General features: G+C 44.3%; 2 protein-coding genes across 3 annotated transcripts; both read right to left on the bottom strand.

Annotated features, from left to right (window-relative positions):
* Positions 1-56386: 56386 nt before the first annotated feature.
* Positions 56387-87259, bottom strand: efnb2a (ephrin-B2a). 2 transcript variants are annotated; one of them, XM_061054001.1, is made up of 6 exons: positions 87142-87259; positions 86421-87017; positions 76434-76717; positions 65241-65333; positions 63722-63832; positions 56387-60886 (listed from the first exon to the last, which is right to left on the bottom strand). In XM_061054001.1, exons 2-6 carry the CDS (start codon positions 86531-86533, stop codon positions 60483-60485), a joined length of 1005 nt encoding a protein of 334 aa, XP_060909984.1. In that variant the 5' UTR covers positions 86534-87017; positions 87142-87259; the 3' UTR covers positions 56387-60482. The 2 variants fall into 2 exon arrangements, with proteins under 2 accessions (XP_060909984.1, XP_060909983.1); XM_061054000.1 differs by having other exon boundaries at positions 86421-87256.
* A 4907-nt stretch (positions 87260-92166) lies between these two features.
* Positions 92167-101193, bottom strand: arglu1a (arginine and glutamate rich 1a). Its single transcript, XM_061054002.1, has 4 exons — positions 100640-101193; positions 98058-98283; positions 95384-95467; positions 92167-93772 (listed from the first exon to the last, which is right to left on the bottom strand). Exons 1-4 carry the CDS (start codon positions 100969-100971, stop codon positions 93608-93610), a joined length of 807 nt encoding a protein of 268 aa, XP_060909985.1. The 5' UTR covers positions 100972-101193; the 3' UTR covers positions 92167-93607.
* Between the last annotated feature and the right edge of the window lie 42986 nt (positions 101194-144179).

Raw genomic sequence — 144179 nt, forward strand, 5'->3', positions numbered from 1 at the left:
AAACGACTGCAACGACCAAGAAGTAAAAAAAAAAAATCCAACCAAAAGTTTATCAAGAACTCATTGTCAGTTGCATTCTGTTGATGGCAAGGTTCTTACAAGTTTAAACATGTACCAAAAAATCGTCCAGATTTAAATCGTTTTTAGTGATTCCATTGTTGGATCTCTTGGAAAATCGAACATTTTATACAGAACATTAGTTCCAGTTCCAACTTAAAGAATCCTTTTTTAGCTAACTTCATTAAAGGGAGAGAGAAAGTAGAAGAACTTCAAATAAAAATAATCATTATTCAAGTGCTGAGTCATGCAACATCATGCAGAGGTCCTGAGGACACTGATGAAGCAATCGGAGAAACGAGGCGTGTTTCCACAAACATCTGAGCCGTGTGCAGCTGATGGACCTCGCCTTTGCTGCCTTTCCTGCTCTCCCATTCATCCAAACATTGTATGAATATGGATTATTTAGATGGAAGATGGATCAGCAGCAGGACGACCCCCCCCCCCCCCCCCCCCCCCCTACGTTACAGGATAATGACTTTGCGGCAGCATTGGTATGGATGGACGGTGACAGAGCTAAGCAGAGTGAATGGACTGCTGAGTGGGCAGACTGTGGTCATGCATGTAATCTCGCTCAGTCAGAGGGAGCGTCATGAAAGATGTATGACCACATACAGCAGTCAAGGACCGGCACAGCGTACAGTATAAATACACAGGGACATGGATACATATGCAAAAGACATGTCCAGCACCGTGTAACAGGTGCAGGAGGCCACACTGTGCCCGTTGTATGAATTTATGTATTTCTGCTGTATTCTTGTCACACGTTATAAACCCTTAAAGTCCGCTAATCGAACCTGGTCTCTGTTTAATATAAGAAGTCGTGCATGTTACACCAGCGTGCTAAGTTTCCTCTTTGGTGTCTTCATATTGATACTAATGCTTTTCTGGTGACATATTATATAGAGGCAAAAGGTCTGCAGTAATGGTGGTCTCAGATTAGAAGAAGATATCCATTATTATTCCTGCGTGGGGCGATCCCCAAAATAAGAATGAGGCTAACCGACATGTGCTTCATAGTTTGATCTTATGCAGGGTGGACATCGTGTCTGCACAAAATGGAATGACCTGGTCTCAGGTATGTCCTGGTGTAGTGGAAAAATACTATCTGTCTGTTGCCTTCGTCTGACCTTAAAAGATTAGGATGTTCGTGCGTCATTTAGCAATTAGAAACTGTTTCTCTGTATGGCCTTGGTCTGTATCTCCAACAGGAACACTCCTCAGGATCTGGGTACAGCATGATCCTAAATCAGTTCCCTCTGAACAAAGGACTTTCTGTTGGTGTTAGATAAATCATCAGGCAAGCTGAAACCAATGACGATGTATCACTCATGTATATGCAAAATACCTACACCCTGTGAAAGTATAAATATGCTCTGCAACCGGGACTGCCCCGGGAATCTTTGATGCACTTGTGACTGATATTACTTTTGTAGCTGATTACCCCTTTTGCAAAATAACTTTTTATTATATGCAATAAAATACACAAGGACAAAAGACTTTGACTTGAGATCTTTTATTACCAACAGAAAAATCCACAACACTGGTCTCAGTTAATCTGGTCTTGACTACAACACTACAGAAAGGTCTCTTCAGCATAAAATAACATGACGTGACTTAACGTGACTTAATGTCTGTTCCTGTGTGTTATTTTTTTTGGAATTCAATTTTTTTTAATTGAATTTTTTAAAGGCATGGTACATGGCAATAACACATTTAGGTTCCAAGGATATAGCAACCCTTAGCTTACACAAAACATGAGGGCAGACTTCAGTACACAGATCCAGTGAACATAAACTACAGCAGCAGGCCAACTGTGTGTTATTTTTAAGTCTGACCTCAGCAAACAAAATCTTAAATCATCTTTCTCGTCAAAGACAGGAACTCTCCTGTTCTGCAAAATGATTGTTGTTGTCCGTGAAGTCTGGATGCTGCAGAGAGACTGACGTCATGGCTGTTTCTGCCTTCAAAATAGGGTTTGTTTAGAGACAACATGGACTATTTCAGACCCTGTCTGTAAACTGTCTGTAAAAAGTTTACAGACAGGTGTAATTACAATATGAGCAAAATCATGTTCTCATTGTACCTGCTAACCTGTCATTTAGACTACAGGCTGAAAACATGTGATACAGTTACCTCCTTTTAAAAACACGAGAATGACAGATTTTAAATTCTGTTGTATCAGACTGAAGTCGAATATTTTACATTTATCACAACTGAAGAAGAAGATCAAGGCCTTGTTCACTCCTTGCTTTAATCTTAATTATCCACCATCCTCTCTTTTCCCTCTTAGTTTTTCTCATCAAGATTTGTAGGATTGAAAGGAACATGTACTGTGCGTGCGTGCGTGCTTGTATGGTAGAGAGAGAGATGAAAAGACGGGGAGGCTGACGTAATCGTAAGCAGAGGCAGACAGTGAGGCCGGGATTAAGAGAAACAATCGTGAGGTCAAAGGTCACATTGAAACAAATAATGCCACAGTGATGAGATCACGTCCATGCCGAGGGACAGTCGGCGTCCTCAGCTGTCTTTGTGAATGACTCTAACAATAAGAGCCCCCCCCCCCCCCCGGTCTGATGTGTCTGTGACCTCGGGGTCAAATCCCTTCAAAGTTTAGGATCTCACACCTTGGGCTCACTGACGCACACACAAACAAGATATCCTACACATAAATACAGGCCTGAGGAGGGGGGCAGTTTGATTACATGTGAGATAGACGTGAGATGGCAGAAAATTGGGAATCAGTTCATCCAGATTGAAATCAAATTAAACAGTTAGACCTGAGGCAAGCCATGTGAACTATTTCTAGCCTCAGAAGTTGAATGAGGAGGGAGCAGCATGGGAAAGGATCGGAGGGAGACGGGACCCTGTGATTGGTCAACTCCGTCTTATCTTGTTGTTTTCTTTTCTTCTGCTCGACTTAGTTTTAAATCAACAAAGACTTTATCATGACAAAACTAATCTTATGGAGGATAAATCATTCCTACTACTTCAAGGCCACAGTGATTAATGCTTCAATAACCTGTAGGACGTCGTCTCCGGACTCTTGACTCTTTATTCTCTTTAAAACAAACATGACAGCAGAGTTAATGCTGTGAAATGTTCATGCCAAGTTCATATTTGATGAGTCCCTTTGCAACATTAAGGAAAAGCTAAAGACCCAGCTCTTTATGAACACCTACGACCTTAATGGTGATGAGGATGATGGCGATATTTAGGATGGTTTTGATGCTGATTAGAACTCTCAAGAACAGCTGTCAATATTGTTGTCGATGACTATATATCAACCTTTATTAATAAAATAAATAAGTATTTTGCCTCTGGTCATTTCCTGTCCGGGGTATACACATTTTGTGTCTCATCAAAATCCCCCTCCACATAAGACACAGGACCTACACATTAGTCAGCAGTTAGTCAGTTTGAATGCTACAAACTCTTAGTATTGTGACTGACAAGACTCCTTGTTTAAAGACAACAAGTGAGAGGATGTGGACAGAGCGACTAGCGGGCTCTGGGTTTGTAAAAAGTTTAGAAAGATGACTTTCCCAAACACGGAACGATTTAAAAGCATCTTCATGCAGTTGAATAAATGTAACTTCTAAATAAAAGTGAATACATTCAACAGGTTGGTTTGTTTTAAGTGAAGCTAAAAGATGGCGTTAGTCTCAGTCCATTTATCACTTTCAGACGGGTTTGCATGTGGCTGCACGCTGTAATGGCAAACACGTTCGCTGTGAGTGCAGAACTATAAATAAATGGGCTTCAAACCGCACTAAGCGGAGGAAATACTGTTAAAAGTTCATCTACTGGAGAAAAAACTGAAGATTTCTCGCTGCGTGCACAGACTGAAACACATCTTCACTCTGAAAATAACTTGTGTCCTGAAAGTTGCATGAAAACATGTAGTCGATGATGGATGTGACGCGGAGGTCTGTCAGCGTGAAGCCCGGTGACATGCCGCGCCGAGCCGGAGTGTAATGAAGCAGTGAACGCACTTGTGACTCTGCGTTGGAGATTTCATTAGATTCAGTGTTCAAAACAGTCCAGGCGAATCAGAGCAGGCAGGATAGAGATCAGCCGCAGGGAAACAGATTTGACAGCACCTGTGCTTTTGTGTATCGCTGTTGTGTGTCCCGTCAGTCTCTGGGGACGTGTCGGTACTGTAGCATCTCTGGTATGCAGACTGTGAGTGTAAATGAAACAGGCCTCAGGTCAGGGTGAGCGTGTGAGAGTGAGTGTGTGACAGAAGTGTGTAATGCATGTTTGTGTGTGTGTACGGACTCTTTTCTTTTCTTTGAAAGTCTCCTTTTATCAGCTGCCAGCTTCTTCAGAGTGCAACAATTGAACTACAATGAAGAGGAAATTGTGTTTTTCTTACCTTTATAGAGGGAAGTTCTACTTAGAGCCAAACACTCCTGCACAGACATCCTGTTCACACTGTTAGGTTTACACCTGGAAGCTGCCTGGTACAACAACTTTCTGATTTGTAATCCACTGCGGGAGTGAAGAATGTTCAAGTCTGTCCAAACAGATAATCTTTAGTTTCCTTCAAGGTCTTCAGCCAGTTTAAATAAGTCCACAAAACATGTGTGTGAAGTTTCTTGTTGTAAATCCACTCTGATCCTGTATTTGATCATGCATATAAACCCCTCTATTTCAGCCCTGCTCAGAACAGGCTGTTTCTGTGTCTGTAGCTTTAAATGTAAATGAGCTGTGTCTGACCACGCCCCCTCTCTGGAAGGGCTTGGGTGTCTCTGGCTTTCTCGCTCCATGTCCTATTGTTTACAGTGAGAAGGCAGACTCAGAGGGCAGAACAAACACCTAGCTGTGTGAGTGTCACCCACCTGGGGGAGGGATTACTGCCCTTTGTGATGTCATGAAGGGAAAATCTCCAAACGGCCTGTTTGAGCACACATTTTCTGAAAAGTGGAGCAGGCAAAAGATGGAGAGGATGGACTTTTCTCATCATTGGGGGGTTTGTAGACTGACTAGACACATATTAGTGTTGGAGAAACATGGTGAAGTGGATTTTGCATAAAATGTGACCTTTAATGTACAACCTATGAGAAACACTGATTAATGAAGCAATTGAAACATCTGTTAATGAAGAGTTCAGTTAAGATGAAGTCATGTACTTTATTGTCAGTGAAAGTAATGCAACACAATTCCGCTGGTAACAAGCATCCCAAGATGAGTTGTACGAGGATGAGTTGTAAATTAACAACTTATTCTTGTAAATTTATGACTTTAATCATGAAATTTGGGATATTTTTTTCTTTAATGTGGCACTAACACTCCGTCGTAGATATATGTGGTCGGATGCTAATCAGGAAGCAAACTACTGATACATAATATTTTTTGACAGATAATAAAAGCCATTTTTTAAAGTGCACAAGTGGACAAACCGATATGTTTGATGCATAATGTTTCTGTCTTTACATTGCGTTGGATTTACGGTGTCCTTACCCTCTATTCAATCCACTGCTGATACATTGATAGATGTCAGGTTGTAGTCCCACTCTGCACAGCCCCTCTAAAGTATGCACCTTACAGCAAAATAAAAGGTTTAGAGGTTTGAATCCTTTGTCCTGTAACATTGCATAACAGTCGATTTGAGGCAACAAAACAGGAAGATAACTGTTGGATTATGTGGCAAACATCTGTTCATAGAAATCTAAAAAAAGAGAGGATGCACAAACCGATAAAAGAAAATTGTATCTCTTGTAACAATTCTGTGAAAATGTGATTGATATGAACGTCCTCCCTAATCCGTCGAGACTGTCTGCCGGAACAAAAACCCCTGAATCCAGCCGGTTTAAGGCTGTGTGTCTGAGAGAGAGAGTGTGTACATGTGAGAAGGAGTGTGTTTGTGTGCGAGAGGAAAAAGGAGAGTGAGGTTTGTGTTACAGCCGAGCCTGATCCTCAGGTAACAGGAGCCGACTCTTCCTCACAGAGTGACAGATTCCCACACCCTCCCATCGGCTCTCTCTGGTTCTCACACACTCCACGCCCTGACTCCGGCACCCAGGTACAGCACAGGCAGTGTGTCGCCAAGTCCACACACACACACACACACACACACGCGCACGCACACACACACACACACACACACACACACATACTCACACCCACTCAACCACCTGTGGATGTAAACGGGAGCTTTTCCTTTTACCTGAACAGACAGTGAAGTAAATGTGATTGTACTATCGCATCATATTTGCATGAACACAAACTCAGTCCTCTCGATTCCTGTCAGTGTGTGTGTGTTTGTTGCCTTGTCCCATTTTAAGTCCGTCTTTTGTTACATGGATTGGTTTGCACTGACAAATAGTGAGCCGACTTGATTACTGGTTTCTTTGCCGGTGGCACATTGGTGCAACGCGAACACAATCCTCATTGTTACTTTATTGTCATCGTAAACTTGGGGTCTGAGCTGTGAAAAGAGTTCAGCATACCTCGAATGTCTGTTTATTCTCTGGCTTTGTTAAAGCTATAACAGGCAGGCTCACGTTGATTAACTACCTGCCAAGTCAAACCCCATTGTAGCCTGATCTCAGCCTGAGCATGTTCACATGAGAGGGGCGGAGTTTGCAGCTTATAACTAATCACAAATATGGATTAGATAGATTAAACATGATATATAGACGACAGGATTAAACCGCCTTATGCAGGCTAATGCAGGCTAACTCAACAGAGCTGAAGTTGCCACATGGGGGAGGTGCAGTAAGCAAAAATTCACTGACTGTGTAGAAGATGAGGCTTTGAATACGAGTTGATCTAACTTTTAATAGAGCTATGTTCTGTTAAATCATTGTACGTGTCTTAGATGTGCTGGGATGATGTTCTGGTTTGTGTTTGTTGACTCTGGATGTTTCTGGGCGAGGAGCTGGTGTGTTTCTCCCAGCCAATGACAATGCGCAGATGAGTTGAGGAGTGGATACAATTAAGCGATTGGACGCAATTCGAAGCTACAAATATTTAGGAAGTAGCGTCAAACATTAGATAATATAATCATAGTGAGGCTCAATACAAAACAAAGGTGAACCTTGTCTTCTGCATGCAAGTGCACCTAACATTCTGCTCTTAAACTCAAGGGGAGATTCCACAGGATCCGTGAGCACTGTGTTCCCCCCCCGTAAAGAAGTAAGTCACATTTCTAGTTCTTAAAATCCATTGTTAAACCTAAAGTAAGCCTACTTGTTAACCCTTTCATTGTTGCAATTGAAGCGGGGTCACCAGTTTCAAAAGCTTCATATTCCTAGAAATGAAACAAGCTAAAGGTTATGTAAGTTTTGGATTTTGCTCCAGATTCAAATGTTTTTTTTTATTTTGGATCGTTTTAAAAAGGATTACAGAGAGGAAAATCTCCCGACCAGATTGCAACTGTCTGTCCATTTTCCCAATTTATTACAGAGCATGTATTAAAAAAACTGACAACATCAACTAAAGTACAATGACAGGACATGAGCACTCAGCTCAAAGCTGCAAAACGCAACATTTTGGACCATTTAGTTGTCAGTTTAAACAAAATCAATATTAAAAATAGGTTTTGTTTTAAAAGTGTTTAGCTTTGGGACTCTAGCAGCAAACACAGTGAATAAAAATATTCCTCTTCATCAATCAAGTGGTGCTCCTGCACGGGGAAAACTCCTACTATGCATATGCACAATGTAAACACAATCTCAGGGCAGCGCTGAAGTGTTCACTAGCACACGCACACACACTCACACACACACACACATTTATGGAGGGTCTAATGAACAGCATTGTGCTGCCTGACAAACATTCAGCCACAATAGAGATTTGTTCTCATTGTTATGAGTCCTGCTTCACTCACTTGTGACAGATGAGGTATTAACTCCAGAGAAAGAGGTAGAGAGACACTGAGAGAGTGAGGGATGTTGGGAGAGCGAGTGTGTAGCACAAGTGCTCAGAGATGATGTCAGTGATGGAGCCCAGCTGTGCTGTGATGATGATTTGGTGTTGGAGCCTTTGATTCTGAGCGCTGAGAGAGTGTGAAAATCTGTGCAACCTCACAGGAGAGTGTATGAGTGTCAGGAGGAAGAAAAAAAGGAACAAATGTCGCTGAACAGCTCAAACACAGAAGACAATTTGGCCTTGAAGAAACAGCTCCAGGCTATAATACATTCTATGCTGTAGAGCAGGGGTTCTCAACTGGTGGGTCAGGACCCATTAGTGGGTTATGGAGCCATTCTCAGCGGGTCGCGAAGGTGTGCCTGGTAGGAAAAATGTGATAAAAAGTCTATGTAGCGTTTTAAAAACGCTTCTGAGGTCCAAACTTTTAGTAGTTTTAGTAGTTTAGCATATATAAGCAGCAGTGTGTTAAAGGTCACATATTAAGTAAAATCCACTTCACCATGTTGTTCTTACACTATATATACTGTATATGTATCCCTAGTCCTCTGAGTCTGCCTTCTCACTGTAAACAACAGGACATGGAGCGAGAAAGCCAGAGACACCCAAGCCCTTCCAGAGAGGGGGCGTGGTCAGACACAGCTCATTTACATTTAAAGCTACAGACACAGAAACAGCCTGTTCTGAGCAGGGCTGAAATAGAGGGGTTTATAGGCATGATCAAATACAGGATCAGAGTGGATTTAGAACAAGAAACTTCACAGATATGTTTTGGGGAGCTCTGAGACTTATTTACTCTGGTTGAAAAGGAGGAGAATATCTGACCTTTAAAGTTTATTAGAACAAACATGACAGATAGTGTCATCTGTGTCGTCCAATGAAAGTGGGAGTGTCTGTATCCTGTGGAAAACTTGAGACAAGCCAATCAGAGAGAATCCTCAGGACTAGCGTTCACTTCATTTGGCCAGCATCCCTCAACCAGGAAGTATACAGTATGTTTTTGAATACAAATAAACCGGTACGATTGGAAATCCATTTTTAATGACTGCTGTCAGTGAGCATGTTTAAGGAAATGTTCTTCTCTCGATGTTTGGAGGAGCGATGCCTAATGCATCTATTGCATCAAACTGTTGGTATTATTAGAAGTAGTGATGGGAATTCTGGCTCTTTGAAGTGATCCAGCTCATTTGGCTCAGCTCAGTAACAACAGGCTCCCAAACCACTCTACATTTGGGAACAGTTTGGCTTCATCCAATCAGCCAAATGTAGTTTGACCGCTGATTGACTTTTTCCCTGTTGTTATTTTTGAGTTGCTGATCATTGAAGAATTGTTAAAATGATGATGATTTAGTTTGGTGTCAGATACACTGAACTAAAGGACTAAAAGCTGGAACACGATGGTGACATTCTAACAGACGAGTTAAGCTTTCCACCCTGGTCATTTCTTCTTCAGAGGAAAATGGCCGCTGTCTGAATATGGTCAACTATTGTGGCTACTTGTAAGGCTTTCACTTTTTATTACTTCTGGCAAGTTTATGTTTTTGCAAGCATTAATCCAAACGTTTTGTAGGTTTTGACATTTCATGCGAGACCCACTCAAAAGATGGCATAAAGTTTCTGAAAGAATCTCATGTCGGCTGCCAAACACAGTGACAATGTTTTCTCAAGAAAAGTGATTATCCTCTCGGCCAAGAAATAAATGGCCCGACCATCTGGACATTCGGATGCTTCCTTCTTCACCGAACGACCATCAAAAACGTTCAGTGTTCAAGAACAAGGCCCTCTATTCAACCTGTCGGGAAATTTAAAGGCGTCTTACAGGAAGACGAGGCCTCAACGCCAGACTGAACCAACCTGTTGGACACAGATAGGCGTTCTGTCCTGAATCCTAAACGTCTCGGAAAGCCTGACATTTGTTTTTCCCAGCTCTGTTTCCTCCTCCAGGGGAATAGTCCACCAACCATTCACATTTAAATTCTCATATGCAGCGGGCTGGCATTTACCTTCTCTGCACAAACATGTGAGCGCTCGCCATTTTTTCCCTTTAACCTCTTCTGAGAAGTAAAGCACTGATCCTATTCTATTGTCGATTTACCAACGGTCTCTCTCATTAGCAGGGGCTTTATGGGAAACATCAGCTCTGTTGCTGACAGATCTTGTAACACAAGGACAAAGAGTCAGTTGACCTTTGCCTGTTTGCCTGACCTCCAGGGATTCAGACCACAGGGTCAGAAAACCAGACACGTGAAAGGGTCATCTGAGAAGGTTTAGCAGTCACTTAAATGCCACTTTCAATTAGCAGGTAGCTTAGGTTTCAGGTCTTAAGTAAATACACTGACTTGTTAACTTTAACTCTTCACACTCAGAGTAAAAATGTGACCAACGGTGTCTACATTGTTTGTTTTTTTGCTGATAGTGATGTTTTACCTTTCAGAATATTAAAATGCTTCATATCAGTGGAATCTTTACAACCTAAGGTCAAAGGTTATGTAACTCAAGGTAACATGTTGTGCTTCTGATTGTGCAGAGTGCAGAAGTGTTTGGATAGTTTTATCAGAAAAAATTACAGTGCCTCATTTAGTATTATTTTGCCAATTTTCACAAACTTGCTCAAAGTAAGTGACAAAGAAGACAAAGACACATGAAACAAAGTGTAAAGGAAGTTGAATTATGGACCGCGGTGCACAGAGCATGTGGAAATTGTGAGTTAGAGTGGACTACATGAGCTAAGGCCTGATTAACTCAGGTGTACAAACCTTTCCTGATGTCCCCCCTGACTCCTCCTATTGGCTGCTGAGCCAGGAAGTTAATCCAAACTGACCATGTAGAGTCAGAGAGGGCAGGACTTCACACAACTGTGATGTCATTTCTTAGAACTTCTTTGGATGCTTCTCATCCCTTAAATGTGCACAAATAGAGGGTGATGTAATCTCTAATGTTTTCTGTTTTATCAGGATTATAGAACGCCCAACAGATTTTCTGCCCCGTTCATGCCCACAAACTCTCTCAGTGTACTCCCTATGCTAAAGGTGGAAGCCTTAGCTTTAAAAGAATCAAGACTATTATGGCTTTTAGATCAATTTAATCAGGATTATGCAGAGAAAGATTTCCAGCTTCTGCCCCCGTCTGAAAATATGTTCTCACCTTGTTTTACATCTTGCGTTACGCAAAGTGATGATGTCATCGGCATACAATGTGATTACATAAAAGACGGTAAACTGAGCTGTGCATAGGAAAGAAGAATTGCTTTATGTGTTTACATGTTAGGTCATTTTAAACTGGAGAACACAGTGATGCGTTTTCAAAGAGGTTGAATATTGTGACATAACTTTTTCTTTTTTTAAAGCTATACCACTGTGTTTGGAAATGAAAACATGGGGGGTGGGGGGCTTCAGCCACTTCACAGAAGACAAATATCAATGACGAATATCAATCTCTTTGACTTAATCCCTTATGTAGTGGTAATCTCATGGTGCCACACACACACACACACACACACACACACACACACACACACACACACACACACACACACACACACACACACACACACCTGTTCACCTGGGATTTAGCTCGCTGGCTTAAGCAGAGACAAGCCGTTGATAAAGCAGCGAGATGATGTATAGCCATAATGATAGCGGGCTAATACTCTATGAATCCTTAATCAAGGTCTTGGCTGGACTATTCCGCAGAGACACAGAGGATTAACATGCGGGAGGCTTTGTTGGGTCGAGCCTGATCCAATATCTCCTCTTACCTCTTTATGCCACTTCACCCCTGACCACCTCGATGAGCCCGGGACATGGAAACAAGGGAGATTTACACGAGGAGATATCAAGTTAGTCAGCCAGGCGCTAGTGAGGGAAAGAACCCAGTTATTGCTTATTTCACTTGAGGGGAGGACTTCTTTTTCTTCTATGGTGGGACAAAGATTGCAACAAAAACAATCTTGCTGATCTTTTCAAAAGGTTTACAAACCAGTGACTGACAATACGATGAAACGTGTTGTAGGTCAGAACAAACTTTTTAGCTAAACTAAAACAGAGGAACTGCTTGTCCTGCGATCAATGGAACCATTTTTTAAACCCACACTCGGAACAATCGCCCCCAACCTTGTGTTTTGACGTCTAAATATAAACGTTTCTCACCAAAGATAAGAGGAACATAAATCTCGATTGAGTGGCATGTCTCCCTTTTTCTTCTCCTCTGTCGTAGCTTCGCTCTCTTCTCATCTTTTTCTCACTTTTGCTGTAGGGGCTAACGTCCTGTGTGGACTTGTGGAGTTGGAGCTGCGTCATGATACACACACACACACACACACACATCAGAAACACACACATCAAAGCAGGGAGATAAGCAGAGACACAGCTTGACTGAAAGTGTGAGACAGTAGGTAGGAGGAAGTGGCCAGGAGGCAAAGCCATTTCTCTCCACTTGTTTTTCCATGGAGGTGATGGATGGAGATAGCACGCTCTACCTTTCTCTCTCTCTCTCTCTCTCTCTCTACATCACTCTGTGTGTGTGTGTGTGTGTGTGTGTGTGTGATGGGGAGAAACTGTGCGGGTGTGTGTCAGATACGTTGTCATGTAGGTGACACATAAGATGCCCACGCCCTCTCACACACACAGCTCTCGACATTGTCGGTATAGTCTGTTCATGTTTGTGTGTCAGCATGCTTAAAGGCAGTCATTAGGGCATATTAAGGGAAGGTCGTCCAAAATTGAGCATGACGGGATTACCGCAATTAGGTGGTAAAAGGGGCGGGGCCTATGGAATAACCACAAAGGCACTAAACAAATGCAAGCACCAACATGCCTCAGCATGCAAACACTATAGAACCAGTTTACATGTAACACGACAGCAGAGTGAACTGGCACCACATGAAACAGAAATACATCAGACATGGCAGACATTGTTTGTTTTATCCTTTTATAGTTTGTCATAAACGTCTGCAATTAAAATACAATAACACCCGAAAGCAACACGATGTCACATTCAATAAGGATCGTTTTTTACTGGACTTCCTGTTTCTTCTTCATCATTGTCATCTTTACTGCTTTGTTCAGTGTTCAGTCGGTTTTTAATCAAAGGGTTTTTTTGATGATGTTTTCTTATTTACAAGACAACTGTTTGATTCGCTGTCATCGTCGCTGATTCATGGGTTTGAAATGTGGATAAAAAAAAAAGATCAAATGATCACGAAGACAAAGACTCAACGTCATGGTCGTTGGAAAAAAAAAAGAAAAGAGGAGGACCAACGTGCAGAAAACCAAAAAATATTTAATTAACAAAAAGACCAAAAGGCAAAAAAATTACTTTTTAAGAGTCCAGAAATCAAAAGAGAAACAACAAGGAAATCACTGGGAACACTGGGAACTCTGGTTTGGCTTTCAAAGGAATAATGCATGCGACAGTTAGCAGTGCAATGAGTGCTGTCAGATGGGGCCCTCTGAGGGAGGTTTGTTCTCACTGTCATTGCAAAATTTGCACATATTTTGAGCCTCTGCTGTCATTTGAAGTTTATCTGCCCTCTGGGGTCTCTTACTGGCCCGGGCCCCCGAGCAGGTGTCCGCCTTGCCTGTTGACAAGCAGCGCCTCTGTCACACTGAACTTTACATCATGTGAAAAATTGAATTATTGGATGTTTCCTGCAATGTCATAATCCTAGATAGACGCAATGCGATTGTGACTGATTAGATAAATGTGAGTCTTGCAGAGCTTATCAATTGTTTCAATCGATTTCAAAGATTCAATGGTTGTGTGTGTGTGTGTGTGTGTGTGTGTGTGAGTGTGTGTGTGTGTTTGTGTGTGTGTGTGTGTGCGTGGGGGGGGGGGTGTTTAAGAAACTTGGACGGATGGCCCCTTAACCTCAAACATCATCTAACAGCCTCAGACATGCTGAACTTTGCACACACAAACATGTACAGGTGTTTGGACACACTTAAATGCTTCTCCGACATCACATTCCTAAACACACACACACACACACACTCACACAGGATTACGTGTGGGGCCCCTCTCTTTGTTCAGGGGACTGTATTTGTCAGAATTGGAGGTGGACCACCAGCAGGGAGGACAGGCTAATCCTCCGACCCTCCACGCGGCCACACCGGCCCCGGACTCCCAGCCCTACAGGTGGCTCTATTATCCCACACCGACTGAATGTGGAGGCCACTGGTTGCCGTTTTTTCGCCATGCAAACTCCCTAAAGTAGTCCTTCCTGCCTTACTGACCCTCAGGGAACACACTTTCATGCCTCTGCAGAAACTGTGAGCGAGCATGTTGGCAGTTTGAAGGAGTTACATTGGGATGTGTTGTGTGGGTGGGCTCTGTTGTTTCAGGGCTGCCTCGGGTGCTCGTGAGCAGAAGGACGACAAAATCTTATTTTAAGTAATTTCATAAACTTGTAAGACAAAAGTAAGACAAGTCCTCTCTGTAAACTCATTTTCGATCCTTTCCCGCATGTCATTCCCCTCTTTATCTCTCCCTGATTTCAGACCGATCTGTCTGTCCGATCTCTACAATAAAGGCAAGAAAAAAACCAAAATAAACAAATCCCTCCTGTTTGAGAAGCAGGGCGAAAATTTTAATCCCCAGCTCCTGCAGCAACATGTCCGATGTGTTCTTTGGCAAGACACTTTACCCCTAGTTGCTCCCACTGCTTCATCAGAGGCGTATGAATGGGATTAGTTACTTCTGATGGACTCTTTACTCAGCAGCCTCTACCATCAGTGTGTGAGTGTGTAGGTGTGACCTGCGGTGTTAACAGAGCTTTGAGTAGTCAGAAGACTGGAAAAGCGTTAAACAAGTCAAGGTGTAATTTGCTCGGATATTCAACAGAGACCTTACAATAGTTCCTGTTCCGACTTACTCTGTACGAGTGAATCGTTTACGATGCACGACCCACGTTTGTAAATGATGTGCTCACACTGTATGATCTGATAGTTGTGGCCAATTAAACTGCCGGCTGCTTGAGCGTACACAGGCCTGTGAAACAATAGAATAAATAAAGAGAATAAATATACACACAAGTCTAGTGAGAAACCATAATAAATGACTCGTTCATGATGAAATCCTGAAATATTAACACATGTCAAAGACTCAAATCCACCATTAGGCTGAGGTAAATCATCCTGTTCTGAATCTACTTTTGTCGTAATTTTTCCTGATGTTTGGTCTCTGCATAGAGCAAAGAAAAGCAGCAAAGGTTCAAGGTTTGAAGGAAAAAATAACCAATATAACCACATGCAGGAAGAGATCTGAGAAAAAAAAGGAAGGAAAAAAAAGGAAAGAAATCTAGAAATGTGAACGATTGGCAGCTACCGCTGAGATAAGAGGATGGTGAGGTATGAAGACGGAGAGGAGAAAGGAAACGGTTGTGGCTGGAGATGGAGTGGTGGGTTTCCATGGTGACTGAGTTGCCTTCATGGGTTTCTTGGCCATACTTGTACGTGTGTGTGGATTTACATATTAGTCTACTGGAAAAAATACGTTTTTTCTCTCTTCCAGGTACAAATAAATTTCCTGCTTCCTACATGTTTTGTGTTTGTGTGCACAAACACCAATTTATGCATTCAGCATCTATACAGTAAGTCTATCCCCCGTATACTCCTATTTCCCCCTCCCCACGTGAAGATTGTCCGTGTGTTTTTGTGTGTGTGCGCGTGTGTGTGGGCGAGGTGCCAATCAGACGCCGGCGCCTTTCACGCTGGCAGGCTTTGCCCAGGTCAGACGTATTCCAAAGACCCCCACAAACTATTACCACCCCCCCCAACCACCAGCCGCGGGCAAAACCTGCAACCCTCCACTCATACACACACACACACACAAAAAAACACACAAACAGAATGCATAATTAGCTCTCCATCTCAGCACAGGGTCAGACCATGCAAAAGAAAGAAAAAAAGTAAAAGCCCAAACACTGTAGCCCCCTCCCCTCCCCCTCGGGTGGTGTGTGTGTGTGTGGATCCAGCAGACACAAAACAGAGAACACACTCTGAAACCAGCGGGGTCAGACTGAGCCGCGCTGAGATCTGGCTGCGGTTCACCGCGGACGGAGGCTGATGCATTTGTTTGATTTCAAATGATAACAAGCAAAATGCAAAACTAATCCAAACCCAAGACTGCAGGGTTAGAGCAGAGGCTCATGGGTAATTGGCATCGCTCTCTGCGGCTCCTAAACGTTCGTCTATGAATATGTTTATCAAGACTGGAGATAATGGTGTGTGTTTTTTTTCTGCACTGAAACATCTTTGCTTCCTTATCTCCTCTGTTTACTGTCTGATCTGTTATCGTCTCTGAGGCTGTCAGGTCCTTCAATCCGCCACCTTACAGGAGCTCTCACAGGTAAACGCAGAAGACAAAAGGATGATATGTGTCAACATCAGGGTTCAAGAAGAGTTGGCTCGGCCAATAGAGGGGAATTTCCACCTACAGTGCCTGTGGCAAGAGGAGTGTTTGGGGTTGATCCTGTGCCATAGTTATGGAAATAAGTCACCCGCACTGCCCTCATGTTAGCAGCCCCCGTGTGACTGCAAAGGCTGAGACTCACGGATACAAACCGGTCTTTGATAAAGAATGGCAAGTGTTTACACACAGTCACTTTGTCCCCTGAACACGGTACGATTATCATCTGAGGTTTGCGAAATACAGACTGTAGCTGTTTGGGCACTTCTTTCGTCAACCTCTGCTCACTTACATTTGTCTTTTAAGATCAAGAATAAAAATTGTGTTCTGTTTGTCTTCCATAACAGAGAGGTGTGAGAAAATATGATGAGTATCAGGAACTTTGTGCAGATTGAAACACATTTTTAAACAGGTTTAATTAAAGAGGTAAGATCAAGAATGCCGGTCTGGTCTGATGGCTTTGTGCTGTGAATGTCAATGTGTTGCTACAGTTAAAGGTCAGTGTAAGCTCTGAACCGGATAAACAATCATAAGGCATAAAAACCAGACTGTAAATATTAAAGGACTAAGCCTGATTGACGTCACCCGCCTGTTCCTGCAGGGGGCTCTGTAGGCTCATCAGCAGCATCCACCATGATGGAAATGCTGTCTCAGTCTAACTCTCAGTCAACCTAACGACAGACTGAGTGCTGGAGCTGAGGCAGGTTTTAAGCCTCCTGACAAACCGTTACACCGCGCCCAACTGTCAACTAGGTCAGCTACATGCCTTATTATGAGTAACTCTTATCCTTCATCAAATCAAAACGGATGAGTCAAAAATTCACCCCCGTACAGTGTGTGTCGATCGAGACATGAGCTGTTAATCTCTGCTGTAAAAACAAACTTTTTTGAATGGGTGTGTATGTGACTTCCTGTACTTCTGCAGCCAGCCTCTAGTGGACACTCGAGGAACTGCAGGATTTTGCACTTCAGTTGTGGCGGAGGTTGCCGCTTGATTAAAAACATGTTCAAATCAGGAAGTTAGCTCTATCCTTGGATACATTCAACATTATCAGACAACAAAACATGCAGTGAACAAACATTGCTGCACTTCCCACCTACCCACCGACTCTGTAGAGCCCGTACAAAAGTATAAAGCCTGATTGTTAGACAGCGTCCATGTACAGAGCAGGATTCAGCAGATTCCTGGTCTGTGAATGAACGATGTCAGAATTTGCATTGTGTTGAGACTCAGCAGAACGCTGCAATCACAACAAACAAATTACACCTTTCTTCACTTATGCAAAAAGAATATCAGATGAAGCAAGTAATCTCAATTCAATTTGTGTTTGCCGCCGGCACATTATTCCAGCGGGCTGATGGCATCTTTAAACAAATAGCTCGGTGCAAAATCATCACCAATACTAATCACTTATTTACCACTGCAGTCCGACCTTTGCATACCTGACTAAAGAGAAAAGATGTGGGGTCAACAGGGTGCAGCGTCGTCTCCTCTTCACTGAGGTGACCGTCTGCAGGCAGAGGACTAATATCTGTGCGTTTGTGTGTAAACACAAACAGGTGCTGAGCGTCTGCTCGCCGTGACTCAGCCACACGCTGCAGGCTGAATCTTCACAGAGTCGTGTTTGCGCTAATTTGGGGGTAAACACATTGCAGCAGAAGCCTCCGTCTAGAGACAGCTCTCTGTTTGGTCGAAGGTGGAGCAGCAGTGGGGGTGGGTGGAGGGTTCTGCACAATCAGGAGCCACACTTGAACCACGGCAGGCTGCTGAGGTGCGACACACGCCGTCTCTCCCCTCACTGTCGCCATTGATTGAATTAACAGTCAGCAAGCAGCTCATCGATTGTGCAAGTAGTGCAGAGGCCCCCATTAACATCAACCCCGGCCCTGCACGGCTGTAATCACACTGTTTACTTAACAACAACATTCATCCTAATGTACCCATAATGCAATGATGCACCGCCACGGGGAAGGTCACTCTGACTGGCAGGCAAGCCCAGCAACACGCCCTGTCTGCACATTAGTGACGTAGAGGGAAATAGAGAGGAGAGATGGGACTGATGGGATGTGAAAATAAACCAAAAAGAGGGTGGGGGGGGGTACAGTGACAGAGGGGAGGTAAGGGGGGGGAGACAAATGTGAGGGAAGGGGGAATCTGAGAAATGGAGTCAGGGTAGAGGGAGTGTGAAGCGACGACGGTGAAATGGAAATTTTCAGAGATAAAAGTCGGAATAAGTAAAGTAATGATTCAGTAATGGCTGTTAGGAAAATATTTGAGACCACGGAGGACACTGAGAGCGGGAGGGAGTCGAGTGGGGCAGCAAAATGATTTATTTAAAAAGGACACCATTTTTATTACCAGTTTTATCTTTATTTACTGAGTGGGAAAAGAAAAAAGGAAGGATGTGAGACGCAAGAGAGCAAAATGTGGTGAGATATGATCTCAGAGCAGCCGAGGCATGAAAGTGATTCCATAAAAGTTAAACATCCCGAATCTTTAAAGTTTTAATGCACTTTTATAGTCAAGAAAAGTTTTCAGATGAAGATTTGAATATTTTTTTAAACACTTTTATATGTTTGGATTTGTAAAGACTGATCGGGTCACAAATGCCACGTCTACACAAAAACGTAATCGGCTGATATCGTTGTCGTGTTAACATTCTCCATGGGAGGTTGCTTCAGCAGGCAGCGTTGAAATGGGATGTACTGGTGGTAAAGTTTTCCTTTGGGCACTCACTCTCAATATCGGTTAATTCTGTGTAAATTCATTAATGTGAAGCTACGAGCTAACCAAAGAGCGCTAACATTAGCCCGCTAACACAACAATGCAGCTAAAGCAGAGGACAAGTTTGCTGCTTGCGCTTAATTATGATCTCATAACTCCTTCATGCTAACTCAAGGAGAAGGTTTGTTTTGGTTTAATGCTGGTGCTCAAGGGCGACATCTACTGGCTCAAAAAGTCGCACATTCTTCCTGTAAGGATGGAAATGCTTTTTTTTTTAACCTCGATCAGCTGTGACATCCCTGCCTTCAAAGTAATCAGACTGCTGTGACAAAAACATCAGTTTGACTCTGCAGAACTTTGGACTTGTCGTCCTAACCTTTTTGTTTGTTCTCGTCTTTTACATAAATGTAATGTAATATCCAAACTAACCGTCAAAGCCACACAACCTTCCAAACCAGCTAACGGATCAAGTCAGCGCTTGTCAAACAAGGCCAGTGCTCTGCTAATTAAATTACTGTTTTTGTCAGAGGAGTCTGGTGGCTTTGAAGGAGGTATTTAACGTATATGTGGCTGCTTAAAGAAAGCGTCTTACTCTCATCAAGTATTGTTGTCAGAGACTGAAACAATAAAGTGGAGCAATTCTAGAACTGCACATCCTTGTAGGTCATTTAGACATCAAATATTTATATTTTAAATATAGGGTACAGTAGGACACACAGTTCAATAAGATTAAGAATAACCTTTCATGGTCAGAACAGTTTTTACCCCGGTGGAATGCGGGAAAACAAACATATTTCAGCGGTTGAAGGTTTGTGAGGTGTGAATTCACATATTGCTCTCTTGGTGATGAAGACATTGGGTTCTTTCCAGCTGGACGATCCGTCAGCACGGTGAAGGGAGGTGGGTGTTGATGAGGAAATATGATTTGTGTCGAGCGTGGGCGAGGGGTTTAAAAGGCTACAAATGGAGAGGGGTGGGGTTAAACCGGGTTTGAGGGGGCGGTACGGGGTCACGGGGAGCCACCGAGGGTGATGGTTTACTTTGCACAATTCCAGGGGATTAGGGGCTCCCTCCTCATGTGTGGGGTAATGCATGCAGAGCCTAATTATTCAACGTCTCGCTCAGGACTGATGACAAGCCGAGATCACACGCACACACATCAGGAGCACCTCTGGAGAGGAAAACCAGCGGAGTGGGGGAGTCAGGAAAGCCCAGGGAGGGATTTACGGCGAGGGTGGAAAAATGAAGATGAATAATTAAGATCGAGAGTGGATTTGAGACCCCGAACATGAGGTTGACAAAGAAAGGAAGTGTCACCCCGGGAGGAGGAAGAAGAGGAGCGCCGGCGCTGTGAAGAAGGGAGGAGGAGAAGGAGGGAGAGGTGGAGGAGATGCTGGCTGTTGATTCTGTAAAGCACAGCCAGGTGTGGAGAGTGTTGAGAGGCTGTCACCTGATCACACACACACACACACACACACACACACACACACACACACACACACACACACACACACACACACACACACACACACACATTCGACAGTTATATATTGAGGCTTAGTCTGGCAGACAAAGAAATGAAATGTGTGTGTGTGTGAGACAAAAGCTCTGAGGAAACCAAACTAACTCAAACGTGGAACCATTGTTCTGCTTTTGTGTGTGTGTGTGTGTGTGTGTGTGTGTGTGTGTGTGTGTGTGTGTGTGTGTGTGTGTGTGTGTGCGTGCGTGTGTGTTTGTGCTGCTGTATCTCTATGAATGGCTGCTTGGATGAATAACTGACAGGCTGTAAACTAGAATATGACTTGATAATGAGCTGGCTGAATATTTCTCTATATGTCTGAAGTTGGCTTGTCAATCACAATGATGGACGTTTCTCTCGACATGAAGCACGAGGAAGTAAAAACACACACATCTCACTGGTCATTGTTTCTTTTAGTAAACGTCTAGGTTCAGGCTTATTTGCTGGTTGACCCTTTTTCACCTTTCACTTACGCCCACTTCCTCACAGAACAAGAAACCAAACGAACTTGAGCATTTCACAATCATTCATTTATTTATCACTACTCACAGAAGACTTTGACCTTGTTGAAAACCTTAAACTATCCGACCTCTAAAAGTAAAATAGAGAAAAGAAATGATCGACACCGTCCTGACCTCCCTACAACTGGTGAAAAAGAAATAAAATCAGTCTGCCTTACACTGGCGCTACACGTCGGTCTCGTTGGCCCTTGACTCTCCTCTCATCATGCATCAGCACGCAGCACCAGCTCCCGTCCAATGAACGACAAGCCTCATATTCTTTACTGCTCGCCTCAGTTGTCTGTATCCCGTTTTCTACTGTTGTGTTTGGATTGGTGAAGAGGTTACTGAAGACTCCTCCCTAACCAGAACATGTCAGGACCTTTGGTTTGTTAAAGCAGGACATTTTTAAGGATTTCATGTGTGTAAGAGGCTTGATATGTAAGGCCTGCATGCTCATGCTCTTCTGTTTAGATTAGATTAGATTAGATTTACTTTACTGTTCCTGTGGGGAAATAAACCTTGGGAAAAAGTGCAGAGGGATCACAGCTCTGTGAAACTTACAATAAAACAAACACAAACACAAGACAGGACAGGATGTGTAAGAACACATTCTCTGTTCAGTGACGGAGCTGATACATTTTCAATATTTGAGTTTTCTTAAACACATTAACATGTTTTTTTTTGTACAGTATGAACATTAAGGCGCTGTTGAGCTCCTTTAACTGCACATCTAGACTGTCAGACATTCTCCCACACAACTCAACAACAGCCTGTCGTCACGTGCACATGTATGAACACCTATACACACACCGAACAAAAGAGCCACTGTGCTGCATTGTTCACCTCCACGCAGAGAAATATGACTGTCTAGTTTTATCCCGCTTGACAAAGAGCTCAGAAGCTGATCCGAAACAAGGGGACACAAAAGTGAATGTGTGCGTGTCGACGTTCACTACATTAACACTGGGTGTGGACATGTAGAGATGCATCACACACACACACACACACACACACACACACACACACACACACACTGACAGGGTTGGTGTGGGAGTGGAGACCTGTGCAGTGCAGCTGATCACTTTTCAGCCCTGAGGATCCTGTGAAAGGAGGAGATAGTGTTTTGGGAAAGCACCCAGCGAGGAGGAGAATGGGAAAGTGTGCTAATGTTATGAGTATTTATTGTGAGACTTAAGTCAATTGTAGTCAATGAGTGTCATCCGAGCCGGGGGAAAAGTGTGCAGAGTAATGACCCTGGATCGACAATTGACATGAGTGTCTGTCTAATGCACACACACACAAATGCATATTCACAGATGCTGATATTCAAACATAAAGACCCTCAGGAGGAGTTTGCAGCACACACACTCGCTCACGGGCACACACAAGTGATCAGAAAGTGCTTTGTGCGTGACGGACGGACGCACACACACGTGCTCACAGACTGCACTCAGCAAAATAAAAATCTCATTATGCTCATGAACCTGAAGGTATGAGAGCAGTCTCTCATCTCAACCCATGGCCCGGAATATTAAAAGGCTTTCTGCTCCCCGGCTCCCCGCTCGCTCTACCCTCCCTCTGCATACATATGACTGCATCTCTCCGTTTCCACACTCGCTCGCCTCTGGGATCAAACGCGCCCGTGCTACCCCAGGGGCCCTCTCTGGAAATGAATTGCAATTACAGCTCTCTCTTTTTTTCTCATTTTATTTCTCATGTTTAGCTTTCAAGTTTTACTGAAACTGTGTGAGAATACTTACCAGGTCCAACTGAGCTGTGGGGGAGGCAGTGATCCATCCATCCATCCATCCACCCAAAAGTCCATCTGTCTGTCTGTCAATCCATCTATTCATCCGTCCACAAGCCCATCTGTCAGCCTGTCATCCATCCATCCAAAAGTCCCCCTGTCTGTCTCTCAATCCATCCATCCATTCGTCCACCCAATCCAATCCTTACATCCAAACCTTCCATCCATCTGTCCCGTCTTACATCCATCCATCTATCCGTCCACAATTTGATCTGTCAGTCTGTCATCCATCCATCTGTCCCTCCTTTCATCTCTCCATCCATCCAGACAATTCATCCTTCCATTCAATCTCTCCCCCCATAAATCCATCCATTTGTCTGTCGGTCCGTACATCCATAAAAACTATCCATCCATCTATCAGTCTGTCATCCACCCATCCCTCTTTCCATCCATCAATCAGCCCCTTTAAAAATGCAAACGACCAATTAAAAGATGTTGAATTACTCTTCCAACATCATTAGTCTGCATTAAAGGCTTCATTCGTACCTGTTATGTTTCGCCTTCAATCTGAATGTTGCACATCTATAATGGGGGGACGAAGGGATCCCCCCTCTCTACCGAGTCTTCAGAGGCGTTACATAGGGGAGACGGGATCGACGGAGCCATTGGGGGAGCGCAGCGCTTAGTGTGTGTGCATGTCTGACTGTGTGTGTGTATGTGGAGCTCCAATGTGAATCCACAGACTGGGACACCAATATTACGCGCTCACAGAATCAATATAAATGTGCAAAGACGTGATGACGGCTAAGCTCAGATGCGAAAAAAGCAGCCTGAAAAAGGCTTTTGAGAGCATTTTGCTGTTTCTCTCTACAGATCTTGCACATCTATGTCTATATATATATATCTGTGCTGTAAATAAAAGTGTGCGTACTGTTGCCTGCAGTCAGCTCTTATTAGAAGGAATTACAAGGCAAGCAGCCATACAAACATAAATCAATGACGCTCCCAGGAAAGCATCTCATCACCTGCCTCACTTTAAAGCTACTTTCCTTGATGTCTGCTAAAAGGCAGATTTATGTCAGGCTTTAATGGGAAGGAACACTTTTATTTCTGCACACTAGAAGGTAAGGAAGGTTTACCATCAGCTACACGTCTGCTGTTTTCAGTCACTTTGTATTTCATCACGTGTGTCAGCATGTCTGTATTCATTTAGGACCCATAGGATACTCGTGCAAATGGAAAAAGAAAAAGCTTTCCAGTGTAGGGTGATTTAAACTGGAGAATAATTTAGATAATGATGGCAGTATGTGAAGCAGTCGCAGTCACTTCTTTAGTACCGTTTATACCGCAGGTGCCAACAAAGGAAGCAGAAGAGAGGTTATACCATAAAGAGAAAAGTACAATCATTGTTTGCATTGGCATCAAACATTTGCCTTAGTTTAAATCCAGTGAAAAGGACCCTCATCGACATGCTGCAGGTACATTACATGAGGGTCCTGGCCCAAAAAGTCCTCACTTCTCTATCACTGTAGTCAAATGTGTCCTCACAGAGATAGACGAACAAGAACACACACGCACACACACTTAGAGAGAATCCTGGTCTTTCAAGGACAGATACAGACATGATGTAGAGGGAAATCCAGAGAGAGAGAGAGAGAGAGAGAGAGAGAGAGAAAGAGCAGTAGACCAAGGTGGAGGAGGAGCAGAATGATAACTTCGGCATGTCTCTCCCACCCACACACACTCACACACACAGACACACACACACACTGGTTGCCATGGGGACTGGCTGTGGCTGCAGATTGCTCCATGGGAGGGCCCGGGGTCCGGCTGAGATCAGAGAGGCTGACTGTCGTCATTTAGGATCAATATACCCCCCCCCACACACACACACACACACACACGCAAACCCGCCCTCACCCACACATTTTCTTGGTACACACCCAAACCTTGAGTCCAACTCCACCCCGCTGTCTCAGCCTTGATATCATACTCCTGTTTACGCTGACTGAAAATCAAATTCTCTGTGATTCAGTGTACATTTGTTCCAACCTGATCAGTTTGAAATCTACGTAACCTGCAACATGAAGGTCTTAGTATTGAGAGCCACAATGTCAAGTGGGGCGCTGATTTATGAGGACAGATATATTGAAAGAACAAAGAACCTGAAATAAGGAACACAAAGTTTATTCAGATTATTAGAAAAGACACAAAATCACCGTCTATGATGGATGAAAATTAAGACTCGTAATGAAAAAGAGAGATGGACAACCAGATTGTGGGATAAAAGTTGAAATACTGACGGAGATAAATTGCAGCTTCACTCTCAGTGAGAGAGAAAAATGTAGGGAATGATGGAAGCTGATAGACGGGGACTGGACGACCTTGTCCGACGCAGAGACAGACACAGGACAGAGATAGCAGCCATGCAAATGAAGGCAGATAAGATTAAAATCTATCGATCCAAAAGTTAAAATAGCAAGTGGACGGTGCAGAGGTTGAAAACCCTGATACACAACCTTCCGCACAAACGCAGATAAAACCCAATTTAAAAAGAAGTACTCCGACAAACATCCCTCAACATCACTTATTGGCGTGCTGAACTCCAGCAGAACTGTTACACCAGCACTTTGTGGTTTTAGGGGGAGTTGCACGCCAGATGCATTTTGTCAGAAACAACAGTTCAGTGCACAATGCCCAAGTACAATCATTTGTGTTCACACTGATCAAATGAACCACACTTTGGGGTCAAGCGTTCTCTGATCTGGGTCCTGGTCCCTAGTGTGAAACCTTAGAATATAACGGATAAAGACATAAAGCTGTGCTAATTTATTTATGGGAAATAATAAAACAAATCAAATAAGCCTCTTTACCAAAATGTCAACCTGTTTCTTTAGCAAGTTTAAATGGTCACATGACAAATGAGCCTCCCTATCCCTGCAAAGGTTCTCGTCTCACAGATTCTTTTCCTCACAAATGACTCTCAAATGGAAATGGCAGCAGAACGCTGAGGCAGGGATACACTGTTTAAATGCAAAAATAAAATCTTTGATGTTTCTCGAGGCGGGTTGGTGAAGTGGTGGAGGGGCTGCCTCTCAATGATATCCCACCCTGGTTCCAATCCAGCGCCCTGGCCCTTTTCTTTTTTCGTTGTCTGTCCTCTCTGCAGATGCCAGTCTTTCATCTCGAGGGTCTGTCTTCACTTCACCACATCAGCCCTCTGCTCCTCCTTTCTTCTTCTCCTCTCCCACTGTTCTCTTCTTTCTGACCAACACCCAGATACCCCAAAAATATGCACACCACCCCCTGCCCCTCCCCCGAAGCCTGCCTACCAATTCAGGTCTACTTGTGGTCTTCTATAGCTTGTTTTTAAAGGCTATAGTCAGACGGGGAAACAATAGGACACCCATGATGTGACATTCCTCAATAAGAAGATCGACGAAAAGTAAATAGGGATACAAAACAGTCAGGTATCAAGTATAGTTGACCAAAAAGCAGAGACAGAAGACAACATTTGGTCTCATATTTATGAGAAAAGGTTTGCAATCAATTGAAAGGGTTGGCATTCAAGGAGCAGAATTACAACAATATATTTCAAGATACTTTATTACCATGAACTGTCCCAAAGGCTTTCTTTGTTTCGGGGTTTAAATTTGTGGTGCGTTCTATTTTAATTTGGAAGTAGGAAATTCCGAGTTGCCGGTCTGGTACGTCTTCAGGAACGTATGTAGAAATACATTCAGGAATAGATCCATAGCGTTCAACAGCTTATATATGCTGAGGGAGAGACGTGTTGAGTGTATCCATGTTTTCTGGTGATAGTTTCCTTTTAGAGGCATGATGAGGTTTGGAAAGAATCTGATGGCAACAGGAAACCATTCTGCTCTCGTGCTGGGTGTCCTCGTCATTTTTCACAGCTATGATGCAGACTGTGAACCAGTTTTCAGCTATGAGATCAAAAACAAACCCTGCCATCGTTTCCAGCCTTATAGCACTGAGGTTTCCAAGAGATGCGACTTGTTATGTCTGTTTTTGGATGCACACATGGAACATGTACGCGGAATGAAAATGTCTTCAGTATGAGGTGTTACAACAAGACTTTCTTCAAGGGTGGCAGGACTACAACAGGTTCAGTGATGTAAATGTTGGTGTGTCCAATTTTTTGATTTCAAATCTAGCAACTTTTTAAGATCAGGTGCAGATACTCTGCAATACTTAACAACTATTTCAAGTCTGTGAAGAACATCAGGGACTTGTTTTATTCCATCTAAAATCTTTTTTTTTTCATCTTTCCTTTTTTCTAAAATTGCACCGTTACAGTAATGTCTCCTGAAGCTGAGAAATCATAGCTAAAAGTTATCTGTATAAGTTATATTTGGTTGACTGCCCAAACATTTCCAGCATGCATGCACACGCACAAACACACACACACACACACACACACACACACACACACACACACACACACACACACACACACACACACACACATAATGCCAGAATGCAATAAAGCTCAGCACCCAGATGGTAACATAAGTCAGTGCCTTTGAAAAGTGTGCGAGATAATTTCCTTCCATCGTCCCTCACGTACCTTCCATTTCCTTCTTTACACCGTCTCACTTTCTCTTCATCTTTTCTCCAACTCTCACAACAAAGTCGCTGTCATCACGCCACCCTCTCCGCAAACACAGCACAGAGTTCAAAGAGAGATCAGGGGAGTGGGCGGGAGCAGAACACCCAAAAGCACCATGCTTTCCTCGGCCACCGGGCTCCGTTTACAACACACACACACACACACACACACACACACACACACAAAGACCAACACACACACTTGACCATTTGAATCTGACCCTTCTCATGGACACTGTATGTATTTCTTTCAGCATATCTGCAGGAGTGTTCATATGTGTGAGTGTCTGAAGGCTGGCATGTTTATTTGTACAAATGTTTTCCTTTCTCCTGAGTGTGTTTGTGTGTGTGTGTGTGTGTGTGTGTGTGTGTGTGTGTGTGTTTGTGGGCCTGAGGGTCTCTATGTCCCCACGTGTGGCTAAAACGTGTGTGTGTCCACAAGTCCTACCCATCTGTATGAGTGTGTGTGTGTGTGTGTGTGTGTGTGTGTGTGTGTGTGTGTGTGACAGTGTTTATGTGAGACTGAATGCATTGCTGAGTTTGTAGGCTTAAATACGGGCTTTTACTGTAAGAGTCTGATGACAGTTCCATTGGAAACAGGTGGTTGTCCTTGCAGCCAGCACACGTAATGTGCCGTAATGTGTTTTCAGGCTTTGTGACAAAATCTTGCCCCAAAAGAAAAGGCTGGGACCCGAAAGAGTGAAGTTCAGATTTCTATCATGGAGAGTCCAGATTGAATCTTTATAAGAAAGACCGATAATACAACTTAAACCATACCGAGGCTGAAAGACAAAAACGTCTCTAACGATTATTCTGAGCATCCCGCAGCAGAGACGCTACTCGACTGATCGTCCAAAGATGTCCACGTTTGTGCTAAAGCCTGAAGAAGCAAAAAGTTGATTTTATGTTTCTGTGCAGTGTCTCTCTTATTAAGTGTGGGTGTATCGGTTTGTTCCACAGACCAATCAGAGAAGGATTAGATTACATAACATGACCACATTCCTTTCTGACGTTTATTCTAATATATGAACTATTTATTCTCATGTCCAGGATTTTCTTGCACTTGCATGTCTCGTGTTTTATTCCTGCTCAGCTGATGTACATCTTGTCATAAATGGCTAAAATTCATTTAATTTTAATCTGATAGTTGGATATTTTACCCATGGGTTCAGAGTTCAGGTTGGATATGTTTGACTAGCTGTAGGTGAGGTCATTAACGTATCAGTGATTCTAAATTGAACACATTTTCCTGCGTAAAATTCAGGTTTGATTTAAGCTTCAAAAACACTTCTGACCAAATCTACAATCTCAGGACTCCGTTAGGCCCCGTGTCCACCTAGCATGTTTCTGGGCAAAAAGCATTTGCTGTGCTCTCAGCAGGGTTTTCATGACGCGTTTGTACGCTGAGTAGAAGTGCGTTACATGTTCGTCCTGTCTCTATGACAACAGTCTGTTTATAGTGGCCGCTGTATGACCGACACTGCTCCGTTACTTTTTACTCCAGCAGGCACGAAGTGAGGAGGATGCGGGTACAAGAAACAATAGCATACATTTGGAAAAGAGCGACAGCGACGTCGACAAACTCTTTCTGAAAAGTGCAAAGATTTTTAACTTGAGCGCTCAGAGCAGTTGCAAGGACGCTGGGCGTGGCACCTTTTCTCTGGGCGACCGCCTGCTGATGCTCTCTCCTCATTGGGACCTATTTTAAAAAGACGCTGGCGCTCAGAAGAAAAACGCAACGTGGACACGAGGCCTTATGCGTCAAAATAGAAATCAAATGTGTTCAGGCTTTCTCTTGAGGACTGTACTCATCTTGAAGAGCTGTTTTTACAATAATCAGAGCCCCTCTTTGATAATCCAATACGAGGTTTACGACGTTATGAAATTCTTGACTATAACCTGGTTCTCTTTAATCCCTCTAGAGACGGTCTACAGCCGACCTCGAACATCCTCCATGACTGTAGTCAAACAGTTCACATGGAAGAGACTTTTTAAGAATGTGAAACATGTTAGACAGGAGGAAACGGAGCTGAACATATACACACATTTCAGCTTGAATATCAAAACCAGCGGACATTTTGTCATGGCTTGGAAAAAAGCTGAGGAAGGAGCGTGAACGGTTCTTCACGCCGTCAAATGATGAATTCAGATTGACATCGTAATTAGTGCCCGGCCCCTTTATTCTAAATACAGTAACAGACACGATGTTATTAAATAGTAGAGACATGTGGGGTCCACTCACCAGCCAAGACCTCCCAAAATAAAATTAAAAAAAAGAAGAATCATCCGCAGGAAGCCTGGTGTGCAAAATTCAGCCTAAACATACTTAAAGTTCACAGGCGCACATTAATGCAGCGGGACAGAAGTTGGACATACTCCTCCTTTACAGCTCACCAAAGTCCCACCAGAACAAAAGTCCTCAGTGCCAAGAGGGGAACAAAGATAAGAGTCCTGTCTGGTTCCTGCCGTGACGCCCCGCGGTGTGTGTGTCTGTGTTCGGTGTGAATGTGTGTGTGTGGGGGAAGAACTGTAGGACCAACTGGCAAACAACCCGGTCAAATCAGCTCTTCTCAGACATAAAGAAAATTATGTCAAACTTCAACACCCTCTGTGACTGCCAACGAGTGAAAACTTTGTCTGTGCACCTCAGTGTAAAACAGAAGCTGAGACACAAGATCACCTCCGTCTGTCAGAAACGTCAGACTCTGAGAGACGTCCCCGTTCATAAAATAAAAAATGTGACCTTAGTTATTCTATTGGTGCGTTCCAGTTGATCTCGTAAGTGGGAAATTCCCAGTTCCCACTTATCAAAGTGGGAACTGGGAATTATCAACTGGAACGCCCCCTGAAGTCGTAATTATGACTCGGAAACTCGGAGTAAAAAAAGTAGCCCGAGTTCAGATCCAGTATGGCTGCTACGTGCATCGGAAGGGATGTTTGAGATGTAACTGTTGAGTTTATTAGCAGCTCAGTCGTCTTTTTGTGTAATTAAATCAATCAGACCGATGGTATCGTGTAAGTTCTCTCTGTGGAGGTGTTTTCATGTTATTTTCGATCAGAAACGATCACTTAGTGTGTTGTTATCGTCTGGTATTAGCTAACAAAACAAAGGTACTCCTGGACGCGGCCATGTTGCTTTTCCGACTTGCAACTGGAACGCAGTTTACTCGGGTGTGACGTCATTCCCAGTTCCCACTTCCGAGTTCCGAGGTAAATGGAACGCGGCATATTTCCTTGATTGTCAGAAACCTGACAAACCTGGGAGGGGTGTCTGCTTTCTGCCTCTCGTTTACAGATCAGTTTGTAGGCATGTCCGGTTGAGCTGTCTTTGTTTAATGATGAAGTTCTTTGTTTCTGTCCTGTAATAAATCCTCCTTTGTGATGAGTTTTATTTGACTTCATGTGTGGATAGTCGTTTTCACCCCAGGGCCGCCTGAGGGTGGAGCAGAGCAGCGCCTTTACTAAATTGTATTTTAAATGACTGTTGGTGTTTGCATAAGATTGTTTATTTCCTGTTAATCATCCATTAATGGTAATCATTTTATATGAACTGCTGTGGGAATAGGATCTGTCATGCCAATAAAGCTGATTTAAATTTACATAAAGACATTTGCATCTGTGCTCCCCCATCTGGGCCCCACCTTACCCCCTCCTCCTCAACCTATCCTTCATGTTCTTCACATTTCCCCCCCCCCCGTCGCACACACACATCACACATGTATGAAGAGGGCGGCTGGTTCCTCCAGCGGGATGAAAATAGCTCGCCCTGTGCGCCATTCGTTCCGCTTCAATGACCGATTGCAACCAGGGACTTTTTTTGTTGTTCTTGCTTTCAACTTCAAATCTGTAATTAAAACAGGCAATGTATCTTATTATTCGACCTGGAGGGGGCACAGTATTACAGATTAACCCCCCCCCCCCTTCCAAGTACACAGGATATTTTTTTGATTTTCAGAGATTACATCTGAACTTCAAAATGAAAACAATTGGTTTTATATACATTTATTTTGAAAAGTTATTTAATGTTTCGTAACTTGATTTACATGTTTTTCTTAACTGGGGGGGGGGGGAGCTCAGAAAAGAGCCTTTTTTTAAATCTCAAAGTTGCATTGTAAGCTTTAGGTATGGAAACTGTATATTAAGTTTAAAAGAAAAAATAATGCCCAATGAGATCAACCTATACCCGATGTTTGTGGGATGAAAAATATAGCCTAGGGGTCAGCAAAAGTTACCCCCCCCCCCCCCCCCCCACACACACACACACACACACACACACACACATTCTTCCTCATTAGCCAGCTAGTTACCTAGCTTAGCTACCAAAGTAAGGTGAGATCAAACACCAATACCTCATAGATTAATACTCAAAGTTCAGATTGAGAATCCTGGATGGTGTCTTGGCTCGTTTCTTGGTACAACAAACCGCACAGAGAGAGTCATCATTTTAAAAGCTATTTGCATAAAAAATCCTTCAAAGATCACCGACATTACAAACACAGCAGAGAGGTTGAGCTAAGCTGACAGCTAGCATCCCCGACCTATCACTCAAAGCAGCCAGACCCCTAATTATTCATAGCGTTAAGCCTTGATATAACATAAAGAGGTAAAATATTTAAAGATGGATTCCCCTCTTGGTTATCAGAGCTAGAGACCCGGACTGTTTCCTGTATCCGACTCTTTACATCTTTAGTACTGCTATTATTTAAATATTCTGACAAATCTGTCAACCAATAAGCTTCATGAATTTTTAACACTTTTTTTTAGCTAATCCAAAGTCAGAAGAATGCACAACAAAGGTCCAGACGGCACTGATTGAACACGCCAAAGCCGAACCGTCAGACGAGAAACATAGCAGACATGCTAATGTCTCTACATGCTAATACACAGACTGGATTTATTTTCTGTTTCAATAATACATCAAGTGTTTCTTTAAATGACGGTAAAAAAGAGAGAAAGAATGTTATCTTGTGCATGCTCGGCTCTTGTGGTAATGTCTGAACATAGACGTCATTAAAATACAAACGAACAAAGAAAAGAAAGAATCCGCCGCTCACTGAAAAAGACCATGAGGGCGCTTTCACACCCAACTAGTTTGGTTCGGTTAAAACGAACTCGAGTCCGTTTGCAAAGTTAGTACAGTTCGTTTGTGGTGCTGTGAAAGCTGTCAATCAAACGCTGTTGCAGAACAAACAAACGTACAGTGACCACATGAAAAGGGCGTCTTTGTCTGAAGAGACCCTTATCTGTCCACCAGCATCAACTTACTTGCTTACAAACAATATAAAAACCGATGAGCAGAGCGGACATCAATCCGTGTAGTAGTCCGTCCATTCTGAAATTGTAAAGTGTCTTTGGAGCAGCCAATCAGGAGTCTACTAGTCTTTGTTTACTTGGGTAAGTTTTTTCATGAAAGAAATTCCAACAAATCAGGAGAACATTTCCTCGCACATCACACATTTTGCTCCGCTTGTAAATGTCGCCGTTTGAACACAGACCAAAGTAACAAATTGGTCGATGATTCAGACCAGAGCAAACGACCTATAGGTGTGAAATCGCTCTGACTGTCACAAGACAAAAGAAGTTGCTGGTATGATGGAAAAGGTTAGGGAAATGGTCAAGGTAATTTGGAAGAATCCTACGAGGACATAAAGATCTGAACTAATCTGTATGTTGATCCATTCAATATTCTTTGTCTTATTTCAATCTGGACCAAAGTGGTAAACAGGTCAGCCGACCTTACCGCTAGTAGCTAAAACAACACCGACCTTTCTTTGTCTTTTGTTGTCTTACTGTAGGAGGAACCACAGTCCTCTCAACCCTCCTCCCCTCTCAGCCCCTCCCCGGCCTCCCAATGTACAGAAGTGGCTCCTGGCTCTTGTTAGCTGGTCTGGAGCCACTTTGTTTCGCTCGGTTTGGGACACGGCAGGCTTTTCATGCTCCGAGGGGCTGCAGCAGATCGTCTTGCAGTGGCTGAGAGCGGTCCTGGCTCACAAAGGGCGTCTTTGTCTGAAGAGACCCTTATCTGTCCACCAGCATCAACTTACTTCTACGGCACAGAACCTCTCATATAAACCCCTCCACTTTACACTTCAACCGCACACACACATACAAACACAGGAGATGTACACCGATGGTGAGCACACTCAAGACCGTAAGAGTCAAGTATCGGGGCAACAACACACACACCTTTGCCTTCCTGCAGGTGAATGAAACGCTCTCTTTCAGGTCGGTCTGTATTTAGGAGCTGGTGCACTCTAATAATGGTCTGGAATTGGAGGATAACGGTCACTTCAGGGAGATATTCTTCAGGTCACAACCACATTTGGCCTCATCCCTGCCCAATTTTTCTTGTTTTGAGCTCCTGCACTTTGAGGCATAGACAGTTTTCTTCCACTTTTACGTCTGTTCTTCTTATAAAAAAGCGCTCGACAGGCGGCGTTCCTCCACTGCGAGAAAGAAAACGTCCAGCTTTTTCTGCTTCAACCTGATAATTAAAGTTTTTCAGAAGGTTAGTCTAACTGGATACATCATGGATTCTCCTGACTACTGCACTTCCAAAGCACACGTCTAGAGGCATATGTACAAACTCTCATCTGCATATGTAAAGACAGGCCGAATGCTGGTTGATCGGTCTGGATAGGAATTGGTTTTGCACCACTTTAGGCCTCAACAATGCAACAATCAACCTTTTTTATTTAGAAGCTTATAACAGAAGGGTTGACTCTGGAAAGCATAGTTGCTTCATAGCCCAATGTTGGAAACCATTGAGTATTATCTGATGACAGTATATGCCAATGAGAACAATGGCAAACGTCTCGGTAATTCCATCACAACCAGCAAGTTAGTCATCAACAACTTCCTGCCAAGACTTCCTTTTGCATGTGTTGCATTGTTTATATTCCAATCAGATCAAAATAAAAGGAAAATCTGACCTTCCAGATATATCTGTGCTGAGGCGCCCTTGCTGAAAACAGATTCTCTCCGAGAGGACACAGTGTCTAACCTCTAAAATATACCCCAAAGTTCCAGCTTTAGGATGAGAAAATTGCATCTTGGCAGAGAACGCTCTTTGACCTTTTCTCAGCCGATCGTGTCGGGAGGAGAATGGAGTCTGTTTACAGGCTTCCTCTAGAGCAAGCAGGTCACAGAGTGTATTCTTAATGCTGCAGCACATGGTGTAGGTGAGTCCGGAGTAAAACTGACAGGATAAAACGGCACTGAGAATAACCCGAAACAACAACAAAAACACAACAGTATTTATCTTTCTGCATTTGTATTTTAAGTCAGCATGAAGCTTTCAGCCGAAGGAAATTATGCAAATATTTACTTTAAAAAAACAACAAACTTCTAATCAACCCTTTAGTCTTACATATTTGAACAATTCCACAATCTCTTCATATTCAGATTCACCTTAATTAATTAATCAAAAAGCCTAAACAATGAAGCCCTTAAGATCTTTAAAAGGAACACACTGATAGCATAAAAAAAGAGTGTAACTTTTTCATATTTCACATTCAACAACATCATTTGAAATGGGAGCTACATGCATCATTGACTCAAAAATATGTATATATAATACTTATTGTTCAGGATGATAATCTTTAAAGGAGATCTATTATCCTCACTTTCAGCTTTAATAACGTCAGTCTGGGACATCTATTGAGGAGCATTACGAGATGTGTAGCTCAAAAACCTCCTTCTTTATCTGATACTGGCGTCAGTAAAATCCCTCATTTCAGCCTTTGCTTGAAACGTCTCATTTCAGCTACTGTCTCTTCAAGGGCCCCCCTCCCCACGTGCCCACTCTCCTCTGATTGGCCAGCTCTGTTTGAAGTCGGCTTCAAGCTTCTCATCCATAAAAGAGCTGCCAGAGTAGGCGTGTTCTACAACTTTGCTCCATGCTTTTGCTGCATTCATTTGGTGCCGGAAACACCGGAAAAGAATAAGGTGCTCGACTTGCCGACTTGACGTCAGAATCAACATGAAATCGGGGTCAAATGGATCAGCAGAATAGATCTCCTTCGAGAGTATTAATGCTTTGTCGTCCTTGTTATGGAGAGTTTTGTTGTTTTGATTTGAGGCAACAAATTCAATCAGAGTTTAAAGTCACTCTTCATAAGGGTATATCATACATAATATATAACTAATAAAATGTATCATAAAACCTATGTGCAGGTGTGTGTGTGTTTCATGTCTCTGTGTGTGTGGGTGTGTCTCCTCACACTCACAGAAGGTGCATCTCATCAGTCCAGACGTATATAAGCAAGCCGCTGCAGCTCCACAGAAGAGCCCATTAAATGTGGGGAAGCATATGGTCATACTGTGCAAACAATAAATCGTCTCTGAGGTTCATCTGCCTGCACACATTTACATACTCCCACACAGCCTCACCTCTTCAGATGCATGCAGATCATCTCCCCGCAATTAACATCTATACTGATGGCTGTGCACAGGCATCGCTCGCCTCCTGATTGTTATTCCTCGCCTCTGTTTGTTTTGTTGAAGACGTTACTGCACCAACACAGCCCCGGAGGAAGTTGCCGGTTAATTTACAGGGAGTGAGTACCAATCTGCGCTGTCTCCATTAATGAATGTCATTTTGATTCTGTGTATTTCTTATTGATCTAGCACTAAAGAGAATTAGACTCCACCTTGTTAATAAAGGATTTTTACCTCTGCAAGGTCGAGAGTCTGCCCTAATTCTCTAACTCCTGCAGAGTAAATGTTTCTTTGTCTCTGAGAGCAGCTTTTTCAAATGTAATATGCAGCAGCTTATTTCCATTAGTTATTGAAACACTCACATTATAAAAATATGTGTAACGGCTGCTTTAACCTCGAGCGAAGTCTCAGAATAAACAAGAAGGACTGGTTTCAGGGCTGTTGTTCTGGATCTGTCTGAGAATAAAGTCCATGTTGAAAATGATACATATTGATTAACTCCACATGAAAACTCCAGTGAGAGTTGGTTAGAGAGAGAGGGAAAAATTAAGAGCTGGCTTGTTAACATAATCCCGACCCAGCTGAAAAGACAAAGAAAGATCGATACTTACAAATATCAAATGCCTTCAGGTGGGGTTTGTGATGTCTTGCAGTAAACCCCGTATATATAAATGTATGATGTGTCTGAGCCAAGTGGCAAATTCCAGTCTTGGAAAAAAAAGTGCAAAATCCTGCAGTTCATTGAGTGTCCACTAGAGGCTGGCTCCTGGAACACAGGAAGTCACATACACACCAATTCAAAAAAGCAGTTTTTACAACATAAATAAACATGTTTACAGCCTGGTTCAAAAAACCAAATTGGTCTGATTAGTTATTGTCATCACTGGCACTGTGAATTTTTTTTAAACAGCTCTGTTTTGATTTCATAAACGATACGTGCTGTCCATAGTTAGGCACGTAGCTGACATGATTGACAGGTGGGCGCGGTGTAATGGTTTGTCAGGAGGCTTAAAACCCGCCTCAGCTCCAGCTCTCAGCCTGTCTTTAGGTTGACTGAAAGTTAGGCTGAGACAGCATTTCCAGCATGGCGGCTGCTGCCGATGAGCCTCCAGAGCCCCCTGCAGGAACAGATGGGTGATGTCACTCAGGCTTCAAAAATTCACATTTACAGTCTATTATTTGACTACACATACACCACAGCCCTCTCTCAAAGCCGATCTGGGTGTGTGCATGCTTGTAAAAATGTTCACATGAGACATGGTGACCTCTTTACTGGAGTTCCTCTCAGCTCAAAGTTAATTACAGAAATTATTCTTCACCTTCCTGCCCCTCAGAGAAGTGTGTATAGCCAGGTAACGCCAGTATATCAGAACCAGCACTATACGGTGAGAAAGGATCAGACATCGGGAGTCTTGTTGGGGAAAGAAAGTGCTAATAACTGTGTCAGCTGGATTTCATGCATTCAAAAACCTGTTTGCAGCTCACTTACAGCGCTGTAATTCCTTTTGCCAGGCCTGGAAAATACAAAACTCTCACATTATTAAACCCTGTTTCACAAAACTGAATTCTATTCTCACTCCCATCTCGTCAAAGAACGACAGTGAATGCATTTACATAGACATAAGTATTCTGGTTTTTACCTTTTTTAACCTTTATTGAACCAAGTAATTAACCTATTGAGATCAAGAGATCATATTACATGGTTAAGAAACAGTTCACAAACAATAAGTTCAGAGAAAACAACAGTTACAATATGCAAATCTGTTTGCAGATAAAGTGCAGAGTCGTGATCACAGATTACAATTCAAAAACACATCAGGCATGATCCAATGGTGTCGCGTTTTATAGAATATAGAATAGAATAGAATAGAATGACTTTATTGATCCCAAACTGGGAAATTGTGGCGTTACAGCAGCAGGTTATCCAACACACAATATGAGTAAAAAAACATAAATTGTGTCTTTATTTATGTCTTTTAAGATCGAGCGTAAGGCTTCAAATGAAATGTCATTCTGGAGTAAGTTCCTGCAGAGGGTTCAACAAAACTAAATGCTCTTTTTCCCGAGCTCAGGGCAGAGAAGGAGGAAAATGGAGAACTTGACTGTGCAGCCCTGCATGTGCCGAAAAGATGATGGAGAGGTACAGTACCTTCATGGTCATATTCTGAAGCTGTGGGCCGCAGATGAATCAGCCCATCCTTTTTTAAATTGACTCCCAGTTAAATGATGAGGTATGTCTTTGTGTTTTGTATGTGAGGCTAAATATTTAATCATTCTAATTGGAGAAAACTTCCCTCTGAGTCTGGTAGCAGTGAAGTACTGAACCCGGACCCTCGAGAAGGGACGGCAGCAGATGGTGTGCTGGTGTTTGGGATTCCCCTCAAAAACAGGAATCATTAAAAGTTTCCCCAATGTGACTGTGGACAGGAAACAGCCATCGTCTGCTATGGAGAATTAAAGCAAATTGTCCCGAGTGTGTGCGTGCGGTATGTGCGGGTGTACATTGTTGGAGCAATTGACTAAATGGGCATTTAATTGGTTTTGCAGCGAGCTCGCATTCAGACGGGGATAAACAGATTTCTTTGTCTGTGGACGTAAAGATGACAGAGCAGAGATAGTTAAATGAAGCTCCGTTTGTTCGGCAGCACAGCAACTCGAGCTCAAGCGAAACAATTAAGATACCAACGGCTAATTCCTGCTTCAGAAAGGATCGGCTTTGTCTGCAGTGGGAGGGGAAACGCTCGCTGCGTTTTTCTTGGCAGCTCGAGGAGGAAGATCTCAAAGTCTGCCAGACCTGAGTCTTACACCAGCAGGGGACCATTTTTAAATCAGCCCTCCCCGTTTCATCCCATAAAGCCCTCGCCAAGACAAATTGTGATTAAATAATGAGTCTTTTTTTTTTTTTTACAAATTAGACATCAAACACAGAAAAATACCAAAAATAACATTGCAAACAAACAGAATCCATAGGTGCACAGTTCCTCTTTCCTTCTCTCTCAGGTTCCTTTGTGTCTGACGAAACAATCCTGCCAAACAATAGAGGAGTGAAGGAGAGTGCTCAGAGATCAATATGCCACTGAAATGCTTTTTCATTTTCCTTCAGCACAGAATCAATAAAGTAAATCCTCACAGTTTGCATTGTTTCACAAAAAGCAGAGTTTGTTTCCAATCATCAAACCTCCAGAATACAACCCAAACAAAATGTGTTGGTCATTATTAATGCACAACGGCAGTCAGACCGTCCTCGCCAAGGCACCTCGTGTACTTCCATCATAAACTCAATTAAAGACATTTTTTGTTTTGTTGACTTTTTGACTATTTTGTACTCATTTTGGGTTCTAAAGATTCACCTACAGTTTACTTCTGTGTCTGGTATCCATCATAATACATTTCAGGGAGGCAGACGCACTCTGTACTTTTAAGATTAGACTTAAAACTTTCCATTTTGATGAAGCTTATAGTTAGAGCTGGTGCAGGCCTGGACCAGCTCCTAGTTTATGCAGCGACAGGCTTAGACCACCGGGGGACCTGGCACCTTGACCTCCTATCTCTCCCTCCCTCTGTGCATCATGTTACTGCACGTCACTATCTCTAAATCTTACTTACTAACCACATATTTTCCTGGCAGCCCCTGAGCTCTCACGTCTTGAACGTTCCTCTGGATTGTTGGTGGGCACGGCCTGCTGCTATGGACCACGCCCCCCTTCTGTGTCAGTGTGTTAAAAGCCAAGGAGGTCTTGTCCGGGCAGCAGAAGCCAGGCTCTCAAGTAGAAGGAGCTCCCCCAACCTTCAGCGAGGGGATTCGGGCACTACTACCACCCGACGTCCCTGACACCCAGCCATAACCATCGGACTGCGTCGTCCCCACAACCACCGCCTTCCTCATTCATGCACGGCCTGCTCCGACCTCCACCTCAGCAGGGAGGAAGTGTGGACAACAGGAACGCGAGGAATACAAAGGAGAAATCCTTCCTGCATATTATCCCATATACTCCAGACCCGGGGTGGCGTTCAAAGGCGATAGATGAGTCACAAAAACAAGATTTTCCCCTGGAAGACAAGCGGTCGACTCTTGTGAAAGTCGTTGGTGACTTGTGTACTTTACATCCTGGTCATGTTGGCTTACTTTATGTAACTTAAATAAACCCAAACTTTGTCTTTTTCAAATCCATCAGTCTGAATTTCTGCTGTGCGGACACAAACCGAACTCTTCACACACCAACACCGAGTAACGTGGTGTTGTGAGGTCGTGGTCATTTCAGGTGTGTTTTACTTGCACTGTTGTTAATTTACTGCTCTGTGTGCCTTTGAATTGCCCCCCGGGGACAAATAACATTTTTGGAATTGAATTGAGTTCCGTGAGATGATGATGTTGACTGTTTGCTAAAGGTTTCACGTCTTACATTATCTCACGAGCAAAGTGCAGCTGTATTCTTCTCAGCACAGTCGATGACAGCTTGTCAACACGAGAGCCAAACAGCTGAGATCACATTGGAATAAAAAGATAATTAATGAGGTCTACATTTCATCGCCAGTATGTCAGAGGGCAGAGTCTGGATCTCATCTCTCTGTGCTCTGTTTACTCTGGTCCATCTCTCCCTCTGCTCTCTCTTTCTCTCTCTCTCTCTCTCTCTCTTTCTCTCTCTGGCCGGGCTTCTGAGAGTCGAGGGAGACAGACGGGGTCTTTGACTTTGGGTGATGATGCTATCATTGCGAGCTATACAGGCCTGGCTTTGTTTTCCTCCTCCTCCTCCTCCTCCTCCTCCTCTCTTCTGCTCTCGCTACGCTCACTCACCAGGTTTCCCGTTGCACATGGAATTTCTGAAACATGGAATAATGAGAGGTGTAAATCAAGACAGAGAAAATCAGCAGTTTGCATAAATCCTCAGGGGAAGTCGGGGAATATAAAAGTAATCACACATAGGTCTGTTTTCTTTTTCTGAATGAGCAGAGCAGAATGCATGCTTACCTCATCTACTAAACACTTTTTAGTTATGGAAACTTACAGAGAAGTCGAGGAAAATTTACATCAGGGCCCCTGCGGGAAACCTCGTGAACTTTCACCCTCTATTTATGCTTTCACTTCTAACTAACCATACCAAATCCTCCTCACACCAGAGTTTTTGAAAAGTTTGTTTTCTCTGTTTTGAGACACTTTACTTAGGGTGGGAACTGGAGGGTCGCTGGTTCAAGTCCCCCTGCTGTCCATTGGACGGAGGGAATTGAGCCCAAAATCATCTCGATTATCTTGTCGTGTGTACCCCACTTTACTTCTCCTGTTTTTGTCTGCAGAGGACATTTGCTAAAGGACATTTTGACATTGTGTTAAGCATGGAGGGGGCTGGCTCTGTGACGCCGGAGCTCACTGTCCAGCCTCACCGCGTGATCGTGGGACTAATTGAGGCCGGTGAAGGGATGTTCCCATTTGACAACCCCGGTGATGTCCTGGCTCTTGATTCCCATCGGTCTACATCGGTTGTGTTGTGGGAGCCAGAAAGGGGTGTGTACTGTTTGAGCTCGGCCCGGATACATTTCTGTTTCATCTGAGAAATCAGCAACCTGGATGTCGATTATTTTTCCACTCACACTGCCTGACATCCAGAAGTACAATCATGTCCCTTTCAGTCTGTCCGTCCATCTTTCTAAACCCTTCATGGCCTCAAGGCCTTTGCCTGCAGCTGTCGTTGAATGCTTGCTCCTGCTGGATAAAGCCTTGCCCTATGTGGTGACCACTTTTGTTGTGATCAGTGCTTTATTAATAAAAACATGGTTTGCCTGCCCGGGATCTTTCAAACTGCATGATCCAAGTTTTGAAAGCAGACACTCTGTTACAATCTGTCTGCAGTCGTCATCTTGTAGTTTGTTCTCAGACCTTTTTGAAATAAAAATAATTTCCCTATAGGTCAGAGTTATCATCCTGACGATAGGCAGACTGAGTTTGACATGTGAGATTGTTGGAGTGTTTCTTTAATTTTAGCATTATGAGAGAGCTTGACACATAAATCAGCCGATGAATTCTTCTTTATTCCTCCTCTCACAGCCTGCATGCATTACTATCAAACTGACAGTTTTGGCCCATAAGAAGCTGTAATGTGAGTTATGAGCCCCCCCCCCCCCCCCCCCACCCCACCCACCCTCTCTCTCAGCCCTCAGTGTTTCCCTCCTGCACGCCTCGTCTTTGATGCATATTATCTGTATGTATGAGTGTACACAACCAGGGCACATCCACCTCCCAGAGAGCCTCCTCACACTCACATTTAAACTGGGTTACACTCAGGGCTAATATCTGCATATCTGTCACCGTGAGAAATGATATAACTTATTAGCCCTCACATGCATCTATTAAAAAAAGCAGGAACCCTTTGTTCTGGGATTTGTGTGTCTCTGTTTCCCTGCAGCTTGTTACACTTAAGCGTATATCAAAATTAGCCCAGGAATGTTCTCACTCCACTTTCAGGCGGTAACATTATGCAGATGTTGATCCTGGACTGCGCTCAGGCTCGAGAAATGATCGATATCCTCTCGTCTGGAATACGATCTGTGGGGATGGGAATTAAATATCCGAGCGTTCAAAGCCAAGATCAGCAATAGATATAACTGTAATCTTTTAAATCACTTTCTTAAGACACATTTTCACAGACTCACTGTAATAAAATAAACAGTTAAAGTGCTCTCGTCTCGTTCCATGTGCTCGATTTATTGAATCTATACCTCTGGCTTTAATTTGAGTCTGCTGTTTGATTGTAAATGGACGTAATCCAGGTCGTCGGAGTGAAGGAGTCACATTTTGTTTCCGCTGACCTGTGTGTCCTCGTGCACTGTTTACATGTAACACATCAAGATTTTAATGCACACCACATTTTCCTTATTGCACAAACATTGAAATAATTACACGCCTGATAATAAACATCCATCACCTTCGCTCTGACAGATCACTGGCTGATCCATTTTAAACACAGAAGACAATGAAGCACCTCGCTTCACTCAGCAGGACTCCAGACACACACATTTATTTATTATCTTCTCCACATGGCTCTCACGTCAGATGGGTGTCACATTCAGGTCACACCCTTAATAAAAACACGATCCAAAGCAGATTTGTGCAGGCGAGATCCCAGTCAGTAATCGGTTAAAAATCTGTTTACCACAAGGAACCATCTTTGAATGATCTCTGAACGTCTACCTGTCTTTAGACCAGGAGACTCAACGTCTGAATTTGTGCAGCAATAGATTCCTCGTTTAGTGGTGTCTGCACAATCATCACTCTAAAGCAGTACTCCTGTTTTCATTTCCTGAACTATGGGCAGACTTTGGGCATTTCAGGCCTTATCTTGTTTGTCATGAATTATCAGGACATCGCTTGAATATCAAAACGAAGCTTCAGACAGTGTAAAAGGAGTACATTAAGCCTTCAACCCATACCGCCACACGGTCCATTTGCTCTTAACCTCTAAAAAGGTGGTCTTCAAGGAGTTATGAAGGATAAGTCAATCGTCACTTGGCCTTGGTTTTTTGCCTCAAAGTCCCTCCATCAACTGAAACTGAATTATTGCAGGAATGTGTTGTTATGTGACCATATAGCAAGTGGTGACACTTCTGGTTTGCGATCTGTTTCCTCAGGCCGTGACTGTGAACAAACTGAACAACACACAGTGATGAAGGGAAGGACAGTGGGCTTCATCTCCTGCAGGATGATCGACGAGGGGTCCGATCTGATACCACAAGACGACGGTCAGAGTGAAGCCATTAGAGGCGAGAAGGGTCCTCTAACTGTGACGGGCGGTCTGTGAGCTCAGAAAGACGGACGGATCAGACACAGAGGAACACACTCACGCACATCAGGAACACGTCTGTCCCTGTACGTGGTCTCAGTGTGTGTGTGTGTGTGTGTGTGTGTGTGTGTGTGTGTCTAGCAGAGATTATAATGTGCCAGAGCTGGTCAAGAGTACAGAGTGGATCAATGGCGGCGCTCAGTCAGCCTTGTCCACAGACTGTCAGACACTCGACAGATAGACTGCTGTTACAGAAGGCGGGGGGGTATTTCATCGTGCGGGCTCACACACAGCGTTTCCATTCAGCCATTTTCAGGTTCAGACTCTGTTTTTAGAATCCAAAGAGGCCCAAATGTTGTAGCGCTGACTTGAGAAGCCTTTTCTGTACTTAACAACACGTTGTCTTGTGTCTACATTTGTCATCCTAATTTGGACGTTTGTTCTTGTTTTGTTGTGCAGTTTGTTTTTATGTCTTCGTCGTCCCCTGGGAAAATCTCACCTGAGACGATTTGCTATGTTCTCAGCTCTCCTCCTGTCTGTGTGGCGTATTTTTATATCCTTATTTTGGTTGTCATTTCACTAAAGGAAACGAATCACTGTGCAAATACACTTAAAAAGTAGGCTAAATTCAAGTCGACACGGCACTGCTGTAAGAAACAGATCACAGCCTCGCTTGTAAGACAGAAAAATAACAGATACACAATTAACAAGCGCCTCAGGTGGATGCAGAATGGCGGCTAAGTGAACATCTTTTAAATTATTACAAGAATCAACACAGCTTGGATGATGTGTAATCTAATTTTTATGAACTAGTGCCACTGGTAAAATGAGAGGTTTGCCTCTGAGAGATCATTGATGCTCCACAATGTGAAGTCATTGAACACATCAGCAGCAGCCATATGTTGTCTTACAGAGGAAAGGAAGGAACACTTTGTTATCTCTGGAGTCCTAAACAAGAGGATAAAAGTAATCTTGATATTTTTTAACAATGGTCAGGCATGGTCATATCCTGAAGAGCTCTTGGTTGGCCATGAATGCAGAACACAACCTTCCTGAAGTAGTATGGGAGGCAGAGCCTTCAGTAGATAAAGAAAAACAAATTCCCACATGGGGGATCAATAAAGTTTATCTTTATCTTTCATTTTCCTGTAGTCAACTTCAGTTCACATAAGAGGTCAGCAACCAGGACCGAGGTCTATAGAACCCGAGGCCCGACCTCGGGCTATAGAGCCGAGTAGCACTGACCCGAATCAATGTGACACTCCTCCCTCATCACTCCTGAGCTGTCAACAAGGACGACTCTCCACCTCCCCATCACGGCCAAGTCTTCACAGTTTCATCACCTCCGTCATCCCATCAGCCTCGGATTACATCATCAGGCAGTCTTCACAGATTGGTCAGCCATTTTGAACTTACTCAACTTACATATCAATGCAAAAAAAGTTTAATTAATAACATACTAAACCAACTTTAAGTATTGTGAAATGAGACTTCCCCGAAAGAATTCAACATGGACGATTTCTCATCACAATCAAACACCTTTACCTTGATGACAGTACATCACCCATCACCCGTCCGGTCATCAAACTCCCTCGTCTGACTTCAACGGCACATCGAAATGATAAAGACAGCACCCAGGGATTACACGAGAGAGGTACGATGGTTTTTGTATTTTGCTGCTTTTTACAAGTTAGCCTTTGGAACCGGCTGGATAAACAATAAGTCCATCATTAATCAATAAACCCAAAGATTTGAACAAACATTCATTTCCTTTCAGGAGTTTCTGGACGCTGCCAACACAGAATAAATCCTGACATGGCTCCTCTTGGTTCTGTGTGTAGTGAGGTCATTACATGTTTAACTGAATTAAAAGCAATCTAATTTGTTGTCAACAAGTTTGTTTTCGTTTGTTGGAGTGTAAAAGTTCAGATTTTAAAGCCAGCCTTCATAAACACAATTAAGACGTTGAGTCAGCGTTTGTTTGTGAGAGCGAGTTCTGCTAACCTGTCACCCTGCCATCATCTGTCTCCTTTTACCCGGCGCCCTCGTTTGTCAGCACTCCTTCCCTTATTAGCTTGGATTAAACTCTCACAGTTTTCTTGGAAGATGACTGAATCCAACATTTGCAGCCATTTGGGTGCGGTTATTTGGAGCAGCTTTTTTAGAGTTTGAATAACCCCCCCCCCCCCGTACATCCTCGGCGTGCAGGCGCCATAACTCTCCAGTCTGCCTCTAAATTATCCCCAATGGAGCAGCTCGCCGTTTCATCTCGTGGGTCACATCACAAATAGTCTTTAGGTCCCGTGGACGGCAGCCTGAGCGAGGACGAGTTGTTTATGTACTTAATAAAGCAGAGCTCGACAGAGTAATGTACGCAGACCCAGTTTTACCCTGGATTATTTTCACTTTAATGTTGTACAGTCAAAGGGGGGGGGGGGGGGGAGTGATTCTCGCCGCATAGGCTCGGGGGATTCTGACATATTAAGACATATTTCTCTATAGGATTACATTCACTAAGATAGGCCGCACAACATTAAGGATGAGCAACATATAAAACCCGACTGTACCTTTTTAAAGCGAGAGGCAGCCTGCAGCATCAGGGAGCGAGCTGTATACATAATGAATGCACAAACTGAGATAAAGACATGAACCCCCGTCCCCTCCTTCATCAGCCTCCCCTTCTTCTTCTTCTCCTATGTTTATTGTTGTCTCTTGGTGCATTCTGTTGTCTCCTTTGTTTGTAACATGTGTTGGGGATTTTTTACGTATCCTTTTTCTTTGTCTAGAAAAAGCTGTAATTACAAACCATGAAAAAGGAAACAGCAGGCAGAACAAACCACCAGCTTTACTCCGAGGAAATTGTTTGTACATCATTTAATTATGTGCCAATTATTTCAGGAATTTAAAATGTTAAAGTAGATAATCAACTCAGGTTAGTGTTTTATTATTGTATTGTCACCTCAGGCTTTTTATTAATAAGTATTTAAGTCAGAACTCCTGTGAGGAGTTTTTTTCTTTCTGGTTCTGAATAAGACTGAATGAATCCTCATGAGCCTATATGACCTACAAGACCATTAGTGAGCAGACTGTAACCACAGCACCCGGGTTGGTGTCAGACCACAGACTGTAAATATGAATGGATGAAGCCAGGACTCATCTGTTCATGCAGGGGGCTCTGGAGGCTCATCAGCAGCAGCCGCCATGTTGGAAATCCTGTCTCAGCCTAACTTTCAGTCAGCCTAACGACAGGCTGAGAGCTGGAGCTGAGGCGGGTTTTAAGCCTCTTGATGAACCGCTACATCATGCCCGCCTGTCAATCACGTCAGCCACGCGCCTAACTATGGATAACACGTATCGTTCATCAAATCTAAATGGAACCGTTTGAATCAGTGTGTGCCCATGATGACAATAACTTATCAGATCTATGTATTTTTTGAACCAGGCTGTAAACATGTTAATTTCTGTTGTAAAAACAGGCTTTTTTTGAATGGGTGTGTATGTGACTTCCTGTGATTCTGCAGCCAGCCTCTAGTGGACACTCAAGGAACAGCAGGATTTTGCACTCCAGCCTCGGCTTCACTTTTCAACAGATTTATTTTGATTCCAAAGGAGAAGGACCTGATCATTGAAGGCTCTACCTCCCATACTACTTTTTTGATAATTTAGGTACTACAAGCCTGCAGGCCTGCGGTCTGGGAGGGAAGTTATCTTGAAGGGTAATACGGCACTTTGAGCTCTTGATAGATCAAGATACGCAGCTCCCCGACACTGATGGAGGATGCTACATATTGAGGATTAAATGTTGATATCTTTAATCTTTCTCATGACTCGGCTAGATTGCAAGATAACTTATACAGAACTCCTAAACTGCTCTTGAATAGGTTACAATTAAGATTTTGATTCAAATTATTTGTAGTCACATGATGTATTTCTGTTTAATCAAGCCCATCCAGTTATGCTCTAGTCATTTATTTAACCTAACGAGACGTCTGTCCATCCTTCATCTCATCTCATCTCTCCTCTCATTTCTTTTCTATCACACCTCCGCTCTGTGTTGTCCACCAGGAGCCCTCTCATTATTCATACACCATGATATTCAATCGTCTGTCACCCTGCATGTGATTAATGCTACATCCCGGCTCGTTGTGATTGTGTGTGTGTGTGTGTGAGACACCTCATCATCAGCCCATCATACGGATCAGTGCTGATGATCCGGCTCGACTGGGAGGAAAGGAAAGAAGAGATTTGTTTTTGGACCTCTCTCCTCTTCTTCTTTCTCCATCACAATGGACCAAACGTGTCGCTGACGCTCTGACTCATAGAGCCAAAGTGCTAATTCATCCATTTATATTTATGTATGCAAACCATCTTCCACTCCGCCATTAAAACAATGCAAATGAAATTGAGTTGCTTTGTTAATTTGTCTCTTTTCTTCTTCTTCCCTGATACCCTCAGATAGATGTGCATCCGAGCCTTTGTGTTGTAGTTATGCACCACCGCACATTGGGAAATCATAAAACCCCCGTGAGCTGATAAGACTGACAAAAAGGAGGTCCGTGATCTGAGCATCAGGGACAGAGGAGTCACTGCTGAGGCCAGAAAAAGACGGGCTGTTTGCCAACAGGCAGGGTAGGCAACTGCTTGGGGCCCCATGCAGACTAGTAGGGGGGGCCCTCCGAGGGATGACAAACTTTGAACCAAAGCAGTGACTCAGAATGTGCAACTTTTACAATGCCAGTAGGAAACCTCCCTAATGGGGCCCGATCTGACAATATTCAATGTTGTTCCAATGTTCCTGTGAAAACTTAAGTTGGTCACTTAAAGTTGGCGTTGGTGTCAGAAATGTTTTTGTTTTACATAATGGCGATGAATGCTGTTTGGAGGGGCCCCCAGTGAATTCTGCTTCGGGCTCCAACAGAGTCTAAATTCACCACTTCGGACATGTGTCTACAGGAGCTGGGGATCCAATCCCCGACACTTCCAGTTGAGAGACAACCGACTCTACCTCTGAGCTACAGCTGCCGGTAGATTCTGCAACTTTGTCACTGTAGTGTAGTGTACTTTTTAAACATTTGAGTGTGAAGAAATTAGTGTCAGACAGGAGACACAACCAGAATGCTTAGAAAGACTTGGTCCTGATGAAACTCAAACAGATGATTTCCACCCCTAACCCAGGGGATGAGGAAGGAATACAAAAAAATGGGTGGTAAGAAGAAGAGGACAGTTTGAAGGATTTGGTCTTTTGTCAAGATCACATTGTAGGTACTGGAGGAGGAAGATGTCGGTGAAGGATATGATGATGTGAGGAAAGGATAACATGAGGTACTTTTCGTGGAGATGAGTTTTCAGCCCCGGATGAAAGAGAGCGGGGAGTGACTGTGAGGCCGACTGCAGCAAGAAGGTCAATCCACTTTTTGAAATGAGGAGACGAAAGGGCCGAGAGGAGCGGGGAAGTGAAGGCTGAGTGGTTCAGCCGCGGCTTGAATAGCCTCCCTTACTTCTCTAAGCTGTGAGACGACCCTCTCCGAAGTGATAAGAGATTAGTTTAGGAATGGTGATGGAGTGAGGAGGTATTTCAGACACTCTACACTGCAATCCAATTTTTCTTTCCCCGCCAACACCGCATTGCACTGGTCACATTCAATTTCAAATACACGCTCGCATTCAATTTCTGTCACATTCAATTTCTCTAAGCTGCTTCTGGAGCAGCAGCTTATAGAGTCTCTAAATAATGCCGTCATCCATACGATACCCTTTTCCCTCCCCTCCCTGTAATATGAAGTTGTCATGTGGAGACTACAATGGGTCCATGAAAACCCTTTAACCCAGGTTGCTTGAAGCAGGTGTGACATATATTACTTGTTAGAAATACAAAGCCATTGCTAAGGCTGGATCACCATCCAAGGAAACACGCAACCTCCCTAAGCTGGCCCAAAACCCGGTTCCATGTTTTGGAATCTGCACCTCCCAAATTCAATATCAAGATATCCGGGTCCTTGGTAAGATTCTTATCTTGTCCCCAAAGTCTTGTTGTAATCAAATAGCTCAACAGTTGGAAAATATTCAGATTTTCTTTCTTGTAAACGGCTAGCTAAGATCTTCGCCGCTAGGAAGTCATCACACTGGGACCTGGTGCTGATCCTAGCTAACAGGTCATCAAACTGAGACCTGGTACTGATTCTAGCTAACAGGTCATCAAACTGAGACCTGGTACTGATTCTAGCTAACAGGTCATCAAACTGGGACCTGGTACTGATCCTAGCTAACAGGTCATCAGAGTGGGACCTGGTACTGATTCTAGCTAACAGGTCATCAAACTGAGACCTGGTAGTGATCCTAGCTAACAGGTCATCAAACTGAGACCTGGTACTGATTCTAGCTAACAGGTCATCACACTGGGACCTGGTACTGATCCTAGCTAACAGGTCATCAGAGTGGGACCTGGTACTGATTCTAGCTAACAGGTCATCAAACTGAGACCTGGTACTGATTCTAGCTAACAGGTCATCACACTGGGACCTGGTACTGATCCTAGCTAACAGGTCATCAGAGTGGGACCTGGTACTGATTCTAGCTAACAGGTCATCAAACTGAGACCTGGTACTGATTCTAGCTAACAGGTCATCACACTGGGACCTGGTACTGATTCTAGCTAACAGGTCATCACACTGGGACCTGGTCAGTTTGAAGGAGCAGCAAAGTTAATCCAGACACAGACCATAGGGGGTTGGTCAATGCTTGGAGATGGTTTAAGCAGATGAGTATCACTCAGATGGTATTTTGAATATAAAAATGTGTTTTTTGTACTTGTTGGTGTCTCAGTGTTTCATTGGTGTCAGGTAAAAAAGTCTGATATAGCTAATGTGTCACCTTTCAAGGACATCGGTCGTGTTTTCAACGTGGTGTCACTGAATTTTAAACTCCTCCGCAGAGACTCAAAGGGTTTCAAATCCTTAAAATGCTAAGGAGGTTTCTTAAATTTACATAAATCTCACCCCTGCAAAAAAAAAAACACACACACACACACACAAATATCCTAACAGAAACAGCACTGTGAGTGTGTTATTTTCTCTGTGAGTGTGTGTTTCACCTCTGGGACCGCAGCAGCAGAGCTCTGTGAACTTCAAACAGAGAAGAGGCTCCTCAGGGGTCCGTTATGGCGGGACTGATACACTTCTAATGATGCTGGTGTGACTCTGCCAACAAAGGTAGCTGTGCAGTTCACGCCGAGGAGAGTCCCGCGACAGCAGAATGATTGACAGCTCCCGGGTCGTCATGGACAGCGGGAGGGAGGGATTCCTGCACCGATGCACCCCTTGATTTGTTGACCATGAGCGTGATTGACATGTGATGGGTGACACGGCTCCAGAGCCACTCATTTCAACGTCCAAAACTCAGCTGGAAGAAACATGACATCAGACCAGTTGATGTCCTGTCCTCAAAGATTGAAAAAGGCTTTTAAGCCTAACTAGTTAAGATTTAGGACGAAACTGCATAAAGAATCTGATATAAAACATGTTTAATCTTGTTATTTTGACACAACAATCTCTGTCAGAGTTCAACAGCTGTTTTTCCTGTTTTCTATATTTATGCTAAGCTAATGTTGTCAGCTAAAGAGAGCACCTTTACAGCCGCCAGTCAGCTAGTTAATAAGTTTCCCCTAAAAGCTGAACAATTCCTGTAAATCCTCCTCGACCCTGCATTGCATTGTGGGTCTTCCTGTTATTTTGGCGACTATATCTGAGGCAGAAACTGTAAAAGATCTGCTCTTCTTAGTCCTGGGGGAAGCATTGGGCTGAAAACCTGCAGTTAAAAATATGAAATGGAGCACACAACCTCAGAGTTGAAAAGCACTCTGCATCTTTTTTTTCTTCTTTTTTTCATCATTATCTAATGCAGCGTTCCATTCTTTGGCACATCCGCTGCGAGTATTAAAGATATTAAAGCCACTGGCTATATATTCATCATTTCTAACCACATTGTCTTCACAGTCCTCTGTTTATGAGGCTGCAGATGAAAATGAAAATGTCTTCATGGCACTGCGGCTCAGCTCTCCAGTGTTTATCAGGAGGGGAAAAAAACAGGCTGAGAAGACGAGATGAAAACGGAAAAAAAGCAGGAAACAAAAAGAGAAAACAAATTGTGAACCTCCCATCGCTCGCTCCCTTGAGGTGGTCCGTCATCTCTTCGCATCTCACTCACACACTTTGATGGGGAAGAGGAGGAGAGAAGAAAACTTTCTGATGTTTTTCCTATTTAACGTTTCCGTGTTATCTCCCTGGTTTTCATTTTCATGGCTCGGAAAGCGCAGTGCTGTTGAGAGGCGATGAGGCGTTGCGGGTGTTTAATGGGTTTTTCGTTTTGAGAAGGCTGAAGAAGTTTATCATCTGGGAGTAGTCACATTTTTTTGAGGGGGTGGGGGGGTCGTTAACCTCCATGCACATGTCCGTAATTTAACGTCACATAGAAACCGTCAGTGTGGGTTTTCAATGGCCGTGATGTTCCTACGGCAGAGGTGAGTCTGTGTTCAGGAGGAAGACGACCGCTGGGAACGCTGGTTTGAGTAGTTTGAGTCGGATGAGAACTCTCTGGAGGCCGTTTTCAATGCAGAGACGTGTTTGTTGACATGCTGAACAGATCTTGTTCTGGGGGTGTGAATGAACGAGAAAACGCTCTGCACTCTTTTGCATACTATCGTAACAACTTCAAACAACGAAGGAGAGTTTGTGATCTGAGATGTTCCTGCAGCTCTACTGAGTGTGTTAATGACTCAATAATGCATACAGCTGAATCACATGAGTGTGGAGGTCAATCCTAGTTTCTGATATCTGTCGAAGGAGTGCACAATAAATCATAAGGCTGCACCCACATCCTACATTCAGAAGATAATCCACACAGAAACTCATGACTCATCCAGGAGAACGGATTCCTTTCTGTTTGCTCACTACGGAGATTTTCATTATATCATCGAGGATTGTCACATGTGGAGACGGTGGTCGTCAGGCTGCTCATGTGACGAGTCTATTTTCATCAGTGGCGATTTTAGAGACTGGAGGGACCGTAAACAGAATTCCCTAGGGGCCCCTCCAAACAGCATTCATAGCTAACATTAAGTGACCAACTTAAGTTTTCACAGGAACATTGGAACAACATTGAATATTGTCATGTCAGGCCCCATTAGGGAGGTATCCTACTGTCATTGTAGAATTTTCACATTCTGAACCACTGCTTTGGTTCAAATTTGTCAGCCCTCAGGAACCCCAAGCAGTTACCTACCCTGTCTGTTGGCAAGCCGCACCTCTGATTTTCATTCTTATTAAAATAAAACAGATGTGATCTCAGGAACTTTCTATACAGAGCAGCTTCATGATTTCCTATCCTCCATCTTTCTGTTATTACAGTGTTTTGTTTTTTACGTTATCGCTTTCCTTTAATCTGGAACCTGAGTATCTCATTATTTATTATTTTTTTAGATTTAATTTTTTGGCTTTTTATGCCTTTATTCGAGAGAAAGGACAGCGGATGGAGCCGGAAATCAGGGAGAGATAGTGGGGAATGACATGCCGGAAAGGAGCCACAGGTTGGACCCAAACCCGGGCCGCCCGCCTGGAGGACTACAGCCTCCACACATGGGGCACATGCACCAACCACTGCGTCTCCAGCAATTGGATAGGACAATTGAAGAGAGACAGGAAGTGTTGTGAGGAGAGAGTGGGGGACGACGACATGCAGCAAAGGGCCGAGGTCGGATTCAAGCCCACGTACATTTAACAAAAACTATGGCGTCCGTAAATGGGGTGTGCGACATAACCGCAAGGCTATCAGTGCACCTTGAGTTTACTGACCGTCCTCTTGTTATCTGTGATTTTAAGGCTTTCATTGAAAGTCATAATTAAACTCTTTCTGACCTGAGTTTAGAAAAGTCCTCTGAAAATAAAGATTATAATGATTACATAATAAGTACGTATGAGGTCATCGCAGGTCACTCTGAGTTTAGCGCAGATGTTTCTGTGAGAATGTAATCCAGGCATACCAAACGGTAAATTTCAGTACACGGTGTGGGACCATCACAAACTTTTCCCACTGAATGTTTGGGTGCCGACGTTGTTGACATGCCACACAGGTATGTAAACAGAGCCAACACCTTCAGCTAATCAAAGAGCGGCCATACCACACACACACACACACACACACACACACGTACACACACAGTGACACACACTTCTCGAAAATGTGTGTGAGCTCCCTGCAGGTGGAGCCTCCCTCACCTGCTCCCTGCTCTGGTATTGTGTGTTGAGAAAGCCGGCTCCGCCCCTCTCCTTTGTGTGGATGAATGGAAGGTGTTAGCGTCTGAGGCTCACGCTGTTACCTGCAGAGAGAGAAAAAAAAAGAGACTAAAATAGAAACATTGAAATCACTTAATCCCCTAAACATGCCTCTCCGACTGGCTTCACAACTCTTCCCAGACTGTTGGATTCTCGTCTTCGCTCTCCCACGTTTCTCTACTTCTGATCGTTAGTCATGAACTCGTCATCTGTTCTCAGATTAGTCAGACAATTAGAATGTCACATGTGTCTGACAGTGAAACTCGATATGCTTTTAGTGGGAGTGCTGGGAATACAGCTGTGCATTGTTTTGTTTTGTTCGACGCTACGTACATTTTATTTTACTGGATGATCATCTTTTCAGACAGCGTTTCTGTAACTAAGCTCAGCCATCATTACGTCTTGGTACGTTCATAGTGATTTAACGATTGGGTTGATGGAGCATGGCACAGCAGGAACTCCACATGCACACACAGTCAGACATGCGCACACACACACACACACACACACACAGTGCTGCGCTCCCCCAATGGCTCCGCTGAATCAGTCTCGCTTCTGTAACGCCTCTGTTATGGTGCGTTCCATTTGATCGCAGAAATCGGAAATTCAGAGTTGCCGGTTTTAGGTATAAGCTAACAAAACAAAGGTATGCCATGTTGCTGGTCCGACTTGGTTCCAACTCTCAACTGGAACGTGGTTAACTCGGGTGTGGCGTCACTCCCAGCTCAGATATCCGTGGTAAATGGAACGCACCATTACTACCTCTGAAGACGGTTCAGAGGGGGGATCACTTCGTCGCCCCATTACGCTCTGAGACATTCAGATTGAAGGCGAAACGTCACAGGAACGTAAAGGGCAGTCTGAATACGGGTACTGATTCAGACTTGTTAAAATAATGCAAAAAATGTCTTTATTTTACCATAATAACAGAACCTTTGAGATAAGTTACTGGTTGCTGATGGTGTTTAAAACCTATCTATTTTTAAAAGTTTGTCTGTGAACCCTGATGTGGATCCTGAAAGTATAAGATGATGTTTACTTCTTGGATTCTGTGAGCATGAAAGACAGAATTATATTATAATAAGGCCGAGGGTCGGGGTTTGGCAACCAGAAAAACTCTTTTGATTCCTTCTGATCACTTTGCATATCAGAGGTGTTTGTAGTTTTGTTGACTCCTCTTTGGATGGCATACTACTCAAAGTTCTAGTTACCAATGGGTGTGTTGGTTCACCCAAGGATGATCAGCCCCTGTGTGGAGTTTTTTTCGGTCATAAAGGTTTAGCTAAAAAAAAAAACAAAGAAAAGGCAAAAACATGTTGTCGATAAAATGTGAGGAACCTCTATTTGAAACCTGATACACTGAATCTTTCTGCAAGGTTTGCATCTCAAATTCAACCTTTCCCAAAAAGCAATTACAGACCCAGTGACCGAGTGTTTATGTGAAAATAAAGCCAAGACTCTGACCGCCCTAATGTGGACTTGGCTGGGAGCGCGGGCTATCTGGACTGCTGGCTGTCACAGCTATAATCTTGCCTGTTGCTCGATAGCCTGGCTCCGAGTCTTTGGCTGCACGGAGAGTTAACGGTGGTTAGAGGACGGGTTATACGAGCTGATTTGGTGGCTGGCTGACTGGCACTAACCAGCTCTAGTGGAAGGGAAGTCTGGCTGAGTTTCTGCCTGGTTGTTTTCTGGCTGCTTCTTGCCCATGACTAACTGGCAGCTCGGCTGGTTATACAGGCTAGCTGCCTGGAAATGTTGGCTGACAAATCACGAGCGCGCCTGACTCACCAGATTAGTGATAATTTGGCGCTGAGCTGGTTCTGTTTCGGCGAGCAGCCTTCATCCCACTGATAGCAAACAGGATCCTTTAATCACTGTCTCCATATTACATCAACAAAGAGGGAGCCCCGCCACACACACCTTCCTCACTCTGTGTGTGTTCTCTGTGGTACAATTACACAGCCTGTTATTCACAAAAAATCACAACCAATCAAGTCCACTTCTTTGAGACGATGGTTTCATCACGGCCTGTAACCTCCAGGAACTAATATTCTTAAGGTGTGTTCTAGGAATTCTCCAAACCAAGTCCATTTGTGTGGGCAATATTCTAAGAAGTAAAAGACCTGTGCAGAAATCACATTTTTCAGATGACATCATCACGATTACGTTGTTTTGAGAGGGGGTTTTAATAACCTCTGTTGGAAATAGCTGCTCGTCCTGGATCCAAAACTGAAACCAAAGAGATCGACTCCATCATCAAGGTAGGAGGAGACGCCCGTCAGACTCGTCTTTTTGAGGGTATTTCCAGGTGTAGAGCTGCTGCTGATGTCAGGACATTTTCACATTTCACTGCAGAAGCAACAAAGAACCACGAGCAGACAGCGCGTCCATAGGAAAAACATTTTATTGAAAAACATTTTCAGTTTGTAACAGACTGGTGGAATGTGTGTCATTTATCCTCACTTTGAACTTGTTTTAAATGTTTGAATGATCAAAAACCATTTTTCACAGCCTGGCCATCTCATACTGCAAGGGAGAGGGGGGATGAAAAGGGGCTACAGCCACCCAGTAACCATGACGACGGGACGAAAGAAAAAACACCAGGGGGGAGAGGTGGTGGTGGGGCGGGAGACGAACAAACAATGCAAAGATAATACTGTGTTACTTAAAACTGGACTGAAATTAAATCATAAACAAAACCAAAAAAAAAAAAAAAACTAATTCAATAAATATTTATGGTACACACTTATGGCACAAATATGCAGCAGTCGGTTTGGCAACTTTTCTCTCATTTTTTTTAAACCAAATTACCATGGAAACAGTGCAAAAGGGGAGGGAGTGGGGAGGACACGGACTTTCCATCGAGCGCTAGCTAAAATACATAGCAAAAAATTCAAATTTTATACAAAACATCTTACTTTAAGAGTTTATAAAAAATGTTTTTATTGGGTTCTGGTCAATATTTACATAAGCTATTTACCAAAAAAGTAGTATGCTCTGTTTCAACTGAAGTGTATTCCATTTTTTCTGAACTTTTTTTTTCCATTTACTTTCCTAAAAAGGTGAATAAGGCTATTGTAACAACCCAGGATCCATATACAATACAAACATTAATGTATTTACAGTTTGTTTACCTACAGAAGTACGGTGCAAAATTACTGAGTCAAGTGACCGAGGGCTGACCATACGAGCAAGGCATTTTACAGTAGCCTGAAGTGCTTCTCCGAGCCCCCTGTGCTAAGACTCTCGCAGCATCGCCGCCACATTTCAAACAAAAAGGCTTTTGAAGCGAGCCGGGTCAATGTTGGGAGAGCGTTAGTCGAGCGGCGGCTCAGAAAAGGACGCCAGATTCAAAGAAACTAATAAGATTGTCATATTCTGCCGCAGACAGACAGCAACTAAACAGCCATTTCTTTGTCGTACGTGTGTCATCTTTTCTTGAAAACCTGTCCAGGTGTGATATATATATTTATGCGTTTTGAATGGTTTCATTTTTCACAGTTTACCTTTGTACTACGGCACGTCGTTCAAACAGAAAAAGGTTCAACTAATACTCGAGATAATGCAGGAAATCAGAACCCGACAGCAGGCATGTGTGACGTACTTTGCTAGTTTTGTGTCATCTGTTTGTCGTTACATCTTTCAGTGGTTAAGAACACTTTCCATAGGTGTTTTTTTTTTTCTCAGAATCGATTAAAAAAATAAATAAGAATTGCATATTTGCAGATTTTGTAGCCTCTTGGAGGCACAAACCTCAGATCATACAAGGCTTGGCTTTTCGGTGAAATTTGATGTTCTTTAAAAACAAATGACGATGGGCTGATTCATGCTCGGGGAGCAGCTTAGGTCACCTTTATGATCCTACGCTGATGATATAAATGAATGTGAATCACTGATACTTGCTCAACACACACGCACACACACACACACACACACACACACATGCACAGAGAACATGAAGGGTGTGTATGAGGAGAATCGGGGCACTGGGTGTTCATGGGAGTTTTCCTTTGGGAGATGCTACACTGAGTGAGTGTGGTAGACACAGCTACTCTGCCCTTTTATACACCAATGTGAGCTATTCGGGGTCCCCTAACCCCACGCCCCAGGGGCCGGGGCCCAGGCTGCCCTAGCCGAGCCCAGAGTCTGAGGGCGAGAGCTCGTGAAAATACAGGACTCAGCGGGTCGAGAGATATCAAATAATGAAAAACCTAGATTGCATAATGTGCACTTATACCATAATATATTAACATTACTTCTTCTTTGTGTCCTCCATCCTGCTTGACCACACCTGTGCTCTATGTGTCTATCATAAATAAATTCTGCTTTTTATTTGTATTTTTTCATCTTTGTAATGTCCTTTTTTTTCTTTTTTAAATGTACATCTAGTAAGTAAAAAAAAAGAGTAAATCAAAAACTCACAATATGGAAATGCTAATGGAGGATAGGAAACAGTGACAATGTAAGAAGATGTCCCTGTGCTTTAAAAACAAATCAATAATAGTCAGCACGTTCGCACTCCCAACTTGCAAACACACGAGCTCAGTGACCCAACCCTTCAAAATAAGACGCTCCGGGTACTCCCCCTGCCATCGGTTCTACATGTGAAGAGCTCTCTGTGGTGAAGTGATTAAACATCCTCTAAGACTTCTAAATACAGACGTCAAGATCATCATCAGAGAGGTGCAATATTAGGTGCAACTTTCAAAATAAAAGGTTGCAGGAACTGTTGACATTTTCTGAGTTTTGGGTATGTGACGACAAATACCATAAGGGTTAATGCTGTGGAAATTAAGGTGCCGAAACTCCTGTGAATATGTAATTTATGTTTTAGATGGTTTTTTTGAAAAATGAGACAAAACTGATGGATGTGCGTTAAGTAAATAACATAATCTGACAGCTTTGTTTTGATAGTCTAACTTCCTGTTGAATGCTATCATTGCTTACTTAAACTTGGAGTACTGTATGTGCAGAACCCAAAGCTATAGAGGGGGTACCTGCTGCTTCATATTTTGAAGCTCTGGGCTTCTTGCAGAGCTGTCGTGTTTAACAAGTTGGGATGTGGAGCGTGCTGGAACAGGAGAGCACCGATTACGCAGGGCACCCTCGGGGTAAACATTACAGTACCTAGAGCTGTGTCAGCCAGCTACGCTAACCGCAACTAGATCTCGGGCCTCGTCTTCACCTCATGCGGCAGTAAGGCGAACTGGATTTCTTATTGCCCCTCAAACTTCTGCGTGCGAGAAGCTCTGGGTTAACAAAGAGGCGAGCCGTCGTCGTCGCTGCTGCTGCTCACGCTGACAGGATACAGCTGCTCTCCCATCTCTAGCTATCACTGCGTCTCTCTCTGCAAAGAGTGGAGGTACCAGAATGGGGTTCAAAGTGCTGCTCTATGTGTATGAAAGTCCTCCACTCTTTCCAGGAGTCCCTTTGGGCAGACCATGGCGTGCACCAGAGTCCCTACATGAGGGCACAAATAGAAAAGAATCCTCACTCTTCCTTTGCACACTTTCACCACTCCTAGCCACTGAGAGGGGGGGGGGGGGTCACTCGACACGATGCGGCATGTCACTAAAGGAAAGAACATCTGCGTTTGAACGACGACAGGATATGAAAAGAAACAGATACAGAACACCTTCAAGTAAAATCTGAATGGATGACTTTCTGGGATAAAGAAGAAGCGGTGCGATCCACATGGAAACCCAAACAGTTCACATTGAGACAGTGTGTCTGTGTGCGTGGGTGATTGTGTGTTTATGTGATGGTGGGCATGTGGGTGGCAGGGTGAATGGGTGATCTCCGTGAGTCAGTCAGGAAAGTCCCAGAGAGGATCGCTGCGAGGATCTCTCTCCGTTTTCCTCCTCCGCCTGCTAAATCCACAGAGTCTCTCAACAGTGGGCAGCCATTTTGAGAGTTCATGGTCAGCCGATATTCTCCTTTTTCTGTCCTCCTCACTCTTGTTTTTTTTGTCTCTTTAGCTCTCTTTTTCCAAGCAGTAGTGTCTTTTTTTTTTCTTCCCCTCCTCTCGTGCCAGGAAACCTTCACGTCCATACATCCATCTGTCCGTCCCATCTGAAAATAGCAAAAACACACTGTGCGCCCGTCTGACTTTTCCAATCCCACAATCCTCGCTGGCTGCAGTGCACAAAACAAAACGGGACAGCAACTTTTGGGGGGAAGAAGAGATCATCTTCTTTATTTCCCCCAGAGCCCCGGCAGCAGCAGTGGCAGCTTCAGCCATCTCTCCGCCCTCCACACTTTTAATCCGCACCGACTGTAACCGAACCGAAGCCACAAGGTATCAGCAAACTTTGAGAAAGAAAAACTAGTGACAAAACATCAGAGGAGAGGAGGAGGAGGAGGAGGAGGAGGAGTCGACAGAGTGAGAGAGAGAAAGAGCGAGAGTTAGCGGGCGTGCCGGCGGTGCCTGGCCAAATCAAAAACCCGCTCTGCCCGAGGATTGTTCCCGTAAAAGTTCCTCGTCAGACTTTGTAGTAGATGTTGGCCGGACTCTGAGGCGGCATCTCCTGAACTATGTAGACCGGGTGCCCGTAGTCGCCGCTGACCTTCTCGTAGTGCGGGCAGAAGACGCTGTCAGCAGTCCTGAGCGGGATGATGATGTCGCTGGGCTCCGAGCCGTTATTGTTCCCGCCGCCGCTCCGTTTGGGCGTGGCCAGGGTGCTTAGAGACAGCGTGGCGGCGTGCTGCGGGGAGTGCTTGCGATGCCGCCGCCGGTACTTGAGCAGCAGCAGGACCAGCATGATGATGATGATGATGAAGATGACGCTGCCCGAGGCGATGCCCACGAAGATGGCCACCTCGGAGCCGATGACGCTGGAGGACTTTCCCCCGTCGTCGTTGTCGTTGCTTTCTCTGTGTGCTACACCTGAGAGAGAGAGAGAGAGAGAGAGAGGGAACACAGGTGAGTCAAATGACAGAACGAGCTCTGCTTCATTTTCATCCTGGAGGCAGGCTGTAATTATACATTTAAAACCAGTTATTCCATCATCAAACACCCATTACACCCGAAAAACACGTTAATTCGTCTGACGTGCCATCAAATTAAATCGGATGGTAAACGAGTTTACACCTGCTGCGAGACGCCGCACTCACAGGTGACGGGCAAAGATGCTAATTCAGCTAACGCTAATTAATTTATTATTATTAAAATCAGCTTCACACATCTGTAGAGCGGAGAACGTTGTTTCCAGGAAAAACATGCAGGAGGTGAAATGCTAAATTCCAGAAAGTTACCAAGAGGTGTTTAAAACAGCAAAAAAAAAAACAAAGAGGACATTTGGGAAAAGATGGAGGATTTTTCTGTAGTTTCAAAGCACACGAGCAGATTTTAGCCTCCAATCACACGTTGACCTAAACACCTCTAAACCTCCGACATCACCAGTACAGGCAGCTGGTTAATTATTCAAATCAGCTGGGAGGAAATGCTTTTATCACACACGGTTAAAGCCGATTGAATGAATGAAGAGCTCGCCGTGACAGAGAGAGGTGAGATGCAAAATCTCACTCACAGGAAATCATCAGCTGGAAACTGAAAAAAAAAAAAAAAAAAAAGATTTTCTCACAGAATAAAATGGAGACTGAGAGAGAATCACACATTCCGGCCAATTATTGTGTGAAGTTGGCGTGAGTTTGGGATGTTTTCCAACGCTACAGAGATGTGATTCTTGAGGCAGCCTCCGCAAATCTGACATGAGGAAGGTGTGCGCGCTCGGATTCCAAAGACACGCTTTCTGACGCCTTTAGGGAAGGAGAGGAGAGAAGTGGAAGCAGGAGCTTGATGGGTTTTTTTCTTCTAAAGAGCGTTTGTGTCTTTTCCTGCCTTCCACCTTTTTTTTTTATTCTGCACAATCTTTTCATCATGTCAGCGTGCGGGGAAGAGGCCAGCAGCAGCTGAGGCTGAGGGTGAAGCCTGCCTATAGAATGCTTTCGTGTAAAGGTCACATTCGATCCGTTGGCTATTCAAATTCAGCCGGTGAAGACTGCAACCTTGAAAGTAGGGCGAGTGCTGCCTGATAGGAGATACAATGGCTGGGGCAGATACAGGCGAACGGCACTTAGATAAATTGCGATTCAAAAGACATAAGAAGTAACTTCATTTTCTTACTCACGGCCCCGCAGGGAGGGAAAAATATGAACGAAATATTTGATGTCCACATGAGACATGAATTATGAAAGGCAAGCTGTGCTCTGACTCGCAGCGATAGACGCTCTGGTTCTGGTCCAACACTCAGGGGCTGCTGCGTTGTGTTCTCCGTGGGACAGGAAGAGGGGGGGGGGGGGGGATTATTGTCTCCCCCTGTCTGCTGCTGCTCTCCTGAGGGCCTGACTGTGGCTGCTCTGTGGTCGGGGGAGTGGATGTGGAGTGGCAGACAGAGCACAGAGAGGACCCGTCCCATGTTTTACACGGGGATTACAGAGCCTCAGATGCTCCGCTCAGAGCACTCTGAGCACCCGGCTAGCGACCAGGATGGAGGATTGGGCCAAATAAAAAGATGGGAGGGGACAAGATGCTGGTGTCTGCAGGGAGGAGTGCCGACATTTGTTGGGGACGGGATTTATTTTTAAACAAAATCAAATTTAAATAAAAACTGTAATACAGAAACGATTTTGCTCTTTTGAGTCATCATTACGTTGGTTGTTTGGGTTCTTATGTTTCATCACACGCTGTGCAAAATGTGTTTAAGACGTGTGTGCAGCGTGGAGCAGGAGCGATCAGGTCGACCTTTGCATCATTAGGCATTTGGAGACAAAAACACGGACCTAGAGAGCGTGTGTCTGGTGCAGAGACTCAGCGCATATGTGCATTTTTTCTCATTGTCACTCACACTGAAAGACACTTTTGAGGTATAATAACTTCAGGAGTGTGAAGAAATGTTTTACAAACTGCTTTGGGTGATTCTGTTTTGTTTTTTTAATTGGCTAAATGTCATGAGCAAAGAGAAGACTTCTGTCCAAACATCGATGCTTTTATCATCCGTTTGGTTTGTGGTTTTGCAAACACGTTTATCTGAGGCATCGGTAGAGACTGTTTGTGTGGTGTGTTTTGCAGAGTTCAGAAGGTTAGCAGGCGGCGTTAGCATGCTCAGGTTGTAAACACAAAGTGTCTGCTGTGACCACACCCTTAATGAATCCCGGATCCAGCTAGGTCAGCTTGTTTTGGTTTCTTGGGACGTCTCCTGTTTCAGTTTTCTCTCTGAGGAAATTGCCGTTGTGATATTTTACCGTTTTGTTTTTTTTTAAACTGCAATATAATATGAGCCATAAGAGCGAGCTGCGTGTCCGTCTGAGTTGTGATTCTGCTCCGAAACAAGCGTGCGTCTGTGCTGAGAACAGGTGGTTAAAACAGAAGAGAAAGATGGCAGACAGTGATCGGATCATTTTCCTGAAAATGTCACTTAAGCGGTGGGTTGAGGCTGGAAAGGAGCCAGCGTGGAGATACCTTATAAGTCCTTAAGAGGCCGCAGATGCCTATCAGCTTTATGGGTAACATTCAATTACTGGCTGATGAATCGCTGACCTTTCTTTCCTTCACTTTCACACACACACATCTCAGTGACTCAGAACACACACCCTATCTGCTCTGAGCTGGCCGGACAATCATCAAGCACAGACGCCAAATTGTTTCAATAAATCTGCCCCGCAATCACCGCTTCCCCCCCCCCCCTGCGCGGATTGAAACACACTGAGAACGTGATCTCACCTGGCTTCTCCAGCACGTCGTTAGGATTGTAGGTGTCCTTGTCGTCTGAGTGCTTGGGAGGGTAGGGTACTCTGGTGGGGTTGTCTTTGGGTGAAATAGGATCAGAGGGATCTGGAAAGAAGCAGATTTGATACATAAGACTTAAATCACTGCACGTCTGTGTTGTTCTTCAAAGCCCTTCATTTACTTTATGTGGTGATAATGAATCATTCTTTTAACCGGCAGCCTCCAAAATGTGCTAATCCTGTGGAGTTAATGCAGCCAATCGAAGTACATCCACTCAAAGTTAATTTCTTTTGTGTCCCTGACGGACTCCGATTGTTATTCTCAGTGTCTGACAACATTAGAGAAAGCATCCCTGCAGAGAGAGACCTTTGTGTTCAAGAGGAAGCCACCAGACTCCACTGACAAAAACGGTTATTTTAAGCTCGCAGGATATGCAAACCTTGGAGCAGCGTTGGCTTGATCGTTCAGTTTAGTTGTGTTGCTTAAACACTGCAAAGGATTTCAAATAACCATCGGAAACACCAAGTTCAATGAATGGCACAAACATGCTCTTTTGATTGAAGCAGTAGTTCTCATTATCTGCAAAGTAAAATCAATGTTTTTCTCAATGGAGTCTGGCGGCTGTAAAGAGACAGAACAGATTCTCGTTGAACAATCCGTCTTTGAGGAGATACCCTCTGCGTGTGCTGAGCCTCGCACTGATATAAAGATCACATGATGGATATCTCTGTAATCATCATAAAGAAGTCGCTCTTCAACGGATCCGTTCTGTTTAAATATTCAGAATCTGTTGTTGCTTCTGCTGAACAGACTCAATAACAGCGTCTCTAAATGGAGGAGTGCTTCACTCAACATCTGCTGTAATAATGAACGCTATACTGCATAAAGCTCAACCAGAAACACCACAGCTCATTTGAACCCAAATCTGGCACATTGTTGGTTTCTCTGTCAGAGTGCGGCAGCTTCCATTTATTCCTCCTGACCTTCAGAGGTCCTCAAACGTGCTGCAAACTGCAGGAAATCCCCACTCTGGGTGGCATCCAGCCGGCTGATTTATGACTAATTATGGGTGTAATTAAGATCGGTGTCTGATCTGTCTGGTGTGACTCAATAAAAAATTATGTTTTGTGAGCATCAACACAAGATGTGCGTGCATCAAAAGCCTTCTAGTTGAAGTGTACAACAGCAGATGCTTGTAGTGCATGTGTGTGTGCAAGCATACTCAATATATGTTTGTGTGTGTGTGTGTGTGTGTGTGTGTGCGTGTGTGTGTGTGTGTGTGTGTGTGTGTGTGTGTGCGTGTGTGTGTGCATGCTCGAGTGGGTGTTTTGGTGCATTAGGACTTCCGCTAGATTACATCTCCTGCCCCCTCGCAGCCCCCAGGTGTCATGGAGACGATGGAGCTGTTTGCTGCGCGGCCTCCTATGACCTTATAAGGGCATGTTCAGACACTCACACAGGCGTCCGAGCTCGTGCCTGCGGGCGCTCAGTGCAATAATAATAAAATACTTACTTTGTCCCACTTTCATGACTATCTTCATGGACTTGGTCTTGCACACGCCCCCCTCCTGGTTGTCGATGCCCTCCATGGTGCCGTTAGACGTGGCTGCAGCACAAACAGGGAGAGAAACAAGGTTAGGATTTATTGTCGCTGAGAGCATCTGGTGCAGAGGGAGATAAGAAGTGTGGAGGCAGCCATATCGAGTGGTTTTTAAAATCTGTGATGAAATAACCTTGTGGAAATAAAACTCATGTAACTGTATGACCTTGACTTTTTTACATTTGTGTGCCTTTTCTCAAACACTTTTTACTCGGAGTGAAAAACACAAAAGAGTTCTGAGTATTTATTTTCTGTTCCACTGACAGTCACAACGGACTCATCCTTTAAAGAGGGTTTATTATTTTACGGTGTGCCTCTTTTTCAACTCCGCAAGATGTAATTAATACCTCGTGACATTTTTTGCTAGCTGGAGGTGTTTGTGTTTCTCTGCACGACAGCTGATCCTGACAGATCCGAGGTGGCAGGTTTGCATCCGAGCTGCAAACATCTTGGTCTCCTGCTCCGAGTCGACAAACTAAAAACAATCTCATCTACCTAAACGCCAAACAAAACACGTCATCAAACTGACTTCTCTTTCATGCAACATCCACCTCTCTTAAGCCGTTCTGAAGTAAGTGCATTAGAAGTTGAATTATCGTAAGATTGAAGAAAGAATGACCTCAGGAAAAGGTAGAAATGATCAAATTCAATCTGGTTTCTGCAGGTTTTTTAGTCTTTGACATTTTCCCATTAGTGGGAATATAAATTCCTGTCTTTTTGATGATCTATATTCACAGATATCTTCATTCAAAGGTTGAATATTGATGATTTAAATTGAATACCGATGAGGTGTGAGCGGTCCAGAAACACATCCATGAACATCCCGGTACTTAAATAGTCCCGATAGTTTAAGAGAGAAGCTTATCTCGTACAAACAGCCACTTCTCCGAGACAACAGAGGTGATGAACGCCTCCCGCTGACGAGCCGAATGACTCAGCCCCTCCCCTCGCCCCCCTTTAATAAAATCACAATTCACCTGCTCATCACCTCAGCGTCTGCACTCAGGCTGGATCTTTCACATCCCCAAAGTCAATTAGGCTGAGTAATTGTGACGGTAATATCTCTAACTGTGCTGATGGGCCTCGTCAAGGAGGCAGTTAAGGGAGGTGAGGAGAAGTGGGGGGGGGGTGATGAGGGGGGAGAATGCAAGAATGCAAAGACAGCGGCCATCTTGGCAAGACATTTTGGTGGCTTATCCGGCATTAGTGCTAACAACACACGAGAGAGAGAGAGAGAGAGAGAGGTAGCCAGTTATTTAAGAGCTCAGATTATAAAAGCCAAAGACAAATCTGCTGACATGAGACATTTTTTTCAATCAGGCGTGTTCACATGAGAGGAGCAGAAATGGTTGATGGCACTTTTCCAGGCGAGGCAGTGAAATGAAGCTAACAGAGGGAGGTGATAAATACCTGAATGGCCCTCAGATAAAAAAAGGAGCTTAACGGATCTAAAAATCCTCGTTTAAACTCGGGAGGAGGCAGAAGTGAAATGCTAAACGCTGCGTTTAAGGGACAGCAGCAGATGTTGCAGGAATCTGGAGGGGCGGAGCTCGGCGGTCCACATGTGAAGGAGGGACAGACCGGAGCTGTGAGCAGGTACACATGGAGGGCCTAAGCGGTCCAAGATACATGCAGGGCACGTCTTTGATGAGTTACGAGGAGGCTCGGTTAGATTAGTTTTTGGAAGTTTCGACATATCTGGATGAATCTGTTTTTCTAAGTTTAAGAGAAAGAAGTGAACTGAAGGAACTCTTTGAGGCATTTTTTGAATATTGGTTGAGAGCGGCTGCAAGATTGCACACGGCAAGTGCAATTTGTAGATAAGTGTTGCAACCTGAATTCAGTCCATGTGTTGTGTTACTTATAGGAGAAACACGGCCTACAGTATTAAGAGTTTGTATGCTAAAATAATAAAAGTTTGATGTTCCAGGACATTTTCTCCATCTCCATTGCAGGTCATGTTTTTAAATCTCTGAAGTAAGATGGTTAGATGCAGAGATGCTTCATTCGAACAGTAAAAAAAAAACGTCTTCACTTAACAAAACTTAAACTGATAGCTCCACCATCCTCTCTTCTGCCTCTGCTGCCCCTGGAGGCTGCTGTGCCAAACTGCAGTGATGTGGAAGGGGGGGGGGGGGGGGCAGGCGGGGGTAGTAGAGCTTGTGGTTTATCAGGTCAGTAACACAGAGGCTAACGAGCTGCCAGGGCTTAGCGGCTTGGCTTCCCGCCAGTGCGCATTGGCCCGCATTCACTGTGACTGCCTCCCACCACCACCACCACCTCACTGACCCTCCACCTCCTCGCTGCATCTTCTCTCTCCCCCTTTTCTTCAACAGCACCCAGTCCTCCCCAGTTTCCTCCTCTTTCCACCTTGCTGTCACCACCTTCTCCCACGTCCCCCCCCCCCCCCCCCCCCCCTCCCCGCTGCACCCACCCAAACGCCTCTCCATCAACGTCAGGGGCATTGAAAGGCAGGTGCTTCTCGGAGAAAGAAACAGGTTTGAGAAATGAAGCTGTGCCACTTCCTCCTCCTCCTACTTGTTGTCCCTTTTCTCTTTTTTTTTTTTCCCCTCCCTTTCCGCCCTCACAGCCACCAATCATTTTGATCCGAATCCCCTCGCTGCAACAAGACGGTGATGGGAGCGGACACAAAGAGCATGTTAACAAGGCCTCCCTCCCTCCCTCCTCCTCCTCTCCTCCTCCTCCTCTTCTTCTTCTTCTCTCTCCCTCGTCTCTCCCTCTCTCGCTGACCTATGGCTTTTCCAGCGGAGCCCGAAAAGCACATTACAGACAAAGCTCCTTAAAGGCTTGTGCTCCTGTGTGTGTGTGTGTGTGTGTGTGTGTGTGTGTGTGTGTGTGTGTGTCTGTCTGTGCTTGTTTGTGTGTTCATTTCATAAACCTGTTAGCACAACACTCGTGAATTTTACAACCCTGCATCATGTCGCTAACCATATTAGCATTGTTTACTTTGCTGGGTGATTGGCACATTATCTGCATGTCGGGCGCTTGTGTTTGGGTGCACTATGCTAAAACCGCTTGAGCCTGAGAGGTCATAGGTCGCCGGCTGCACAGAAGGTGTATTTAGGCCACTTGTGCCCCCTCTTCGTCTTTTGTTCTCTCCTCCCGCCTCCTGTTTGCTCTATTAAATCATTTAACACATCAACGCAGAAGTTAGAAAAACACAAACCTTGCCAACCCTCCACAAACGTTTTTTCTTTTCTTTTTTTTTTTTTACTTGGCTGCAACATTTAATAGAAACCTGAAGAAATATCCTTCAATCTGGAGCCATCTTAAACTGGAAATCTTCCCCTTTAAATGCAGAGTAAAAGGCAGAGCCTCTGTGCCAGAGCTGCAGCCGGGAGAAGCCTGACTTGGATTTAAACAGAATGTGATTGTTGAGTCGGCTGAATGACTTGGCCCTCGTCAGACCAGGCCCAGGCCGGACCGGCTGACAGACGAGCTGGCTAGAGTTAACCAGCTAATCCTTAATGACCAAGGGGGGGGGAGACATGTTGGAGGAGAGGGGGGGGGGGGGGGGGGGGGGGGAATAGACCTGGTTTGTACATGATCCTTTAGGAATATTGCTGGCTTTACAGCGGTCTGATGAGACTGAAGACGGGGAGGGAGCAGGAGAAAGAAGTGAGGAGAAAGAACCCTCTGCCTCAGCCTGTGTGTGACCTACTGCAGACGGACAAAGAGTGAGAAACCAGAGGGGGAAAAGGGGAACTCCATCTTTACTGTCTGCAAAAAGTCAGCTCTCAAAAACAAGTAGGAAAATGCAAGAAAAGCAAAACTATGCCCCCCCCCAAAAAAAAAAATAAAGTATTTTTGCAGGACGTTTTGATTAGATTAGTGACAAATATTTAGCGTCAAAGAAGACACAGATATCTAAAAAGGAAAACATACTGAGCCCACAGGTCTGGTGTGAATAATAGCCTCTCAGTTTGCAGCAAAGCTTCAACTAAGCATCCATTCTTTGACTTCATGAGAAAGACAAAATCCTTCAGACTGGCAGAAAGCAAAACGTATTTTTCTTCTGCTGGCTTTGTTAAAAACAAGCTGAGTAACAACCCACACATGGCTGCAGTGACGGCCTTCTTTAGGGAGTTCAGTGTTCTGAAATGATGCGATATAGTTTATAGCGCTGAGAAAAAGAAATCCTGATTAAATGGATTTGTACGAGAATGGAATTGGCAAAAATAATTGAATCTCAGGAAATACAAACGTACGTACAAGTTGAATGTCACGGTGTAGATTTAACTGAATTGTTAATTTTGATGTGTTCATGTTTTTTCTACAATGAGCTGGAGAATTGGTCGGTTAAGACGAGGTTTTTAGAGCTGAAATAGACTTCAAGGCTTGCTCGGCAACGGGAGAATAAAGGTCATCAGGAAAAATCAGTCATGGCCTGTGACTAAGTACATCTGGAGAACAAAGTGACAGCTTGAGTAGCTCTGAAAAAAATGATCCGAGGCACAAACACACACACACAAATTCAACCAGACCTGCACACCTTCAAACACGAACCAAACGTACGGCCTTTATAAGCCCTCACCTGCCCCTCGTCCTCGAGCTTATTCACCCCCTTTACGTTCATTTTATCCAACAAGTCCAGAGAGAAAATCAGCTCCTCAGACGGTCAGCTGTGAGCCTCGGTGACGCTAATGTAACATTCAAAACAAAGAAGCTGTTTTTTTTTGCAGTACTGATCATGTGAGCGTGATGGTTTTGGTTTTATAAGCAGGAGAACTGAATGTCAAGTCATTTCAGATTTAATATTTGATGATTTTTCGACAAGCTTTACATAACTCTGAGTTGAAAAAATGGGAACCATCTGTAGTCGAGAGAAGCTTCTGAAAAAGTCTGAAAATCTTCAGTGTGAAATCTGCCAAAGTCTGTGGGTATAATTAATACACAATGCACCGCCCAAAGACAATGCTGAGGCCGCTCATAAATAGTGGAGGAGAGCAGCATGGCAACAAGAAGCAGGAAGTAGGAGAGAGAGAGAGGACAGAACAAGAAGAAGAAGAGAGACAAAGGCAGCTATGATCTAAATGCCGAGCGTAATTGACGTCCATCAGGTTGCTGTGGAGCGTGAAGCCATCATCACGGCACCGAGGTTATGAGCTAGTTAAGAGCCGTCACCGCCGAGCGCACTAATCTGCGGTGACAGGGGGCGCCTTCGTGTTCGGGACCCAGGTGACCCTCGGAACGAGGCCAGGGCACAGCCGGGTCACCATGAAAAAACCCAAAGCAACTCAGCCAAGCGACCAATCGATACTGTTCTCACAGCACTCGAAAGTATTGTTTTAAAGCTTCCGGGTTTAACTGACCGCTGTGTTCAGCCTTTCCTGCGCCGACATCGTTCCCATGCCGGCACAAAATGGCGGCAGGAACCTCGAAGTGTCAACCTGGATGCACTGGGCTGAAAATCGTGCATGTGAAAATATTCTCTCTTTCCTCTCCGCATCGCCTCCAGCTTCTACAGAATTCTGCAGCTCATGTCCACAAAATGTGCTCGCCCTTTGACCTTCCTAACAACCGCCTACAGTATCTCTAATAATCAATATTTAAATACACAGACGACGCATTTAATATGTTGAGTAATGACAAAGATGTCGAGTGTGCAGGATTATAAAAAAATCTTTTAACTTCACTTTTAATGACGTTGTTTGTCTGCTTGATTTGTTATGTTTGTTTTCTCCTGCATTAACGTCCTTGCTCACAGACTCCGTCTCCTCTGCATGTTTTCTGTCACTCTCTGCATTTCTTGTTCTGCGTTTTGCAAAGTGCTGCATGATAGAGCGGGCGATTCCGATCAAAGAGAGCAGGTTTTTTTTTTAGATCCACAGCTCGGGTTAGATTCACAACAATCAGAGCGGCAGGCAGGCGGGTGACGGGGACTATTTTCTGTTGTGACGGAGGCGAAAGGTGATTAAAGTCTTGATGAAATTTCTCCCTGCACGTCGGCGCTGACTGTAAAATCAGATTTGTCCTTCTTCTGCCCTCTTTAGCTCATCTGTCTCCCTCCATGCCCGTGTTCCCTTTCGCTCCATTCCCCCCCCCCTCCTCTCTCTCTCTGTTTAGCTCTCTTTCCTTTTCCCTCCCTCGCTCGCTCTCTGACGTCACTCTCTCTGCCCCCTCCCCCCCCCCCCCCTCATTCATCTCTCTCTCTCTCCCTCTTTAGATCATGTAATCATCTAGCTCGCTAGTTTCTCGGCTGCAGGCCATGCTGCCGCAAACAATCACATCAAACTCATCTGCTCTCAACTGGAGCAGCATTGTGCGCCGCCACTTTCCAAAGGGCTCACAGAAACACACACACACACACACACGGACACACATGCACAAAAAAAAAAAAAAAAATACACAAACACGGACACATGTGAGTGCAGGGAATTCTGCACGCTAGCGAACAGATACAACACATAAGAGCATGTTAAAGTCACAGCACAGGATGAGACACCGAGGGGTGATGATGCTGTTGTTTAAAGGTGCGGGTTTCAGAGTGGGCGGGGTCAAGTCCTCCCATCTAATCAAAGCGCTACACTCGGGCACAATACACAACACAAGGCAGCACTAATCCAATCGGTGAGGACTCAGATGGGCAGCATTGATGTGCAGGCCGCAGCGATTGTGAGAAGAAATGGAGGATTAAACGGCGGTTAATTAATTACGTATCGAGTGCTCACTCCAGAAGACTAATGAAATCCTCGCGGTGAGTTTTCTGAGGCCGTGTCACACTCCGATGGAGCCCAGACAACTTGAGAGGAGGAGGGTAATGACACACACACACACACACACACACACACACACTGATACAGAACACGATGCTTCGGTGCAGAGGACAACTAAAGAACGTCCCTCGTCCAGGTTTTCAGGTAACTCTTACTGCCTTCCTTCACACATGTCTGTACTCCTCACATTTCCAGAAAAGGCTTACTGCTCTAGCTTAGCGGATGCATCTCACACACACAACAGAAAAAAAACTTGATGAAAACAACCTGACAAATGTATCAAGACGACACAAAGGGGGAACTTGCAGCCACATGGGTTGGCGTTCAAATGGGAGAGGCATCCGGTCTCCTCCCGATTTTCCCCTCACAGTAAACTTTAATATCATTTTTGATTCCCTAAAAAAACATTTTCTTTTGATCAGAACAACTTGATTTCGATATTCTCCAAAAGCGAGGCGAGGTTCAGTCGTCTCTGCACAGAAACAGTGGGATAAATGTCCCTCAGTGGGAGTCTGTTAAATGTTTGGAGCTTCTTCCAGAGCGAGACTTTGACATTTGTCAAGACGCTGAATCAGTTCTCTGACTTTCACCAGCCCTTTGTGAGACAGTATCTGTACTTTCACTGGAGCTAAGCATGTGTGTGATGTTTACGCCTCTGAATATTTGCACATCTCTTAATTCTGAAACCTTTTTAACGCCCACGAGCAAAGACAGACACTGACACCGCCAAAGCAAGTTTTAAAAAAAAGAATGGACGTGACTCCGCCCCCGCACACCTCCGTGTGTGTTTCTCTCATTCTGTCTCTGATGTTTGTGTTTTTCCTTCCTGTGTTTACCCATGCAAAGCTGGAGCTTCTCCAAGCGGGCCGCTTCAAAATAAAAAAGGGAAACAGCACTAAGTACACACGGCGGCGTCACAATGCAGCTGCAGCGGACTGTTAAAGCTGCAGGACTGGAGGCCAGAGCTCGCCAAGAAGAGGCAATTAACAGCAAAACGTGACACGCTCCAGCAGAGGAACAGCTCCCTCTCTCCCCTCTTTAGGCTACACATTAGCATTTCGGGGAGTTGTGGAGGGAGGCGGGATGGCGGCGGTGGCACAGGCAGTGGGGGGGGGGATGTTGGTGGAGAGAGAGGGGAATTTGCAAGAAGTGCAAAATTGGATTTTTCCAACCCCTCTTTTGAAAGTTCTGGATTGAACTTTCCCACCGCTCTCTCTGTTCCAACTTGTCGACTCGGCAGGCTGATGAAGAGGAGGGCTTTTACACCAGGCGCTGGGAAATTGAATATTCACGTCTGCTCAGGCTTTGATAGAGAGCCACGAGGAGAGAAACACATTTTACAGACACAGAGAGACGGACGCAGCGCCAGCCTCCTGAGGGACAATGTGTGTGTGTGTGTGTGTGTGTGTGTGTGTGTGTGTGTGTGTGTGTGTGTGTGTGTGTGTGTGTGTGTGTGTGTGTGTGTGTGTGTGTGTTTGCATGGGTTCACTGTCTCAAATCCTTTTAGCTCAGGTTGCACAGATTCTCCGGGAAGTAAAATACCAAAAAGTAATCTAAAAAATGACGTGAACATAAGTAAATGAATACCAACGTATGCACTGCTGGATTCACTTCTTTCGCAGAGTTCAGAGGTTGGATTCTGTTTCTCTCTCCGATTGTGATCAGGCGGAGCGGCAGGACTCGGAGCTCTGGGAGATCAGCGATAAGTAAACAGCAGCATCGGCTCATCAATAATTAACTGCAGCAGTTTGGGTGGAGGCAGCAGAGGAGGAGGAGGAGGAGGAGGAGGGGGGGGGGGGGGGGGAGGGAGGGAGGGGGTGATGGTGTCTGCGTCTCTTCAGTCTGAAGCCTTTGTAGTCTCTGAGCACACTCACACAGACCACATCTAAAGCGGCTGTGCACAGGGTGTGGATGATCAGACACCAGAATGCTTGCACAGGTGGATTTGTGTGTGTGTGTGTGTGTGTGTGTGTGTGTGTGTGTGTGTGTGTGTGTGTGTGTGCGCGTGCATGCAGCCCTGTCAACTATCCATGTTTACTTTGTCTGCTTCTGAAATGAACGTTTTGCGGTCTGAACATCTTTTTACAGAATATTGAGTCTACTAAACGAAGCCCTCGGTGATTCAGAAACGCTGTCATCGCCGAGAGCTTTGTGTACGTGACACTCAACATTAGATTTAGCAGACAGTGTATAATAACGCTTATTTTATTTAAATCTATTTATCGTGATCTGACGTCTCCTTTCAAAAGGATGATGTAGTTATTTATCAAACATCGGTGCACAAAAAACATCTTCATCTATGAGACTTTTGCAGCCATAAATATCAGTGTCAGTCTCAAACACGTCATATCACTGGTTCATTTTTAGAAGTTTCTCCAAAGAGTAATCGCTAGCTTTGAAGCGGCTCTAATTGCTCCACCATACGGTGTCTTCCTAAGTCCATGTGTCACCTGCAGGACCACTTTAGCACCTGTTAGACGTTCACACAGTGAGACGTGCCCCGCCATGCAAATATCCTGCAGCTACGACGCATCAGTGACAGTTCAGCCGCTGTTACTGTTTGGTTTAAACCACCTGAAGCCGAGCTCAATGAACATATTGTGTCGGTGAACCTGTTTCTTTTTTTTTTTTTGTGTGTTTTTTTTCCCAACCAGCTGCTTGACTGATCTCTCTGCAGGACTCCTGAGCTCTGTGGAGCTCCGAGTCATATTTAAATACATCTACAGGAAGCAGTTCGAAGCGTCCGCTGCAGCATGTTGCACATTTGTTTTGCATAAATCAAACTTCCTCTTTCATAGTGCAGGGTTTGGATTAGAATCAGTGTTCCTCTTTCCTCCTCTCCTCACTCTCCTTTCTTCCCCTTCCTTCTCCTCAGTCAGAAACATGGCCCTCCACTCAGTGTGACAGCTCACAGATGGCGGTGGCAGAGCCTCACAGATGGTCCTATCTGCAGAGCACCCCCCCATCAGCACCACACAGATGGTTCAGTCCACCTCCCGTGTACTCAAACCAGGGGGCCGTCGCTAAACCCCATCACTACTTCCTCCCAGGACGCCATGGGTACATCACATGAGTACATCACAGGGATTCAGAACAGCGGAGAGGGCCACACCTTCCCCCGTCAGACGGGATGCTGACTCACTTCGACGCCAGAACGATGGCGAGTGACAGTGAAGAGCGTGCGCCGCTTAGAGCCTCAGAGATGAAGACCCTTCAGCATGTTACCATCAAAGAGGTTGTTTTGTGACGGATGAGGGATCTGCAAAGTTCAGATTCTCATCTGGATCTTGCTCGAGGTTGCAGTTTATACATAAAGTAAATCTCCTAAGCAGAATATCTGAAAACACCAGAGTTTCCTGTGAACGGGCTTCCAGCGTAACTTCAAATGAACCTAAATTATTTACTCATATATCTGTAGAATCTCTGGGATCCTCTGGATGACCTCAATTAGTACTCAGAAAGTAGAAACTTCTCTACAGAGGAAGCAGCGCTACCCTCGTTTTCAACCTCAGCCTCGTCTGCTTCACTTTATTTCCGATACGTCCTGACCACCAAACACGTCGATTTACAGCACGGAGCGAGAGTTTATGAACTTGTGTTCAACTGTTTTTCCACCGACAGGCTCGTCAACACTACAGAGAGAGGATTTTATAGATTAAGACCTTCTGTAAAAGAGTCATATCCTGTTTTAATAACCTGAAACACCTCTTCTTGTTTTAAAGCCACCAGACTGTACGGACAGAAACATTTTCATTTTAGCTCACAGAGCGCAGGAGTTGATGGTCTACCTCTGCCTTGGTAAGACGCTTTACTGCATGTGAGTTAGTTTTTGAAGGCACATGTAGACCAGCATCTCCCGTTGTCTGTGAGCTAGAAATCGTGTTTTTGTCGATGGAGTTCGGTGGTTTCAAAAGGAGTGGTGCAAAACAAGTTTCCTACGTTTCGACAAAGCTCTCTCTCTCTCTCTCTCTCTCTCTCTCTGTTAGGATCTGTTCTGTAATGTTGTCAGACTCTGAGAATAACAATCTGAGCCTGTCAGAGACAAACATCTGATCACGCTCGTTTGCCCTCGGGGATTATGTTGCAGTCGGTCCAGCCTGTTTCGCTGCCGCAGGCTGAAGCTGCGTACAGAATCAATTACAAAACTTCTGTATGTTTAAGTCATTTCCACCCTGAAATATTGCCCGGGTTTAAAAAATACAGGAATTAGCCTTCAAGGAAAAATGCACAACAAACCTGACCCTGAGCCTTGACACATGTCACCAACAGCTGGTGCTTCAACCTCGCCTGACTGTTTAAAAGGCCGCTTTCCCCCTTAAATTATGCACCGCCTAATTTATGACGCCTTCAGGGAGAGACGTGTACTTACAGATGATGTAGTAGTCCTTCCCTCTGAAGAACTCCAGGCCCCACAGATTGGGGCTGAACTCCTGAAACTTCAGGGTGAACTTGACGTCCTGGTCGGGTTTGACACAGTTGAGGAGCGGCGTGTCGGCCTTGGTGATGGTGCAGCTCTCCAGCTGCTCCCTGGGCACCATGTACACCTTGTAATACTCCACACCGTCGGCCACCCCGCCGTCCACGCGGGGGCACACAATGTCCAACTTATCCCCGATCTGGGGGTACAAAACCACGCCTTGGCCTGGCACGAATCTGAAAGGAGAAGAAAGAAATGAGCCAGCTGCAGAGAAGCGATGAGGAGTCATTCATTATGCATTTCAGATTGGAGTGTTTGCCATCCAGCTCTCTATATCTCACCAAAAAAAAGAGACGTCGGCTTAATTATTGATGTGGTAATTACTGATTGTGTTCATTAATTTTAGATGATGGCGGATAATGGTGGAATGTGTGCTGTGTGTGATGGATGTGCGGTGCAAAGTGACCCCCATATCTGACGAGGAAATCTCCGAGCTGTTTTTTCTCCAGCGTTGCAGAGAGGGAGAATAATTAACGGGATAGATGAGGAGAATGCGCCGCTCCTCCCGGATGCGAGTGGAAGGCATACAAAACAGAACGTAAAAAAAAAACAATAACAAAAGAGTGAGCGACAACAGGAAGAGCAGCAGAGACACGCACAGAGCTGGAGGGGATTTGTCGGGGGGGGGGGGTTCAATTTCCCTAATTTCTTTCTGAAAGTAAAATAATGTTGCCATTTAGTCTCCAAGAAGTGTGATCCCCCTGCAGCATGGCACACACACACACACACACACACACACACACACACACACACACACACACACACACACACACAGCTGAAGCTCCAGTAGGTGTGTTCTAAGTGATTATCCACAAACGAGTTGGATGATCGGTTAACGGTACGAGACGTTTTTTTAAGCATTAATACCAAACGTTGATGGTGAGGATTTCATCCTTTTTATTGTCTTAATGTGTCAGCGATCGGATGCACTCAGAGATGAAATCAAACTTCTGATGATGTCCAACTGAAGATGTTTGAAGAAGCAACCAGACGATTGATGGATTCATAGATCTCATTATCTGAGGATTTATTTACAGCCGAGGTCAGCTGCAGGTTCCAGTCTGAGTTTAAAGCAGGAGATTTATTTTTAATTAGTAATCAGGTTGTTCTTCTTGGCATGAATCCAAAAACCTTCTGTTTACACGTTTAAACAACGAGAAACTGAATTAGACCAACTGTTGCTATTAATCCTTTATTTTCATCATATTTCAGCTTTTATATTATTTGAATATTTATTCCTCTTTTAATCTTCATTTTGTCTTTTTTTATGTGAAGCACTTGATGCATTTAACTTCCTTGCGTTCATCACTATGAGCTGATTTTTCTCCTATGAATGCTGCGATAATTCATATCCAAAGATGATTCAAAACGTGGATGAACTTTGACCCTAACCGATTAATTGTTCCACAACTTCCTTGATTCCTTCCCTGTGCATTACTCGGCCATACATTTGTATGAAACACTTACTAAAAGTCTCTGCAGGCCGAGCATCCGAACGTGACCTTTGACCCTACTTCCTGGAAGAAAGCACAGCTCACATCCTCAGCTCTGTGCTGTCACAGTGACGACTGAACGCAGCGTAAAGCTTTTGACTTTATTTTTTCCCCCTGACTACAAAGAGCGGCACCGCGGGGCAGCAGGGGAGCCTGCACACAGGGATGCGACGGTCGAGGAGGCACAGTCGATTCATAATTAACAAAGAGTGCTAAATGAAATAGCAGGGGGAGCATAATGAGCTTCATACTTATAAACATGGAGGCCCCGCTCGCTCTCACAGAAACTGTATTTCCTCTTTCTCTCTGCTGTCGCTCAAACGTACATAAACAGACACATACATTATTTCTCTTCCTCCTCTCACAGCGTGCAACATCTTCAGCGCTCAGGGCGGAGCATGTGCACAGGAGAGCACACGCACACACACACACACACACACACACACACACACACACACACACACACACACACACACACACACACACACATAAACATGCGCACAAGAACACACACGCGCACGTAGCGGCTAACTAGGCCGAGCGAATATTTCTTCCTCCCCCTGAGGACACACTCAGCTGCACAGTGTGTCCAGTGACACAGGGCGAGAGAGAGAGGGAGGGCGAGAGAGAGAGAATGTATGTCTTTGCATTCTGTATCACATCTGTGTGTTTGTGTGCATAAAGGGGGGGGGGTGATAATGTGGTGTATGGTATGTCTATGCATTAACCTCGTGTGTGTATGTGTGTGTGTGTGTGTGTGTGTATGTGTGTGTGTGTGTGGTTGGAGGGATCCACTCATGCGTGGATGTGGTGAGCATGTGTGTTTACACAGGGGTGAAAGCAGGCATGCGTGTACTGATAAGTGTGTGTGTGTGTGTGTGTGTGTGTGTGTGTGTCTGTGTGTCGGTGCATTAGTGTGTGTGTGTGTCTGTAGCAGAGCTTGTGGTGGCTCTTATTCATCTACAGAGGTGAATCTAGAAATGCTTCAGTAGATCTCACAGGATGAGCGGTGAACAGCAGATCTGAATAGAACAGATCCACATTCTCGTTTTTAACACTGATGAGAGAAGGAAGGTCTGAAGATTGAACCCAAAGCAATACAGAAGTCAAAATGTGACATCACAGCCCGCTCTCGTGCACACACATGCAGGCCAATGAGCACGCAGGACCTACAGGTGGATTCTTTTATTCTTTTCTGATCACCACCTCCATGAAAACAAGAGCGTCTGAACTCCCTCCCTGCTAGCATGAATGCTATCCGCACAGAGAGTGGGCGAAAAAGCAGGAGATTGTTAGACTGAACCTACACACATGGGGAACACACACACACATACACACACACAGAGATATGCCAGAGCTAAAGGAAATACCCTCCTCATGTGTCCGTCTCGTTCGGTCACAGCGTCTGTGTGGGCCTGCTCTCTGAGTCACTCCTGTCTGAGTACGATATCTGGGATCATGGCGTCCGGCTTCCTGCTCTTTCACTCTCTTTACTAGTCAAACATGAGATCTGCCTTAGCCAGGGGCAAACCAAAAAAAAAACACCATCCTCTCCATTCCACTGTCGTGTTCGAGCCAGCTGATTTACAGCAAAGTGCCGCATAATGAAAGCATTCAATAACTCTGACAGAGGAGGATAAAAGTGTGGTTTCAGTGTGGGTTTATCGAGGAGCTGCCAAGGGGCTGATTACGGCTAAATATGACTTATTCTGGTTTGTGTCTTTGTAAAAAAGAAAAAAAAAACAACACAAAACGAAGGAGAGAGGAGTCGGACTTGATTTTCCTCCCCGCTGTGTGATTGGTTGATGGGTACATGTGTGGAGGATGCAGCTACAACATGGACAGACAGGTCGAATAAAGACACAGAGAGAGAGGGAGTGGCGCACAACAAATAGAAGCCTGCCCTGCCGTCTCATGATTGTAAATGTGTTTGACCCCCCCCCCCCCTTTACCCTCCTCCTCCTCCTCCACCGGGCCCCCCACCCTGCTTAAAGGCACACTTGGCCCTTCACCCCTCCCCTCCTCTTCCTCAAAATAAAAGCCTCCTTCTTCTTTAGGAAGACGACTCCCCGCACCATAAATATTCCTGCAGCAGCAAAGAGCAGAGAGCCGTTTATCACCGAGGGCTGCTGCTCGTCTGGACGCTAAAAGCATCAAAGGCTGATGAATCAAAATGGAAGAGTGGAGAGAAGAATAAATGAGTTGGATTAATTCACTTTGAGTCGTTTGTAAGCTACACGTTCGATTCATTAAAGAGAATTAACCTCTTAACGGCCACGATCGACTCCTGGGGGAGAGCAGGAGAAGTTACATGCACATGAAAATATACTGAATATATATTTAATATTTGATTTCTCTAAACAGCTGACACATCCTGATGTTTCATAAAGTCTTCTTTAGGTTGTAAAAAGTGAAATATCCGCTTCATAAACCGACTAAAGCGGACTGAGGGGGAGGGAGAATATTTAGTGCACACAAACACGTTGAGAACAAACACGATGAAACAGGCTATTCCTCATCAAGAACAGGATTTACACTTTCTCATCGGACTTAACGAGCCTTTAAGAAACGTGGAGTTACATTAAGAATGTTTAAAAAGGTGTAAAAGGTAAGAGCTTGGTTGTAACACAGCACAGAGACGAAGCTGGTTGTGGATGAATCGACATGTTGATTGTCTCTGAACGGAAATCTGTTTTCCAAGATGAAATCTTTTAAATATATCAAAAAACATTCATATTTTGTGTGAGATGAAACTTTGAGACACTCTGGACTTAGTAAACATTTGTTTTACAAGCTCAACAATTATTCGATTAATTGCACCGTTGCACCGTTTTGTCCTCTCCTAAGCTGAAGGCCGAGTCAGTGACTCTGCAGATGAAAGCAGCACAGGACTGAAGGAAGCAGCTGCAGTTACAGTAGCACTCCTCTTTTCTTCCTCCTCTCATCTCTCTGTTTATCTCTCTGCTAAACAAAACACCAAAAAACTGTGACGACACCAGAGGAAGAGTTTACAGGACCGAGCTGTGATGCCCACCCCCCCCCCCCCCCCCCCCCCCCCACCGTTTCTCTCCTGTGTGTGTGTGTGAGCACGCTGTCGGGCCATTTGGTGGAGGGTGAGAACGACCACAGGTGCTGAACTCTTTCCTCAACATCTCCACATCTGGGTCAGAGCCGGAGAGAAATAAACAAATAAAAAGTGTTTATAAAGCGAAGAAGAAGAAGAAGAAGAGGGTAGAAACGGACAGCTGCAGTTTCCTGCTTTTTAAAAGCGGGGACTTCTGTCCGAGATGATGTTCAGTGCTGCTAAATCTGAGCTCTTTCAAAGTTGTACGTGCCAATCTTGAGTTTCCGACCAGGTGAAAGTGACAAACTGAGCTGATGGGACGCACAGGTGGGTGACACTCAGGGTGAATCCTGCAGACTTGAAAGTTTACCGCCTGACATCTGCTCTTCTCGTTTATCCTCTAACCAGCTTTCTTCACCTTTAAGTTTGGTGTCTCTCTTAGTGTGTGCGCGTGTGTGTGTGTGTGTGTGTGAGTTTGAGAGAGTGTGTGTGTTCGGGGGAGGAGAGAGGAAACGTTTGGGGCAAAAGGAGCCAAAGGAGGAGGAGGAGGACTGTGGATCTACTTCCTGAGAGGTTACGACCGCTGCATCTGTCGCCAGTAAAAAAAAAGAAGAAAAAAAACATCTCTCAAACTTTTCTGCGTCTTTTGGTCCCTGCACATCTCCACGTCACCCCAAAGCCTCCGTGTAGATACAAAGCAGATCCCGGGTGTAATCCCCCCCCGCCCTTGTTCTCTTCCTGTGGCCCTGAAGTTATAGGAACACAAAGTGAGCCGAGAGGAGGCTGAATATTTACTGCCCATCAAGAGCAACTGTTTGACTCTGAGTCCCAGCTGCAACGCACGGATTCATTAAGGCGGCAGACAAAGAGGCCAAGCCGAGGCATAGTGAGGGTTAATCCACTGCAATTCATCTCCGCGCCTCGGCTTTCGCCCTCTGTCGGCCGAGGGAGACGGAGGGGACGGATGTCTTTACGCTGAGTGTCACCCTATCCCCCCTCTCGTCCTCTCCGGTTCTGTCTGCCTTCGGCCCACCTTTCATCCAGTAATCCAGGCCTGTGGGATCTGAGCCGGCCTAGACATAATTACCCTCCTTCCCCCAAGGGGCCCCCACGCTTTCTTCTCTCGCTCCCTGATTCATTTCTGTCGTTTCTTCCCTCCTATTCTTTCACTCGCACACAATCTTAATCATCAACTTTTCTGATCATTAAAAAGCCACGTCAACCTCCATAACCCCGGCAGGGTGAGCTCGCAGTCCAACATGGCAGGATTTCACTTTCTGCCTGAGCTGTCGGTCGATGTAACTAAATTAAAACAACTGATCTTTCTCTCTCGCTCTCTCTCTCTCGCTCTCTCTCTTTCTGTCAGCTGAAGAAAAGAAAAGGAAGAAAAGAAAATTAGAGGCTCCGCAGGGGGTTCAGGAAAAGGAGGGATAGCTGGAGGAAGAGGGGAGGGCATCGTTACAGCACAAGGCCTCGTCAGTCATTCATGATGGAGCTGCATCTCTATGCACGCCCTCCCCACCCTCCTCCACCTCCTTCCCTCTCTCTCTCTAACCCCCCACCCCCCCCCCTATGTTCACAAAAGGACCCACAGAGGTGCCCCCGTCGCTGCCCGGTCACAAAGGGTCTTTGGGCTTCTATGTAATCTCTTAATGAACTGCAGTGGAGGAGAGGCAGCGTTCCTTTTACATAAACCATGTAAAGCAGGCCTCGCTTTTGTTTCTCCCTCCCAACTACAAAATGGATTACCAGAAGAAGGAGGTGTGTGTGTTGTGATGTGTGTGTGTGTGTGTGTGTTGGGGCGATCAGGGGGAGGAAGGAGGGCGAGGTGGTGGGGTCATTCTCTTGTTTTTTCTCCTCAGAGGTTCATGCATAAGGGCAGTAGAGTAGTAAAGCGCAAACAACAATGGGGTTTAATCGACACAGCCGTGGGCCCTGCACAGGGAGTTTTCTCTTTTTTTTTTTTCTAGATGCACACACTGCAAACACACACACACACACATTGAGTGTTTTTTTATCCTCTCCCCCGGCCTACACACACAAAGGCATTAGACTGGCCCGCAGCCTTCACATTTCTAACATTCATCCTTCCTTGAATAGTCAAAGAGGAGGACGAACACAAACTAGCAGAGAGACAGAGAGGCAGGAACGACTCGGGCTGTGGAGCATATTGCTGACCTGCTGAATAAAGATATTCACGCTTTGGGGTTCTCTTTCTGCTAGTGAGGAGGAATAACTGGCTCACACACACACACACACACACACACACACAGGCACCACGAGGACTGTCAACAAGCTGTGAAAAGGAATGATAAAAACTTTTTTGTGTGTCGTTTATTCAGCCGACACTCAGAGACAAGCTATTTATCGGAGCTGAAATGTGTGAAAAATGAGAGGAACATTTTCCATCCTGGTCTCAAAGTTTGTCATCAACATCTCCGGCCCCGTAATGGAAAAAAAACTAAAGAGAACAAAGAGCGCTGGAGTCAGAGGACTTCATGTGAAATGTCCAAACTATTTTTAAAGTTTCTAAGAAAGATTTATTTCAGCCACAACTTGAACTACAAACTGAATTTATTGTTCTTTCTCAGCTCGTTAAAAAAAAAAGGAGGGGAGAGGGAGGCACAAAAGGTTTTTTTTTTTTTTTTTTTAATACCTGCACAGAAAGAGGCGTCTGCTCACACAATGATATCACTCTGTGGCCTTTTACCTCTGAACTTCTCACCCAGACAGAACGCAAAGAATGCACACATGCACAATGCTAATTCCACCGGAATGCCCGCTGCATTTGTGGCAGCCCCGAGGCCTATATTTGCTCCGAGGGACGCACTTTCTTCCCTTTCTTTGTTTCTTCCCCCAAAATCAAAACTGACACGCCAAGTAGAATGACATACTAATTTGCTCGGGGTGCAGCTCTAAAATGGAGGAGGTTTCATGCTCTGGCTCTGTGAGAAAGGTATTTAAAAAAAAAAAAAAAAAGCAAATGAAAGAAATGACTTGTTGGGTTTCATCCTTATATAGAAGGAGAGCTCTGCCTGGAAGCAAACTCAACTATGTCTATACATAGCATGATATTATGAAAAAGAAAATATTCCCAGCAGTGTTTATGTTTGCTGTGATCTGCCACTTTGCATCGGCTCAAGGCTAAAAAAAAAAAAAAAAAATCTCCATGCACATCAGACTCAAGCAAAGGTTTTCAGCTTCAACCAAATCGGCTTTGTTTTGTCTTCACGGGGATTCTATTCAGGCCAAATGGTGATCAAATGGCACTGAATACTCAGTCACATTAACATATCAACTCACAACATATCGGCTATGTGTGACACACAGACATTTGGCCTGGAGTATAGGTGCACTTAGAGCCACCTCAGCAGAAATCCACCTTAAAATATTCGTTTTTAGTGTCTTTAAACGAGTTCAAAACGTGAATGAGAGCGTCATTAGGTGCACACAGATGGTCGTGACAGTCAAGAGGCTAGAAGGCCGAGCGTGCTGCATGCAGACACCCAGAGCTCTGCCCTGCACACAAACGCAGCAAATCCTCCTTCCACATATCCTGAATTACGTGACACAACAGACAAACAATGCGTGAGCGCGCACGGGTACGCACACCACAAGTCAACGCTCATTTCCAGCAGTTAAACGACACAACAATAGACACCTGTTAGACCATCATAACGTCTCCATTGTGAGACATTCAGGGTGGGGGGGGACGGGCGACAGAGAGGGGCTTTCTGCCTGTACAAGAGCCAAAAGCGGAATTATTGAGCGAGTTGAGAGTTTGGCCGTGACGAAACGGCCACAAAGAGGGGCGCCCCCCGCCGGGCTGAGAGCAGGGTGTCGAGGAGGAGAAAGACACCTTTTTATCAGCAGAAAAAAAAAGAGTTCAACCGCCTTTCTTGGCCTGTTGGAATATTCAGGAGGCGAGTGGAGGGAGTCGATGATCTTGAATGGGTGGAAGGGATACACAAAAAGGCAGGAAAGGGAGAAAAACATCTTCGAGGGGCCCGTGTGAGCGCCTGATTTCTTCATAATCACCCACCGGCGGTCAACCCGCAAAGGACTGAAATGTACATATCCGCTTCTACATCCAGGGGCACAACATGGTTGGAGAGAGGCGGATTTACTCCAAGTTTTCATCTCACAAACAATATTCCCAGCCTAATCTGCCCTCAAATGAGCTCATTGTTTGGTTGGTTATTTAATTATTTGCACACAAAGTGTTGGGAGCCGAGCAGAGCATCAGAGGCCCGGAGCGGGAGCGTCCCAGCAGCAGCTCCATGAAGCCTCCGCCTAGCTCGTCATGTTTCCATTTTCTCTTCAATTCCTCTCATTAATACAACCATCAGAAGGCAGGATAAAAATAACATCCAATAATATTTGATCCTCTACAAACACAACTGTGAGGGAATGAAAGGGAATGTTAATGAGCTCAAAACGGCTTCAAAGCTCTGCTATTTTTACCAGACCTGTTACAGCCCGGTGTGATTTATGAGACGCCCGCTCCAAGTTATTATTGAGGGAGGAGGCGAAGCGGAAAGTCACCTTAAAAATCCATTTTAGAGCGCTCAAACACGATGGGCCATTATTCCAAAAAAAATACAGAAATAAACAATAAATAACAAATAAACAGTAAATTGCTGAAACTGCCGTGCAGTCTCCTTGTGAGGCGGGTTTGTAATGTTGAGTGGCACCAGAACGCACGGCCGAGCGGGGCCTCGCCGTCCACTGCGCGCACAGGCTACGTATTCCCCAACGGCGACGCACACGAACGGCAAATCTATCAGTTATGCACTAAAACAACGAGCAGCGACACAGTTTTCTGATTCTTGACACATGTTTGGATGATGTCTCCATTATTTTGTATGATCCTATGTGGCTGCTTACAGGAATAAACACTGAGTGTGTGCCTAAATGGTGCGTGTGTGTGTGTGTGTGTGTGTGTGTGTGTGTGTGTGTGACGGGTGAGCGGGTATGTAGGATTTTAAATAATGTACTCTGGGAAATTCGGCAAACCAAAGATGAGCAAGGCTGTTTTTATTTAGATGAGAAGAGCAGGCGAGGATGGATTTAAATTTCAAACCACGCAACTGCACCAACTCTTTGTTCCAGAAAATGTATGCTGGACTGAAGAGCTGTCTCTAAAATACGCATTCATCTCAGCTTCGGTTATTTTACACACACAAGCCTGAGGCGGCGAGCAAAGCAACATTAAAGTGGCTGATTTTTCTACGGAGTCTGGCATGAGTCCGTCTCCACACGGGAGAGCGTACACTGCGCTACGGGGGCCAGTAATCAGCGCGGCTTGTGTGCTCCACTTACTTGGTATTTGTTGTGTTCCAGTAGATGGACTCCAGGATGAGCGCCCGGCACAGGTCCACTTTGAAGGCAATAAACAAAACTCCGAAATAATATCTCCACATCGAGTCCCCCATGGTGCAGCCTGCGCGCCTCCGGGTCGGTGCTCAATCCTCCTCCAAATAAAAAAAAATATGTCCACAAAAATAAAGGACAAGCGTTCCGCGGCAACTGCTTCACCTTATATCCCGATCCAGAGGGGATACGCACGGACCACAAACCCCGATCAGACGCGCGAGAGCATCTCCAGAAGAGAGACCTGCTCCAAAAACCAAGGGCGCACAGCAGCAGTTCATTCAGCAGACAGTGCGTGGATATTCTCCCGTGTTCAGAGCGCAGGATTCAACCCGCTGTTATACATCCCTCAGAGAGAAAAAAGTGGCGGTGTCCGAGGCGGAGCGGGCGGCAGATGGAAATCAATACAAATATAAATCCCCTGCGTGATAGTCCAGCAGTGCAGCCAAAATCCAGATCATCAGCAGCAGCAGCAGAGAAAAGCACAGAGATGGCTGGTGGTGGAATGGTGAGATATTCCCCTTTCAGCTGGTGGTGAGCAACAAACTGTGGGTGACAGCAGCAGAAAAATGAGAAGGGCGAAACAATGAGGTCGGATGGTCAAAATCAAGAAAATGATAAAATATGAGAATGAAAGAAATCAAAGGAGCTGGAATGGAAGTTCTCATACTAGTAGAGGTCCCCAAAACAATGCAGGCGCTGCGGCTGGCTCCCAGAGATCCGTCCCGCACACAGCGTATAGGGATGATGCCTCAACGCTGCTCCGAAACCTGGATGGAAAGTAACTGCAAGGGACCGCGACTATTTGGTAAGGCTTGTTTTGCCCAGGCTCCGCCCCCGGCCGCAGCTGATTGGTCCCTAGTCAGTAGGAGATCTGCTGTCAGTCAAGAAGGGGAACTGGTTCAGTGGTGACTCGTGGTGAGCGAACTGGGAGGAATTACGCACGAATCCCGTTTTTATTCAATAAGCAGGTGGAGGAAAAAAAAGACTAAATTACACTAAATAATAAAATAAATAATAGAATGAAATGCCAGTCATCATGTTACATGTTTTACTTTGTCTAATTACACAAACACTGAGGGATTCCTCTTCATGTAAAATAAGCTTTTGGAACTTAAAAAAAAAACTTCATGTAAAAAACCCCCCACAATTTTTACCCCTCACCCACAGATAATAACGATGACTTCTCGCGTGTTTGTGATTTCTGTAACCCCCCCCCCACACACACACACACACACACACACACACACACACACACACACACACATTAAAACCATCGGGGGGACATTTGCTCACACACAGGGCTGTATAGTCACAGAGCCACAGAGCTGCATGTGTCTCCATTGAGTGCAATACAGTGCAGGTCAAGTTTTTCCGAAAGACACGAGCGCCCACTAGCGGATAAATCTTCTTTGAAGGGCTGAGACACATAAAGAGAAACTATCGAATATATTAGATTTCACTCCTAATTTAAACTTTAAAACTGTACAGTTTGATTCAAATCTAATACAACAGAATATTGTGATTATTTTAAATCATATAGTCACGTGAAATGGAGGGAAATTCACATGTTCTGTTGACTTTTAATAAACTCATCATGCATTGTTCCACATTTAAGGAATAATCAAAATCAGTATTCTCGACATCGCTCGGCCTCGCGCATTGTCCTCTTTAATGACTTATTCAACATTATTTTAAGATGCACTAAAGGGCCTTCAGAGTCTTAATTGAAAGGGACCACATTGACACTTGGAGCAAACTGTGAACTTTTAGTGAATAGCCTCTAATTTGACGCACACACACCTCTCACTCTCCAGCTGCAGGTTATACAGCCCAGGGTGCGCGCGCGCAGGTAACGTGTGAACTTTTCACACTTTCCAACGACTTAATTCGATCAGGTGGTTTCTTTAGAGGCCGCCGCTGTGGATTGGGGGGCTGATTGTTTGCTTAGCTGATAATCATGATGGTAGGTTATAACACCGGGCAGATAATTGAGGGCTCCTATCTCAAACTCTTCTCTCCTTTTTTCTTTTTGGAATCAACACCGAGGCGCAGCGAGCTCTCAACACACCGGCTGGATGTTTATTGCGGCAGCGTGAACTTTTTAGATTAATTTCATTCAGAGGCGGCTGAAAGGAAAATGTATTTAACAGACTGACATGTGCAGAAGCCCCTGCGGAACTTTCTCTAAATATTGAAGTGTTTGGGTTTCTTCCCTGGCTGCAGCCCAAGGAGAAATCCTTCAAAGACATTAGACCTATAATATGTAGCCTTAGTGTTTCTATGGGGACGACTAGGATTGTCTGAAATAACTTTTCAGACAGATTTTGAAAGTAGTTTTCTTGCGGGTTTTTTTCTCTCTCTCTCTCTCTCTAGAATCTGTTCATGTGTTTGTGTGGAGTTTAAAAGTGGCTGAAAATGCCTCAGAAATATTTTAAATTCTGACCGAAGATATTATAGGATCATTTATCTGTTCGATTTTTAAAGGTTTAAATAAAGGTTTAATGTCTTTGTTCCAACTTAATATAACTCTTTAAATTAGGTTTTTTTGCTCCCTTCATTCGTCTCCGGGTGTGGATGACATCTCAGAGGAAGTTTTTTTGAAGTTTCTATATTTTTTTTTTATTTGAATCTCTTCCTTCCTGCCTCGCGCGGTTAAAAACACGTCAGTCATGCTGCCGTGGGACAGATTTTCTACGGAGCGTCTTTTCCTGCATATGTGCCCGATTCACTCACACACACACACACACACACACACACACACTTATCTGTGAATCTTAGAGCTTGACACTTGCAAACAGGAAAGACGTTGTAGCTCTTTAACTGTTGTTGACCCTGTGAGACTGATTGATAAATAAATGCAAATTCTCCTCAAATTGAATAATTGAATTAGGCTAAATGAAACGCAAAGACAGTTTGAAAATGTTTAAATTAAAGTCTATTAATGAGATGAGTTGATAATAATTATTATCAGAAGTAGCTCAAACAGCAAACTATCTGGCAGAGATTTCTCTTCAGCAAAATGTTATTTCCGAAATTCGTATAAATTTAAAATCTCTATTAAATAATTAAAAAGTTACACAGGGATTTTTTTTATGAAGAGGCCTTTGGTCTGTCAGAGGGGTTCCGGGCAGGGGGGGGGGGGGGGGGGGGGGGCACAGAGAGCGCAGGCCGCGGGGGCAGAGTGTTTGTTCAGTAGAGAGCGGAGAGCAGGACCGGGACGGGCCGTCGGGCTCCTGAGGCCGGGGTCCGGGGGCGTCCTGATCCCACTCGGGAGTTCCAACTCCTCTTTAGGGGAAATCTGAGAGGTGTTGATGGACTTTGATGGCGTCTGTTTTGAAAGTACAGAAAACTAGGAGGTAGGCTTTGACTTGTTAAGAGAGAGATGAGAATAATCAGCTCAGTAAATTATAAATGATAAATATCCTGATCTTTAACTGAAAGGCGAAAATCAAGTGTTGATTTGTATCTCGACATCATGTAAAGGAGGAAAACCTCAAAGATTTCCGAGGCTTGAAATTAAAGTGTTGTTGACCTAAAAACAATAATTTTATATTTAAGTTCCCACTGAACCAAAGCTATTCTCTATTTTTTTTTATTTCAACATATATGACTAATTTGTTTGTTCATAAGGAGTCCAGCTTTCTCTTTTAAATTACTTCATTTAAAAAAATATAAAACTGTAAAAAAGTTACACCCAATTCTGTCATTATGTTTCTTTTCTTTTGTTTAACAGTGTTAACAGGCCTGGGCGATAAAATGATAACGAACTATCGCGATATGTTTTAATCTTTCTCACTATAAACATAACTCACGTTTGATAGATTCGAAACATTAATTACACCCGACGACATGATGTGAGGCTAAAACAGTCAACACCACAAACCTTTTTCCACCGGTGGAAACAAAATGACACACAGAAGAAATGACTAAACGTCCCAAACGAGACTTAGACCTTCACCCTCAGTAAGCACCGGTCCGGTAATATGTGACTCCCCAGCAGCAAACTGTCATTAGGTTTTTCCAGCTACGTGCACTGAGCTTATGAAGGTGAAATTCTCCTCTGTTCGAGTAGAGTTTGTCATGTTCTGATAGAAAAGAATAATCAAACCACAATGAACCATCTGGTGTCTTCAACTTAACTCAGGAGCAAAAATCAGATTTGAAAAAAATTATTGAACATTCATTGTGATAATTATCGATATCAACTGATATGAAAAGTTTTAGTCATATCTTCCAGTCCTATTTTAAAATGTAACTATACCATTTTTTAATCACACATAAAATATTGTTTTATTTCTGCACGACTCAGAAGCGTTTCCTCCCCTCCCACTTTGTCATGTTTAAAATGTACAGATCCATTAAAATAGATTTGATACAGTTATACGTAAAGGACCAACACTAAACACTGTGAGCAGTAAATATAGTCTGTTTTATTAGTGTTTATTTTACTTTAGTTTTCCTTCTCCCGGTCTTTGATAATGAACTGACCTACTCCACTGCACTCTGATCCTGAAAGGTCAAAGGTCATGGTGTCATGTAAGGCCCTGGAGGCTGGATGTATAAATGTGTGTGAGAGACAATAATTAAATACAAACTATTTATTTTAAGTCATAATGTTCTAGTACTCACAATCAAGATCAAGACCACTTTTTGAAGGTGTCGTCTCAGAATCATAAAACAGTTTACTCGGTCTCGTCTCAGCCTCACACGGGGCGGACTCCAGATTTTAAATCAAGACCACCACTGAGAGGTTATTTTTCCATGTGACCACTGTGATTAGAAGGAAAACACTTACTTCTAAAAGAACAAATAACTTCAATTTACAATTTGACTTTTATCCCCCAGTTACGGCCGCAGCCTTCCCGGTGTTACGGTCTAAGTGAGTGACACACCCGCTGCACACAAGATGAGGATTTTTCAGTGACAGTTAGGGTCTTGGCCTTTATCCTTAAATGTCATGGTCTTGGAGCACTCTGGTCTCAATTCTTGTGATCTTGACTACAATGGTGGTTTTACCTGTAATGCTTAAGAACATAAAAACTAACTCGACTAACCAGCTGTCTGCTTTTTAGTCTGCAGGCGGGTTTTGCTAAATGCTTAAAAGCCATAATAAGATTTTATTCCAGGTTATAACTCTGTAAAATGTGTTTTAATTCATTGGGGTGAAAATCTTTGCAGGGCTCGAGCATGACTCTGAAAAGAAACACTGAAGTGTGCGATTGTTCCTTAAAGCCCCTGGAAGTTAACAACGAGGGTTCGATGTGTTTTGACAGTTCCAATTGGATTGTTTGGAGTCCGCCATTAAACCTGACCCTCAGTGCAGCACTTACTGGAACCACTGAGTGTTTGTTGATGTTGTTTGTCATCAACTGTAATCCAATGAACAGGAGCCGGAGGAGGGGGGGAGGAGCGGGTGCGTCTGTGCTGATCTCTGGTTAGTCTTTGTCGCATCAGTCTTCACTTCACTGGAAAACAAACTGAACGGCAGCAGCTGGAGTCTGAAAGTGGAGCTGATGAAACAAATGACGGGAGCCCTTCATGTTTTAATGTACAGTACAGGGACTTGCTACTTTCAAAATCATGCTAGTTTTTGAAAATGACCAACCCTGCTTTTAAGCAGCTGTAACTCGACTGTTGTTTAAATGTTTGTGGATGAATAAATAATGATGAATAAGAGCAGCGTGGTCGGATAGAGTGGAGGCATTCAATGGATTTATTCAACTGTTCAGTCCCTTGACAATCGGGGGGGAAATTACATGACAAATTTAAACTCCCACAATTTAGCAAAAAGTCTGTATACCCACCTGAGGTCAGCACGGCAGCATCAACTACACACATTCCCCCACACACACACACGCACACACTTTCTCATTCTCTCGTACTGCTGCTGACCTCAAACCTGATCTTACCTGAACTTGTCCATCCTCTACGAATCAAGCGAAGTCGCCAAAGTTAATTCACTACGACAAAACTCGGGGACAGAGCACGTACTGTACGCTCGAGAGTTTCTCCCCCCCAAAAAAACAGTCCCATTCAACTCGTTAGCATTACTGTGACTTTCTGATAGTGGATCGATTTCATACAACTCAAGGGAACTGAAGAGGGGGAGGGGGTCAGTGGGAGTCAGCACATCACAGCAAGGCTATTAACATTACATCATACAGGAAGTGTCCTCTCTCACTCCTCCATAACCCCCACAGGGCCCCTCGTCATAGACGGGGACACGTATCCTGTCGGAGGTTTGTGGTCAAGTCATGGGCAGCTTGGGTGTCGAGGTGGAGTCCACCTGCACGGCAAAAAAATGCTAATAAATCTAAACTCCAGATTGACTCTTTCCTCGCAGGACGTCATCCTTCTTAAGTCTTTTTTTTTTTTTTAAACGTAAAAAACAAACGGCGCCAGAGCGGAGAATATTTAACGGGGAACAGATCGCATGAGTGAAAGAAGTCAAGACGGTGGAAGACACAAACAAACCTGTCAGCTGGACGGGAAGTTCACTGTGCTTTTAAAGGCTGCGACAGCCACTTTGGAAACATTACTTTCAAAAAAGAAATCAAAACGGGAAACCACAGGACAACTCCCAAGCTGCACATGAGCGTTTACAGTAAGATGAACCAGACAGAGTCACATTTTTCTTCTAGATCGGGGGGGGGGGGGGGGGGGGGGGGGGGGGCGACGTCTATTGTAGTTTGCTGGCTGTAAGGACATGTAAGAAGAAGAGCACAGGCGCACAGAGACTCGCTGTTACACCGGAGTTAAGACTGAGGGGACATGTTATAGCATTCTACATCAAAAGTTCAAGTTCCCTAAAAAATAAAACAGAGGAAAAAAAAAAGCACAAACAACAGTCATCTGTGCGGAGGGGGAGGAGGAAGTATGGTGGGGGGGGGAGCAGTCAGGTCCTTCAAGGGGGAGAAGAGCTGCCTCCTCTTCAAGGCCGGGTGGATCAACATGGCTCCTCACAGGGACGTTTACACACAGGGTCACACCCCTTTTCCTCGGCATTCCTTCTGCACTTCCAAAACGAAGCGAGCGTTCTACAGAGGAGGTGGAGGAGGAGGAGTGGGGGGTCCGGATGATGAGGAGGGAGAGCAGGATTGGGAGACGAAGGCAGGACGCATGGGGGAGCAGTCTCATTCGGTGGCCTTGAGGGAGAAGGAGAGCTTGGGCCTGGACTTGCCCTTCCCGAGGATGATTTTCTGCTCCTCCTTCTGCTGTTTCTGACGGTCCTGCTCCAGCTTCATGCGCTCCTCGTGAATCTTTCTCTGCTCCTCCACAATACGCAACTGATCCTCGGCCTGTCGGATACACACACACAAACAACGAGGTCAGGCAGGGACAGAAAACAATAATCCTGCAAACCAAGAGCCCACACAGACTTGCTGGCATTTTCTTCACACCCCCCCCCCCTTTAAGATTCAGCATTACACTGTCTGCTTTTCTTTTGTGTGCAGCTGTTAGCTCGCCTGAATCGAATAAACACCGCGCTGCAAATTAGTCAGACTTAAACTCATATAGCCACGAGGAAAAACAAACCCAGTGGATTGTTAACCACGGCTGATAAGCATCAATTCAAAGGCACTCTATAGAAGTGGCTCTTGCCAAAAGGACTATGAAGTTATTCGGTCATGTTGTGGTGAAAGCCTCGAGGTCTCAGTCTCTTGAGGATTGATAATGAAAGACACATTAGTGACTTTAACAGCACTAAGACAGAGGCATTACACGTCCTTGTTTTCCTGCGACAAACACTGACAGACTAAAAAGTTGGATGGTGATCAGTGGAGTTACCTTTTAAATGAACACTCATTTCTTTATTCATATAATGCTAAAATGAGCTTGGGTTTGTTTACCGTTTTTTGGTAAGTTGCACAAGAAAACTCACCACATCTAACGTCCATATTAATTATTTAATTGTTCGTGGCTAGCGTCAGTGTGTTAGAAGCCTTGTCCCGGCAGCCGAAGATGCCCCCCCCCCGAACCTTCAGCGAAGTGATCTTGCACTACTACCAACCGACGTCCCAGACTGTGTCGTCCCCTAAACCACCGCCATCCTCATTCATGCACGGCCTTCTCCAACCTCCACCTCAGCGGCAAGGAAGTGCGGACAACAGGAACGAGAGGAACACAAAGGAGAAATCCTTCCTGCTTCAGATCCCCATCTCCTTTTATCCCATTTTTCTCTTGTAACATTAAAAAGGTCTTCTACCTGTTTAAAATGGCGCTATAGAAATAATGATCGATCGACATAGTGAGCTAGGTATCATACTGCTATATAACAAGCTAACTAGCTAATTAGCAGCTATGAGCCTGAATAAAGCCGACAGATTTCCATCTCAGGGATAGGGTTTTAAAGGGATTATGTTTAAACTCTTCTGAAATTAATGTTCAGGGTCCTCTCTGGTGGTTCCCTGCAAATTCAAAACCATCACCACAACTTGTGCTGACAGCAGTGTCTAAACAGGGAGTCCACTTTGTGTGCTTGCTTGTAAAGCTCAATAAGGCAAATAAAGGTATTTTATTTCTCTGGAATACATCATCACAATGCTCCCTTACTCGGGCCTCGAATACAAACTATTTTCTGAAGCCTCAAAAAACACACTGTGTGAATAAATACATGTGAAATAAAACTGTGTGACGATTAGCTGACAAATAAAATCTTTAGTGAGGATCAGCTCTAAAAATCCAAAAAGTGACTCGGGGAGGAAAAACAACCTCATATTTGTGTTTTATATTCTACAAGCACCGTTTTGTTTTTGACGACATATAGAGTGTTGCATTAAAGTGGATGAATGCTTGTAGTCATTTCATATGTGACCGAGGCAGCGTGCACAAGCGGCTAAATTGAGGGTTATGAATCCGACAGAAATGGTACAAATGCATCGAAAAAGAAGCAGAACAGCAGGGCGTACCAGTTTGGCCTGGGCATCGGCGATCTTGCGGTTATTCTCCTCCAGGATTTTTTCCAGTTCCTCCCGCTTAGATTTTTCTTCCTCCTAGACGGGTGACACAGTTCCATGTTAGCGCACGAACAGGCTAAAGCCACAAAGCATGTTATGTCCACGCATACACACACACACACCCTCTAATTGTCTCACACACACACTCTCGCCACCCCAGCACAGACACACAAAAAAACTAACTCATTGCACCACAGAGAAGTTTGTTTAGCCTCTCGCACATAACCACACTGCGGCATTCTTTGCAGTCAGCTCGAATTGGTTTAAAAATACAAAAAAAAAAATGGGGCGAAAAGAATAAAGAAACTGGGGGGAAATTAACCCGCTACTTTCCCCCCTCCCTCTACTGCTGTTTAAAACCCTCCTAGAAATAAATTAACACTTTGGGCGCTCACATTAAAACTTAAAAACACATGAATTTAAAAAGGGGGGGGGGGGGACCCACTCATCACACTCAGAGATAGAAGACAGATATAAATGACAGACAGTACAATCTAGAAGAAAATACATGTGCTGGTTTTTAAACATCATTATAAGCAAGAGAAAAAGGATACAAATAAAGGAGGGAATAGTTTTGGCTCACCAATGCACGTATACCTACGCATTTTCCTTGCCTGTGTACCTACACAACTGGTGAAAGCTTTCGGCATTAAACGGTTGAATATTTACTGTCTCGTCCGGACTGTGTGGCCCCTGCAGAGACAGAGAAGCGCTCCTGGGGTGGGTGGGTGGGTGGGTACGTAGGTATGAGGGGTATTCTGCCGTACCGCGCCCGCGGCATTCCTCTTTATAACTCTGATCTCTGTACCTCTTAGCCTGCAGCCACAGCTCAATCTTTTTTTTTTTTTAATAGTGTTTTTGTTCCTTTCTTTACAGTGGCTCAGACCCCACTGAGACGATAGCAGACTGAAGGAGAGTACAGTACAAAGTGGTGTCTGTGTGTGCTCGAGGAGGACCGGACCACGGTACACTTACAGTACAGGACATGAGTCACAGGCTGAGCTGAAAGGCTGCAGGCCAGCTCAGGTCAAGTGCTAGTTAGGAAGGTTGGTGAGTTGTGTGTCCAAAATAAAAACAACACAAATGTATTTACAGATAAAAAAAATATCAAACGTGGCAGCAACCCTATAGGAGAAGCAGGTCGTGAGTACAGAACACAGAACATTTGTTTCTCTGAGGAGAAAAAGATCTTTAAATCATAAATATGAGAAAAAATATGAACAGATCAAAAGGTTAGACCTGAGAAAGTTAACCTCGTCAGACAGTAAACAGGAAATGTAGCAGTCCATTATGTGTAGGTTAAAAAAAAAGGGGGGGGGGGGGGGGGGCTGGTAAAGAAAACCTGTGCGGGACAAACTGTCTGTGAGTCAAAAAACAACATTTTCTACACATTCAATTTGATCTTAAATATCAGAGTATAAGAGACATGGACCTCCACTGGTGTTCCTAAAACTCCTGTCAGAGTCAAGATTGATCGGCTGCCTTGTCGATGACATTGTGGGCATCTCGCTGAAAGCTTCGTCAGCAGAATACTTGTTCTAGGTCCTACACACTGTAACACTGTCCGTGGCTGAGAGTCAGAGGATCAGACAGAGCAGAATGGTAGCATGCAGACAGAGCATAAGGCAGGAGAGAGATGACCGATAAAGACCAGGAGGTGCCATTGGACTACATTTCTCACCCTATTAGTACCGAGCCACTGGCTGCTCCATGTGCAAGTCGGGGTCACTAGGCTTTAGCTGCCCCCTCTCGTTCACAATACATTATGACTGTAGTGTAAACAAATCCCATTTTCTTAATGACGCCCAGGGAGGCGGGGCGCAGACTGCTGTCTACCTTTATTCTCTCTAAGCCTGTGCTTACTTTGAAGAGACCGAAGATGGTTCCTCTAACAGGAAGGGGCTTCGTATTAGAAATAATGAAAAGCCAGGCATACATATAATATATAATATTTTGAGAAGGGGCTGTAAGATTTAGGCATTGGGGACGCTTGAAAGTTGTCAGTGATGTACAGAGACAGTAAAACAAAAGTGTCACCTTAAAGGAAAAAGATTAAAGACATCAACAAAGATGCTTACAACTCGGAAAGCAAAAGATCAAACCAATCCAGGGGATCAAAAACATGAAATCAGTCCTTTTTGTTACCCTGCCATGGCAAACACTGTCCCTAGAAATTCATGAACTACCCTCCAGACGACAAGTTTATAGTGGCAAAATGTAGGCTCCATATTTTAGTGTTGAGTTTTTTCTATGAAGAACTCATTAACCGCAAAAAAAGGGAAAGATGTTTTTTCTTTTGCATGCATCTATCTGCTTTAGCTACTGTCTGTCCATGCGGGAAAAAAAGGATGGTTATAGTGTGTTAAATCTGGATTCATCATTTCCCTGCTGAAAGGCTATTTTCCAGCCCTGCACCTCTCTCCCTGCATTTAAGTTTCCAATGGCTAGATCCCTTCCTAAAAATCAGTCAGGAGAGCTAGGAGGTCCCTCCACCATCCTAACATCTCCTGTAGTAAGACACCAGTCAGAGCAGGGTGACTGGGGGGAGAACGGGGGTGGGGGTTTTAGGCATTGGGGAGGCATTTAGGGAAGGAAGGGGGCTTCGTTCCAAACGACCGAGCGTTACCTCTCTGGCCTTTTGAGCTGCCAACTCGGCCTGCCGCTGCCTCTCCAGCTCCTCCAGCAGCTGCCGCTCCATAATGCGCTTCGCCTCCTCGACGCGCCGCAGCACCTCTCGTTCAATCTCGTCCTTCCGCTTCTCCAGTTCCTCCTCCACCCGCTTGGCCACAAGCTCCTCCACCCGCCGTGCTGTCTCCTCCTCGATCAGCTTCTCCTCGATCTCCTGCTGCCGGCTGGAGGAGGGAAGGACAGTAGACATACAGAATTCAATTTAAGTTGCTGTTTAAAGCATGCAAGTTGGTGTTGCCTTCATGCATTTGAACTACTCCCTCTCAGCAGGGACGACCACAAAGCCATAAATTTATGGGTCACTGTGGTCACTCCCTATTGAGAGTTTGAGCCTGCACAAGAGAATGGTTCAGGCTGGGTAATTCAAAATGCAATCCTGCTAAAATCTTGTTGAAATGGTAATAGCAGATGACGCATAAGTGTGGAGGGTAGATGAAGATCTGTATGGAGCCTGTGCTTAAACTCCTTCACATAATTGTAAATAATCATCGCCTTTAGTCCAAGTCACTCATATATATTATATGCTAAGCTATTGTTGCTTAAGGCAAATCCCAGGTTAGCTGCATATAACTCAGTCCAGCAATAACACATGTGACTGTATCAGCCTCAAGCCCCTGTAGGAATGCATGAGCTCAGCAGCTGACTGACGGTGATGGTCACCTGCCATCATGTCTGCTTGTTGAAACAACTTTTAAATTGTTCTTTTTGGTCTTTAAATGCACTCTGAACAGGAAGCTATCAAGAGTAGGGAGTCATGTTGTCACATTGCTTCTGGCACAACTGTAAACAGACAACGTACCCTCCCTGGATTTGATTTCACTCTGTGAGCCAATGGGAAACCAGAGATCTTACCCAGCCCAGGCCCAAGTCCTTCCTTATCTACCAAGTCTCAGTGACATGATATTTACATTTGTATGCCTGGTTAAGTGGCCCTGCAGCTATTACACAGTAACAGAGAGCCACTTAGAAGGCCAGGTGTGGTGCAGTGGCTCAGATCTCAGGTGTCTGCGTGCCCCTGGCTACCACACACACTTTCACAATGGCAGCTTCCCTGTCCCAACAGACCCGAACCTGCCAGAAGACAATAAACAGGTCGTGGTCTTAATGTGACACCACTGAAGTACTTTATGATGCACAGAATTTACAGGGCTGCACTTAACAGCAACTCCTCAAGCAGCAAATTCCCTGCTGAATCAGCTGATCCGACCATCTCTCAATGGACCCCTTATGTGCATGCAAACTAAACGCATGCTTTTCCGCAGCATGCATGCAATATGTTAAATGGTTAATAGTTTTCATTGATAATACTATGAGTGAAAGGGAACTATGACATGTGCACTGCTTTATGTAAGATTGCTACTACATTATTTTAAAAGTCTCCTTAAATACCTTAGACCAACTGTGAAGAACTTCAATGTTGTGTTGATTTTGGCAGCCGCCTCTTTAGACAGGATCTCAACGCTCTGTTGCTCCTGTCCTGTACCTCTATGCAAACTAATCTCTAAAGATAAATGTCCTCGGTCTAACTGGCTAACGTACCACTGTTTTAAAAAAATTTGCAAGGCAAATGCTAAAAAGAGTGTTCAGGTGTGCTTTCACACTTGCACCAAACTCGTTGAGCTGCATGCGTGAATGCAATCAGCCGAATTAATCACTCTGACTTCACCAGTAATTTTCCCTGCCATGTGGTGGACACTGAAGCTTCAGTGTTTATCCAGCTCTGCATCGGTCTGTAAACCTTTCTGTGTTCTAACCTCTCTCCATTTTTCAAAAGCATCTCCAATATCGATCCTAGTTTGAGCACGTTTCTGCTCGTGGAGCTTATTAGAAACATGCAGAGGCTTTTTAGGTCGAGTACAATCACTTCTATCTGAACCACTTCTCTTGACCCGCTTCCATCGCTGCAACACCGGCAAACCGAGGGGCGTCCAAAACGGCCATTTTGGGATGCCTTAAAACCGCCTACCTTCTCTGGTCCAAACAAATCCAGATCATTCAGGATCAGAATCTAAAGTTAGAAGGACATGTACAGCTCTGCAAAGTACGTTTACATGCATTCATACACTTGAGGTTAGTTGACTTTTTTTTTTGGTTTGGGCCTATTTATAGTGGATTTATTCTGTGGATATCTTTGCTTTGAAAACGTGCAGCTGTAAAACCACAATAACTCCCAGATTTAGATCAATTAAGTACATCTATCTATGAAACAAAACTGTGAAAGTGAAAAATCCAAAAGGTTTCTGATCTTCCTTGAGACACAGTAGTTCTCCTAAAAAAGATGAGCTGGTCCCTTGGGTGCAGCTTTCAGCTCTGACAGGGATATTTATCGCTCCTGTATCAAGGCCCTGTTAGCATGCTACGTTGGCTAACTTGTTAGCATTCGCTTGCTAAGCTAACGCTCTATATGCCACTGTACACAACTAGCCTAGTTAGCATTTAGCTAAGCACAAATCCCACTTGAAATCCGCCAAGGTTATATAACACAGGCGAGCATCGAGGCTCAAATAAAGTTACACTCACATTTTCCGCTGTCTCTCCATCTCGGCCCTTCTCTCTTCCTCTTCCTTTCTCTGCTTCTCGTCCAGCGCGTTTCTTTTGCTCAGCGTCCTGCCGAAGATGTCGATCCGCTCCGGCGGCGAGGCTGCTCTCTCTCTGCGGGCTGACGCTGTGGTCGACCGGGAACGAGAGCGAGATTCTCTGCGACGGTTCCTTTTAGCCTCCCGGGACTTGGACCGCTTCTTGGACCGCTCCCTGTCTTTAGACCGCGACCGAGACCGGCTTCGTTTCTTGCTGTGCTTGCTGCCTTTCGAGTGTTTGGACCGGGACGAGCTGCGGCTCCGTGAGCGGCCCATGTTGACCACCAAACTGCTGTGCCTTTATGACTAAAATGTGAGCAGTGTCTTAACAAAACCACACCGGCTCCTTTTTTTAAACGTGCCAGGTATGATTCCAGATGAAGTGTAGTTGCTCAAACACCTCTATTTAGCAGAAATAATCATGCGAATCGGTTGTTATTTTCCCCTACGGACTCACTACAAAGAAAGATGGCGGCTCGTCGAGTTTGTATTTTCCCAGCAGGCATTGCGGCTTTCGGCACTTTCCGGCGGTCTTCGGGATTGCTCAGTCAAATGCAGCCACAAGTGAAAGGTGAAGTCCATAAACTTTCATGCAGGCTACTGTGTGAAAATAAATAGTTATATATTATATGAAAAAGTAATTTTGTTCTGGGAAGCGTCTGATATACTCTCTGTGTTTGTAGAAGTCTGTGATAAAAAAGGCTGTATGTTAGTGTGACTTTAAGAGGCCTATTTGCAGAAATTCAGTACTCCTACTTAAACTGTTTGGAAACCATGGATACATTCAATAACTTTCCATATGCTAACTGCACAATAAAAAGTTGTCTACACAAGCAAACCTAAAACCTTTAACAAGCTCTGCTAACTGAGCTGTCATGCTGTCCTCACCTTTACCTTTCCAAACTTGTATTACCAATCTCGCATTGTTATACATTTCCCAAAACAGATAATGTTTGGATGTTAATCTGTGTTGGCAACCCTCCAAACAAATCTGTATCCAATAGAAGTTCCTTTTGTTGGCCCATTGGGCTCCGAAGTAATGTGGGCCTACCAAACATGGCTACTGGTAACCTAATTAAAAATTTGTTGGAATATTTTCATTAAAGGATAAGTAACATAAAACTTCTAAAAGTCCATCCCAATTTAAGGCCCATGCAGTCCCTTTTACAAATAAAGGCAGGTCTCAATGAAGGGCCCTGTGCGTTTAGTGTTGATATATTTGTTGGTTTAAAATTATGGAGAAAAAGCAGCAACCACCAAAAAAATAAAGATGAACTCCAACATGTGTCCAAAGTCGTCAGAATAATGATAGTATGCGATCAGGCCTTGAAGCAGATTTGTATACTCTCGAACTTGTTTATTGATGTCCTCATTGTGTACAAAGTATGGCTAAATATCCTTTATGGTGTAAATGTACAATTTATAGTCTTTCCTGTCTTTGCTGTGCTCGACTTTTCTTTAAAATAATTAAAAGCATCATCTCGTATTAACCCCTGTCCTTACATGTGCATACATTCAGAAAAAATGTTGCTCACAGTGTCAGTTGGTCTATGTTTACCTCTTTTTCCTGCTATAAAAAATACACAAGACGTGTCTACTTCCTCAGGTTTCTACTCCTTTCCTTGCAGCTCTGATCTGAGGGCCCAACATGGCACTGAAAGACAGAAGGTCCAAGGGGGACGGAATTAGGATTGGGCTAAAGTTTGCTAAACTGTACGTGTTTTGCCTATCTTAGAAAATTACCAGAGAGAACAGTGCAATGTTTGCCCATTCCCTGCTCCGATATCTGAGGTAAATGGGACGCACAATTATCTCTCGCTTGATCTTGATGTACATCCTAAAAATAGTTCATTACCTTGGACTGGTTAGCTGCCCTTTTTTTGTCCCTATTTGACTCCAATTTAACTTTGCTTGTGTCCATTTTTAAAGGCTGTTCTCATTCTCCCTCAAGGTTATTCCCATGCTCAGGGCCTAAAATGACACTTTTATCAGAGCTCGTAAATATAGCGACGAGAACATCAGATAACCAACCGACAGACAGAACCAGGAGAGAGAGAGAGAGAGAGAGAGAGAGAAAACACACAACTTGACAATGACATAGTCCTGCACTAAAAAGATTGCCATCCCACTCTGGTAAAACGAGGCCATTGTGATAACTCTCCCCGGAGTGCTGCGCTCAAAATAAACTGGCATTACTATATTTAAAAACACATAATTCAAAACGCTGTGAATCAGCCTTAAAAAGGTCACGCCGCTCAGGCTATAAATGAAAGCGTTCTGACTACAGAAGGATTTTTTGTCATCTGGTTTTTTCTAATTACCTGCAGCTCTCAGCGCTCGTGTCTAATTTTAGTTGAGAGGAATCATTTGTTCACATGGAGTCCTGCTGTGTGCAGCTTGAATTGTAGATCAAGAATACTTTTAGCTGTGGTGAACTGATAAAGGTTGTCAGTTGAGTCATTTGCATACTCACACAGATAAAAAGCTCCTTTGTATCGAGTTACTGTGCAATCATCTGTGAGTCTGTGTCGTCACATTTAAGTGTGAGCATCGCCGCAGAAATACGCAAATAAAGAGAAAAGTGATTTTAGAGCCAGAAATCGAGGGCAAGTCTTGGTTCATCCATCCAGGAAACGCTTCCCTACCTCCCCTTTTTTCTCATTACTCTGCTGGAAGCCAAAGAATCAATTTTCAGTAACTTGTGGTTGTGTTTTATTTTAATGATCCACCCTTCTGTTCCCTGAGATGAGACGAATCAGCGTTAAAGAGACAGAGATGTCTTGTTTTCTGCTCGTGTAACAGGAAGAGAGAGGTGCCTTAATTCCCTTTTGATGAATAATAGAAAGTGTTTCACGGAGGTGGAGAGGAAGAGAGTTCCAGTGCCGCTCCTGTGGGAAAAATAAGCTTGAATCGGGGAATAAATGAAAGAATTTTGCAGAGTTTGTCTTCGTTGCTGCTGGGTGGTTAGGGGTGAATGTAAAAGGAGAAGCAATAACACGAGCAGTGAAGACGGGGTTGTTAGAGAGGGTTTCAAAGAGCAGGTCTCACATTTCTCTAATCCGTATTTGAAAGGATGCCTTGCAGAGGTAATCTCAGGAAAAACAATTTGGATATGTCACCAATAATCACACCTCAGTCAAGGCTTAACGGTGTCTGTGTCACAGGTACTGCTCTTGTTCTTTTGGTGGTTTTAGTTGAAACTGTGAAGAATTTTTGCACACAGTGTCGTGAAATTCACTTCAATTAAAGACTTTCTCCAAATGGTGTCAATCAGAAATGGAAAAAAAGATGCAAGTTGTAAAAGTCCATATGAGTGAGGTCAGGTTAAAGAAACCAAAACAGGAGAGTAGTCGAGGGCCTGGTGTCCATTGTCAAACATGTTTTGACGGTCTGATGCGCTCTCTTCTGAAGGCACCGGCTGCAATATCTTTCAGCAAGGCTACATCTTTACACTTTCTTATTCGTAAATCATAATCAAGTATGTTCCCTGCATGCTCTTAAATAAGCTCCTATTAATCAGCTGGTTTTGGTAACAGATGTGATCTTTCGTGGCACTATTGGTGGGAGTGATCAATAATTAGATTTAAGATTTTAGATTAAAGGATGAAAAGGTATACATTTCATTATTAATTAATACTACATTTAGTCAATGCATGAGTTAATTCACGTTTTAAATGTATTTTTTAAATATACATATACTTATAAAGGCTATATTTATTTACTGAATGTATTTTTAATATGTCATGCATTTAGTTGAAAGATTATGTAAACATTTTCTGAGAAAGCTGGTCAATCATTTGTGCATATGCATTGTCTGAGGAGGTTCTATTTTTGTTCGCAGAGTAAGAACAAATTCAAGTAAGAATATATTGATGAATCCCAGATTTGTACTTCAAGCGTTTAAGCACATATTACTTTATACATATTACACTTTTTGCATTACTTCTCAATTTTAATTCAATCATCATTGGTGTTACGAGGCTCACTTCTTAGTTCTATTCAAGGGCCAGGAGAACAACATAACTTCACACACTGATGCACACATATCTTCTTATTTTCATCATAAATAAAGCTCTTTAGTATTCTCACATTGTTGGACACAGTCGTAATAGTTTCCTCAGGACTGTTTGTATAACACAGAGAGTTACACTTCAGGTAATCATCGAGTCAATAATGCAGTTTTAAGTGAGATTACAGCGTTTCCTGTTTACATGCAGCCACTGCTACAACAGAGCTAACACTGAAGGTGTAAATATGCTGCTTCATTTTTGTAGAGCTTTCACTAAATCCACTGACGTGCAGGAATTTACATAAACCCTCAATAATCTTACGAGTCAACATCCTTTCACACCCCATACAACTAAAAGGCCATCATGAGTTTGGAGAATGTCACAGTTCTCCTGTACATTACATTCCTGTAAAGCCAGTTCAGCGTACCATCGACCTAAAGTCTTGGAAGAACTCTCCACGTTAGTCTAACTCGTAGCCGAAAAGGTTCAATTTGAAGGATTTTACTGAAGCATAGATTCTCCTTAGGACTCGGTCTTCCTGGCTCAAGTTAATCAAAAAGTCCATCCCTTTCACATTGTGTGATCAAAGTTGGCCCTCTCCTTTCATGGGTACTTTTCAGGTCCCCTGACCCTGCCCCGTGGTTGCTCTTCAGGGGGAAAAACACTTAACAAACACAGGATCTCTTTTAAAAAGCCCCGCCACATTGTCACATTGTCATGTTGATGGCCCAGGGGTCCTGGCATAAAGAGCCATTGAGGAGGGGGACCTGAAAGCAAGATTTCCCCCTCCACTGGCCTGAATGAGAACGCTTCTTTCACCTCGGGGCTGGGTATGGGAAAGGTGAGGAAGAGAAGGATACAATGGGTGGAGAATGGTGGAGGTGGAGATTTGTGGAGAGGGAAGGGACGGAGGACAGAAGGGGAAGGGGGGTGTTTGAGAGTGGAGAGTTGCAGGAAGTCTTAGCTATACAGCACTGAACACTGATAGCCACAAATCATTACTCCCCCTTATTAGAGCACTTCAATGACATCAGGATATCCAGAGATCGGACTCGAGTTGTGGTCCACTCATTTCTTAGTCGCTAAGGGTATGTGGTCATTGGTTAGGGTCTTGTTGGCTTGTTGTTGCACCTTTGAAATGGATCCAACAGGTTGTATTTTTTGGGTCCATTGGCCCATCGTTTACTGTCCTCAGGCCCTTTCCAGAGGGGCTTCCTGAAAATGGATTCATGCATCTTGAGCTTGCTTACATTTTGGAACAGGTTAAAACCCGACTGCTGACAGACCTCCTGCCGCTAATACTACAACCACTCCAATACATTTGTGCTATGTTCATGCTAAGCATATGACCATGTTTTTATTCAGTACATATTTCTCCCGTTTATCAATCAATCAAACTTTATTTGTGTAGCACTTTTCATACGGTTATGTAGCACAAATGGCTTTACATAAATAGAAAACAAACAGCAACAACATGACCATGTGCCAGGAAACACCCTCACCCCAGACAACAATTTTAAAAACCTTCAAACTATTTAAAAATGTGTCTAAAGAATTCAAAATCTTAAACTACAATACCTACGGATACCATATGTGTAATACAATTACTATTATGGTCTTCTATATTTCAAAATTGTATTTTTTATGAACATTTTGACCTGTTGAAGTTGCGTCCAAGATTTTTGTCAACTTTTACACTTTACACAATATAATCAGGCATAAAAAGATTGAACTGAAAGACCCCCGTCTAAATTCCCTGGTTACAAAAAAAGGGGGGACATGCTGTTCAAGCATCGTTAAGATTTCTATTCTTTTGAGAAACTCATTAAATAATGTTTCTATCAGTTGTGTCTCAATGATTACTGTTCAAATCCTTTGCACTTTAAAAATCCAAACTCAATAAGGTACGTGGTTTATTAATCTGTTAGCTTTGAGAGAATTCTAAGCAACTTTGAAAACTGTAATGGGAACTCACCACGGCTCCGCTGTCAAATGAAAAAATACATCATTATGTCGGCAGTATAGCTCAGTTCCCTTTAATAATTGAATAACGTGTTTGAAATTAGGACTTTATATTTCTGTTTCTATGTGTGTGAAAGATTTCTTTTGCAGTTTACGTTTGTCTTACTGTGCAGCATGTTTTTGCTTTGTAGCCGAGACGCCTGAATCCTGTGCTCTTAATGATGATGTCCTCATTTTTGCAAATGTATAATACCAACAAAAGCTTTCCAGATCTATATCTATTTGTATTGATCACAGGACATCGCTGTGTCCTCCAGAGTAATTCAAAGGTTAATCCAAAAAGCAGTAAAGTAAAGAACGTGATGAACATGATTTGAAATGTAAGTTAAGTTCAATTCTGCTTCTTTTATTATTCTGCTTCAATGTCGCCCACACGTCCTCCACGCATCCACTGACCAGATGTCCATCCTCTGACTGACCATTACTCAAGAACGACCAATCCTGACCATTCACTCAATTCAAAATCACTAACCCTTAAAAGAGCAGCCCATTCACTCCGACCACCATATGCCTAACGTCTCTCTCTCGACGATTTATTTGTGTCAAAGTGTGTGAAGAGCCCGGGTCTGCTTCGCATGTGTCGGCCATGTCCCCTTCCTCTTAAGAGATGTAATTAAGTGTTGGAGGAGCTTCAGAGCTGACCTCTGCGACAAAGACACGGAGGGAACTTGGCTGTCACCACCACGTTTATGTGACAAGTGATGGTCAGCGCCCGGGATCATCTTTCTCGAGAGGGCTGAACGGGACGAGAGAGAGAAGGGCAGGTGATTGTGACAGGCCAAATGGAGAGGTCAGAGGTTGGGTTTGAAGTAAAGGCCGGTGGGGAAGCTGATCTGGCTAAGCTCTTGTCACTATCTTCATCTGAGACCAGGAGTCTGCGTCTCCTCTCGTCTTGGCTCAGCACCCCGGAGGTCTCTCCCTGCCCTGCCATTCAGAAGTCCACTGAGCAAAGGTTAGGTATCAGAGCAATTATCAGCTGAAATTAAAAACTGCCAGTGAGCGCAGAAGGCTTGGCTCATGTTTGCTCAAATGAAACGTTGTATGAAAGGGCAAAGGATCGATGGGAACATGATCTACGCTGTGTGCCGGAACGCCCGGTGCAGACTAATGTCACAACATGAGGGAATAAAGTGTTTTACTCCAAAGACCCTACAACCGTCTTGAGTGTGTCTTTGGCATATCCTTTGGTCTGAGGGGATTGAGATTTATTCCTGCGACTCTTTCATCTCCCTCCTCTTCTTCCTCTTGCACCAGCATTTCTTCCACAGTGTGCATGGAGAGAAAGCATGGTGGTGTGTGTGTGTGTGTGTGTGTGTGTGAGAGCGAGTGTGAGCGAGCGTGTGAGCGTGTGTGTGTGTGTGTGTGTGTTTATAGCATGGGAAAAAGAGCACTCCTGAGAAACTACAAACAGGAAGAGAGACATATCCATCACAAGCACACATCCCCCTCCTCCTCCTGCCGACAAACACACACACACACACACACACACACACACACACACACACACACACACACCCACACACCCACACACACACACACACACACACACACCCACACACACACACACTCACTCACAAACACACAGTCCACAATCCTTTGCCTTTGCTTGCTGCTGTTCCCAACTGTAACAATGGAGGTTTCCTGGGGTCACTGTGACGTTGTGAGAGACGAGCAGTCGGTGTGTGAAATCTCAAGACCCGGCGAGTAGGAAGCAGTGAAGGTCTTACTCAACATCCAGTCATCACTCAAAGGGTTTTTTCTTGAGAAGCCCATGTGCAACAAGCTTTCATATTCATGCGCCATTTCCTCACTCCAAATTCATCATCAGAGCATTATGCAAGCATTTCGCAAGGGAAGGTAAAGCTTGCTGGCTGGCTGCTTCTGAACACAGCAGTGTTATTTCTACATTCAGAGTTTAAACCAGCTTCACCTCTCAGATATAAACTTTTTTGGCTGCTGTTCAGGAAACCCCTTTCTCTTGACTTGTACTGGTTGTTCACTTAGTCAAGGCTCGTGAATGATGAAGACATCAAAACGCCTTCTATTAGTTTGATATCTTCAAAAGCAACAGCGAGTACATCCGAATAAACGAGGCGCCGTGCCCCTCAGGCTTTGTCAAGCAAACTCTCATCTGCAGCAGCTTGAAGTGAAAAGAGGCTGCTCCGTCATTCTCACAAAGCACAGACAGCCGTGATGAATAGATGAGTTTGCCATCCTGCATTTATCCACCTAAACCCCCCCTCCCGTTTCTTGTCTCCCAGACCAGATTGCAGGATTTTGTGGCAGATGTGTTGTGCTGTGTTCACACCACCCCTAACTTTACCCAGACCCTGGCCCCTTGGTAAAATTTCCACACGAAGTTGGGATGAGCAGAATTGTGAGAAAGTGCTGCCCTGATATCCGATTCGATGTGTCATGGTTTGCACCGATTGTCATTCTCATCAAACTTTTTGTACTCTCTGGTTGAGTTCCTGTCCTCCTTTCCAAGCTGCCAATTCCTTCTGGAAGAAATCTCGGAATCAGTTGAGGAAACGGCCGTATGTGTTGTAGTAAATGTCTGTAAATAGAGGACCCATAGCTTCAGGGGGAGTGGCCTGCAGGGCTGTGCATTCTGGGAGTTGTTGTCTGTCATCCACATGAGCCAAAAGGACACTTTCTGCCTTTTCTCAGTCAAGAAGGCACCAACTTCAAAATGTATTTCACATTTCTACTACATATATGACCCAATGTCAATACAGATTCATGTTTCAACGGGTGAAGTATCCCTTTAACTCACTCATCGGCATTATCTTCAGTTCCTGTTTGCACGCGCTGAAGGAGCAGCACAAAGTATGATTTGAGGACTACTTATGCTATAAACTTTGCTTCACATTTCGCCCTAAGAAGCAAAGTGAAGCTGTCTCGTTGTGTGACGATCAGAGGGAGGAAGCTCTGGGTGCTGTGGTGAATTTTTTGTTATTCATCTTTATTTGTGGCAACATGAATCAGGAAATTTGGGGAGGGGGGCTTTTTATGCCTTTATTAAAAGACAGAACAGTGGACAGAGTCAGAAATCCGTGAGAGAGAGAATGGGGAATGACTTGCAGGAAAGGAGCCACAGGACGGATTTGAACCAGGGCCGACCGCTTAAAGGACAGCAGCCTCCGTACATAGGGTCGAGATCATTAAAAAAAAAAAAGAAAAGTGTGGATGTGAGTCACAGCTGTGAAGCTCCCACAGCAACAGTTTAAAAAAGTGTTTGTGTGCAGACGGAGGGAAAATGGTTTTATTGGCTCTTTGGCTCATCCTGTTAGCGTCCATCGTGCCCCCCTGTAGGAAGCAGGGACGCTATAGGCTTCTTTCACAGTGTGTTTGGTTGTTGAAAAGGATGCTGGGAGCCGTTTTACCTGCAGCTGTAAAGATATACAAGCATGGCTAAAGACTTGTTGTTGTGTAGCTTTGAATGATGATTCAGTTTAATTGAACTCTCTGATGTCGAGCTTATTAAGCCACTGATTTACTATTCCCTTCATCAACTACTCACCCTCTTAAGGACGCCTAGATTTTTTGTTTTTACCCCTTACGATCTGCCAGTCATGCATGTGCTTGTTAACAATTTAAATATGCAGCATCCTCATTCCATTAACCCATAAAGATTCTCACCAGGGGTTAAATGTGGTCATAAAGAGCCTCGAGCTGTGCCCTGCCCTCTCCTCTCCTCTGCTCTTACCCCCGCCTCCCGCCGTCCCACCTCACCCATCATCCCCCATCCAGTGTGGTGACTGATGTCCTGATTAAACAGAGGGGATGATTGATCCATCATATCCATCACTCTGCTTGTCTCTGGCACAGTGTGGCGTCATCCCTCAAGTCTTTTGTGCAGAAGTCCAACCTCTGTGCTGCACACGTGTGTCCCTGTGTGTGCGTGTGCATGCATGTGTGTGCCCCGCCTCGTGTGTGTAAAGCACTCTCCAGTCCCGTGTGAGAGTGTGACAAATCTAATTTGGTCATCATCGTCAGTGGTAATCTCATTTCTTTAACATATGTGTTAAAGTGTTTGGGGACACCATATGTTCATTGTGCCAGTGTGTGGGGGTTGTGGAGTTTTGTGTGCATGTGTCAAACACAGTCCAAGATGTCTCTGGGTCTACATAGACTCTCCCTCTCTCCTTGTTTCCCCCCTCATCCATCTCACTGACAGTGGCAGAAACAGTAGCCTCCCCGAGCGCTCCTACGGGGCCCTCGGCTAACAGTAGGAGGCCCCGCCTGTTATGTATGGAGGCCTTGTCTGCTGGAGGAAACCTGTTTACAGTTGGGTTAACTTGTTGAGGACACCCCACTGTCGGTGGGTCGACCTCTATGTGGACCTGAATGGAGCTGCCGGGTCTTAAACTCATTTGTCTGCTGAATACTCTGACAGCGCGCCGTGGCCCTTCACCTCTTCTTCAGAGCTGTAAATGATACAAATACAAACGATCCAACTAATCCATCCTGTGCGCTGTAAAAGTACCCGTGCAGTATGAAGTGACCCGGTCCCTTTGTGTTAGCTATTTCTACATGACGCACTGTATTCACCGTACAAACAACACATGCTTTATTTGCAAACATCTTTGGAGGTACTGCTTTGTTTCTTTGGATTTTAGAGCACAAACACAGGAACACAACGTTGCTCGATCGCCACCTTCCATTATCGAGAAATCCCAGAGTGTTCTGATTGTATCTGACTAACATGACTCAAAATAAGCCACAGAGTCAGTCAAGTTTTAGTCATGTTCTCTGTGTTGTTCTCCAATGTGCGGACTCGGACTGGACTGCGCATTTTGCGGCCCGGTTAGTCCCGGAGCAGCGTGAGTGCAGGCCAGCGGAATGGGGGTGCGGGGGTAATCGTGCTTCAGCGACGGAGCGAGCGAGCGAGCCTGGTGTGAGGGCGCCCTGAAATCAACTTTGTTCACAACAATAGTGCAAAGAGACTAATCCTGGCGTTCTTTGTCTGCACTTAGACTACATTTTCTGAGGGAACTATTTCCAGGTCTTAGAGCTGCAGCGAATGCCTCAACAAGACTCCATTTCATTGTTTTTACTTCCCCTTTGATGTCCTTGAACAAAAGCAAACATTGAGCATGCAGAGCAATTCAAAACAGATCGATCAGTCACTACAGAGAGAAGCTGAATCATCGCAAGACAACTTTCAGAACCCAGCAACGGGAAGCGGCGGACACACACACTTATCGTTCCCTTTTTTCAATTACCAGACTAGTCTTTCTAGATTTAAACTTATTTAGGGTTTGTTTGTCAATGAAACTGGACCATGCAATACACAAATAAATGAGTTTACTGCTCATCTAAAGGAAAGGCTAGATTACAGATATTGTACATATAAAAAGATAGTAGCAGCAATCTGTGTGTTTGCATCATTCCTCGAGTCCTTTCTAACCTGACCCCAGTGCCAGATGGGCGGGGCTTGTGAACAGAAGAAGACAATACAGGTGCCAAGCAATGAGACAATCACAGGAAAGCAATTGAAAATCATTCTGGCAGGTTTTTGCAGTGACCACACACACAAAACGCTCCCCTCGCAGCATTACCCACACATCTGGAACTCCCAGCTGGTTAAAATAATAAGAAGAATAATTTAATAAAATGTATGTGACCCTGGTGTGTTTGGGAGACTTGGGTGGAGAGAAAGTCTTGGTAATGAGTTCCATAAGAGTGCAGAGAGAGAGAGAGAGAGAGGGGGGCAGGAGGACAGGGACAAATGGAAAAAAGGAGCTTGGTGAGCTGTCATCTGTCTGCAAGGCGAGTTAAAGGAGGCTGAAACTTGTGAGGAAAACTTTTGACTTAAGAAAGGGTGTTGTCTTGAAATATTTGCAGTAATAAATCAAAGTGCATAATGAAGATGCAGCTCAGCCTGTGAAGCCTTTGCTCTGTGAGATCTCTGTCCGATCCTAATTATCATATCAGCGGCATGCAGCTAAAGCTTTTCATTTTCAGAGTCCCTCCCTGTAGCAGCTCACAGATCAGCAGGGCTGATAGCAGGAGACCCAGAGGGCTGCTAACATCAGAACATGAAAGACGAGCTATTCTTTTATCCACACAATAGAGGTGGACAGGCCTCCGCCTTAATTCACATTCAATATGCAGCTAGCTGCTGCTCCTGCAGGAGGTGGCTCCTTTTATCAAAGTCTCTGGTGAAACACTCGCTCCCTCTCCAGGGCGCCACTAAACTTAGCCGACCCTTGACTCTGAGTGTAAAACCTTCTAAAGCCCCCGGCCCTATATGTGGCCCATCCTGGTCTTGTTAATGTTGGACAGGAGGAGGAAAAGTGAGGATCTGAAGATCTGTGCTTCTGCGGGGAATTGTTTGACGAGGATGTTGATGTTTAGGACAGTTAATTAATCGGCATGTTTGAAAAAACTTCAAAGATGTCCACGAGCACTCGTAAAAAAAAATCTGGAGACAGGTGTAGCGGAAATGTTGCTCATGGGTCAAATGAAATAAATCTGCAGACTGTCCGACGACCAGCAACAACATGTTCCAACAATCCCTCATTGGATCTGTAAGTGTATTTCCCTTTGCATGTTTCGATGCACATGTTGGATTTGTGCATGAATCAAAGAGAGAAGTTTCCAGTCGAGGTATGAGATATGAGACGTAGGAGAGGCTCATGAGAGCGTCGGCTAAACTGAACAGCTTTGAAGGAGTTGTGAGGCACATATGATGTCTTTTTTGGATGCAAGAATTTGAATAAAACTTGTTGCTTACTCCTTTTCATTCTACTCAGAGTATTATGACCGTCGGCTTTTCTCATCCTTGATGGTTTCTGACTTGTAATGGGTTTAATTCAGGTGTGCCTGTAGTTCAGGTGATTGCTAATAAAAAAACGATTAATTTATTTATGAACTTGCAAATCTTCTTGGGGTAGGTAAACTCGTATTAGTGGCCTATGGGCTCTTGTACTGTAGCCACTGACTAATCAATATTTTCCCCTCAGACCTCTCACCACACATCCGTCTCACACACTCACACTCACCAGTCCTTCCCCCTGTAGTCCTCAGAGGCCCCCTGCTTTCCCTGACACTTCTTCTTTAACCAGGAAGTCCCACTGAGATTAAAAATCTCTTTTTACAAGACGGACCTGGCCGAGGTCGCAGCCAAACACGATCACATTAAAAGACAACACAACATGGGAAACACACAAACGTTTAAAAAATCCAACCAAGAGACCAAAATCTGAGTATCAGGGACGTTAAGATGTTTCAAGACAAAATTGCATTCACTGCAGTTGCTGTTATTCTTCTTCTGTGGTGTTTGTTGGCGGTTCACACTGCAGTTGTTTATGGGTTGATTTTTTTTCTTTTGTTTTTTCTTTACGCCTACATTTTTTTAACTCTGTAACCGATGTGATTTAAAATGTAGCAAATTACAACACTTAAAATAAAACCTACTTAAGTCAAAGTAAAAGTACTGATTTGAAAAACGACTTAAAAAGTTAAAGTACACAAAAAAACAAATCAATTACAGTAACTTGAGTAAATTGAATTTGCCCCTTTCCACCTCAGCCAGTGGGACTGAAATCAAGACAATCTTCGAGGTCCTCTGGAGGTTTTTGAATTCCTGCTTTATAAATAAATAAAACAGCGCTGTTATCTGTGAATTCAGGATCCCCCGACTCGACGAGCTCAGAGCCCTCTGATGGAATTTGATGAGTCAGTGTTTCCCGAAGACCCTGCATCATTTCCCCCAGCACATACACATATACACACCAGAAACCCCTCCCCCTCCTTCTTGTGTTGTTGAGGTGGAGCTGCTGTGATTGACAGCTCCATTGAGAAAGATGAGCGGCGTGACAGTGACTCTTTAAATGTCGGAGCCTGATTTGGGAACGCCCAGCGGCCTTATGACACCGAGTGAAACGACTGTGACACCGAGCTGTTTAACGCTGTCACCCCTCCACAAACAACCACTCAAACCAGCCCACCAAATACAGAAGCTTGGTCAGTGGCCCCCCGGCAAATAGGACCAATAAGGTTTGTTTTTTGAAGGGTCCTAAAGTCTGTCAGAAGTCTGTTTGGGTTGGAACTCTGGGGACGGATGGGTCGGACAAACACAGGATTTATACTCAGAGGACAAAGGTTTAAATCCCATGTGAGATCAAACAGCCGATCCTGACTTCTTCTAATAGTTGACGTCTTTGAAAGTGAACCAATTAGTTTGGAATGTTACATAAGCAACACGTCCTTAAGTTATGTCACATCGCTAGTGACTGAGTTCTACATCCGCATGCAGAGTCTTTAGGAGAGTGATGAGATCTTGGGTGTACTCATATTTTGTGGGCTAAAGTTGCATAGTACGGCAGGTTGGTTAAAGTTGCAGGGAGGCCATCTTTGTTGAGGACAGATGAAGAGGAAAACAGAGTTTGTTATAAAATCGTAGAAGCAATCAGTAAAAGTCTGACAGTGGTTCAGTTTTCTAAATACTCTCTTAACAGAAATCTTTATGAAAGTGCAGCTGATGCTCTTTAATCGTCTCTCGACTCCAGTTTAAGTCAGTGCAGTACCTACGCCGATTCAACATTTCGAATCGGCCCAAAAAAGGCAAACGGAGGGCCGACGGGTTGCTGGACACACCGCAAAAACTAGGGCGACAACCACTGACCGACGGTCCAACTAGGATCGTCAGCTGACGATCTCCTTGGTGTGTCAGGGCCTTTAAGCCCAACCAAACTGCTGCTGGTTGACAATATTAATCACAAAATGTATAAAATTCAAACTGTTTCTCAGCAAGCTTAAATGCTTAATTGTTACATTGACTTTTCTGTTTTTGAAAAGAGGAACTTGATGGTCCATTAGTATGCTAACTTGACCGTGGCGCTTACACATGTAAAACTGACGCTGAGGGAGGATCCACATGTTGAGCTGACCAAGCTGCCTCACTCAGAGATCTGGGAGTAATGGTGTAGACAAAAGCTACATACACAATCGGTATGTGTAACCAATCTCCTCATTCAGACTTGTTGTTGTTGTCCATCCGCCACAAAAACGTAATTTTAAGAAATGTCGATTTTCTCCCAAACAAATACGGCCATTCATCACTGACGCCCTCATCAAATATAAGTACACTTCTTTAATCAAGAATCATACTTGGCCCTTCTCGATAACTCAAAGTTATCTAATTAGCGAGACCCGAAGTCTCCAGGCACGCTGAATGCCAGGCGGTGCTACTGTAAATACACTTTCACCATCTGGAGTGTGTATGACTGTGCGTCTCTCTCTCTTTTTTCCCGGTGACCTGAGATAGCCTCCTGCTAGGAGGTAGCAGCATGCCCGCCATCGGACAGCTGTCTCTGTCTCTCATTCCCCCTCCTGTAGCATGCCTTTTAATCAGCAGGTTGTCAAGAAGTTCTTTGACTCCACACAGTGAAGGAAAACTTCTCTTCAGCGAGCACTGCTGTTGGATTCTCACAGTTGCATTCTGAGCGAATCATTCCTCCTTTTGTCTCCAGTTATCTGCGTCTGTTTTGCTTTCCCTCCCTCCATCTCCGGTCTGCAGGTCGAGCCTTTCACTTACTGTAAGTTGACCCCCCACACATTCACAGTGCGTACTCCGGCATGTGGCCTTGTGCTGACCCTTCAGCCGCTTTCATGTCCCAGGTTAGCAGCTCAGCCTCTGGGGAATGTCCACCACCCAGCACTCCTACATCCTCGCTGCAGATAAGGTGCTATCTGCCCCAGCCAGCACATTCCTCAGGTGTTAAATTAGCAGTTAACAAGCGCTCTTCAATTAACACCCTGACAGGAGGGGTTACCTGATAATAACGGCTGTTTTGAAACTTGCTTACGACGACTTCATTTCCTGGCCTGTGCAGAGTGAACCAGACAGGTTCATAAATAGAGAGACAGTCTCTGCCCTTCAAAGAGGAGAGGCAATAACTTGATGTTTTCTTCATAAAGAAGTAAGCATGAGGTCACATTCAGTATTTGAAGCCACCTCCTGTGTCAACATTTTCCTGCAAAAAACGCCTCCTCACGCATATTTTCACAGATCACAGCAGTTTTTCCCAGTTTTCATTTTCTACCTTTACTCAGGGTGTAGAACTGCAAACACATGGCACTAGTTTCTTAGACTAAATTTGTGCTTGATGTGAGCTTACCTTTTTTTTAATGCACAAACTGTAGTTCATTGAAGCAGTGGTCACGTCTGTCATGCTGTCAAAGATAAAAATAGATTTTTTTTTTGTCAATGGCGTCTGGTTGCTTTCAAGATAGAAATGGCGCTCACGACTGTTTCTATTTTGTAAATAAAAAGATTGTTCATCGTACAGTTAGAGCTTCAATCTGAGCTTGTTTGTCACTGACTTGATCCAACTAAACATTTATGAAACAAACAAAAGCACAACAAATAAACCTGTTGAAGCACAAATCAACAAAAACAGTCATTTGATGCACAAGCATCAAATGACTGTTTTTGTAAATGGAGTTTGGTTATTGTTAGGAGAATGGCTTTATAATTGTCTTTTACAACATTACAGAAAGGATCCATACAGAGGTAAGCATTTTTGTTACACAGCTAGAGAACACTTTATGTGCATGTACTTTGATTGAGCACATTCCCTTCCCTCACCGCCATTCAAGCCCAGTCTGCTGCTGCAGGATGAAGAAATCTACTGAAGCAATCCCGTCAAAATCCCATCATCTCCTCGTGTTCCCCTTTCATGTTGTCAGTCTGTGAAACCAATAGAGTAGCTTTGCATATCTGATACTGGCGTCAGTAAAACTAAAGACATCCCTTAATGTTCTTACCTGCGCTATTCACACAGTCCAATAATGGAAAAGCTTCAATGTGGTGAAGCCTAATTAGCAACGCTGTAAGGATCCCACTCACTTTCATTATTGCATTATTAGCATTATCCATCATTAGAAACATGCATTCTGGTCTCACCTCACAGCACCGAGTCCCTTATTATTACATGGTGCCATCTGGCCGTGAAATCATGCATATTCAAAAGGGAGCAGAACCTGACATAACACCCCACAGCCTGACTCACAGCCCCTCTCACTGAACCATAGCAGGTTGTCTAAAATGTTTGAATCACCTTTTTACTAATGATCGGCCAGCTGCGGACAGGTGTGTGTTGTTTTTGTTTGTTTCAGGTTCTTCTTTGTTTGGACAAGAAAGTAATTGTGTCCAGTGTTTATTGGTGACCACCAGGGGGGTCGAAGGAGACCCCACATGCTTCATTTCAGAGGATCACCCTGGTCACCACTACCATCTGCTGCTGTCAATCACACACACACACACACACACACACACACACACACACACACACACACACACACACACACACACACACACACACACACTCCTGCAGGGGATGGATGAAGGTATCTCATCCGACTTTCACTCCTCCTCACCTCTCTGCGTGGTCGTTAGTGAAAGCAGCGATCTATATATACCAGGTGACATGTTCTGTCACAACAGGAGGTGATTGTGATTTAGGCTGGGAGGTGTTATGGCAGATCCAGCACCCCGCCGAAAAGACGATAATCCCTCAGCCAGCTGGCAATGCCCACTTTGCATGTATGTTTTGTACGCCTGCAACAACAGTAAGGCCAGCCCTGCACCTTCATTATAATGTCTTTGTGTGAATGGGAACTGAAAGTCACGTGACTCAAACTTTTACTCAATATAAACTGTGCTGAAAAATCTATTTATTGTCTTGAAACTGAGTGTTTACGGTACATTTAAGAATTTGCTCATGCTGACGAGCAGTGGTGTAGTGGGCCAGAAGAATTGGGTATAAATAGAATTTTTTGCATGTCCAGTTAGTGCGTACTATTAGAGACAGAGAAGGGAGGATCATCCTGTCGCTATCATAGGAAAAAGTTGCAGCATCCTACCTAAGAAGACTGAAAAATAAGCGGGTATGCCGGCGTATATCTGTGTATATCCTGCACGGCATCACCGCTGACGAGCTTAGCTCCAACACAAAGAATATCATGAATGTAACCTTGTGATTAAATAATCTTCAGCAAAGACCATCAGCTTGATGTCTGAACGCCTTTACTGGACTGAGGCTCTTAATTCTCAAAATGTGCAGAATAAACCGCTTTTGTCCCACAATGGCACCACACACACACACACACACACACACACACACACACACACACACACACACACACACACACACACACACACACACACACACACACAAACTGCCTCCGTGTGATCTTGTTTCTTATTCCAGCCATTTCAAAGCATTACCATCCATGTGACTCTGTAAGAATCAAGTAAGAACCTCTCCTTTTGAAAACCATCAGCACTTCTTACCACATGCTAAGTGTATCTGTTAACCAGCCGACTTAGAGTCAAAGGTGAAAGATTGCAAAAAAGACTCTAAAATGCAGTTTGCACATTGTAGAAGTTACTTTAGAGAAGCAGCTTCCTGTGTCCCTCTGCTAACTCATCTGTTGAATTGCTTTCACTTTGCTGCCATCCAGCTGATGATCACTCACTCCTGATGGATCACCAATGATGGATCGTCAACTTTAGGACGGACAGAGACGGATTAACATCTTTGTCAAGAGTTCAAAACACAAGATTTTATTGCATTAAAAGTCCAAAACATGGAGCATACAACTGCCATTGCTCGTTCTCCACAGGTGAACATGTAAGTTTCTCGCCAAGCACCCACTTTGGGAACGTAGTGAACATGCATGCATCCAGCTGTGCACATGTGGGCAAGTCGGTCTCAAAATGAGGGTCAGTGTCGGCCATTTGTAATCTTAATTCAGCAGAAAATGATTGTGCAACTGACAAAAAAGTCGTCTAAAGTCAATGGTGCAGTACCTGCTTTAGAGGTAGCATCAAACGGTCCATCTTTTTAAGATTATGATCCACCAAAATAAGAAGGTGCACACTTCTGTTGCTGCACACACCCTGTATGCTTCTTCTGACATAATCTTGATTTATGACTTGACATGACTTTGATGTGAATTTTAATGAAGCAAGAAGACACTGACGCCCTCATCGCTACCTCCCGCCATGCCTCATCACCTCAGTGGGTTTAACTTGATTCCCGCTGCTCCTAAGTTTGTCTCCTCGGGCACTTTCTCATCCGACATGAGCGTATCATTCGGTTGAATCAGGCAAAGATATTGCACTTGAACCCTGACTATGCACAGTTTAACCAGAACAAGTGGAGTCGGAGAGGCCAATAAAAGTCCTCAAGAGCATGTGCTTGATAAGACAAGACATTTATTCAATGTGGTGTAAATGTGCAGCGGTTGTTTCGTGGTGTAACACTCATTAGACTACGTCATTTAAAGAAGCCGAAGAGATAGTAAAAGAAGGAGAACCTCAAACGAAGTTGGAATCTCGCCCTCAAGATTGAAGCGGTGTTGCACACAAAGCTGCTTTTACTCACATTATTGATTTGCTCAGTGTTGCCGACAGAGTTTTTCCTGCAAGATCATCAACTTTCTGACTTTGGGCTGCACAGAGGGAGCAGGATGGCGGCGGGCAGGATTTCAGGATGAGAGAAAGGAGGTATGGAGGGGGAAGGAGGGGAAAGACAAAGGAAATCAAAAAGAGTGGGGAAGAAGGAGAAGATGTAACGGTCGAGAATTTAGCCACACAAGAGAGGACATTTTGAGAAAAATTGGGAAAAGAAGAACAGGTGACGGATGATGCAAAAAGGAAAGATAACGGAGTAAAGGAGGACGAGCAGGGGGGAAGGAGTCGTGATCGATATAGAGGAGGATCAATCTGCTGTCCACAGAGGAAGACTGATTAGGATAAAGGGAGCATTCATCATGACACAATCCTGATACAGAAACACACACACACACACACACAAAAAGAGGAATCAGAGACTCTCATTTCGCATCACGAGTAAGTCCTCAGCCAGCTTGAGGAAAAGAGTATGTGTGCCTAAAACAGAAGACACACGCCAGCCATCATCCCTCCTGAAGCTTCATCTGTGTGCCATCATGTCGCCTCATCAGCAGCTGTAGTTTCCTCCCACAATAGCTTGTTTTTACGACCCGACATCGACCTTCTCAGAAACAATTAACCAGCCAAATTTACTGCATCAACACAAAGTGCTCCCCAATCACAACAACCCTGCTTTGACCTCTGTGAGAGTACACCCCCCCGGTCTGTGTGCGGTGGTATGTCCCATCTCTGCAGAGCTGGAGACACACACACAGTCCACTGTGACAACACAGGAGGGTACTGAGATAACATTGAACAATGAGGGCCTGCAGTTCACACCTGTGTCGGGTCGTCTCGGGGACTCACAGACAGAGCGTTTCATTAAGGTGGGAGGTCGCGTTTTCTGTTGGCCACCAGGACACACTAACACATGCATGTTTGCATTTTAAAGGTCACATATCCTCCTCCTCTTCAACCAGTGTAAATAAGTCTCAGAGCTCCCCAAAACCTGTCTGTGAAGTTTCTTGTTCTAAATCCACTCTGATCCTGTATTTGATCATGCCTATAAACCCCTCTATTTCAGCCCTGCTCAGAACAGGCTGTTTCTGTGTCTGTACCTTTAAATGTAAATGAGCTGTGTCTGACCACGCTCCCTCTCTGGAAGGGCTTGGGTGCCTCGGGCTTTCTCGCTCCATGTCCTATTGTTTATGGCGAGAAGGCAAACTCAGAGGGCAGAACAAACACCTAGCTGTGTGAGTGTCACCCACCTGGGGGAGGGGTTACTGCCCTTTGTGATGTCATGAAGGGAAACTCTCCAAACGGCCTGTTTGAGCACAAAAGCATTCAGTCTTTTTGCTAGAGGAATCCACCTTGTAAGTTTGTTGATTAGGTCAGTGAATTGCCTGATACGTTTGAGTGAGGAAACATGTACTTTTGACACCTTTGGGTTAATCAGGTAGAAGTGTGTTATCCTGATTTTAATTGATATGCAAATCTAATTGTGATAACCTCAGAACCTCAGAGCCAACAGAGCCTCATGCCCACCCTTTGAGATCCTTAACCCATGGTTGGAAACCAATGTATTGAGCAACATTTTATAGAAATACATCATGTAGACCATGGACTAAAATAACCTCTGAGTCTAAGTCCTACAGAGTCTAAGTGTGCATCAACAAGTAACACAGCTGCCCAACACACATAAACACACAGAAAATCCACCTTCCATTTTAGTCCATGTTTCCAAACAGAGAAGCTTGGCAGTGAGTCCAGAGGCCTTTGGCCTCGTTCGCCCAGTTCCCAACCCCCCTCCCTGTTTCTGTTTACTGCCGTCTGACGGCATTTCCTCCCCATTGGCTGAAGGTTAATTATAGAATCAAGCGTGGAGCCCCACCCCACCCACTGCTCAGCGTCCTCTTTTTAATCATCTTATCTCATGTTGGATTGTCAACACACAACAAAAGCTGCATGCTGCTCCACGTCACCTTTACTTTAAAGAAGTGATAAGTTTCCATGAAATGACGACACACTGTGGGAGCGATTTATTTATCTATCCATACTCAATAAAAATTGTTTTAAAGGAGCAATAAGTAACTCTGACACCTAGTGTTTAGAATGGGTACTGCAGTCCAGATTCAAAACATTGTAGAGAGCTGTCTCCCCCCCTCCTCTCTAGAGTCGATACTCACACAGGTTGCCATGTGGTGGACACTGAAGCTTCAGTGTTTATCCAGCTCTTCATCGGTCTGTAAACCTTTCTGTGTTCTAACCTCTCTCCATTTTTCAAAAGCATCTCCAATATTGATCCTAGTTTGAGCACGTTTCTGCTCGTGGAGCTTATTAGAAACATGCAGAGGCTTTTTAGGTCGGGTACAATCACTTTTATCTGAACCAGTTCTCTTAACCGCTTCCATCGCTGCAACACCTGTTTGTTTGACCTGATAACTGCTCTCATATCTGGCAAACAGAGGGACGTCCAAAACGGCTGTGTGGGGGTGCCTTAAAACCGCCTACCTTCTCTGGTCCAAACAAATCCAGAGCATTCAGGACCAGAATCTAAAGTTAGAAGGAGGACATACTGGCTGCTGCATTGTTGTCAGAGAAGCCAGCACTTCAACATAGCATGTTTCCTTAATGTCTGATCATATAGTAAGGTCACTTTATCATTTCACTCACTACACATCTTACTGGTTGGTCATTTAAATGATCCTGTTTTCTGTAGAGACTGCAAGTTTCCCTACATGTCATCATTTAGTTTCTCTGTTACTTTTAAAAATAACTTCACAATTATTATATTAACTAAATACATTCTCCAAAAAAGGAAACACAGCATCGCTGAAACAAACTCTAGAAACTCTGCTCCAACCGCAGGGAGTTTTCTGCTGATTCTTTGTGGGTGATGCAAGTTGGATACTGCTTTTTTTAGCCCTTGGTGCAGAAAAATGTATTCGACACTCGTAAAAAATGTTTGTTCCCACCAGTGATACTATTTAAAGATGCTGTGTGAATGTAAAGTCAGAGGGCCTGATGTGTGATAAACCGTATGAGGGGGCTTTTTCATCCGACAGTGCTGCAGCAGCTCAAAGAGGGAACGCTTCATATGGAGGCGGCCCACATTCTGTTAGTAGTTAATATTGTAGAGTTAATATTATCTGACAGTGACTCACACTGAATATTAGAGGAAAATATGAATAATTGAAAATCTTTCAACTTTTCAGAAAGGCGCTGTGGTCGGGTCTTGTATCCACATCCTCCTCGCTCCGTGTCTGATCAGGAAATATACGATCTCAAATATGAAACATGCAGTAAAAAGTAAAGGAGCAGTGTCGGTCATACAGCGGCCGTTGTCGACAGGCTGTTGTCATAGCGACAGGACGGACTTGCAGCGATTTTCTGCCCGGACACAAAGCTAGGTGGACACGGGGCCTAAGTTACTTAACAAAAAAAAAGTTTTTTTTAACTGAATTTGTTAGCATTGACTGTAAGTTTTTAAAGACTGTGTTTGGTCCATTCAACAACTTTCAAAGAGGACATTTGTACTCATCATACTTCATCACATGACTTCAACAGCAAATCAAAACAAACATCTGGAGTGCTGCGTCTGGAAATGTCACTTTTGGTTCCTCTCACAGCGTCATGTTCAAAAGTGTAGAGCCACTGAACAAACTTTATCGAGTCTGAAATGAGAAAGCGAGAGTGACAGAAAGGTTGACATCATTATCAAATGTCAGTTAGAAAAGCAAAGCCACACAGTTCATTTAAGACAAGTATTGCTCGAGTGTATCATTAGCAGATGGTAGACAGCAGAGTCGACGGCAGACAATAGTCTGGACGGAGCATAGGAGTCTAATGAGTCAGAGCTGATTTATCATGGGAAAAAAACACGAGGAAGGATGGAGGGGAGATTTGTTTAACAGCAGGTACAAGGCTGCAGAAGGTAGACAAATGGGACGATGCATGCAACTGTAAAAATATGAACAGAAACAGTACACTAAAATATACCTCTAACATATGTGAGGAATACATTCTAGTTGAATTAATAATTCTTAATCTTCAGTCCAAACAGATTTATGTCTCAAAAACTGGTAAGAAACTTGATGAAGTTCAGTGGACTCATAAGGAGCAGTAGTGCTAAGCCCGCGGTTGAATTCAGTCTGTAAGGAACTTAGAGGTAACAAAAATCCTTCAAGGAAATGTTGCAAAGAGCTTTATTGTGTGGTGTTGGACCCAAGCTGACCCTTTAAAACAGACACAAAATATCACAAACAAACTGATAAACTGATCACGAGAGGTAGACGACTAATTCCCACTCTGCCAGTCAAATGAGTGTTTTTATTCTGCTGAGTCAGGGGGCATTTCAGAGAGAGATCTCCTTCATTGACAGCCTGCTTCTTGGCTGCACGCAGACGCAGCCTACTGTACAGTGAGGATCGAGCTGCACAAATTATTTGAGGTGCTTTTGACAAATAATGATGAACTGTAGAGCCTGCAAACAACTAAAAGCTCCTTTGCTTACTTGATCGTGGCACAGTGCATTTGCACGAGTATTCATTTTCAGGAGAGTGAAAGTAAGACACAGCCGTACATGCACAACTCAAAAACACACACTTGTTTTTAAGCCGACGTGTGCGCAGATCTTCCCAGCCATTGTTGTGTTGTCCGTTCAGGTTTGTTTTACGACTCGATGAGGCGACCTTCTGTGAGAATCTGTGAGTCGTACTCACAAGAAAACAAATGACAAAGAGAACGAAAGTCGCTGCTGTCATCTTTGGCTGCTGCGGTCATCCTCTGGTCAACATGTTATTTTCATTACTGGACTTTGGCCAACTGCCCAGCCAGAGACAGCGACACACACACAGACAGTGGAGACACACACACACACACACACACACACACACACACAGACACGGGGGGAGCTCCTTGTCCAAAACAATAGACATAAATATAGCAGCCTCTGGGAAAAAGAATACAAACACTACGTCCATCCCTGCACCGAGGAGCTACGCCCAGTCCTGAGTTTCCTGTTCTCTGAACCCCACGCAGAGAAGTGCATTGTGGGAGAATAGAGATCCCTCTCTCCCACCTCTACTCCCCAATAACAGAGACAGAAGTCCTTGTCCTATTACAGTCAGCTGAGAAAGATTCCCATGACAGACCCCCTGATCTATAACTACTCCCCTTCTCTGACCTGCACCCAGCTGACCTTCCTGCAGACCAACACAGTACCCTTAAAGACCCCCCCAGTATCTGGCCTTTCCCAAGACATGTTTGCATTAACACAGAAAGTTTCCTTTTGTCTACTCATTGGATTACATGTTCTTGGATTTTAGCAGTGACTTTGAGTGACCCTCCTTTTCTCAGACAGTCCTTCAGTGTTCACACACGCCCAGGGAGCTGCACAGCTGTGTGCATGCTGTACTCTGTGTCATTGCTTTTAACACATGCAGGGAATCATAAATCACCAAAAAAAAGTCTCAACCACACACTATGAAAGCTCTCTACGGACTTCAGAAGAATAAAATAAAGAAGTTAGACCTTGTGTGTATTTCAGAGGAAGCAGGGGGGGGGGCGGGGGAGTTGGCTGCAGGCCTGGAGGATCTGCGGGGGCGTCGATTGGCCCTGTGGGCTGTAACCTTTACCTCAGCGGGTCACAGGGTCGAAGCCCAGGTGGGACTGAAGAACACACCTCAGCAGACGAGCTCAGGACATCAGCCACAGAGTAACAACAAATGAAATCACATATATGTTTGGAACAAGTTTAGTTTATTATTTATGTCGTTACTGAGGCATCTCCCCAAATTCCAATCAGCGTTTGGCTTGAAGTGCGCTCTTTATGTGTCTCAACTGTTCAGCCAAGTCGCTCTGAGTGCACGATATCTGTGTCTCTGTCTCACAGACGATGATATAGGTTCACTTAGTTACATGATGTAAGATTCAACGTCAGATAAGCAGCCGAGGACACATGGCTTTAATACAGCGTTGTAGCCAGTAACCATGAGATTTATAGATAGGTTTGTATGTTTTAGAACAAAACAACATAAGACACAAACAGAACAACACAAACCAGAAGAGTACGGCTTCAAGAAACAGACGTGCAGCCGAGAAAGAGACTCAGGGGTTTGCAAGGGACTATTTTCACATGCACATCAATATACATTTGTTCTATATCTGAGTGTTGTGTGGCATGATGGTGTAAGTGGGATTAAGTCAAAATCAACATTGTGTGTGTGTATGCACGCGTGTGTGTGTGTAGGTGTATGTGTGTGTGTGTGTGTGTGTTCATGGCAAAATAAGAGAAGTCACTCTGCTGCTGCAGAATGTGTGCCGCCATTTTAATCAATGAATCCTAAAATCTAACAACAATGTTTCCATGTCCTTTCTATTTCATGTAGTTCCACATATTGTCTGACGTTTGTGCATGTTTCAATGAATGCATGAGCGTGTGTGTGTCTGTTCCAAGTTAGCGATGCAGGCACAAGTACCTGAGGAGCCGTTACTTTGTGTGTCTCTGAGAGAGGAAGATCATTGTGCTCTAAAATAGTCCCTTTGTTTTGCCCCAGGAGGAAGTTTTATTGTGGCGGAGGGGGCTGAGAAAAGAGTGAGGTCATGAGGAGGAGAATTGACCTTGGAGACTCACACACACTCAGGTTCTCACTGGCCCACACACAGCAGGACACACACATCTACACAAACACACACACACACACACAACAGAGACAAATCCTTAAGATGAGACCTGCAAAAGTGCAGAAAGACATTTTATGTTGAAGCCAAACAATGAATTCATCATAATTCCCGAAGGATGAAGACTGAAGGCAGATTTTAACGTCTGAAGGATTAAAGAAAAGAAACTGATTTTCATAAATAAAAACATTATTATTTTAAAGTACACTTCATAGAATTAATAACAATACAGACGTTTGTACATTAAACAAATAATTTAATCTGGGAACAATGCAATATAAAGAAAAGCATTAGCACAAAGCAGAAGAGATAAGACAGACCATTTAAAGCTATAGTTAGAGTAACTGTTTGCTATGATGCACTTTGCCTTTAAGGTTGCTCATGGTTACGGTAGGCGGAGTGATATTTGCTTTAAGACAAGTGAAGTGATGTATCGTTGTTGCTCTTTCTTACTCACACCCAGATGTATCTTTAATTTAGTCTAATGGGTGTGTTGTTAACGGCAAGACAACCAAGGGTTAAACTTTTAATCACCCAAAGAAAGGCCGCTAAACTAATGAGCCCACAATAAGAGAACCGCACTGACAAAGTCGCAGCGTATACCTTTTCTTACTGAGATGTTTTCCTGAAGCTGAGGATGAACCACAGACTTGAAGTCTCTAAAAAGAAGGCACAGGACACCTGAGCTGCTCCTCTCAGTGTCGTTATCCTGAAAGTGAACACAATATAATGTCTGAAGTTCCAGCTACTAACACCTGAGAGCTGCAGTATCACCTCTGAACACTTCGATCTGTCCGACCTTCTCAGGTGTGTATACTGTAAGTGTGTGTATATGTGTGTGTGTGTGTGTGTGTGTGTGTGTGTGTGTGTGTGTGTGTGTGTGTGTGTCTAAGTGTGTGTAAGGTGTGGAGGAAGTGGGTGTGTTCGTATCCAGGACGTTGTCAGGGTGTATCTGTCTCCCGTAGCGACGGCTCTGTCACTGTTCTCTCATTGAGACCGCCTTCCCCGCCACATTACCAGCTTTGGAGAGCTGCCACCTGCTGTGATGTCACCATCTGTGACGCGTTTACCTGTCACACACACACACACAAACACACACACACACAGATGGATAGTGTGTATTACCTGCAGAAGTGTTACTGTATCTATGACGAGGACTTAAACATTGACTTGGTTATAAATCTTTCTTTTTTTTAAGTTGATTTCTGTAATTACATGATAAATATATGCTGGCTATCACACACACACACACACAGAGGAACACACACACACACACACACACACACACACACACACACACACAGGTTGTAATTAGTGACATAGAGGTGATGATGAGGGGGAGGGAATCACACGGCTCTGGTCTGACAGCTTTATCAGTTCCACTGTGGTGAGGACAGATGGCTCAACCATCTCCCTGTCTTTACTGCACACACACACACACACACACACACACACACACACACACACACATGCACGCACACACACACACTGCTTGGCAGAGCTCACCCTGCAGCGTGCCATACATGAAGCTTATAGAAATGTAAACAGCTCTCACACCGTCTTTTCAGTAGCAGCAGCTTCAGACAGACTGCAGTTCATGCTGCCTATGAGAAGCACATGTTATTATGGGATGGCTGGTTTACACGAAGCAGGGGGAGGTGACAAATTAAACTACAAACATGTCTGCAGAGAGGAAACCAGACCTGCAGAGTGCTGGACTCACTCAGGACGTTTACATGCAGTTAGAAGAAGTCGGTTCATTGTGTCTGACTGAAATAAATTACATTTCTCAAAGTCGGACAAACACACCGAGATAACGTGGTTGGAGATCGATTAACCTCAATCAGACCCAAACAGGACTGGACGTTCTGAGCATGCGCCACAGTTCCCTCGCCGGGTCGCGTTGTCGTCTGCATTCAGATGTCACCATAAGTTAGAGGGAAAGCGTTCATCACCAATAGTAAAGCGTAGAGCCTGCATAAAGTGTACAGAGCTGTCCATGTTTTCACTGTGCGACAACCACCAGTGTGTTGTTTGCTAACTTGTTAGGAAGGTCAACGGGAGGACGGTCCAACAGTAACTAGCTGAAAGGGAGCATATCGCCACCTACTGTAGGGTAATTGATTCTCCCTGAAAGAATTCCTTAAAATGGAAAAAACATTTAACTTCAAAGAATCAAACATTAAAGCCACATCACCCCCGTCCTTCATAACCTCCACTGGCTCCCCGCCCCCCAGCGTATCCACTTCAAACTTCTTATTATATCCTACAAAGCCCTCCATTACCTGCCCCTCCCCCCCCCCCTCTACCTGTCTGAGCTCCTCCACCGGCACACTCCCACCCACACTCTCAGGTCTGCTGACACAAACCTCCTGCCCCCCCTGCAGGACTAACCACTCGACCTGGGAGAACAGGGCCTTCTCCATTGCTGCTCCCACCCTCTGGAACTCTGGAAACCATCAGAGATCATTAGAGGGATCCTTTCTGTAATGTTGCCAGACCAGAATAATAATCTGAGTCTGTCAGTGAGGAGAACAACAACTTCTACAGGACACACTTTGATTCATCAAGAGTTATGTTACAGCCGTTACAGCCATTTCTGTAAGCAAATCTGCCGGAGCAATTCCCAAACTTTCTGCAACCTACGAGTTTTTGCTCCGTACTTTGCTGAAGCATGGTTGCAGTGGTCAAACAAACTGGACTTTCGGGGGTCAAACGTGCTTGAGAACGTTACAGATTGCTTCGTGTGAGTGCGCCCTAAGCCTCAATGAATTGTAGCCAACTTTTCAAAAATAAATACAGGAATGACCATTTATGACCTTTTTAGTATTTCAGTGGTTAAAAACATGTCTTTTCACGGCTGCAGGTTTTTATTATGAGTGAATTGAATTTAAAGTCTGTTCGAGATCGGACGTGTGTTGTGGTGTGTATTAGGTTAATGTGTGTTTGAAGGTCTTTTCCTCAAGACACGTGAAGTTGTTCTTAGAAAGATCAACAGTGAAATAAACAACAGCGGCGTGCTGATTGTCACTTCAACTGAGCACTGAGCTTTTAGAAAAGGGCGGGTGTTAAAACACACACACACACACACTCAGGTGGGTCTGCTCCTGCCACTCACCTCCTCTTTGAACTGCTAATAGTTAATTACTTCAACATTTCTCAGGCAGCTGAAAGGCTCACAGAACATCTGTGATTGATCACGCCGGCTCGCTGTGTGTCCTTTGATGCTGATTTATTTCCTGATATCCGCGCAGAAGAGTCAGGGAGAGACTGAACCTGTTATCTCCACATCACTGTTTTTAACAGAAGGTGATTTACATTTCTATGTAAGTTAGTTCACACCTGTGGCAGCAGCGAAGTTTGATTCCTCCGCCTCCTCGGGATACATATCAGTGATTCATTTATCCCGCATGCATGATGTTTGGAGAGCGTTTGAGTGCTGACCGCGCAGGCCGATCGAGAATTCAGAATTTCAGAGTTTCAGAAACATCCTAATTTATGTACAGGTCTATAAAGTGAATTTAAAGCAGATCAGCAACATTTCCACAGCGCACACACACACACACACACACACAGATCCTGCTCCGTTGTTTGTCTGTTTTTGGCGTCATGCTGGATACAAATCTTAAGTGTCACGACATGTCAGCGTTGTAAAAAAAGTCACTTTGAGATACGTTGTCTCTGTTAAATGTCAAAGTGAGTGACTTAAGGGGATTTAGATGTGAGCGAGAGTCAGAGCGAAGATGTTTGAAAGTCTTATGGAGCACGTTGTGTGCATCAGTCACGGGTGTGAAATATTCTCAGAGGCCATGCTTATTTAAAAAAAAAAAAAAAAAAAACGTGCCTTGTTGAAACGCGGTCGACTAAAGCGGCTTCAGTTTCTGCTTAATTGTTGTTTTTCTTATTTTGCCGACAGGAGCATGATGGGAAATAATATCAAACAAGCTGTGACCCTGCAGTCTTTGTAACAACGTGTTCGTATTTAGATGTGAGAATGTGTCAGACTTAAGTGTTTTTACTGCAGTTTTTAAGTCTTATAAAGCATACGTTAGACATCAGTCATGGTGAGGAGCTTTATCGGGGGTCATGGTTGAAACCTGGTGATGCACAGTTATCCAAACTGCTGCAGCCGCTCCACGTCTCTGTGTGAAACTCAATCCCAGACATGACCACCCCACAGCGTCTCCTAAAGCTCTCCCCATGTCCTCGCATGTGCTCAGCTAAAACTCAGGGTCACATCGGAGCTAATTCACCTCCTAAAGATCCAAGATACTGACAAATTTCATATCTCAGTCGGTCCTATTGTTCTGGTTGTTTCCCCTTCAAATTACGTCTGGTAATTTCCCTTTCCTCCTCTGCAGACTGAACACTGATGACTTAATTGTTTTCTTACTTGGTTTTTCAAACTGCCCGACACGATCTGCCCCTGGGAACCCGCCGTGTCTACCAGCAGCCCGAGGGCATGGAATCCGGTGACACAGCGTGCGAGTGTGTGAATGTCTAGAAAATAAATGTCTCCATGTGTGTGTGTGTGTGTGTGTGTGTGTGTGTGTGTGTGTGTGTGTGTGTGTGCGCTCGGTCAGAACATGAGTGGCAGGCGTGCTTAAGCCCACTTTGTAACGATGTGTGGGAAGCCAGCTGAGAGGGCTTCCTCCCTGTTTTCTCAACGCCAGCGATTACCAGCCGCGGAAATGCTAATGGCTGTTTTGATAGCCACGGACAAGGGCTAAAGCATTTGTTTGACTATGTAATCCACGTCTGGCCTGCTCAGCCCCGAGCCTGTTGATTTTAAATTATGACGGGATATTGCTGCCTCTGCAAAAGGTAGACCCCCCCACCCCCCACCCCCCCTTTAAAGTGATGAGAGGTTTGAATTAGCAAACTTAACCAGGAGCTTTGGCTTCTCGTTGTCGAGCTGATTTATGTTTGTGTGAATGTAGTCGCAGCACTCGGGGAGGACCTCAGAAACCTTTGCCTGATGAATGATCTGCATTATGTGCAGGACCGTAAATGGAAGACATGCTGCTTTAAGGAAAACATTGTTATGCTAACATTTATCCTGTTTGGATGCTGAAAGCTAATTCATGCTTTAGGTCTGATACGAATACGATTATGACAGAGTTCTTTTTTTTCTTTACGCTTTGTGGACTAAATGTTGCAATACCACCGGAAATCATGGGGGCAGTGTCGAGCAGTTTGGCCAACAGTTCCAGCCAGAGCAGCAAAACACAACAAAGAAGAATACTTTGGGCAATGGTGGAACTTTTTGGGGAAAGATTGTGCGACTTAGTCGTGAACATATATATGATTTGACCTCGCAGGGCACAGGGACAGAGAACTGCAAAAGAACAGTTTGGTGGAGAGTGGAGGGGAACTGACGCCATGCAGGACCACGCCCTCTAGTGGATGCATTTTTGAAATCCTCAGCAACATAAAGGAAACGTGTGAGTACAGGGATAGTTAATGTTGTATCGGTGTTTGACTTCCCGTCCCGCTTGTTCTTTTCTGTGCTAAATTGATGTGTCGGGCTCCGGGATACAGAACCAGTCTCTCAGAACAAAACAAAGCTGTTCCCTCAGCGCCCTGCCTCCCCTCCTCCCCCCTTAATGTTCTGCTTTATTATTGTTTAAAATGTCACATATTTTACTTTTAAAATGTTTGTATCTGTTTTCCTAAGTAAAGGACGCATAGATGAGCCTCAGGTGCTGTGTTTCATGAAATAACAGAAGTGAACGATGACACGTCCCGATCGTCGTGTTTCATGTTCTCTGAGAAAGTCAGCTGTTCTACTTTTTAATTAGACAAGAGGAACGTTCCACACTGGAAACTCTTTTCCCTGGCGGCAAGTATTTCCAGGAGTGCACAGACCACCATTAAAAAGATGCTTGTTTTGAAAAGTGTGATCCGGAGTATTCAGTGGTTGTGTTGTTTGCCAGCAGCATCGAGCAGTGTAACTTTAATTACAAACATTCATAAGCAAACATGAATTCAGCGCCGCACATTCCCCAAAAATTGGGAGTTGTGGGTTTGCATCATTGTGCAGAAACTTCTGCCTCGCTGATGAGTGTGCAGCCCCCGGTGCTGTTAGTGTGTGTGTGTGTGTGTGTGTGTGTGTGTGTGTGTGTGTGTGTGTGCTCTCCATAATAAAACCAGGCTTAGCCCACTCTGGACTGCAGAGAGCATCTCAAGGGTCTGCACTCTCTTCAGCCCCACAAAGACTCAAGAAAAACCCTTGTCCATTTTGTCTCCAGATGTTCATATTTAAGATCAAACAAGATCACTGCTGCATGTTTGTGTTGTGTTTTTTGTGTGCACATAGCCTCTTTGTTTTACACCAAGGAGGTATATACGAGCAAGATTTTCTTTTCTGATGTGTTGGTGTATAACAAAACATTGACAGAGACTTGGTTGGTTTGTGTATACTGCCGTTTGGAAGCTGCCTTGCTTTATTGGTTGCCACGGGTTACCACGTTTGTGTCATTTTCATATCGACTTCCTGTCGACTAGAGTTTCAGGTTAGACACTTTGCATGATGTTCAGTTTGTTAAACAACTACAGCCTATCAGAGGAGCAGTCCTCCAGGAGTGCAGATGTGAAAACGGCTTAAAATTGTTGTATTTTTATGGATGCATGAAGTAACTGACCTGCCTTCAGTTATCTGATGTACTCAGAAATCTGTCCTCTCTCGACCATCACATTACTCAAACATTATCCTCCAATCTACTTCCTGCGTTATTTATCACATTCCTCTGGTCCAACATCAACTGATGCAAAGCTTGATCAAACTTTGAGTTCTGGTCTTCGTGTACGGTTCCTTTGCTCCACCTTGAGCGAGTGATTTGGTGATTAGGTGGCGGCTGTTAAACGACCCTCTGATGGTCGTCAGCGTGGAGCCGTTCAGAGCTGCAGTCCCAGGCTCTCTTACAGGGTATCAGTAGTGATACGTCAGCCTGTGCACTGAAAAGTCGCAGTGTTAACACGACTCCGTGGCGAGTGACAAAGTGGAGTTAATGTGGCGTTCAGAGTACACGTCTCGAGCGTAAGTAACATATGTACGTGCACGTGTGGGCGTGCGAGAGCCAGGAACAAAGAGGTGGAGAGAGAGGGTATGGGGGGGGGGAGGGGGAAAGGAGTGAAAGAAAGCAGAGAGAGAGAGTGATTAAAAGAAAACACAAACTTTACTCCCAATGAAGCTCCTCGTTTGACACTAACAAGAAAACATTTGATCCCTATACAGAACAAAGTCATGAAGGAGGCAGGAGGAGAAAGTGGAGGACTTCAGACAGATAGACAAAGTTTGGTTTTCTGAAGTTTCAGCTTTTGCAAAGGTCTTGCACTCTCTCACTCGACTCCTTCTCATAAAGCTTTTAATTGTGAATATGACACACTGCAAGCATAACGCACGTTAGCACAAGCTAACCGGCTGTGTTTGCCGTCTGCCTGTCCAACAGGAAGCAGACCAACTCAACGCCTGCAGGTAAAAGCCAACACAAGGGTCACCCTCGTTTTAGAACGAGCTTTATCCGCTTGGTGTTTCTCCTCACTGTGATTATATTTTCTCTTCTTTGTTGCTACGTCCACGTCCGTCATATTTAGTTTGAATCTCGTCCAATCTCTGAATTGTATCCACTCCTAAACTCACCTGCTGCGCTGTCATTGGCTGGAGGAAACACACCAGCTCCCCGCTCAGAAACGTCCCGAGTCAACCAGAACAAAGCAGAACAGTAAAATCCAGTCAGAGGACAGGGTCTCTGCAGACACAGTCACCACCACACACACATGCTTAACTTTAATCCCGTCTCCTGACGACGTTTTGAACAAAGCGCACTTAACAAATTCAAAGAGATTTTACGATTGTTCCATCAGTAATTACACTGAGTACATTTTTAAGGACCCTTCAGTGAGCAGCTGACCAAGTCTGTCATTACATCCAGATAAAGGTTCTCCTCACATCCCCCGTCAGCTCCTCCTCGCCTCGTCTCGTTGTGGAATTGTACGTCAACTATTGTTCTTCGTTTTCCATTTAAAAGCAGCTTCTGTCCTGCACAGCCTCGTCAACAAGTGAGGGGGAGGATGCACGCAGATTTCTTACCCTGTGCCTGTGCTGCATTGTATGTATGTGTGTGCAGGGACTCGACAGTTTCTCCCCCTCTACTTGAGCCTGACAGCATGGCCTCATTCAGGTGCAAATAGAGGTTGTGGCACGCAGCAAATTTACAGCCCGGCTTTACGGCCTCTAGTGGTTTTCTGCTCCCTGGCTGCAGCTCTTTGGGTGGCTCAGGGAAACATCTGGAGGGGACAAAGGCCCAGAGGCAGCCGCTCCAATCCACACATGCCGCTGACGCATGCAAATCAAACGCACCCACCCACACACACACACACACATGCACACACACACACACACACACAGTCCCCGTTTCTAACACCGGACAGTTTTACGGTCACACATGCGAGGCGATGTAGACGTAGACCCCATCAGTCACAGCAGAGACAAAGAGGGGAAGAAAATGTTTGACTGCTAACAGGCAGTCACACACCGAAACAAAGTCAATGAGACTAACAGATATGATCTAACACTCGTAATCTCGCCGAAATACGGCCAAAACACAAGGCGGGACAATGACATCATCAGTGCAGAGCAGCCATGCCTGACGCCTTATTTGTGCTCATGCAACATCCATTTTTTCAAGCGTTGCAGACACTACGTCAGAACAGGAAGTCGGAGGAGGCTTTTTGAAATTTGTTTAACATGTGTGAGAACACGTTTCAGAAGAGGAAGAAGAAGAAGAAGGTGCAGCTCGGGCACCTTTAGGAGGTTTCTACGACGCTGACGCAGACGCTGCAGTGTTTGTCCCCACAGCTTCTTCAAAGTCCCGATGGGTCAAATGAGAGCAGGACATTTCTCTTCAGGGATTAATAACTCCATCTGAACTTTAATAATGAATGACTCATCAATGACTGACCTGACATTTCAGTGACAATGACACACACATTAAAAAAAAGGCTGATATATGGGGAGTGCTCAGTAAAGGGGGGCGGACTTGTCCTCTCTATAAGATGCCTCCCTGTGAGTCACTATGTAGAGCCATATTAGTCATTGAATTACTTCATCATGTTTTAATAACCTTAATTTAAAGCAGTAACCTCCTCTGAAAGAACGAGACATTATAAGTAACGTCAGAAACAACATTTTTAAAGAGACTTAACGTCCATCTTTTTTGGTTCCTTTTCTTCACCTCATTTCAGCCGAAGCTTACCCGAGTATCTTTGTTTCCAAACTCTGACCACGTTACCTTTATTTCATGTTGGCAGAAAAATGATTCAGCAGGTTTTAGATTTTTAGAATAAACTTCTTATTAGGCTGAAATAATCTGTGAATGTGGCCCTCTGTAGAGAGATGTGCTGCAGTTCAAAAGATATTTAGTCAACATTGTCCGACCCCCTGAGGGCCACGTTTACCCTCCGCTTGTGCACAACTACAGAAAAGGGTCTGATCATTTCTTTGCATTCACAATCTCTCCGTGCAATTAGACTTCCTATAAGATTTTTAGTGCTGTCAAAAGATTAAATCCAGTGATTAATCGCTAAATTTTCAAAAGTTAATCGCAATTAATCACATATTTGGTCACATGTTTGAAATTCCAGTATTCACAAAGTCAAACAGCTCAAAGGAACAACACTTCCAAAGTCAAATGTTTGATGTCATAAGGAGGATATTACTTCAGACTTGTCCAGCACAATCCCTCTGTGGCTCAAATCCCTCTGTTGAGCAAATGTAGATGTTTTTTGGTCTTCACAAACGTTGACTGAAGTTGTGGGCGATCAAACTGAAACAATGCTCTGTAGGGTTCAGATGATTCTCTTTGGGTTCTGACTAGGAGTGACACTTTTAACATTCCTCAAAGGTGTCCATGTTCGTGATAAAGAGCTGATCAAAGCAGCTGTTAGAACATAATAAAGGTTTAACACAGTGTGTTATCATATCGTGAACACATCCAGTCTGGCTTGTGTTTGTCTCAGCGTGGATTAAATTCCCCCCTGGAGCCGTAAAGTTTCATCTCCTCATGTCTTCAACATCCACGTTTTGTTTTACAAGAAGCGCTTGTCCTCGGGTACTTGTGAATGAAAATGAAAATAAAACAGGCTTTTAAATCTGAACCACACCTCATATCGTCTTTCTGATACCATTATGTGCACACACACACAAACACACACATGCACACACACACACACACACACACACACACACATACACAGGGGAGCAATTCAGAGGTGTAGAGGGAGACACACACACACACACACACACACACTCAGCATTCGGCCTCTAATCTGCTCTTAATTCAGTTCTGGCCTTGGGAGACTTTAACTCAATTACACTCTGCCCCCCTTCCTCTTCCCTTGTCTCCCTCTACACACACACACACACACACACACACACACACACACACAAACACACACGCACACACCTTAATTGAGCACTTCCTCCTTCACATACTTGAGCGACATCAATCAGCATGAAGTAGATCTTCCAGCTTTTTTTTCGTGAGACAGACGCTGTGAAGCGGGCGTGGACACACCAAGACAAAGAATAACAAAGATCACTTCTTTCTTTGTGAACACACGACATTGGTCAAAGTGGAATTATTCCCAGCGCAGTCCGGCCGCATGAAACACTTCAGCAGCACACCATCACGGCTCCATTAAAGGCTGAGGGATCGTTCATAATCACATTCAGGTTATTAACCAGGAGAAGAATTGTACATGTGGTCTCATCACCTGATCGCTGGATTAAAAAATATACTGTTGTGATGTCATAAGGTCAGCTGAGCTGTCTGAGAGTTTTTTTTAAAGATGCAGCAGTGTCCCTCTTTTACATGCTGCTGCATTCAGGTCCCAGTTTCCGAGTTGGAAAGTCATTCTTCCGACTTCATTGTGTTCAGTTTGAGCATAACGTTGATGTGCAACACGTGAATTAATCAAAACTATCTTAACTTTCACTAAACATCTTTTGCTCCCCATGTTGATGCAGATTCTGACGTCAAATCTGAGTTGTCGTTCCGACTTGAGCAGGCGCTCATGTGCTTTTTGCAACTCAGAAGCTCGTTTTTCCGATATGTCTGAAACAACAGGGATGTAGGGTTATTCCTAAATGCTGGTTTTCTGTTCTAGCCAATCAAAAGCCTTCCTGATATGACGGACTGTAGCCTCCACACATGAAGTGAGCACCCACATCCTCTTTGCTCCGTGTCTGATCGGGAAATAAACGATCTCAAATAAAAAACGTGCAGTAAAAAGTAACAGAGCAGTGTCGGTCATACAGCGATTCTTAATTGACTATTTTAAACAGGACAATGTTCAAATAAAAAAAGACGGCACTCCTCCTGTGAAGCCTCCTGCAGAATCCGCAGCGAGCTGATGTATGTGTGGGGCTCCGAGCTCCTCATTCCAGGTCTAGGTGAGCCCGCGCCGGGAGGAATTTGTCTTTGTAAATGCCAGGCGGTTCAGTGGAGCAGTAATGAGAGTTAATGTGTTGGTGGGGAGAAACAATCAATATGAAAAGTAATACCTGCAGGATGGACTCGCTGGTGTTTGGGCTGCAGGGAAAAAAGGATTACTAAAATGTTTTCCAAAACTTTTATTTCAACGACTAGAAGGCTGTTTTTTTTTTTTTACCATTTGGTAACTGCAAGTAAAAGTGGCATGAACCTTCTCGATGCAGCTGTCTGGTCGTGTCTTTAGGGTCTCGTTTCTCCTGATGCTCTCTCCTCTGCAGGATGACGCTGAAAACCACCGGAGCTGTGGTCTCGATTTTGCCTCCTCACTGCCCGACGGAGAGAAGATTTATCCTCTGAAGCAAGCGTTTATTTATTTATTTATCTACCTGTACTCTGTGTGACTTGCTCTGAGGCCTCTGCTAACCCTTTTTAGCCGCGGTGCTAAAGAAGACGGATGGTAGAAATTAGCATCACCTGGAGCTCTGCCACTGTTGCTTAGGTTACCAGTGAGCTATCGCTGTTACATGAACGACCAGCTTTCGTATTTCCCTCCTGCAGCATTTTAAAAACATCTCTTCACCCTTTTCTTCTGAACTCTTCTCATTTTGTAGGTACAGCTAATCTTTTCAGTGTTTATCAATTTGCCTCCTTCTCATTGGAGGTTTTCTCCTGACCTTTATTCATCTCGTGTTTTTAAAATGATTCCCTCGTTCCTTGCTTCATTTCTGTGATTTGACCTTTTTGTCCACAGTCACATTTTTTCTGCCTTCCCACTTTCTTATTTTCTCCTCGTCCACCGTTCACAGTTTTATGCTAGTTGTGCAAGCTAAGGCTTTATTTTACTCAGATTTTAGGGGATGATTAATGAGTTTTTATCACTTTTACATTTTTGAACATTTCATGTCAAATTTCCAAAGCATGTTTGCCGCGTTATGAGCTGAAGACTCTTTGTTTTCGATTTCTTCATTTGCTTTTTTCAATCCTAAAATGCAGTTTTCTCTTTTTTCTTGCTTCATTCCGAACCTTAATGTTCCTTCTTCTCTTGTTGCAGCGAGCTCCAGCAGCACATAATCATGGTTTACGATGCCGCTGTAGAGCTTGAAGTGGAGCCAGGAGAAGGTCACGGGGGCAGCACGATGGAGACTGAGGGATGGAAGGTCAGAGAAGAGAGGAAGTGAGCAGGAGGGAAAGAAAAGAGTGAGATGGTGAGATTTATCTGCTGGCCTTGCAGACTGAATTCCAGCTGAATCCAGAGGAGAGCTGCAGCTCTGAGAGCGGGACGGAGAGGCGATCTGATTTCCAGGAAAGCGAAACTGGACTTGGAAAAGCGACGAGAGCGGCAGCCGAGCGTACGGTCGTTTTTTTTTCCTTTTTCTCTTTCCATTTTCATCTCTTTCTACACTTATGCTCACATTCATTTTGCACCTCTAATCGTCTCTCTGTGGTTCTGGCTCCGGTGTGAGGTGAGTCAGTAGATGGGGTGTAAAGAGCGAAGGGTTCGGCCGGACTCTTAGTGCCAGGAGAGGCCCAGCTCACAGCTCCACATCCAAAACCGCTCTCTCTCTCTCTCTCTCTCTCTCTCTCTCGCCGACAGAAGAGCCAGCAAGGAAAGCACTTTTAATAAAGGCAGGATCGCAGTTACATCTATGAGCGTCCAGGCAACGAGAGATCCAGCAACCCCAAATCGTTTCCTTACTCCCATTAAAACCTTCAAATTAGATTAAAGGGAAAAAAATAAGGAAGGAATGGAGGTCGGGGCTTCAGCTTTTTCTTGATTCGGGGCAGAAAATCCTATTTCACGGTGGTGTCGAATATGTTTCCAAAAAAACTTTTTATCGGCTCCCTCATCTGACTCGCTGAGGGACTCTTTTTCTAATCTATCCCTCTCTCTCTCGTCCTCTCTCTCTCTCTCTCTCTCTCTCTCTCTCTCTCTCTCTCTCTCTCTCTCTCTCTCTCTCTCCACAAAGAGCTGAGAGCGGAGAACAGCAGACAATACTCGATTTCCCGGCATTTGTTTTTGATTTGCAGCCACTGAAGGCCTGCCCGCGCGGGTTGATTGTATTACCAGGAGATAGAGAGTAATTGAAGAGATTAAAACCTCCCCCTTCGCTCATTTGATCGTCTTGCAGAAACCAAGGAATGTCCATTAGGCCCATGAATGTTGATTAGAGAGACAAATCTGAAGTCCAGATAGCTGATGATAGGCGAAGTGGATTTTCTGTGGTTAAATGTTTCACGATGTCACGCAGCGCTCATTTCAAAAAGAAGAAGAAGAAGAAGAAGGGAACAAACGAGGATCGGATTTGGATGACATGGTTATAACGTCATGCGGAGACATCAGACTTTTCTGGACGAGCATCACAGGGAGGATGGTCACGGATATAAGGCGGAGGGGATGTAACAGTTTAGTGTGATGTATGGCTCAGGCCGACGTTGCAGAGGACTGAAGGGAAAACACGTGATTGTCTCTAACTTGTCGACATGTTGTGAATGAAAGGTTGTCGTCACGTCCCCGCGCAGTCTTTAAACGTCCGGACGTCGATGAGCTGATTGGAAACATCAAAAGTCTCCTGATACACCTGCTGAAAAGAACGGCATGTGCTGCACGGATGAAGAACCAAGAGTTTCCGCAGCTCCGGCCTTAAAGGGACAGTCCACTTTTATAAATCCACCGTTCTACATACATTAAGGTTTAAGGGTCCATCAAAACGGCTTATTTGTTTCACCAGCAGTTTTTTTTTAAATTAGTTAGTTAAATGTTTGCTTTTTAAACCTCCAACAATCCAAACATCCCTGTCATCAGAGGCAGCTAGACTCCATTCACAAAAAACACATATAGAAAACTTGTTTCTTGACTTTTTCATGCAAATGTAGGAATTTGTCTCTGACTTTTATTTGCAAATATTCAGTTTTTAAAAGACATTTTAACATTTAAAAAATTTAAAGTCCCCATAAAACAGAACTTAAGAGTATCAAACTTCCATGTTTTGACGTGTTTCCATAATTAGACGAGTCAGGTAGGTTTCTCCTCCGCCATTGTTGTTGACAAAGCTGATATCAGAAGTCCCACCCCTGCTTGAGCATGATGCATGGAGCATGGTGAGGCTGTTCCAACTGAGAGTGCTTCAGCCCTGCAGCGACCAAATCAACAGATACTGACGTCGTTCAAAGCACAAATAATTGATGTTAATGAAAACAAGCCCTAAAAGGTCATTCTAATATCAAGATTTGTTTTGAAAAGCCACAAAGGTAAGATTAGAAATCCCTGTGTTTTTAGGAGTAAAATGCAGTTTTTGTCAAGTGAGTCTGGAGGATGTTAAAGGTCACCTATTCTGTAAAATCCATTTCAATTTGTTTCTCTAACTCTTGTGAGAAGGCCATCTGCTAACCCCTCACTGATGAGAAAAGTCCATCCTCTCCGTCTTTTCCCTGCTCCACTTTTCAGAAAATGTGTGCTCAAACAGGCCGTTTGGAGATTTTCCCTTCATGACATCACAAAGGGCAGTAACCCCTCCCCAAGGTGGCTGATACTCCCACAGCTAGGTGTTTGTTCTGCCCTCTGAGTCTGCTTTCTCACCGTAAACAATAGGACATGGAGCGAGAAAGTCTGAGACAACCAAGCCCTTCCAGAGAGGGGGCGTGGTCAGACACAGCTCATTTACATTTAAAGGTACAGACACAGAAACAGCCTGTTCTGAGCAGGGCTGAAATAGAGGGGTTTATAGACATCAAATACAGGATCAGAGTGGATTTAGAACAAGAAACTTCACAGATATGTTTTGGGGAGCTCTAAGACTTATTTACACTGAAGAGGAGGAGACTATGTGACCTTTAAGAGAGCGCTGTTATGGCTGTTTTTGATTTAAAAAACAGCATCTTCCTCTTGAACAATTATCTCGGCAGCGATCCTTTCTGTGAAGATGTCAGACACTAAGATTAACAACCTGAGCCGGTCAGGGACAAAAAAACAAACCTTTAGAGTGGACGTATTTTAATCAAGAACATCTGTCTGCATTGCAGCATTTACATTTACTTGTTTTTGCCTTAAACAGCTGGTTAAAACATTGACCCCCCTTTTGCTTTAATCACTCAAACATCTTTTTAATTTCCACTGAGTGTGAACTACAAATCAAAGATGCTGCTTCTGTTCTCATAAAGACTGACCAGTGGACTAACATGCTTACACAAAATAAAAACAGGCTCCTATGGACACATTTACCAACCAGGAAGCTAATCACAAGCAGACATAAAACACCTCCGTCCTCCTCCGCCCTCTGCCTGTCCTGTAACTGCTGCACAACCTTTGACCCTGACTGTGGAGGTCCATGGCGGCCAATAATCCTCTCAGTCTCGCTCTGAGCTCGTTGTCTCATGCCTGGTCATGCACAGAAGCGGCAGCCAACTGACACGGCTGCCAATATTCAGCCTCCTTCTGCTCCGCCGTCCTTGTTGCCTCAGAGCACTCCGAGATGCCGCAGCTCTCCGTTGCTTTTACTAAAACACGCTGCTGTCCTGAAGGATCAGCAAACACCTTGAGTTTAATTTTAAGTTTCCCTGCACACAGACACGTTCAGGTTCAAAGATATTAATCTAAAGAAATTTAAATCCTCATCCTGACATCTGCCTGAAAGAATTCAAGTGATGCTGAATAATGAAACACTTTTTCTTCCGCCTGGAGTTTGAAGCGTGAATTTAAACAACAGCACTCCTCTCCTTCCTTTGATTTCAGCTCCGCTCAAACATCTGCCTCATCATGTTGAAACTCATCCGTGATATTTATTCCTCACACTCTTTTGGTGCCTTTTTTTTGAAATTCTAACTATTGCGTCAGAACCTCCCTGCTGCCTCGATTATGCTTCCTTCGTCTCTGCCGCTGCACACTCGCTCCATCCCTTAACCCTCCCTCAAGGTTAATCACGACCTCTTCTTTTGGCAGTGAAGGCTCTTAAATTGAAACAGAGAGGGGAAGTGCACCAGAGGTAACTAGGGAATTGAATGGAAAGATTTGGGAAAAGAAAGCAATGACAAACTACAGTCAAGGACAGAAAGAGAGAGAGAGAGAGAGAGAGAGAGTGTCACAGAAAGACAAATCTTCACAAATATAAAAATACTCTCATCGCTCTCTGAATCAATACGTGTAAATCCACAAGTCGCTCTCAGGGAGGCCGATCGATATGAAAGATTTCTCCATTTGCGGCCGCATGCATCCACACTCATTCACATGACCGGGGTAATGAGACCAGTGTGGCTCCTGCCAACCACAGGCACACACACACACACACACACACACACACACACACACACACACACACACACACACACACACACACACACACACACACACACACACACACACACACACTTACCTTTTTTACAAATCTCGTTCACTGATGATGTGGTTACAGCGTGGCTGAGACATGAGTGTCAGAGTAAAGGACACAAGACCAAAACTGCACACACACACTCACGCACACACACAGAAATGTACACACACACACGCACACACACACACAGACACACAGACACACACACACACACACACACACACACACACCCCTCAGAGTAGTGTTATGGTCTAAGTGAGTGACAGAGATATTTATGGTCTTGACTCGGTCTCAATCCATAAATGGCTTGGTCTTGTCTTGGTCTCGGTTTGTGTGGTCTTGACTACAACACTACCTCAGAGTCTGTATGAGATGCTATGGGATTCCATGCTAGCTCCCCCTGCTCTCCCTGAAATCCCCAGAAATAATCTTAAATAAAAATAAAACCCACTGAAATGCACAGAGTGATGTAGGACTAATAAAAATCTGTTTTGCTTGGCCGTTTGGGGCGATCGACAGATCACTAGAACAAATATTGCAT

The sequence above is a fragment of the Labrus mixtus genome, chromosome 13 (assembly GCF_963584025.1).
Source record: "Labrus mixtus chromosome 13, fLabMix1.1, whole genome shotgun sequence".
Lineage (NCBI taxonomy): Eukaryota > Metazoa > Chordata > Actinopteri > Labriformes > Labridae > Labrus > Labrus mixtus.

Excerpts from the sequence above, each read along its gene's own strand:
- efnb2a (XM_061054001.1), bottom strand. The coding sequence starts at position 86,533 with ATGGGGGACTCGATGTGGAGATATTATTTCGGAGTTTTGTTTATTGCC. Across the intron at positions 76,718-86,420 it reads TGGAACACAACAAATACCAA|ATTCGTGCCAGGCCAAGGCG; the intron begins GTAAGTGGAGCA and ends TTCTCCTTTCAG. Across the intron at positions 60,887-63,721 it reads CGACGTGCTGGAGAAGCCAG|GTGTAGCACACAGAGAAAGC; the intron begins GTGAGATCACGT and ends TCTCTCTCTCAG.
- arglu1a (XM_061054002.1), bottom strand. The coding sequence starts at position 100,971 with ATGGGCCGCTCACGGAGCCGCAGCTCGTCCCGGTCCAAACACTCGAAA. Across the intron at positions 95,468-98,057 it reads CAGCTCAAAAGGCCAGAGAG|GAGGAAGAAAAATCTAAGCG; the intron begins GTAACGCTCGGT and ends TCACCCGTCTAG. Across the intron at positions 93,773-95,383 it reads CCGATGCCCAGGCCAAACTG|GCCGAGGATCAGTTGCGTAT; the intron begins GTACGCCCTGCT and ends TGTATCCGACAG.